At 47.1% G+C, this 124,243-nt stretch overlaps 2 protein-coding genes across 5 annotated transcripts; one reads left to right on the top strand and one right to left on the bottom strand.

The window, feature by feature from the left end:
* Positions 1 to 3,722: 3,722 nt before the first annotated feature.
* On the bottom strand, positions 3,723 to 69,627 carry LOC149327339 (uncharacterized). 4 transcript variants are annotated; one of them, XM_089562705.1, is made up of 5 exons: positions 42,730 to 42,878; positions 40,621 to 40,696; positions 13,905 to 14,137; positions 5,335 to 5,562; positions 3,723 to 3,835 (listed from the first exon to the last, which is right to left on the bottom strand). In XM_089562705.1, the coding sequence occupies exons 3-5, from the start codon at positions 14,002 to 14,004 to the stop codon at positions 3,831 to 3,833; spliced, it is 333 nt and encodes a 110-aa protein (XP_089418831.1). In that variant the 5' UTR covers positions 14,005 to 14,137; positions 40,621 to 40,696; positions 42,730 to 42,878; the 3' UTR covers positions 3,723 to 3,830. The 4 variants fall into 4 exon arrangements, with proteins under 4 accessions (XP_089418831.1, XP_089418832.1, XP_089418830.1 ...); XM_089562706.1 differs by lacking the exons at positions 40,621 to 40,696; positions 42,730 to 42,878 and adding an exon at positions 69,452 to 69,627; XM_089562704.1 differs by lacking the exon at positions 40,621 to 40,696.
* A 25,843-nt stretch (positions 69,628 to 95,470) lies between these two features.
* Positions 95,471 to 96,976, top strand: LOC149327338 (copine-9-like). Its single transcript, XM_089564847.1, has one exon. The coding sequence runs from the start codon at positions 95,471 to 95,473 to the stop codon at positions 96,974 to 96,976; it is 1,506 nt and encodes a 501-aa protein (XP_089420973.1).
* The last annotated feature ends 27,267 nt before the right edge of the window (positions 96,977 to 124,243 follow it).

Below are 124,243 nucleotides of genomic sequence, written 5' to 3'. Positions count from 1 at the left end.
GCGCACCGACCGCAATGGTCAACCACTTCTGCTTTCTTGCGCAGGTAAGTTGCTACATGCATACTAATTCTTATAGAAGTCACAACAGGCCTCTTTTACTGCTGCCTTATCCACTGTCTACCGGAAGGTAGAAACTTGAATTACTTGAAACTGTATATCTTCATGCTTTTCAAAGTATTGCTTGTTGTTGCGTGCCTGAGATGTGGAGCTCAATCTGGGTCCAACCAGCCGCTCCAAATGACTTTTTTATATAAAAAACTTACCTGAAGATCAAAATCAGCAGATGTCAGTTATGTTCCAGTTTCTAAAAGTAATCCATGTGCGCTTTTTGCAAACCAGTAAATCCCACGCAGATTTCGCCGCTGATCTCAAAGCAATAAAAATTGAACAAAAAAAGATCGAGACCAAACTTGCGGCGTTTCAAAATCTCCTGGACACATTTAAAGAACAAGCTGAACGTGATCGAGATATTTCACAAGAAGTGTCTAGCCTGAAATAGGAAGTATAAGATTTGTCTTCGCACAAACTCTCATTTCAGTCACGACTTTATTAAATGGAGAACGGGTCACGTCGTGACAACTTAATTTTCTACGACCTTCCGGATTCAAAAGAATCTTAGCATGGCACTGAAAAAACTCACTGACGGATTAATTTCTGTGTTTACCTCATTTTCTGCCGACTGCGTCCAGCGTCTTCACCGGTTAGGTCATTCTCTCTCGCCAAACCGCGTCCCATTATTGCCAAGTTTTCAAAACTTCAAAATCAAACAACAGGTGTGATCGCTGCCCGATCGATTCAAACCAAAAGACATATCCATCAGTCGAGACTTTTCAGCCGGTACCCGCTTAGCTCGAAAAAAACTAATGAAATTCGCTCGTAGCCAACCACTATTTCCTTTAGAGCTGCCTTACAACAAATTGGACAAAAAATGGCTTAGCTTTTAATCCTGTCTCTGATTAGGTTGAAGAAATCGAGCTATGCGGTGAGCCAGCTATCGCTGCAACTAACCCCGCCTCGCCAAGCTAGGAATGCGTGAGGGGTGATGGGCACTCAAGCTTTTCTCGTATGGTCATCCTGTTTACCAATATCATAACCGTAAGAAACAAATATAACTCCCTATCATCCGCAATAGCTACATCTTCTGCTCATATTATCGCACTGACCGAGACGGGGCTTCGTGATAAAATTCAAGATTTTTAAATCGTCCAAGATGCGTATCATTTCTCTATATATTGTTGTGATAGAGCGGCGCGCCGAGGGGCGGCGTCCTTCTCGCTGTCTCTAATAATTTTCCATCGTCGCGCATTCACATCAACAAATAATCTACAAATAAAATCTGCAAATAATTTGGGTATCTTTAATAAATGGTCATAAAATATAGTCCTTCGCATTCGTTATCGGGCGCCCAAATACACTAATATTTTAGTCCTGGAGCTTCATGACAGTATTAATGATATTGTCTCACGTTTTGCTATATCCCCCTTATTCTTACACGGTGACTAACTTTCCTAACATAATGTGGAACATTGAACCTTGAATCTCACCTTTTTCCTCTCAAGTTCAAGTTTTCTTGTAATTGGGCTCTACGTTTACATCATCACAGTTAACCATTGAAGCTACTTGAAGCACACCTCTCTCGGTCAATACCCTTGATCCAATCCTAATAACTAGACCTGACCTTGTTTCTAGTATTTGTTATTTACCAGGTATGAGTAACCACTCGTTACTCTCCTTTCCCATTTATGCGCAAGTGTCAGAGACAACAAAATTCTTAAGACTATTCGCGACTATGCGAGAGCTAACTTCGAGGCAATCAACAATGAATTGGTTGATTTCAGTGACACATTTCTGACTAACTTTTAGGAGCGTTCTATTCAACCCAACAGGGACACGTTTTCAATTAAAGTCAGTCATTAAATTGAGAAATACATCCTTGTTCGTATCATAACGTCTAATTCTCGAACATCACGGCGCCACATCAATATCAAACTGTTTTCTAACCTAAAACGAAAAGTCTATACTGTGCAGCCAAGTCATCACCCTCAAACTCGCGCTGGGCTGCCTTGAAATCTGCATCTGATGCATATATTGTTTCATTAAAGGAAGCTAAAGATAATTTCATGTCCAATACATTACCCTAAACCCTAAAATATAATGTTCGAAAATTTTGGCGAGGAGCAATCCCACTGTTGGTAACTCCACTGTTTTGGTAGACACAGATCGCCACTCCGTTCCACCAAACCAATGTGCTAGTATTCTATACGATACTTTTTCAAGCAATTTCTCCGAGATTTTGAATGCTAGTCTTCCAGACTGCAATACAATTACCCATTGATGCCTCCCATTACTATAGACACGGCTGGAACTGCGAAACTCATCAACTTACAGCACCATACCTCTCCTGGCTATGATTCTATAGACTGAAAATTTCGAAAAATACTTGTGTTTAAAGTTCAATTACACTAACGAAAATATTTCGGCAGCCACTTGAATCATCAACGCTTCCAGCCCAATGGAAAATTGGTAAGGTGATTACAATCTACAAATCACGCAATAAACATTCGCCAAATAAATATAGGCCTATTTCTATTACTCGTACATGCTGTAAACTCTTTCTTAGAACTCATTATATTCTCGAACCTTGTCACCTTATTGGAATCCAACCCTTTTTTTTTTAACAGTGCAACATGGTTTTCGGAAATCATTTTCATGCGAAGCCTAACTCCTATCATTTACTCATAAATTATACGGTAGTCTTGATTGCTTTTTGTTAGCTGACTGCATTCACTTAGATTTTTCTAAAGCCTTTGAACGCTTTTAAGAAGGCGTTCACATCACATTTAATCTAAGCTTATCTTGGCGTGCTGAGGTGATGATTAACAACGCTAATCGCACGCTAGGTTACTTACGCCGTAACTTTTCAGGTGCTCGTTCTTCTTCAAAAAGGTTGTTTTATGAAACATTCATTCGATGTAAATTAAAACACGCCGCTGCATTCTGGGAGCCAAGCACTAACAATTTGATTACTTCACCTGAAATGCTACAGAATCCCTCTATTCCCTTCATCTGTTTCTGTTATAACCGAACTCTCAGTATAAGTTCTATGAAATCGGATATCTCTCTTCCGTCATTAGCATCCCACCCAAAAAATTTTCGCTTAAACTTTTTTCACAGGCTTTACTCTCACCCGACCCTCCATGAGGAATTTATACTTCAGCCACATTATATATCGCACAGCATTGACCATCGCTTTAAGGTTGGTACCGAGCCATTTCATACTAAACCCTTTCTTCACTCTTTTTTTACCTCGAACTTTTGAAGATTGTAATCGCATTCCTTCCGACATTGTTTCCATTTATAATAACATACAATTGAAATGTGCTTTAGCTAACATCATATAATCGGTAGTTACCGTGTCTTACTATGCTTTATTTCTTATTCTTAATTGCGCACTAATTCTTTGCCAACCCACTCCCCTCTGTAGTGCTTTGACCCTGAGAGTAAATAAATCCATCTTCCTTTAGTGTCTCTTAAAACCCAACAGCAAGTAACCGACTGTACGACTCAAAAGCAAGCACTTTAGCTTGAAGCTTTTTGACCAAAAGTGTGCATTCTACACTAACACTTATATGACTGACACAGTCTAATTTGTTATTAATGTCTGAGCGAATGGAGTGAGCATGCTGACCACAAAGTGGTCGGTCTCGAGATGAAACCCACAGTTTCCTTTTATCAAAAGATTTTATTCAGAAATACCGGTCGTTATGAAGTTTTTGTTCATAATCTTATACGTGGTGTCGGTCGTTTCTTTTTCTTCGTCCAGGAGTCGCTCAACCTGCATGCAGCGTGAACGTGATTTAACAATCAGAATACCCACACCCTTCCTTGACGCAACTCAGCTTTCCCGCATTCATGTGTCTGCGACGAGCGATAAAATCGGCACCCACACAGGCATTCTCGGGAATACATTGGAACAATGGTGTGCGATTGGTCCGAACCACGAGTAAACCCCACGAGTCTAACTTCAGCCTCAGAATCAAAGCTCCGCTTTCCGGTTCCATGCCCGTAGCAGTAGTCCGACCCATTTGCTGCCTTTAAAGCAGATAGGATCGCCGAAGTTGAAAATGTTTAAGAAAAATGCGCCATTCTAGGTACGCAAAAAGCAACACAGGAAGATAGGAACCACTACATAGAAGAGGCTCGTACGTGATTCGTCAGCACAAGTAATTAATTCCGTTTGTTATTGCATTTGTTGAGTTTCTAGGGTGAACAGCGTTCTCGAAAAGTTGTCCAGAATTTCTAGGCATGTTTAGTTAAACGACCACTGAGACCGCTGCTTAAACGCAAGTGTAAATAATTCCGAGATTGCCTGCCGGACGGTGGTTTGCGACGCTGTTACCCCGAGTGGTGTGAAGAGGGTCCTAAAAACACGAACGCGGTATTTAATTCCGACTAGCGCGTGTCTTCAAGCCAAATTGGCGTCCGTATCGCGGCACATAACTAACAATTCTGGACAAAAGCATTTTTCACCGGGAAAAAGTTTATAAGCGCCATTTTTTTCAAATATATTGCAAGATTTCAGTTTAACGATGAATATATTAGCACATCTCCCGTTGGCAGGCTTCCATTTTGTTTTGCTATTAATGGTTTTGCTGTTGTGAAAAACTTTCCACATTGGATTTAGATGGCAGCCTTAGTTAGTCAATAGTCAATAAGTTTATTTTCCAGGTTCAACTGGAGCGTTTCCTGGCTAAAAGCTGCCTGGGCAGCTTGACTGGGTCCAGGAAACCCCTACAAGCAGTACCACACGAGCGGCACAAGAGATTTTCTAAAACCAGTCACACATACACTAGTAGATTAAACACAGAAGACACGCGACACATAAATGCACTTACTCGAATAATGCAGAAAAAAAAGAGAACACTGAAATGGTCATAGATATGCTAGTACATTAACACTCAACCAAACGTTCAAAAATCAAGAAGGGGAGGCATGGAATGACATTTGAACAAAATATTTCCGCAGCTCAGCTTTTTTATATCCTGTTGTATGTTGATATGTGTTTAAAACGGGGCAAATTATAAGACAACAATTGTAATTTATAATCAGTGCGAAAACGTGGTATGTTCCATGAGTTAGTTGCTGGATGCGAGCGGTTGAAAAAGTTTAAAAGATTTTGCTACACATTGGACGAATGGAAAATTACATGATTTCCGTGAAAGTATTTTACCATTTTCCCATATTCAAAAACTATGTCCAGGAATATTGGACATTTTGAGCACATTTGCTATGCGCGCAGACGCGCCACATAAAGAAAATTGCTGAGAAACTCACACACACAAGCCTTCTTGCAATCTTCTTCGGTCTCGAAGAGTTCGGGGAAGCTCCGGTACCCTTGGTGTTCGTGCGAATAGCAGACACCGTCGTCCGAGTCGAAATACCAGACCGTTTTCTTGACAAAGCAGTACCTCTCGTCCGACTCGTCCGGGTAGAACATGCAGCGCGAGTCGAATTCCTCAGCACGGTAGAAGTCGCGGCCGTCGACAGTGAGTGTTCCCGCTGCTGCGCAGTACGTGAAGAATAATGCACGCTATGTCTTTGTCTGACGTTTATACCAAAATGATGCATTGTCAGCACCAAAGCATACTGCTTTCAGATTGGTCCACTGTACACACAAATATACTTTGTATTCGGAATCATCGAAAAACAACAGCGTCGCCCGCACAAAAATTCCCGGAGAGTGTAAAAAGCTGTACGCATACTCGAGATTCTTGACAAACGCATAATTCAAAGGGAAATATTTTATGAACGCAATTTTTCATAAATCTTAAGATTTGATTATGATGTTCACATATCCGCAGATCTTCCTTCGACAGGCCTCCATAGTTTTGCTATTTACACCCTTGCTGTCGTCAAAAACATCCCCGTTGGTTTTCAATGACATTCTCAACAGCTACATGCGAGCGATGAACAAATTTTAAAAGAAATATTTTGCTCCGTATCGGTAGAATATACCATTACCATCCCTATTTTCGTAACAGTGCCTTACAATATTCCAATATTCAAAATTGATGTCCAGGAAACCTGGAAACCTGGAAGGAAACCTGGACATGACCAGAAATTCCTTTGCAACTGACATTAAATAGACTTACAGAGGAGCGAACGAGTAAACGCACTCCATCCTCCACAGACCTGAGTAAAAGAACAGCGTATCTGCGCTGCTCAAACCACATTTCACAGGTGCAGGTCTTTTCATGAACGTAAGGAGAAAATTTTTGCAACAGCACGTTCAATAGTTCTTCACATTTGACGTTTCTCCAGGTTATGCACTGCGGGTCTTTATGCGTTCATATCCACGCAGTCGCTCCGTATTATGGGCGAAAGCTCTTAACGCCTCATACTGTCGTGACCAAGGAATGTTAGCAAGTGTCGGCGTTTCGTCGTCACTACTAAAAAAAATACTGTGCCGAGGCTGGGAATCGAACCACAGTCTTTAGTATTTGAAGTGGACACGCTACCACTCCGCCACGATTATTTTTTTTTCATGGTATTTATTTACATGGTTTTGTACAGAAAGAATATATATACATGTGTGCGTCTAATATGTTTACTGTCAAGTTTGTGCCACATAGCGCCTACCTAGGTGCTCCGCCACGAAGGCTTAGGGTTTGAGCTTGAATAAAGGCGCATCTAGTGAATGCATGGGTCTTATAAATAAAATAAAAGAAAAAAAATAAGAAAAGAAACAAAGAAACAAAAGAAAACAAAATAATATATGAAAACTAAAGAACAAACAGTGCGCCAGGAAACGCTTTCTCCTTGAAGCACTTTAGACAGCCAAAGTGCCCCCTGAATTTTTTTACGCGCACTTAGATGAGTACATATGGCGCAGTATACACACTTAAACAAAATTAGAAATAATTTTATAGTATAAAACTTTGAACACTTGGGTCAGTTCGCATTTAATTTTGAACATTGAAAAGCGTAGCATAACGCAGGAGAAAAAACATGCTGAAGTAGCAAAGATTTGGACGAATTAATTTCGTATTCACGAAAGCAGACTTTAAATACATTGCAGAAAAAACATGCTGAAGTAGCAAAGATTTGGACGAATTAATTTTCGTATTCACGAAAGCAGACTTTAAATACACTGCAAACAAGCAAATACGACTTCCCGAAACGCGATTTCGAGCTCTGGATTGTTCAACGGCAGCATGAAGTGTGCGCCAAATATGTTTGCACGGACTGCACAATTGTTATAAATTAAATATAACGAATGAATTTCATATTTGCGATATTTTTCACGTATCTCAAGCGTGCTAGAAGCATGCTTTAGATGAGGTATTTTGGCAAATTTTAAGTATGTATTTCGAATACTAAGCAAGAAATTTCAGGAACCTATTTTCTGCTTATTGTTAGCGCTATCATGAAAACGAAATATATTTAAAATACAATATAAATATTCCGCTCTATTTCCAAACATATTAGTTTTTGCTAAGGGGAGTAGCGCTTGTTACTAGTATTCCACACAGCTACCAGTGCAAGTAGCACTCGTAGCTCCAGCAGTTGATGAAACCATTTTTCCCGCCAGGTCGTGTCGTTCTCATCTTCTCCTCCGCTTTAAATTTTCAGACTCTCATGGTGAAACGTAAGAGACGATGTAGTTATTTTTCTGCTAGCAAGTGGAAGCTGAATGAGAGAATAGAAAAAAGACGAAGGGTACTTATAAACCCCTATTGCAAAGAATGCTTCTAAAGGTGACTCCTTGTGAAAAGAGTGATTGCGCTCTCACTTTCAATTGTAATTAACCCGCCGCACTGACTGTGTGAATTTGACGCGCGACTGCTCATGCCACGTCGCGGGTTTGAGACCAGACCCGGCGGCTGCATTTCGGCAGGTGAGAAATACATAAACGCCAGACTGCTGTGCCAACTGATAAAGGACTCAAGCTGGTCTAAATCCATCCAGGACCCAGCACTATAGCTGACCTCATAGCCGGTGCCGCTCCATTACGTTAAATCGCACAATTTATAATTTTCACAATCACACTTAGCCTTACAAAGAAGGCCTCTTTTATATAAACGCCATAATAAGCGGATGTGCATCTTATCTCAGTGCAGTCTAAAGAAGACATGTAGTTGTTGATGCTTGCTAGACTGTTTTCCATCGTCTATTTTCTTCAAGTAGAGCTCACGTGAACACCAACCGTTTACCAAGGCTACAAAACAGCTTCGACCATGGTATCCAACTACTAGTGCTGTTTGATAGCTATCGTTTGATAGCTTTTCTGGCCCAGAGAGCTACCTCAGCCACCGCGGCGGGGCTTTTGATTACGCAAGGTTTACCGAAAGCCCCTCCGTCGTGCTCAAGTTCACAGCACGTTCGGCTACTGAACCGGAGGGTCTGGGTTCAATCCCTGCCGCGGTCGCTGCATTTCTGTACATGCGAAACGGCAAGGCATCTTTTCAGCGCATGTGAAAGGACCCGAAGTTGTCTAAATCAATCCAAGCCCTCCTTTGGCACGTCCTTCGTAGCACATAGGTTGCTATGGAACGTGAAACTTTATAATTTACATTTGTTTCTTCTTTAGAATAATTCTTCAAGGACAACGTCGGCAACTTTAAAAGGCGCTATAGCGTCGATTCAAGGGCAGCGAGCTGTCGTGTTTACATAAAATTGGAGGGGACACTTGAACGCAGCGTCAAGGGTATGACACGATAGTGGTGATGTGTTAATGCCGATATATGCGAAACTAGTAATTCTCGACTTTTGTTCATAGATCCTTCGCAGTCCTCATACCACTCCTGGCACACTGGCGCACCGGTTAAGCGATGCGCGACTACCCTGCAATGGCAGGTGATGTGACCAGCGGGCTTTTCCCGTATAAAAATGGTCTACAGGCAGTCTATACACTTCTTATTGACTCTATTTACTTCCTATAGATGTTGCTTTTGTCTATTCATAGTCTGGAGACTGTCTATGGCATTCGTATTGCCTATAGACTGTTGCCTAGGATTTGTCTATAGGCAATCTAGATTTTACAGACAGAAGTCTATAGACACTCTGTAGACTCTCCACACACATTTTTGGTAACGGTTGCGACCCAGGTTGCTGTTCCCGAGACACATCTCACGGCCACAACTAATTTAACTACCGCCGGCCACGGCGCTCAGTTTCCTCACAATCTGGTGGGCGAGATGTGCGGACGCCACAGGGTAAGCCGACGCAGGTAGCCCATCTAAGTTGCTTTTCCAGGGATGTTTCGCTCAGAATGCCGACGTGGCCAGCGCCGAGAAAGTTTTCCCCGGCATGTGCTACTAACGCTCTTTTGTTAAAAAAAAATCCTCGCTCATGAAGATAGGTCGCAAACTTTGGAGTGCCTCGTGAAGACAGCGCTGATTTAATTTAGCGAAGCACAGAGGTTTAGGCGGGTCTCGAGTACAGTTTGATCATTCAGTGATTAAATTAAAATTGCGTATTATGGCAAAATCTGTGAGATTTTCTCGTAAATGTACGAATGTTTTACACGACAGCCTAGGTAGCTGAATATTTTAGTATAAGAGAGTTTTCAATGACAACGACCTTTCCTTGTGCCCGAATGGAGAGCACTTCAAGGCGGAGTCACCCTGGACAGTATAGAAGACTCTTCAATAAAGATAACATGTTTAGGTTTGGTTTGGTTTATTAGGGTTTTACGTCCCAAAGCGATTCAAGCTATGAGGGACGCCGTAGTGAAGGACCCCGGATATTTCGACCACCTGGGGTTCTTCAACCTGCAATGACATAGCACAGTACATTGGCCCCTTGAATTTCGCCTCCACCAAAATTCAGCCGCCGCGGCCGGGATCGAACCAGCCTCTTTCGGGCCAGCAGCCGAGTGTTATATCCACTGAGCCACCGCGGCGGGTTACAGTTAACAGGCTGTTTAATCCTATCGGGAAAAAAAATTGACACTCGATTTAGGTGTCGGCAGCAGATATAAGCACGGAATGCATTCAGTAAAGGCGTACACTGTTCCCGGATGTTTTATATTCAGTAAAGGCGTACACTGTTCCCAGACGTTTAATAGACGGTGTTAGCTGCGCTCGAGTTTAAGAAACTACGAGCCACTTCACTCAGCCACGCACTCTGTTAAATTCGCCTGTTTGGGTGTTTAGCGACAGAACGTGACACAAAGACTACTGGGACGTTTCCCCCTGTCCGAATAGCAGGTGCTGCCGCCATCTCTTCTTCTTCAGCACCTGCGCGTCTCTTCCCTCAAAGTCTAATTTTGGTGTCCCCCAGACAGTGAGAGTGTGAGTGCCCCAGATTGTGAGTTACGTACTGCGCCTTTGATTTTCTCCGGACTAATTTTTCACGGCGCAGTGAGAGCGCATAAAGGATAATTGACTACAAAAGCATGCAGCGCATAGCGCAAGATGCTACCAGTTAATCCTGCAGCGTATAAGCCCGGCCGAAGCATTTAGTTATTAGTGTTGGTTAATAATGCATGAGCTCTTTTAACAGCTGCACCTGCGTCAGTGTAGCGCATCCACTACCAGGCTGTTCACTAAATCGTCTGTCTATAGAGCCTGTCCTCATCTATAAACGTTTTCAACAAGTGCAGTGCTAGATAAAATAACTACGCCTTAAAATCTTGTTAAGACTGACATTTAGGTGCCGAAGGTTTGCAGAGTACAGTCGCGAGCAAAAAATATTAGCACAGATCACTGCCGATCAGAATTGGGATATCTCGCCACGCGGCGCTCCGGTTCGCAGACCTGCCTATCGGGCCGCTTCCAGGTTTGCAGCCTAGGGGGGGGGGGGGGGGGGGGGGACGGCAGGAAGTAAGATTTATCAAGCGTGCACCGCCCGAGCGTTGAAGTGCCGACCCTACGTGATTGTGCATGCGACATTTATTTTGGCTCGGTTATCATGAGAAAAGATGGCTTCTTTTTATTACTGTTCTTTTTATGCCTGGGAAGGTTTGTCAAAAGAACTCGCGGGAACAATAGATGATAGCGCTGCTTTTAACCAGTAATTTTGCTGGTCGGTGACAGTGCGCTGAACCCCCCTAATACTGTAGAATGTGAGCGCCCCGGCACTCACGTTATCAGCCTCTTCACCATCCGCAGCGCCACGCGTTGTCATTCCAGCGCTCCGGTGTTCCGTCATGTGTGCTAATCTTTTTTACTCGCGACTGTACTCTCTGAGCACCCGAATGACACAGGGCGCTTCATGATTTAGCAGTGCTGAAAAAGTTGCAGTGTCGTGCGAGTATTCTGTAATATGTCTCGTCCGGCATAAAAAAAACATATTCGAATTCTTTAAGGCGTAACTAAACTAAGGTCCTCTGTTGGAGCGCAGTGATTCAACTTCCACTTTTTGCTTAATTTTTTTTTCTCCTGAACGACATCCGGACAGAATGTTCGAACATTTTCATTAGTTCTGGTTCATGAACGGCCTCTGATTCGCCAGTGTTCCCAGACTGTTCGCCTGAATTTGCCATTACCGGAAGCAAAAGGCATTTTGCGCTTAAAAAGTAGCAAGGTTTGCTGCTGCTGTGGAGGGTGACGGTGAAAATGCTAGTTCTTTCGTACCTCTATCGGCTTTAGGTCTCGCATTTATTATACTGCACACCTCTTACACTCCTTTAAAAAAAATGTGCTGTTTCCATGGCCTATGTGTCAAATTGGAATTCTTTGAGAACAAACCACGCTCCCACTCCTTTGAATACCTGTATATCAAGAGGGAGGTCTGCCAATCATTCCAACATAGTTGCTTCCTCTAAATCTGCCTCCTGCTCCTAGATCGAAATAACTTCCACATTTAACCAAGGTAATGGTCAGAATGTTTACAACTTTGACGTAAATGCGCACCCTGGCGTGCATGTATAGGAAGAATTATGCGTCTCAGGATTGATAAGACGTGCTAAATGCTTCGGCGGCCTAGACAACCGCATCTCAGAGCATGAAGAAAGGGCACAGAGAAGCCACCGTTCTAGATATGGTTCCACGCGTTTTATGTTCGTTTCAAGAAATACGCGGGCTTAATTTAATTCTTTGGAAATTTCGCTGGATTGTATATAGTCCTGGTAAAACCTACGGCTATGAACCTTGCCAGAAATCGAAATTGTCGCACCTTGCATTAGACTCGAAAAATATTTTAAAATTTTTTCTACTGTTGTTTAGTATGATTTAATATTTTTTTTATTAGTGCACGTTTTTCTTAAAATAAACTTGATGCAAAATTCAGAAATTCCGCATGAGAGTAGAAGCCGTTACTTTGCACAAGATAAACGAAAAGATGTGTTTTAAGAAAAAAAAAAGGATTCACAGTTTTCTATCTCTCGCTGCGATAAAACTGTCCCCATTGAACGGTTGCTTCGTCACAAAGACACAAATGTACTTTGCCTATTGTCTCTAATTTTAGTGATGTAAAATGCGTTGATTAAAATCTGTCGAAATTATTGTTTGTATGCATATTTCGGTTTTTGAGTAATACGCACGTAAACTTCCAAAACGCTCTTTCTGAAAATTGTAAATAAAGAGTGTGAAAAACCTGAAAAACGTGTGGAACAGTAGCTAGAACAGCTGGTTCTCTCCAAATCCCCACTCCACAACAAAAAAGGATCAAGAAAGCATCCTTAAAGCAGCGAATACTCAACAGTAATACCCTTCCTGAAATCAAGACAAATGCTCTATCTGAATTTGGCTAAATCTGCAAATGGATTTCTTTTCAAAACCGAAATCTTACCGCACCTTAAGAAATACATCTTGATTGACTCTGACGACTCGCAATTTTGCCGAAGTCTGTAGAGGATACAGCAGTCTGCTGGTATGTGCGTCCTATGATTTAAACTTTTTTTTATTAAAACATTTGTTTATAGGCTTTCTCCTAAACTTTTATACTCGTTACACATAAAACACTTCTGCAACAAAAAATAATTCCGACGCATCCATAAATACGTTGTTCATTCATCCTGCCGGCTCATTCTCTGGAGGCTGGTGGTGAAAAGAATGAGTACTCTAATGGAAAGAGAATACTAGTCAGGTGGCAACGGGTCCACTGTGATGGCAGTGAAAAAACAGTTACGCATTTGCCCGCGCGTCATTTTGAAGTGTGCAGTGTAAACCACGAAGCATTACAATAAAAAACAAGACGCACTATTGCGCGCCGTGTAAAGCTTTATTACAGCGCCAATTTTATGGCTAATATCTCGGATTTCACAGAGAAGTTTTGTTTTGTCATTTATCTAACAAAGCGGCGTTGATTGCTAGATCATTTCGGCTTCGGCGCTTCGCTTCTGCTTCGGCTGGAGTCACTCCAGGTTGGGACAGCTGGGTTTTTGCGGGATCTGCTGTTAAGTTTCTGTGCGGGTGGCGCGTCTACGATTACAATCATTGAGCATCATAGCTCCCCTGCGAGTTTTCTACAGCTGAGTTTTAATGACGCACTACCTATTATAGTAACCATGCCTACTTTAGTACCTTACTTCATCCACCTTTTACGATACTGTCCAGGCATCCACCCGATGCATGGTTGCCAACGTGGGTTTCCAGAACTGCATACAAATCTTCCACAGGGTAGTGCAGAGCGTCGAGAGTCGTTTCGAAGTGGTTGGCGGCGTGCTGAAACTGCAAACCTCAAGCAGTGACAGCAGAGGGCAGAAGTTGCGCGATGCATTCATTGCCTGCTTGCATGGCGCGGTCACCCGATTGCGTAGAACTACGAGCGGTTCTGTGATAACGGGTGGGTGTCCGCCCCTCCCGAAGCCGACAAAGTTATCGCGAGGCAATGCGAGGATCGTAACGTGGTATGCTACACCAACGCCACTAGCCAGTATTAAGAGGAAAATGGCAAATACAGCTGCGCTGTAGAAATACTTAATGTAGCTCAAGTTAGACACAAGAACAGTGGCTTACCGATAACAACGCATGCCAAGAAGCAAAGCCGCATAGCCTTGCTCATCTTGTTGCTTGTCGGTTCTGGTTCACTACTGCCTATGTTGAAATACCTCTGCATCTTGGTATTGGGTCAGCCGACTCGCCCGTGTGTGCTCTATCAGACGTACTGGAAATGGTTACCTTCCTACCAGGTTCACCATGAAAGACGGAGACGGGAAGCAGGAGCCGCAGGGCACCCCGATTCCAAATCCCTGCAGTTGAATTAGTCGAGGTTATTCATGGAGTAGTAGTAGTAGTAGTAAGTGGTTTTATCAAACATGGTAAATGGAAGGCATAAGATTGTTGCTAGCCATCGCTGCTGGAAACACCTGAGCTGAGGCAGCGGAAATAAAGGGACCGAAGGCAGTGTGTAGAAGTGAAATGAAAGAGGCGAGGGGATGGTAGAAAGAACAGAGATAGAGGTACACTGGTAATACATCTATTTACATATTAACATAATAACATATATACAGGTCGCATTCATGGAGACAGTGAATTGAAGATTCATGAAAGGAAAATGAGAAGGAAATGTGGCAGGCTCTTTGCATTGACGAATAGCATAGCGAAGAGACGTAGAGCTGACGGCTCCATCTGATTGCTCTAAGTACCTGAAAATGCGTTTACCACTCGCGAGAAAGTACGTGTAGTTCGCTGCTTTGCTTGTAAAGTTATAAACCACTGAACATTCTGACCAGTTTCAAGTAGACCCCATTGGACATTTTTAGCATACCGGATATGTATGCCGGTTTACCGGGCTTCTTCCTCGCACACGCAATGACATGCGTGCGCGCAGGTGGCGCCACTGGGGTGCGTAAGGGGCTTCCCGTAAACTGGTATACGTGTCCGGTATGCTAAAGACACCTATTAGCGAAAGCTTGCGCCCGTGACAAGTGACGATGTGAAATGAATTATACCGTATTTACTCGCATAATGCTCGCACTCGCGTAATGCTCGCACCCCCCACATTGGCTATCAAAAATTGGGAAAAAATTTTTCTCTGCATAATCATCGCACCCCCAAAATTACTGCCGCGAGCCGTCTGCTTCTCGTAGCGGTCGCCATCTATTGACCGCGGCTACAACTACCGTATTCACTCGATTCTAACCACCCCCTTTTTTTCACGATCGCGATGCCCAAAGTGAGAGGGGGTGCTTAGATTCGAAAAATGCATGCTCTGACGCCGGGCGGCAAGATCAAAAGACCGTCCTTGGAGCTGCTGTGCAGCTGGGTATCAGAGGCATGGGCGATGATTGATGTAGACATGGTGGCCAGAAGTTTCAAAAAAACAGGAATTTCGAACGCCTTGGATGCGACTGAGGACCACCTGGTGTGGGACGACGAAGAAGCATCGGAAGTTGAAGAAACCGATGCCGCAGAAGCCAACGATTCCAGTGTCGACACGGACTCTGATCCAGAGTAGAATTGCCTGATAGGCGTACGCAACGCGAGTAGTGACGGGAGGTTGCGCGCGGCAAATAAAGTGCTTTAGCAGCTTGAGCTTACGTTCACCTTGTACTTTCATAACGAAGGTAAGTTCCGCTTGAAAGTAATGTTTTCGTTATATTTACAATAGCGGACCTGACAATCCCGATCTCGCACCCATTCATCTTTTCATTTAACACTCCGAAACATTTGCTTGAAAATTTTCCCCGCATAATTATCGCACCCCCAAACTTCGCGTTGATTTTCAGGGAAAAAAAGTGCGAGGATTACGCGAGTAAATACGGTATATGCCGAGACCAGGAATTACACCAACGTAAGGTACTTAAATTCAACGAGTGCTCCTAGTTATTTGCCTGGGGCGCTCAAATAAAAGTGTACCGAACATAGTGCGATCATGAACCCGCGTAGGACATCCTTTTAAGTAACGTAGTTTTTCTTTTTCAGAAGTAACCCTAATGTCAAACAGTGGTGAGGCTGACGTTGAGTTGCAACGGTTTCTGTCCTTCATGCTGCTTATACCTGCTAGTAGCAACCATTAAATGGGGATTTCTTAGCCGTGCAGCGGAGCACCAATAGCACCATTTAAGCTCTAAGTCTGTGTAAGGTAATAATAATCCTCGTCTCCGCCATTCGACACCTTTTGGTCCTTATGAGTGCCGTAAGGCGTGAGCAACGTTTGTGGATAAAAATTTTGAATATTGGAAAATTGCAAGCTACTGTTATGTTAGTATTAAAGGTAATGGTTCCTTATTTCCGTGTGTAGCAAAATATTTCTTTTCAGACTTTTTCTATCGCTCTCGTGGGGCAGTACACTGTCTTAGAAAACTGGTGAAAATTGAAGTTGTATGTAGGGAGAACTGCAGATATATTGATTGTTATAGCAAAATCTTACAATATATAAAATTATGGCGTTCATAAACTTTTTCCCGTTGAAAAATGCTTTTGTTCAGAATTTTTGGATATTGGACAACTGAGGCAACAACCCCGTACATTGATTACTTTTTGCACAGTCGAATTTTTATTTAAAATGCTCCAGAAAGTAAATGTCTTTTCCCTTCTGAAGCAAGATAAATTACAAAAAGGCAGGTATATAAGCAAAGAAAAAGACGAGTGAAATTAAAAATAACTAAACAAGCAAAAACGAAAATATATAACATCTAGAAGAAAAAACAGAAAAATAATAAAATGCAAATTGAAAACAAACAAAGAGAATATAAGTAGACATGAAAAAAAAACGAAAAGCAAAAAAAAAACCGGAACTGCGTGTGCCCGCAAGGCGAGCAAATAGCAAGATCCACATGACATCCACATGCCCGGGAGAAGGGGCAGGGCCACGGTCCAACAAAATTTGCCATATGGTGCCCACCATCATATGAGACATGGGGAAGCGCAGAAATTGCAGGGAGGTCTACGAGCCATGCGGGCGGGAGTAAACACGAGAGACAGGTGAAAGAAGGGAAGAAACGCGAACAGCAACACGAATAAGCAAAGCACGAGACCGAGGGGAACCTAACAAAGACGGGAAGTCATGAGGGTAAAGAAAGTGTAGATAGCCGGGGAGCCGCGCTGATATGTCCGCGGTGAGAGGGCAGGAACGCGAATAACGGACAAAGTTCCCCACAACAGGAAGGAGAAGGAAGGATTGGATTGCAAAACGATGGAAGCACGAGGGAAAACGGCCTTGGCAGTTAGAGGAGGGACAACAGATCGGGGTGGAGGGAAAGAGAGCGGGAGATGGTTAATAGAGGGAACAAAAAGAGTCAGGAGGGTGTCATAATGTTCCGCGGTCCATGTCTATGGCCAGAGCCTGAGTACGGTGGTACTCATGCTGGTGCGCACTGACAAGGGCGACAGCCACGACGGCCGCAGGAGGCCGCGCGCCGACGCCAGTGAGGCGGGCCCAGTCACCGAGCTCGTTGCCTTAGGCCCCAACATGGGCGGTGTTGGGACTGGGGCATCCCACCGCTGCCACCACTGTTGGGACTGGGAGTCCGAGCCAGGAAACGGTCGAGGCGACGGTGAGTAAAAGGACGTTTATGTACAGTATGTACAAGGGCTTTTACATGATACAAGGGTCAAGAGCACCACGGGCAGGCACACAGAAGAAGGGCGGCCCCGGCGGCGAGCGTAGCTCCGGCGTGATGGCTCTTCTGCTGCCCGTCTGCTGCTCGGGTTCAGCGCGGCTCCGTTTTTATAGCCGCTGGTAACGGTTACGGCAGCCAGCCGTTCAAATCCTCCAATCACTGGCCACCGTTCAAATTAGACCAATGGTCGAGAGCCGGCGAGCGTCGGAGGAGTTCGCACCGACGGAGAGGAGGAGAGGAGGAAGGGTCCGTGTCGGCGCCGCGGCGGCGGGATGAGTCACGCTGCATGTCGCGACTTGTCCAAGAAAGTCTGGGCCTGCTTTGAGCGTCGGCGAGCGCGCAGCGCTGGTTTAGACAGGCCAACCAGCGAAATGTGGGCTCTGGCACTACAGCGGGGACATTTGAATAAGACAGGACGCTGACGAGAAATGGCGGCTAGGGTGCGCTTGATGTCTCGGACGCGTGAGTCGTTCGTGGAAAGAGTGAAGAGCCTGAACGAGGGGAAGGCAATAATATTAGAAATGCAAGGGTAAAGGAGAGGGGGCGCGCCGAACATAACAACAAGCCTCGTGAAACGAAACAGCCTCGGCGCAGAAGGCACTAGAGGCTGTTTGAAAATGAAACCGGCCCACGTTCCGCAGCGCGCCAGAAGATGAGAATGCGACATGAGCAGCACCCGCAGAGTGGTACGTGTAGGAACCGTCCGTAATATATGATGGCCGGGATGGGAGGACTGAGAAAGAAAGTGAGACGGGAGAGTACGGGGGAAGGAGAACAAGGAGGCCAGAGAAGGATGGTCGCACAACGGATCAAAACGGGGCAAAATATCTTAAGGTAGGTAAGTGTGACCTTAAAAGGTGACGTGATCTACACCGTATAAAAGGTTGTACTCCGCACAAAGGCGATCCAGTTCCAAGGGAAGAGGGGTACCCAGAGGAGTACCTAAGCGCAGCCGTGCCCGTTGTGCGGAATGCCCCTGTGATAGCGAGAAGGGGGAGCGCTGCACAGAAACAATCTTCTCCCGAAGGCGGTAACTGACACTGCGGTGCCACCAAGCGGGCGCGGCGAAAGTGAGAGCAGGTTGTATTACCTGGAAATAAAGCCTACGTAGAGAAGAAGGAAGGACGGAATGGTGGACCGATAGAATTGAGACAAGACGCGAAGTGGGCCACACAGCAGCGCCAGCTCGTGGCGCTGCAGGCCGGAACCAGCACAATGGTATCATCGGCATAGGCCTGTATTGTTACGCCAGGAGGCATTGGACACTCGAGAAGGTTTGCGATTATTATGTTCCACAAAAGGGGTGAGGCAGGGGATCCCTGAGGGCTGCCGAGAGTGGGGTTGGCAGACACCTCCTCACCAGTACCTGTACGGTAGACTACCGTGCGCTGCGAAAGAAAGGAGCGCAAGACGTGATACAGATTGGAAGGGAGACCGCGGCAGCGAAAGAAGCGAAGGATGAGGGGGTGCCAAACGCTATCAAACGCACCCTGAAAATCAAGTGATATAGGAACTACGGCCGTGCGGGATATGCAGAAATTTTCCACAGCCGCTCGCAACGAGGCCAGGGCTCGCACTGCGCTGCGCAAATGAGTAAACCCAAAATGGTTGTGGTGGGGATGGCCCCAGGCATGCAAGAAATAGTAAAGACGACCGTGAAGTAGGCTTTCTAATAGTTTACCGAGGACTGAGTTCACCACTATAGGCCGGTAGAAAGTAGGGAGGGAAGAGGGATGGTTGTGCTTAGGATGGAAGATGATCCGCCCGCTGCGCCACGCGGAGGGAAAGTGGCCGAGACGGAGGGCACCGTTGAAAAGGAAGAGAAAGAAGGACGGGTGGGCACGCCAGAGGCCCGTAACCAAGGGCGCAGTCAACCCATCCAGGCCGGGAGCCGGGCCAGTACCGAGTGCGTTCACAAGCAACTGAAGCTCGTTACGCGAGAACGAAACGTCTCGCGGTACAGGAAGATGATAAGGCGACTCGACGGATGCACGGATAGACGTGTGTAATGGTGAATCTAGCAAAGAATTGTCAAACGCGACCTGTGTCTGGAGCAAAAGTGCCGTCGACTCGACGAAAGAAGTCGTCAGAACGCCGCCCTCTGTGCCCAGAGGTGGTAAGAATACGGGGGCGCGCAGTTTGCCGAATGCCTTCTGAAAGGGTGCGCCGATAAGGTTTTCGCGAGTCGCATCGTGACAGGCCTGGCGCCACACCAAGTTTTTCTCTTCCCTGATGCTGCCACCCTGTCTGCACTATGGCAGCTACCGACGGGGCGTTGGCGTGCGACAACGTGTTACATGCCGTGATCCTTGACAACATGGAACATATGGGCTTCCCTCTACAGGTCGTAAAATCAATACATAGTCTGCTTAAGGACGGTACGTTTTCTGCCCGGGTAAACGGAGAACAAGTCGGTAATTACAACTCAACTATAGGCGTGCCACAAGTTTCAGCCTCAGTGCATCTTCTATTTAATATCGCACTTATGCCACTGGCGTGGAAATGAGCTAAAATACCACAGGAGCAGTTTATTATTTCAGCGGGCAATGTCACGACTTGGTCTGCTCACAAAATTCTCGAGACACAGAACTTTCATCTGCAACAGGCCTTCATTTCACTAGGTTAGTATACTTATGTTGCTGGCCTGGAGCTGTCACCGTGAAATTCCATCAACATTCATGTTGCAAACAAGAATAAAAGAAAGCAAATGGCATCTAAAAGACTCATTCTGAAGATTGAAAATCGGTCACTACGGGAGGCAGATGAGTTGAGAGTCCTTGGCCTAGATATATTGTGTTCAAAGGAACACAATAGCTCCACAATATTAAAAAACCAGCAGCGACTTCCTTGAACTTCATCAAACGCATTTCTTCTATGGGAGGAGGAGCCAGCATGGAGATGGCCAGATGTCTTGTACAATCGTTTCTTCAGCCTAGGATACTGGAACAGGCCCAGTTCCAACGACTGACGAGATGACAAAGGGCGGAGTTCGAAATAATCAATAACAGTGAAGTGCGCACCATCACGTCCTTACCAAAATTACCACAACCTCAATTTTCCAAGAATCTGCACAACGGAATACACTGACAGAACTTAGTGATCAGCGAGAGACAAGAAGAAATCCAAAGCGAAAGTGCGTTATGCCTGAAGCATCCTTGTACAATGCAGCGACAGTGCAAACACTTGCAACGGCTGACCCCCTCCCCCCCCTGAGAATTCACGACTGTTACGACAAACAAGACTACTACATCTAGTCGTAAAGAGAATCCGAGAACTCGAAATCTGCTTGGTGTATGCCTAGGAACACGTACTGTATATACGGGCTTATCGATTATAGAAAAGGGCAGTATAACAACAGCACGCAATGCGCACCATCACTGCCTACCAAAACTTAACCCCACCTCGATTCTCCAGGAATGTACAACTGAATATGCTGACAGAACCACTTAATCAGCGAGAGGCAACCAGAAATGTGAGGCGAAAGTACGACATGCCCATTAATCCTTGTACAATTCGGTGATAGTGCAAACAGCGACAACTGTTGACCCTCCTTCATAGGAATCCACGACTATTACGATTAAACCTCGTCGTAACTAAACGCATTCTGCTCTACGTGCGGCATAGTCTCAGCGGTTCATGCCCAGACATTAAAAAACTAGCATATCTCACGTTCGTCAGACCAAATCTTGAATACGCGATCAGCCATCTGGAACCAGTCACAACCATACCTCGCCGCAAACCTTGCGCCATTCAAAACCGCGCCGCATGATTTATCATCTCGAACTATTCAAGACATTCAACTATTCAAGACTATTCAAGCGTCACCTCAGTGAAGAGAGACCATGACTTGCCGTCCCTCGCATCACGCCGCTTCATATCTCGTTTGTGCCTTCTTCACACATTTTATTATCACCCACGGTCCATAAATGAGCTACTAACAACACCACTAAGAAGATCTGCCCGTTTAAGCCACAGCCAATCTCTAGCACGGATGTCTACCCGCACCCTTTAAATAAGTAGAACATTTTCCCCTCATCCAATAGTCTTATGGAATTCCTTACCCGAAAACATAGTCGAATGTACAGATAGAAAAGAAGCGACAAGACACAGCGCTCGTGTCTTGTCGCTTCTTTTCTGTGTCCTTGTCCTGTTTGCGCTGTTCACTCCTGCCATGCACCAACAAACTCAACTCTCCGCACTTTTATAGAACTCACTTCTGTAATAAGCTAAAACTTCAACCATCCTGAATATACCGCACCCTTTGTATTCTTTCGTAACTTCGTTCAGTTGCATTTCTGCGCCTTAGTGTAATTAATATTTGTTGCTCTTGCTTTTGCTTGTTTGCTGTTATTTCAATTATATGTATTTCTGTATTTTTTACTGTACTTTTATTTCTTCTGGTTCTTGCTTGATTTCGCTGTGTTTTTTATCTTTCTCTTCACCTTTTTCCATGTTCAAGAAATATACATCATGCTAATCCGCCTCCCCTTATGTAATGCCCTCGGATCCTTGAGGAAAAAATAAATGAAATGAAATGAAGCCGAGAACTCAACTTTGGTTCATGTATAGCTAGGAACATGTAGTGCATGTATAGATGCGTAAATTATAGCAAAGGGCGGTAGACAAGCAGCTCGCAATGCGCACCTTCGCAGCCTTACCAAACTTAGCCCCATACCGATTTTTCAGGCTTCTGCACAACTGAATACACTTACGGAACTAACTGATCAGCGGGAGGCAGAAAGAAATCTGACACAAAAGTGCCTCATGCCCATAGCATCATTGCACAGTGCGGTGGCAGTGCAAACACCTACTATGGCGGACCTCCCCTCCATGGGAATTCACGAGTATTACAACAACCAAGGCGACTAAACCTAGTCGTAAAGTGATGCCGAGAACTCGACCTCTCATTGATGTATGCCAGGGAACATGCATTGCATGTACGGACATGTCGATCATAGAAACGAGCGCTAGAACAGCAGCCACGAACCCGACACACAGAGAGCTAAACGCACCACCTTTGTCAAAAGTACCCGTTCACAGGTGCTTTGTTTCTTAGCCGCGTAGCAAAGCACTTATGGCAGCGCTGAAGCTATGAATCTGTATAGAGTAAGGTGAGCCCTTGTGCTCAAATTCTGACACCTTTTGGTCCTGAGAGGTGCCATAAAGTCTTCGTTATACGGTTGAGAAGCAAAAACCTGCTGCTCGGTTACTTTTGACAAATTGGGTACATCACAAATTCGTATCAGAACATCTTGATACGCTTGTGAGGGAACTTTATGCAATTCGCGATGCTATGGAGGCCATAAGTAAAATAGAGTATAGAACAAAAATTCGTATGTATACAGAATTCTTAGCAGCAATGAAAGAATTGAAAAGAGTGTCAAAGACACTGTGTGCAACTCAGGAGATCCATGCACTCAATAAAAAAAACAAAGATACACATGCAGGTAGTCTGGACACAAGACGATGCTGAGAACGCTGAGCAGAGAAAAGTAGACAATCTTGCACACCAAGTTCCAAACACTAATGCATACCCTACAAGGCTCCCTTTTGACGCCCTCTCCACCCTCCCCATCTTAGCATCCTGCTTAAGGAAAAGTACACGTGCGCTCATTCCCCGTGCACTTTCCTCCTCCCTCATAACCTATCGATATTGGAGGAGGTATCGTCTACAAGGATCAGGGCTGTGACGGCCCTTACCCCGTCGGTCACGTGCCGATGGGACTCTGAAGAAGACGCAAGACCCAACACTTGCCCCGAGATGTTCCACAGTGGCCGCAGCGGTGGATGTTCACCTCAAGGACACGCATTTTACAGGAAGTGGGACTAACGGCGACAAGATAGGAGGGATTTCTCCAAGTGGCTGACCGACAACTATAAGAGCAGATGTCTCCTCCGGTCCCTTCATGAAAGCAGCTTATATGATTTCTTTTGATTAGTGTACAGTGATTCCACATTATGCCTAGATGGAAAGTGTGCAGTAAAAAAAAGAAAATCATCGCTACGACTTACTTTTCGTAATCCCGTTTTTGCACACCGGAACAATAAGATGGCTTTGGGCAGAATAACATTCGGTAAACACTGCAAAATCGCAAATGATACAGTACCGGGATCTCTTGTGGATATCGTTTTAAACACAGGAAGCACAGAGTAGAAAGTTATATAAATAGAGCAGGAGGGAAGTGGATAAAAACACATTGACACGTAAGTACATTTGTGCCCCTACCGAGAGAACGTGCACTCTATGGGAGGAGAACGAAAGAAAAAAATGCGAGGGAAATTGACGATGAAGAAAAAAAAAGTAGTAAGGCTAATCATGGCACCGGAAGCACTCTTTGCTTCATCGAAGCTAAGCGGAGGAGTACTTTATCATGCGGCGGGACACAAGGCTACACCACGCGGCTTTTTTTAATGTAGTATGTGGAGGGCTTCATATATCACTCTTGTTTCAAGAAAACGTCCTCTTTGGTGCGTTTTAAGGACAGAATCATTTGAATTGTCTGCAAGCGTGAGTGTAATTCGTGGACTGTGTTTAAGCCAAGAAATTGTGATGTTCTCTTAGTCTTGTGTTTTATGCACCACCAGGTTTGGCCGATCTAAACTATGTTCACCTAGATAGCAGAACGCGCAAATTTTTTGGGTGTTAGGCGCGTATAGAAGCACGTACGCAGCTCTGGGAGTGTCACCTATACGAGCCCACTTGTTTGCAAAAAGAATATTTAGGCCAAATGAGGCGCTGTGTAAAAAACAAACAAAAGAACGTCACAACTACTGACATTTAACTCTTTTCACGAACTCAGCTGATCATTATACACTATGGAAGACTTGCTTCACTTGATCCAGTAAGACGAATTCTTTAAGAATCGACATGAAGTGCTGGGCCTTCGAAGGTTTCACTTTTATCTTTATGCGGAGCGCTTCGCATACACCCGTTCCGTTCGTTGATCACGGTATCTGAGCAAGATGTCACCTTCGTAAAACAATGTGTATTACGCTTTCCTTTGTTTTATGAAGGAGACATCAAGCTCAGACACCCTCAAAAGCAAACGGAAAGGGTGTATGCGAAGCGTTTTACATGAAGATAAAAGCAAGACCTTCAAAGGACCGGCCCTCCATCTCGATTCTTAAAGAATCCATCTTACTAGACTAAATGTAGCAAGTTACTTTCGGCGCTCTGATGGGCTCTTTGTGTTGTTATAATCTAGTTTTTTTTCTTCTTACATGCTTTCGCGTGGATTAGTATACACTGTACGTCTACATTCTGAATGGAAACACACATTTGTGAGTGAGAGCTCGTCTACTTATCTTCCTGTCTTCGTCTACCAATTCTGTGCTGCTGCTTGACCAAGTACCTGGTATATCAAGATCCGACTTTTAGGGGAGGCATGACAGCCTTTTGATGTCCGAAATTACCGCGATTAAATCTAGTACAAGCCAAGTTGAACGCAAGATTTGTTTAAAGGGGACAAAGTTAATTAATCGGTATCCACGTCGGCCTAAAGAAATCAAAAGTATCAGTAGGGTAGAGGGACACAGGACGATGCTGGACTTGCAACTCATTTATTCGCAGGAAACACAGAGATAAACGCCCTTCCTGTGTCCTGTGTCCCTCTCTGTGTCTGCGTCCTTCCGCTGGTTTTTATGCGAAGCATATTACTAGAGCTACACTACAGCCCGTCGAGCGCGGCGGTGGAGCTACCATTGATCTTTAGCGTGACCACGTGACACCACGTGACAACATGACGTCACAGCAGAGGAGAGATGGGCTGCAAGCTCGCGCGGTCGGCCGCGGCGGTGGAGGCTCCACATCAGAGGCGCGGCGGCTGACCACGTGACGCTACAGCAGCGGTATAAAGCTGAGCTTGCCTCGCTCTCCGGGCACTTACGAGACGGCCAGGTGTTGGGATGCCGCCTAGAAGCAGGGCTGATTTGAACGAGAAGCGAAAGCTTCAGCGTGCCACAGAGACCGATGAAGAGCGGGATGGGATGAACGTCTGGCTAAGCGGCGTGCTCAATATGCGGCTCAGCGACAACGTTCTACAACAACTGAAGAACAAAGCGAGGAACTTTACCAAGCCTAGCCATCAATATGCCTCGCATCTGACTAGGCTTAACCGTAGCTAAGCCGCAGCCATTTTTTTTTTCATTACAAATAAAATGTACTCAGTCGCGAATAAAGTTCGTTGGAAAGGAATAGTCTATCACTACGAATAAGATGATTACATCTCCTCTGTGAATGAAAGCCTGTACAGTAGCAAACTTAATCGTTATCGTAATCACCAGCCGTGTTGCGTTACCTGCGTGGCAAAGCCCTCTACAGTCTCCATTTTACCCTCCTCTGGGCCAGCTGCGTCACCTATCTCTGCAAACTTCCTTATCTCATCCGCCCACCTAGCTTCCGGCCTCCACCTCCTACGCTTGCCTTCTGTTGGTAGCCAGTCAGTTAGCCTTCGTCCACTTCTTAATTTCGACTAGGGTGACATTAACTAGTGATTGTTTCCTTACCCACTCTGCTCTCTTCGTGTCTTTTGTAGTTTCACCTATCATTTTACTTCGATAACTTGCGGAGCTGTTCTGCATTTAAGCTGACCCCTTTTTGTTAGCTTCTAAGTTTATGTTCCAGCGGGGCGAGTAGCGCATCGATACATCTGTTATAGTATCCTTTTTTATTGACGAATGCTATTCATGTTGTTAACAGTATCTTCATTCATGATCTGAGAGTATCTTCGAAATACGCTCCACCAATTTTTATTTTTCCAATTCTTTCACTCTCGTCGTCTGGATCTTCTCTCACTACCTGCACTATGTAGAGGTATTCTCTACCATCTGCAGCGCCTTGCTGCTTATCGTAAACTGCTGTTCCCTTCCACGACTTGAAAGTTACTATAGGTTTTTACATATTAATTTTTAGACCCACCTTTCTACTTTGCCTGTCTAGGTCATCAATCGTGCTTTGAAATTCACCCAGTGAGAGACATAGCAAGGCAATGTCAACACCGAATCGCAGGTTTGTAAGGTGATCGAGTTTAACTTTGATCTCCAACTATTCTTGAACCATGTCTCTGAATACCTTCGTAAGCAAACGGCTAAAAGAACAGGCGAGTTTCTGAGTCCCTGCCTAACAGGCCTCCTAATTGGGAATTTTATTACTTTGTTTATGGAGGACTAGTGTAGCTGTGCAGCCTTTATAGTTGCTTGAAGAAAACAGTGCAGCAACAGAGACAAGAGAGAAGACGGGACAGGCGCTGACTAGCAACTGAAGGTTTATTGCAGAGGAACACAAAAAATATACTCTCCTAGCGCCTGTACCGTCTTCTCTATTGACCCTGTTGCTGCGCTGTTTTCTTCAAGTATGTACCAACTCGCTCAACTCGCCGTTTTACATATCTTCCAGTATTTTTACATAATGCTCTTCTGGACCCTATTTCCTCAACGCATGCATGTCTGCTGATTGTCAAATGCTCTCTTGTACTTTATGAAGGCTAAGTATAGGAGTTGGTTGTGTTCGCCGCATTTCTCTATCAACAGACTAACCACTTAAATGCGGTCTATTGACGAATAGCCTTTGCGAAACTTGCCTGATCTGGTGTTAATTGAAGTGTAAGTTTGCCCTAATTAATTCTTGTCCCAATTATCGTTGTAAATACCTTGTAGGAAACGGAATCTAAGTTGGTCGGTCTGTAATTTTTAAGTCATGGACGTCCCCGTTCTTCTAGATTTAAACAGCGTTAGCGGCCTTCAAAAATGCCGGTATGGGGAGCCTGCGCTGCCCAGGTGGCACTGCAGTTATTGCACTATTCGACTAAAAACTGCTGCCTCCAGTCGCTTGGGCCGCTACAAACGCGAGGGCACGTTCTGAACGATTAGAAGCCCGCGTTTGGTTGATAGCACTATTTGCCTCGCTTCTGTAGACATGACCCAGATAACTGACACGCACCACGTGCGGCTTCGACAGAGCGCAGAAGCTCACGCCAATAAGCTCTGGAAGGTGGCGTGGAATAGCGCTACGAGTGGCCCAAAAACTGCTTGCTCCTCTCGCTATGCTGTGTGTTACGGCGCTGCAATCGACACGGCAAACTTCAGCGCAGGTTCCCTATGCTCCAGGCCACAAGGCATTACGTAAACTAGGTGGAAAAGTTTTCTGCCACAATCTCCCCACCGTCCTTCAAGATACCTGATGTTACCTTGGCCTCACCAGCTGATTTGCCCATCTGCATTGCATCTTAGGCTTGCTTTACTACCGTTTCGTTAGCTGCGAGATATCCTGTTTTCTGCACTACTGCTTCTCTCATTATCGTTCCAATTACAATGGCTGCTGTATAGATGTATGTAGAAGCCTTGTTAATGATGTTTTCCTCTTTGCATACATCTCATTTCTGCCTGTGCCTAGTTTACACTTGATTGCTTTCAGGCGACCTTCGTTCTTTACAACATACTGGATTGACTCCATTATATAATCATCTTACGTCGGTTACCTTACGCATATTGACTAACTTTAAAGCTCAGCTAGTTCTATGCTGTCTCTTCAGTTAGAGGCTTTCATGCTTCCGACTTTCCTTAAATAGATCTTTCCTCTCCTGAGAAAGCTTATCTGTATCCTCTCTAAGTATACTACCACCTATTTCTAATGCCCACTGCTGAGTGCTATCGCTGAGATAGATTTTAGTTCATTGCTTGAACAATTAAGTAACAACATCGGTTAGATCTTAATATCTGTTCTGCTGCGAGATCCAGAATTCCTCTATTTTCCCTCTTATTCCTAACTCATTGATGGGCTTCTTTCTTACTAGTTTCGTCCATTTCTTGAGCAAGTATGAGCTAATTCGACACCTCACCATGCTATGGAAACCACATCGCACGTAGACAAACACCTCCAAATCCCGCGCGATACCAGAGTTTGTGCACGAAGTGAAATCGATTTCATTTTCAGTCGCCGTTCAGGCTCTGCTACGCCAACTTGCTGGCCCTAGAGTGCGGAAGAAGGTATTCATGATCCGCAAACATTCTGTCTCTGCTCACACTACAAATAACTCACACTATCTATGCCATAATCACACACTCACGAATATCCAGCCTGCTTCTTGGCAACCTTGGCATTCAAGTTGCCCATTAGTACATCATAGCGTTTTTATTTTATTGTGTCTGTCTGTTCTTCTGCCGTCCAGTCCATCCCTGCTATTTCGTCCTGCCATTTTTTCCGTGGTGTTTAACTACGACAGGCCGTATTAACGCTGGGCACTCGGAACATCTTTACGAGACCCCACAGAAAGAGCCTAGTTCAGGCTGGTCATTTTTCTTTTTGTGATGATTATAGCTTGCGCTTCAGTTCTGTTCTAGTCTTGTGAAAGCAACCGTGCTGTGAAAGAAACCGTGTTATCAGACCTCATGGATTGCACCATGGCCGAACACATAACGCTGTCGCCAAGCTTTTCCCGCTACGGCTACAAGTACTCTCGTTTTCATCTTAAAAATCATACTCTTGAGTTTTTCACACGTTCATCTGTTTTCCAAAAGCGTTTCATCTATCATGTGTTGCATCAGAGGAGGTTTCGGTTTATTCCTTTTTTTAGAGATACTCTGGTCTCAAGGAGACCAAGCAGGTGGGAGTTTCTGCACATTTTCTTTTCATTCACATTAAAGAACACATATGCGCTGTGCTTGACATAAGCAACAGAGAAAAGAAAACACAACAAAAATTAACTAGTCGTCATTCTTGTATAGCAAAATGATGGCCTTCGTGCATTCAGAACAAAAACCAACTTGCATAGGCAACCCTGCATATTGGGAGTAACCGAATGAAAGGAGGAAAAAGCAGCCAAGACGATTACGAAGCAAAATACATGAGTAGCGCCTGGTAAAAATCATTAGTAGAAATAAAACTGCCCTGAATAACTACACGAGGAAAAAAGTAATTTTTAAACAAGTTAGTGCGTGCGTGGAAAGAGAGCAAATTGTCAGCGCGGTGCCTAGACGCGAGTGGCAGGTAAGGTTGAATGTATGGCCGTCCGTTAAATTCTAGAGACTCGTTATACCTCATGAAAAGTCAAGCTATTGTTCATCGTGGTTCTAAGGCCAGGACATGGTTGTCATCTATTAATTGTGAAGGGGAATCAGTTCATGAAGTATATGCTTCGCATACAGCTACACGACTGTGTGTAAGCATTTTCTGCAGCGCAGACGAATCCATACGCACGCAGCGAGGTTGCGAAGCACTTTTATATGCACTTGCTTGTGCAACCTTTTATAACAGCATGCTTGGAAATTTATTCAATATGCTTGCTTAAGTAACACCTTATTTTACCTACTTTCTGTCTGAATGAAATTTAAGCAGATGTTTGAATTTCCCAGAACACTCTCTTTTTTTACGTTTTTCGCTAAGAAATGTACTGCGCTCATAAGTTACACGGGATAAACAAATGCGTGTAGAAATAATTCTTTTTTTTTGTTTATCCACTTTATTACGTCCAAATGTAATCCTTGCGACATTTATAGGCAGTATTATCAGTGTGTCAAACTGTAATACGGCCAGTTTATGAGCCATTATATTTTTTTAATACACCACAAGCAATAGTATCCTATGTTGATAAAAAATTCATGCACAACGAAAATACAGTGGAAGTGTTAAGCTTTAATTTTAACAAATTCTCTCGTGCAAAAAAAAGACAGCTTCTAATAGAGAGCACACGGGAAGTGGCCAGAAAAAAATGCCGCGGAAGTTGACGTGCCGCTCTAGGTGCAGGAAGCTTTTACTTAAAAAACCTGGATTTTGCTGCCTTTCGACTCAATTATTCTCGCCCTCCAAAAGCGGGAAGGTGGGCCCATAATTAGTTGATACATCTTTAACAAAGCTGCACTACAAGAAAGCACAGCCAGAAGACAAACACATGAGAAGTCCGCTCAAGCTAGCGGTTTATTCCTGAAGTGGATCAAGTCCGGCGAAAGTTTTATGCACAGTTCATGGTCTTGACGCTCTCTTTTCTTTCTCCTTTTTTTAGTTCGTGTTTAATGCCTTTGTGTTTCGATTTAGTTCGTGCTTTTTTGTTTTGATATATTTTTGCCCGACCCCTTCCCTGGACAGCCACGTGTGGCAGCCGAGTGTTTGATGAGAGCCATGCCCTCTTTGTACATCTTTATGTGCTTTCCTGTGCACGGCTAAAGCTTGTGGTGGATCAGAATCGGCACTCATGAAAATATCCACAATTTATGGCGCTGTATCTCGTTTTTAGGTATTGTTAGACTCCACGGGTTAATCGCTCGGTCAAAAGATAAGCTGGAAACAGAAATAGTTGAGGCATACTTGATTAAGCAGCGGGGCTTCATGTGCGTGAGCAGGCTGTCTGTTTCTTTAAAAGACGAACAGATTGCTTTTCTGCGCGGTTCTATGCCAGTTTATTGTGTTGCTTCTTCATTCTCACGCCTTCTGGTTTTGCATATTTTGGTGCCTACCTTGCGGTTATAAGCGGTTCTTTTGAGATAATAAAATCAGTTGGTAGTTGGCACTTGTCCTTTCTTTTGCGTGTTCAGGTCCTCGTTTTCTTGCGCCATTTTATTCATTTTACTATGTCTGTTCACCAGCTAGCTCAAACTAAAGTCTTGCAGTCCACATTTCCATCAGCACAAATCGTAAACTGATTCCCTTTTGATCCAGTGATTATTTTCCTTGCAGCCTTTAGCAGCACCTCAAAGGGTACAAACTGAGATGCTTCTTCTGTATCTTTTGAAAGGGGTGTTAGTTGGAGCAGCACGCTCTCCCTTCCCATATTTACTTCGAGAGCTCGGCTATTGTCCATGGGCGTCCACAACTCCCTTACGGAGCTGACGGAAGCCCACCGTACGGCGCAGCTCCTCCGTCTCTCCCGTACCCGTCCGGGTCGCGCACTTCTATTCACCCGTAAGCTCTTATCCTGCTTCCCACCTCACAGCCCATCCCTTCCCAAGTCTCCTCCCTCCTAATTGTTCATCCCCTCCCTAAGCATATGCACCCTGAACACCACCCCTCCCGCAGAGCAGCGCGAGGCTCCGCGCTCTGGCGTGATGACGGACGGAAAGCTGCCGTGGCGTATGTGGATGCCGTCTCGTACAGCCGCTACCCAGCCCACACCCTTGCAGTCATTGACAACTCTCTCCAACCCACTCGTACTGCCTCAATCTACACTTCGACCTCTGTAGATGCCAAGGAGGCAGCTGTTGCCCTTGCCGTCACGCTGACCTCCACGGAATACATTTTCAGTGACTCCAAGCCTGCGGTCTACAACTGCGCGGTTGGACGGGTGGCGCCCCCGGCCATCGGCATCTTACGTTCAGACACCATCCCCTCTCGCCCCATCCAAATCATCTGGGTGCCAGCTCACGGGGCCCATCCTGGCAACGAAGCGGCTAATTACATCGCTCGCGATTTGGCCGAGCGAGCAAGCCCGCCCCCGCCGGGAATGGATACGCGCGACGTGCTTCTCACGTACCATGATATTACTTTGCACTACCGCCTCTCTCGTCTCACTTTGCCCCCTCCGCACAAATCTCTTTCCCAGCACCACCAACGCTTGTGGCGTCACCTTCAGGCCCCCACCTTTCTCACTCCTGCATTTCTTGCCCTCCGCCACCCCGGAGCGTACTCGCCTGCTTGCCGCTTATGTGGCAGCTCAAGAGCGGACTACGCTCATATCCTATTCTCCTGCCTAGCACACTTGCACACTGCCTCTTGGAACCTAAACAGTCCGCAGCAGTGGGAGGTTGCTTTGTCTAGCACCGAGCCGAATCTCCAACTTCGGCTGGTGACCTGGGCAGAGGACGTTGCGACTAGGCACGGCCTGGACGCCCCAACCGGCAGCCTGAAGGCCGCCCACAAAGCTGTTGCGTAATTTTTCTTTGTTTTAGGCCTTCTAATAAAAAGTTTTTCACCACCACCTCCCCGACAGCAAATAAAATAAACGGATGAAGTGGTAGATTTCCAAAGATGCACACGAAAGCAAAAACACTTCAAACGTACGCCACAGTCCCGTGAGTGTTTTGACTAGAGGGAAAAACTGATTTCCCGAGTGGCGTGGCGCAAACTTTCGTGACTTTGGCAGGAATGTATAGCCCGATAAAGGAACCAAGTTAGGGCATGCAGTAGGCCAAACTGGTGATTCGCCGTGTGTAACATTGCACAAACTTTAGAGAGACGCATGGAAGAAGAAGCAAAGAGGATAATCGCTGGGCGCCAACTAGTTCAGCACTGCAGGAAGTGACCCGGGAAAAACAATTTGGGCGGTATCAAGTACACGCTGCATAATTGAGTGGCTAACGCATTTGTTCATCGCTGTGATAGTTATGCAGCTACGCAATTATTTTACTCGATAGAGCTCAAGGAGGAGCTGCGCTTAAGTTATAACTCTTTTCTAATGCAGCAGACTTTCCCAGTCCTACCGGTCTAAAATATTCTGAAGCCAGAGCAGTTTGGTGGATGGAACACACCAATTACGGGGGACTAGGCAAGACACAGCCGTAAACCAGAGTAACTGTTCAGCAAAAGATAGCCGGTTTCGTAGTCTTCATTCATTCTAAAACCTATAAAGTAGACATATCATTGCACGCCGTCTTGAAGAAACGATTCCCTGCCAAGGAGCAGTTTCCTCATTTCAGGAGGAGTCTATAAGTTCGCTACCTGTCAATGCTGATTATATGATTCGCGCTAAATAAGGTGTCGTCAGTTAATCCTCACGCAAACGGCACGTGTCTGAAAACTTGTTTGCCGTCTGTGTGGATGCAGTGGTTTTATTTTATTCTATTGCTAAATTAATGTTGCCAAGTGTTCTCACAGATTTGATCCTCCAATCTGGTCAGTCAAATAAACCTCGACGACTTTTAATCAGTAAGCATTAATTGCCTAATGCGTGGCTTGTACAGAAATTCTTCATATTCCCTGTACATAAAGTAACATGGGTACGGATATTGACGTGCAGCCTAGATTGGACGTGTTTGTGCGCTCGGCGTCAACTTTGACTACTTTCCCAGCGACTGTCTGTAGAACCACTGCCACAGCTTTGCTGCGTGCTGTGGTTAGCCGCCATCTGATCGTGGACTTGCCTTACCCGTAGTCGGCCACCTTCTCCGAGGTCACGGGTTGTCCCGCCGCTCCGCAGCTTCAACAAGCTAGGGCTACGATGGAACGCTTTCGACCCCCAGGCTCTACGTCTTCAACCAAATGTGCTGCCGAAATGACAGGCCAGTCTGAAACATACTTCTTAGGAACCGCTCAGAAGAGAAGACTCAATGTGGCGTATCGCCGCTGTGCAAGTTGGCGGTTAAGCCGCGTGAATGCTTCAATGTGTCATCTTTGGCACACCGTCTCCTTCAACCGACCTTAGAATGGTGCCTTGGAACACATGGATTTCAAAGCTTTACAATTCACCCCCCCGCCCCCAACACCATAACCGTTTCAGAGCACTGGTTATTCGACGTCGACCGCCTCAACTGAAGACTTTGCCTGCCTCTGCTTCTACTACCATGACAGTTCAAGCTCATCTGGCATCTGGTTCAGACCTTCGGCGTTATGTCGTGTCGGGTGCCGACACAGACTTCGCAGCCTGGGGTCTTGTTTCTTCGTTAAATTTCTCCACATATAAGGTGGTGGAAGCTCTCTGCATGGGCACGGGACGTACAGGCGCGGTCAAAACTGAACGGAGCACGCAAATGCCTTCGAATATTTTTCACGCGTCACCTAACTGAAATTTCCAGCAGTGGTACGTGCATGCTGGTAGAGGAGGTTGGTGGGCTTTCTTGTAGACATACAACGCTTCTTCATTACCAATATAGAAAGCGTGATTACACTTCGAACGCAATAGCGTGCTCCGTTTACTTATGGCCGCGCCTGTAAGCCTCTTGTTACTCTGCAGGGGACTCTGTCTGCTCCAACTCGCATCTCTTTTTATGGTGTCATCTTGTAGCACCTCAGCGCCCCATCACAGCCTCTAAACTCCTGAAGCGGTTTACTGTTATCGCTGCTCCTGGCCAGGACACATCAATGCGTCTTTCCCGTATTCGACACACACCTGTAAGGCGGCTTCTGATTCCAAAGCAACATCGCTGCGCCCTAGTTACTTTCAAAGAATTTCCAGTGAAGCACCGAGTTATAAAGAAACGGTTAAACGCTCCAAGGGTGCTTGCCCGAAGCCAATGCCGGAGTCGTCAAATGGTGTCTTGCCTTCACCGAACCACTTTGCACTACTTCCGCTTACCTATGGTGACACCACCGAACAATCTGATGTTGATGAAGCTCCTACCGCCGCCAAAATGAATGGTCAAGCATTGAAGCTGGGAAAATCCCATTTTGCTAAGCCACCTCGCAAATTAGCCGTTATAAAGAGCAACATTCAGATGTTATTTCCGAATTGGGTAAACGGCTTGCATTTCTGCAAGAGCAGATGCAACGTCTCTCCCAAAACAGGCTTTACTTGGCGAATCATTTAGTCGCCATACTACTCTCCCACCTAATGTAATGCGGTACATCGTTAGCCCCTTGTGCAACGCTACGGCCTCTTCGGTTACCTTCTGCAGAGTTGCTCCACTTAGTGGCGCGACAACTGCAACAACTGCGAAAGCTATGATCGCTAACCTTTATTTGGTTTCCTAAATATGTACTCAACACTGAAAAGCCACCTATATGTGTTACAATGGAACAGCCTGGGTTTCCTGAACAGGGCAAGCAAGATTCGTTATCGACGGCGCTTAAGCAACCTTCCTGCGTGGGCATTACTTCTACAAGGGACAAATGCTCTGCCCCACTTTCTGGTTTTACTGCCTACTCCTGTCCAACTATTCCAGACCGCATGTGAGTACTGCCTCCAAAACGCGTGGAAAGGCCGAAATATACATAGCCGCTTGTTAGCCCCCGACTGAAGTTCTGCTGGCGCCTCGGTGTAACAATTGGCAAGAAGTTGTTAATGTACTGGTTCACCTTCGCCGCACTGGCGTGATTCTTGTGTCCTGCTGCATACGTCCCTACACTAGCAGAGCTCCTCGTCTAAAGCTAGGAGTCGAGGTCTTTTTCGCTGTGCATACCCGGGACGTCCTACATTGGTTGGCGGTCATTTTAATGCCGCGCATCGCCCTTGGAGTTATCCCTGTTCTAGTGTGTGAGAAAATGCAGTGCTAGGCATTCTTAATGAGGCAGAGTTTGTGATTCTGAATCTCCAGGCACCGCAATCCACGTGTGGGATCATCCCCAGTCTCATCCTTCCTCTTCAGACCTAACATAGTCGTGTGGTGCACGCCCTGTCTCCTGGGCCCGAGGAATAGAATGGTGGGTCCATGATTACCATCCATTGCTTATCGGTTTAGATCCCGATTCCCGGCGTCGCCGTCAACACTGTTGCCCTGTCACAGAGTGGGACTTGTTCAGGTCGGCACTAAGTGACTGCCTGCTATCAATTCCATCTGATGAGCAGAAAGCTGCTTTGAAGCGCTTCAAAATGCCGCTCAATCGAGTTGGGTTGGATCTGCATCTACTTCGGCTCTGGGTAGCCCGTCTTCGTGCGGAACTGGTGGTCTTTCGAGACCCATCTTCATTGCAACGCCGAGACACATTATACCGGCTAACAGCTGCGACACGTCGACATGAGAAGCACTTTCCTCGCCAGCGATGGCAGAACCGGTGAGCGTCACTTAGGCTCATCGTCAAAGACTACACCTTTATGGAGCACCTTTCGTCACATGAAAATCAGCAAATGATCACAAGACCCCGTAAGTTCCGCAAGTCTTGCTTCGGGAGAGACGCCAAGTCAGTTGGCTGCAGAGCTCGTCACGACTTTATTTCCGGCTTTCGCCAAAACTCCAGCCCCGTTCGCCTACCCGAATTCTCTTCCTTCAGAAGTGGGCTCGCCTCCAAGTGAAGAGGACCTTGAAGGTATGCAGAAGGTTTTCACCATAGCTGATTATCTTGTCACCATAGATGAAGCGGAAGAGCGTAAAGCGCCTGGATAGGATGCATTACACATGACGTTTTCGAAAATATTGAAGACTGGCATTGGAGGATTTACTTGAGGGCCTGAACACAATTTTTACATCTGGATACGTCCCAAAATCGTGGAAACATGCTGGAGTGGCGCCCAACCCTGATCCCGGAAAGCATCTTAGCATGTTAAGCAACTTTGATAGCGCTTACGTACACTCTGTGCAAACTACTAGAAATTATGCTAGCTGCGCGGCTTTCATGGTGTCTAGAATGGTATTACTGGTAACACCGAGCTCGGATTGCCTGTCGCCCTCACTTTGGCACTGAGGACGGATTGGACTAGCTTCAAGCATGGTGCTACTCGAAGGCAGATCTTGCAAAATCCGCATGCTACTAATTATGGACGTTCACAAGACATTTGATAACGTCAGCCTCTCAGTGATCTTGGCCCTTCTACGTTGGCTTCATGTCCCTCCTCGAGTACGCAACTCTGTGTCTTCGTTCTTGGAAGACCGATGCATCGCCATAAGCATCGAAAAGGAACGTGTTGGCCACTTCACCGTAAAAAGGGGTGTACCTCAAGGATACGTGCTAGCAACAGTATTATTTAACAACGCACTGCTCCCTTTGGCATGGCAACAGACTACCATTCCGGATATCTTTTGTTTGCTATATACGGATGTTATGACGGTTGGTCAGTACACACGGACCTTAGCCGCCCGGAAGTAGGCCTTCATACCGCTCAAGACAAGACCTCTAAGTAGTGCACCATGATTTTCCTGGCACTCCCAGTTGAAAGGACAAACATTATGGCAATCACAAACCTATGGGGTGCTTACGCCTATACAGCTTTCCTTGAACGGCCAACTCTTTACTACAGCTTCGTCGATGCTGGTGCTAAGTGTCGACCTGGACAGCTCTTATCTGCACCACCGCGGGTGTGATCTCGACAGAAGGCCGCCAGTACGCTGCACCTGTTTCGTCGAACTGCCCAGAAAATAGGCGATGCGTGCTTTAATATGGCTCGAGCGTTAGTCCGCTCTTTGTTGCAACCTCGGCTTGTTGATCAAGCCCAGTTCGAACGCCTTACCCTAAGAGATTAGGGCCGCTTAGAAACCGACAGCACAAGAGCCCATGCGAACTATCACTGGCCTTTCTCGCTTGACGCCTATTCACACACTGCAATCTGAAGTTCAGCTGAATACCATTGGTGACCTCGTGGAGCAGCGCAGTACAGCGTGCAGCCTGAATGTACCAGCAACCCCTGCAGCATCTGCCCTAGCAAATTACTTTTATCCCACTTATCCGCTTTTTCACGGAATGCCTTAGGAACCCTGTTCTTGGCAGCGTCGCCATGTCACCGACAACCGATATCTAAGTCATACGCAACGCTCATCGTTCAGTGAGAGCAACAGCCTCATCTCCCAGCAGGCTCCATAGGCGCACTTCAAGCTTACGGGGGCGCAAGTGCAAAAGATCATATGTTGCACACTAGTCTCGTCTGTCCAGTTCTACCTAATGCACGCCAAACATCCATCACAGAGGCAACGCTTCCCTCTGCGTTAGCAGAACTCATTGCCATTCTCGTCGACTTGTCCACTTTAAAGGTCCTCCTCTGTACTCCACCACCAAAACGTCTCCTCCTATATACCGACTGAGCACAAGTTGTAAGGGCTCTACGACGCGTAACCATTCCCTGGGTATTGTTTTCGATGTGTGCGCCATTATGAAATCATATCCATGTCCTGTCTGAGTTGTGTTGGCTCGACGCAATACGCAGCATCTTAGGGAAGCGGACAGTGCGTCCTATCCACTGCAAGTGACATACCCACTTCCGCTACTGAAATTATCCGTTGAAGACGCCGTCCTGCCTAACAAGGAATTTCTCCGCTGCTCCATGCCTGCTTTAATTGCACCGCGTGGATCCAACATTCCCAGCTATTTAACGCGCCGTGAGGAGGCAGCTAACGACTGAGATCATGAATAGCACTTTACCAATATCTCTTAAATGAAAGATACACAGCAGCAGCATTTTGTCGGCACTGACCCATTGGGCAGAAACGTGGCGACTGACAGAGGGGTTCAGCTTAAATTCAGGACAATGCAGGGAGCCATGGAAAGAAAAATGGTAGGTGTAACGTTAAGAGACCGGAAGCGGGCAGAGTGGTTGAGGAAAGAAACGCCGGTTAATTACACCATAGTCGAAATGAGGAGGAAGAAATGGGCTTAGGCAGGGCGTGTAATGCGAATGCGAGATAACCGGTGGTCCTTAAGGGTAACGCAGTGGATTCCAAGCGAAAGCAAACGTAGCAGGGGGCGGCAGAAAGTTAGGTGGGCGGATGAGATTAAGAAGTTTGCGGGGGTACGGTGGCCGCAACTGGTAAAGGACGGGGTTAATAGGAAAGACATGGGAGGGGCCTTTGCCCTGCAGTGGGTGTAGTCAGGCTGATGATGATGATCATGTGTGTATGCTGTGCTGACGCCTGCGGTCCGGGCCTCCTGGACATCACAGACCGATCTTCTGAGCTGCTCCTTCAGTCCCCTTCATTCTACACAGGCGGCGTTAGTTCATTTCATACTAAGTTTCCGCGTACTTCGGGCGGCACGCAAGCGATACACAGGAATTCAGAGTTACCACCCCGGCTGGCACTGGACACTCGACCCATGGGCCCGGTTATCGGGTCTTGTTGGCATTTATAGCCGACACCTGACTGCACATGTACCGTGCTGGGTAAAAGTAGCAGACCCCACCCCTCCAAGTTCCGACACGTGCCACTCTGCCTTGGTGCGCCACCTCGCAAAGCACTTCTAGGGTCGAAATAGGCCTACTGCGCCGGTCTCGACAATAGAAGTGTTTTGTCAGGCGGCGCCCTCACGCAAAGTGGCAAGGGCCAACACTTGGAGCGGTCCGCTACTTTTGCCCCCGAAGGTACATATAATTTTCCTATGCCGAAGGGCATATTTGCGCAATAAGAAGAGTAATTAGGGTAAGGTCGGGTAAGTTCGGAGGAGCGTCACACCAGGTGCGCGAGAGGTTGCTCGGGAAGAGCAACATGGGTCGCGAAATCCTGACGGGTGGCTCTGATAGGAACAGCCACCTGCCAGTGCAGTGGCGCATCAGTTAACCGCTGCGCCACTTCACTGCACCACAAGTTCTTTTTTTCGTCCCTTAATCAAGCGACATGCATTACAGTAGCAGCACGCATATCATATCGAACCAGCCATCCACTTCAAGTTGCGCGCCCACGTGCCAGGACCACCATTTTCACTGCGTCATTTTTTTTCCGAACAGCCACAGACTGGAACGGCCTTCCCCACAAAATCATTTCTACTCCCTGCCCATCTTCGTTTTTGCAACTTGTATGTGACCATTTTTTTTTCAATAACTGTTTACTATGATCCTTACCGTTTTTATAAAAACCCACCGATTATGTAATGCCCCTACGAGGGACTTTTAAGGTAATAAACAGAACTGAACTGAACTGAACTGAACTGAAATGGCAGTGATACGAGGAGTCGGCAATATCTGTGAATGTTAAGCAGTGAGTGATTAATTCTGCTTATACGGGCATTGACCCACGGAGCTCCGAATGGTTTGCGGTTTGGTAGCCAATGCGAACGAAGTTTCACAAACGCACATAATACCAATCACATAATGAAACACAAGCCACCAACTGAAACTGTAGTAGTGCAAAGAGTTTTGGCATTCATAGCGCGTAAGGAGACTTAAGTGCAAACAAAGAATAACTGCGCAAAAAGGACGGGACAAGATAGAAGAACCACGCGGGACAAACGCGTTTATCACGTGTGGCTCTTTTTCCCTTTTGTCCTGTGCTTTTTGCGCAGTTATTCTTTGTTCTCATAATGTCGTACCATCTAGCCTCTCACAGCACTCTTCTAGACTTAAGTGCCCCTGCTTGTTTTTTTGCTGGCAAATTCTAGACTGCTAAGAATTTGTTTTGACTTGGGTTTTTTCAATTGGAAGGAATTTCCGAGTGCTCACAAAGAGACACGAATAGGATCCTTCCTCGAGCCTGTTTCAAGTGACATGTTTTTACTGCATTCTGAAAAACGCAGGAGCGATTAGCTTGAGGCGTCTGGAGTAGATAAGGTGATCAGATATGTAGACCGCTACTTTCTGGTAATGACGTGGGGGAAAGTTAGCTGAAGAGTTCTGCTACGAAACGCGTAGTCGTGACTTTTTAGCGATGTCCGCACAGGCGCACTGTGTGCGTACCTTGAGAAGAGCAGGCAGCAGTTCCTAATTGCTTGGTTCATTCTGAACGCAAAAATTGCGTGCTGTGTGTATCAGCCTGGAAGGAAACGAATATTCTCGACCGTCATTCTCGCAATTCCACTGACGCATTTGGACGTCAGCGGTAAAAAGTTGAAGGCAGACGACTGCATCGAAAAAAATAATTTCCTCTCATCGAAAACGTATTGCGCAACATTTATTGGTGCAAAACGCAATTCGCTCAATGACAGTTACGCTGCATATATGCATTTCCTCATGCATTAAAAGACAGCAATGAAATTTACTTTTTTTTCTCAATACAGACTTTTATTTGCTTTTGACTGCCAGTACACGTATGTGTGAACAAACTAGAACGTATGTGCGAAGCAATAAACAAAGAAAACGGACAACCTCGCTGCAAACGGGAACGTACCATTCTATCAAAATAAGGAAAACTAGTTTGCAATTATTTTTCTCCGTTGAAAAACGCTACGTGGACCAACGTGGCTTGCGCTTGAACGACAGATTGCGGGAGTGCCGTCACATATATCGTAGGTTTAGCTGGGGCTTCTGATTTTCTTGACCATTGCAGGTAATGCCGTGGTTTCATTCCACCATTAAACGCCACGGGGATGTGTGGAAAGGAAAAACTACAGGTAAGCAGGCTGGTTTTTGGGTGCGTACTGCATTTCAAAAAGTGATGGTTGGTTGGTTGGTTGGTTTATGCGGTTTAACGTCCCAAAGCGACTAAGGCTATGAAAGACGCCGTAGTGGAGGGCTCCGGAAATTTCTACCACCTGGGGTACAACTTAATCAAAACTCCTCTGTCTCTATCACGTGTTACGTTGCGCCTTCGTCGTGGGGAAGAAAACGGCATGGCTGCAGCGGAATGCCGACTAACCCCGAGACGCGCGTTGGGTGAGCGCCTGGATTGCCACGGAAGCCGCGTCCGTCTGCCCGGTTGAGCGAGCGTCTCCCCTACACCGCGTGCGAACGCACGTTCGAACGCATGAACTGCGCGGGAACGCCGCTCGTGGACATTCCGGCGTCTGCGCTACGTGGATGGCATCGTTCCCCCTCACCCAGCGCGTGACGACGGTGATCCCTCGGGAGTGTGTGTGTGTGTGTGTGTTTGTGATTGGTGCCACTGAGAACTTCCTTCCTCGAAAGGCCCGGCCCCCATCTAGGCAACCTAGGGAAAGAGAACTCTTTAAAACATCGGCAGCGGTACGGCCGACGGGCTTTTTCATCGGGCTCTTTTTCATCTGATGGTCTCCTCATGTGCTGTCCTCATGCAGCGTTCCAGCAGTGAGCGTCTCGTTACCGAGCTCACATGTAAATAGCGTAAATTTTGTTGTATAAAGTTTTCTCTCCTTGTCTTTTTCCCGCATCCTCGTCTCCGCCCTCCTTCATTCCCTCTCCGGCGCCCGACCATCCTACCTCATCTTTAACACACGCGAAGAAAATGCATATATGGATACCTGTTTGGTAGATGCTGCCTGAATCTATTGCTTTGTTACGTACTTTTTATGACACTTCCAGCCGTAAAGAGCTACCTGGCGTGAAGCTATTTTGCTGCTTTCTTCTTTCTCAGCCTCCGTAGTTCGCGCTGGTGCAACGTTCCAAAAGGTGCGCGAGAAAAATCAATAGGGTGCCAGCGCCAGTATCGTGCGTCTCCGTGAGTCCTTGTCCGTGATCAGGTTAATGTTCTGCAATGCTTTACTCGTCACATCGCTTTCTTTTAGAACTCATGTCGTAATTGTTGCAAAATATCGGCGCAGCCTGATCGCCTCTACTGAGCTCGCAAAGCAAGGATTTTTAAAAAATGTTAAACTGGAATAGATAAAGATGCAGTACAAGATTGAACTCACACTGAATAAAAATTTTAAAATTTTTGAATGGCGCAAAGGAAGAATCACAGGAAGACACGTAGGCGCTCTTTCTGCCTCCGTGTCTTCCTGTGATTCTTCCTTTGCGCCATTCAAAAATTTTCTGATGAACCAACTTGCCCAAGAGCAAGTACTTCTGTCACACTGACACATGCTTTTCCTGATCTTTCATCAATTGGCTCTCCTCGTTATCGCGTGCAGAGCGGCTGAGATGTTTACTTACCAGACAGCAGTTATGACAGAAAGCGCGGAGACGGAAGTTAAGCGGTAGTGCACTTTTATAAAAAAGGGTTCCCTGGCACGGGAAGCAGCTATAATTCGTGCAGCCCACAGCTGCAGACTAATTTAAAATGGCCTCCTTTATTCCGCGTAGTTGGCCCTGTGCCTATGCGCATGCGCGCTTCGCTGTACCATTTTCTCCGCTCCACCGGTTGAAAAGAAGCTGCGAAACTCGTTGGCGACCTCCACGCACGTGAGTCGCCAGCTGCCAGTCTGCATACGCATACGCACATGTGGAAATCGGCGGTGTAGCGGTTTGGTTTAAGTTCACGGCAGAGTTCTGTCACATAGAAGCACACTAAACAAAAGAGATAAGTTACTGCTCAGCATCGCCCCAGTTTTGCGAAAACAAGCGCTGAACCCTTCCATGCAACGTATACGACAAGTGCGCACTATGCGAAAACAGAACAACCTGTTTCATGCCGCTGCCTCTCCTTCGTCACTATCCCTTCCACGTGTCGAAACTGTCGGTTACTGGTTTATGGTTTGTGGGCATTTAGCGTCCCAAAGCGACTCAGGCTATGAGGGACGCTAAAGTAAACTACTCAGGAAATTTCCACCACCTGGGGTTGTTTAACGTGGTCTGACATGGCACAGTACACGGGCCTGTAGCATTTCGCCTCAAACAAAATGCGACCACGGTGGCCTGGATCGAACCCGCGTCTTTCAGGTGAGCAGCTGAGCGCTGTAACCACTGAGACACCGCGCTGGTCTGACTGAGTGGTTACTGTGCTGTTGGGTTAATATTTTTAAGGCTTGAGACAATTGCTGAGCCACTCGTTTTTACTGAAAAGTGCATCGTGAAGCTCGTGCACAACAGATCTACGTTATGTTGGGAGGAATCTGTCGTATACATCCTAATGTGAAAAGCAGCGCATGTAAGTTTATACCTTTCAGAAGACATCACCTAGTTAATCCCAAATGTAGACACTTCATCAGCCAACCTGGAAACTTTTCCGGTATATGGCCCGCTGCTCCTGCGCTTCTCTTCATTCCAAGCGCGGGGTGCCCCCTCTGTGGAGCTTTTCACTACAGCTAATTAGACACAAGGCGCCGTTTGATGCATGTCCACACAATCCCTAGCTACCAAGACGGGAACTCTGCTATGCAGTTCCCATCTCCAAAGGCGGGAACTCTCCCAAGACCACATGTGAAGCGAAACGTAGTATTTTATTTTTTTTCCGGCCACGAAACACTTCCATAAAGTATGGAATAGCAATACACGCTGTAGAACGCCGCCGCGTGGCGCAGCCACCATCAGGTATAATCAACATCTTCTCACATCCTCTCCCTCCCATCCCTCACATCCTCACATCCTCTCCGAAAAAACGAGGTGGTGAAGGAGTCAGGAATAGACAGATCATCTAAAATCATGCACTTGTTTGGCCCTCTAACAGATTCAGACAGCGCAAAAAAACTTTTGTCTACATTTAGCCTAATATGTTATCCGCGTATGAATCGTCTTTTTTTTTCTTTTGTGCCGCGGTAATCGCCTCGCTACTGAAGATTTTAACTCATTTAATTTTTTTTTAGGATGAGGCCTAACATAGACGCATCCTAAACGCACTAACGATGATACTGTGTGTCAAACACCTTTACCTCGGCATTACCTATTTACCTGTCCCAACTGCCCCTGTATCTGTGCGGACCTGGCCCATTGCCTCTTCTATTGCCCAGCTGCTCAGCAGTCGGGTTCCTACCCCCCACCTTCTTTATCCATGACCACCTGGCTCGACTGGCTTGGCGCTGAAGGGGAGGAAGAACAGCGACTTCTGGTCGCCCAGGCGCTCGACATACTCGGCCTGTAAATTATGGCCGAATAAAGGTATTGTACTACTACTACTACTACCTCGACATTTCACAAATACCCTCATGAAATAGTACTTCCTGCCTTTCGTAAATGCTTTTCAGAGGTAGTTTCCACTCATTTCCTCACACTGTTTTCAAAATACTTAACACAGGAGAAGTAACGGCCGGTAGTGAATAGCCTTGCTCAGGCTTTACTCCCAACATGTACTGCCAGTTTTATGGCCTATAAAGTGCTAAGCGCGAAAAGTACGACCCACGCCGTCGGCAGCATCGTCAATTTATTATCCAGCGGTTCCGTTTACAACGAAGCCGACAGGCTAAATTATGTCTCCGGAGCGGACGCATTAAAACCAAAACAAGGGACTTCAATTTTTCGCCCGTAAGATAGTTCATCGAGGTTTGCAGCAAGATACGTAGGTCCTACGGAAAGTACTTCAGGATGTTTAATCACCATATATTCGTTTTAGTTTTTCAAAAGCTTCAGATAAAAAGTTCGTCATTTAACTTTTGTAGGTGCGCGTATTTTTTTCCCCTCACTTACTGGTGCTTAGTCGCCTTCAGCATTACAAAGTGGAAGGCTGAATGCAGTGATATTGCATGCGTAAAGGAGCCGTTTGAAAATAATTCCGACGTCTTGCAGAAGTCCTGCGATGAACAAAAACTTTATCTACTAAGAAGAACTATGGATGTGTAATTTAGCTTAGCGTATAGCAAGGTGGTAACTGGTTTTATTCGTGCCTGGAGTGATACGATACCAGAGTTATTTACTCGAAGTATTGATTTTATTCCAGGCAGTGAAACGTGCCGCAGAAGGAGGTCCAGCAGTCAGGAAGACAGTAAAAAGGGTTTCTAAAGTAAACGGCTTATTCTGCTGACTCGGCCCATAAAGAACTCAATGAATTGGTGGCGGCGACAGCAAAAAGCGCGCTGGGCGGTTGTCGAGCAAAATACTTTCCTCTCGGCCGTGCTCCGTTTAAATTTGGCGAGGAACAATCAAGACACTTGCACTGACAGCGCAAAGCCGCTTATGTGCTTCGCGTTGTCAGGGCGCGTTACAGATCCTCGGGTGCTCGAAATTATTCCGGAGCCCTCCAGTACTGCACCGCTTTCTTTCTTTATTCTTTCTTTCCCTCCTTTATTCCTTCTTTGCGACTCGGTTCGGGTGTCCACCGAAATAGGCGAGAAAGTTACTGTGCCATTTCCTTTCCCCAAAAAACAATTTTCAATAATCAAGATAACGCGCCTAAGAAATCGCGCCCTGCCCCCTCTACACCGCCCCACGTAGGAGTGCCGAAAACTCATAGACTCGCCGGGCCTGTGAACACTGTCTTGCAGGGGAAATATCACCTCTTGCCTCCAAAATTCTTAGACGGGCTCCCGCCGATTCCACTCAGACAAACATAATCTGGGCTCCTGGCCACCAGGTTCAACGAGGCAATGGGGCTGCTGATGCGGCCGCCCGAGCGCTTACACACCGGGCTCCTCGTCCAAGATCTCCTGACTCAGAAGCTCATAAACTGCTTCTGCGGTTCCACGAAATCTTAATTCATTACTGCGACCACCATCGCCTCTACCCGGCCCTTGAAAAGGGGCTGAGTAAGGCGGAGGAGCGAATTCTGAGGCGCCTGCAGACAGGATCTCTTCTCTGTTCTGCCATCGCCAAACACTTTGATCCGAACATAGATGGGCGCTGCCCGCAATGTGGAGAGGTCCGCGATATTTTTCACATGGTGTGAAAATGTACTAAGAATCCTCCCCTTCCCGATTCCCATACCAACACTCCTACCCGAAAGGCATGGGAGACTGCCCTCCACATCTGCTCTACACTGGAGTCCCAAAGGGCACGTCGTGCGGTGTCCCGGACTAAGGATGAGGACCATCTAGCGGGGTCTTACCACCAAACTCTCTTTCCAGGTATTAAAAAGCTTTTCACTACCACCCTAAACTATCCCGCCCCCCCTCCCATAACCTAACAGTCGCCTACAATCCACCTTTACTACCTCTTCATGGGATAGCTGCTCTAGCTGTTCAGTTCTAGCCTGAGCGATCATCAATGGTGCGGACCCGTAGGGTGGCAGAAGCTATCGGAGTTCTGGACTGAGCACCCCGCCCACGAGTACCGGTTTCCATGACAGATTTCCTAAAATAAAAAAATAAAAAAATCACTACTGCCACCATCGGTCGCGCCGCTTCGTGCTCCGAGAAGCTTCTGTATCTTGCATGCATAGCTTGCAGCTTCAAAAACTACATTTCCTTCGTTGCAGACTCACTGCGCGTAGGAAATTGCGGGCATGGCAATTTTATCAACCTTTTTCTAGTGCTGACCCCATTTTAATGAATGTGCTTGCGAAGCGAATCTCAAAAGGCAAATAGAGATGTGGAAAAGGATAGAACTTGGCTGGTACTTTCTAGCGCACAGAGCATGCGGCTCGGTGGAGTTCATTTTCTGAAGCCGCTTTTGATGGAAAGTATTGGGACACTAAACAAATTACAGCGGCCCACTGCACAGAGTTTCGGGAATAACGGCGGTGCCCATGAAAGGGACGCGGGTATTAAACCGTTTTAGGCCCCCATTCTTCACGTACATTTGTGCTCTAACGTCAAAGAAGCTTAGAGTAGGAAAACAGCTGCAAGAGCACCGTTCACATATTCTCGGATTACAGTAGCCGGCGTTCTGAGAGCAGCTAAAGCCGCAATACATCTTCCGCATCTCGAGTGGCATCCCTTTCAATGGAAACACGGTACGAAGCGCTGACGGGGGACTACGCGGTGACAGTTTTATTATAACTTTATTGTACTGCGATGACTCCCAGGATACTTAATTTGGAAAAAAGCACTGGATTACATCTTAATTCATTGAAGCCTAATTGCGGTTACAGATCTCAAAAGCCCTACAAAGTCATTTGCGGATGATTTCGTGCAGCGAACAGTGGAAGGCAAAATTAAATCATGCATGGATAAAGTCGCCACTTGAGGCGGTCGCATTGGCCGTACCCGACGCCACAATGCGCACTTGTAGCGTGGGCTCCCGGTTCCTGTCTCTCAGGAGATGCCCTCGACTGAGCATGGCATGCTCAGCCAGAAACCAACTACCAAAAGACAAAGGGGGTTGTCATTGCTCAAACTGCTCGAGACTGGAACAGCCTGCCAATCGACTCCGTGCACCACTCCGATCCGCTACACTTCGCGGCTGCCATCCAATCTCTCATTAGGGGAACATTCAGCCCATCCCTCATGCAATACCCCATTTCTGTGATATTTGAAGTATTGATAATAAATAAATGAATTTGGTGCCCAGCTTTCACCTGTCACAAGCAAGAGAATGGTACTGAGTCTGTCTGAAGTTTGAAGTTTGTTTTATTTACATCATAGATGTGGGTAGGTCCGGGTAAAAAGGTGATCGCAGATCACTTGAGGGACTCCCGGATCCCCCTTTACATGGCATACAGCAACAAGCATCGGAAGATGGTCAAACGCTATAGACAAAAACTTTTTACACAGACACAGTTATACATACAATATATTTATACATCATAATTAAAGAATATACTTAACAACGTTTTGTTGCTTATTTAAAGGCAGCTTTAATTTCGCGCAAGCTGCTTTTGGAAATATCCATATTCATGGACTGTAATTGGTTTAATAAGTGTGGCATATTGTAACGTAGCATCTGATTACCGTTGTTGGTGCGACAAAAAGGAATAAACCATTTTTCTGTATTGCGCAGGGTATAAGCCGGTAAAGTTTGAGTGAGGCTGGTCAAGTCTAGAAACGCTCGATTATTATATTGTAGACATTTCTTGTATCTGGTTGCTAAGTAATATCGGTACAAGCTATGGACTAGTATAATCTGGTAGTGTGAAAATAAGTGATCAGTAGGGGCATGGTAGTAGTCAACATTGGCAATGTAACGGACAGCTTTCTTTTGCAGCATGTATATTTTATGTTTGTTTCTGTTGTAGTTCCCCACACCAAAAAACAGTAGTTTATATGTGACAAAAAAAAATGGCGTTATATATTTTTAGCTTGATTGCCACAGGAAGGAAGTTTCGGAATTTAGCGAGAATACCAACACACCGTGACAGATGAGCGATGTCAGAATCTACTTTGGCGTTCCAGCTCATGTGCTTGTGGAAAAGTATTCCTAGTGTTTTAATCATGTCTTTTAATTCTATGTTGGTGCTCCCAAGCTTTATGTCGAAGTTCTGAATAATTGCTAATTCCCTAGCATGAAAAAGTACGGCTTTAGTTTTTTCAGTATTTAAAAATAGTGCATTATTTTCTCTCAAGGATTTTAATCTATTCGTTACGTCATTTATAATTGGAATGAGGAGCTGTATTGAGGTGCCTTGAAAAAATAAACTTGTGTCATCTGCGTAAATGACATATTTTGGCTTATCATGTATTGTAACTATATCATTTGTATATAGTATGAACAGGAGAGGCCCTAAAATGCTGCCTTGCGGTACACCGGTACAAACTGCTTGCGATGATGACAGATGGGACCCTATTTGGACTTTCTGATAACGATGTTGAAGGTAGGACTTTATAAGGCTTAAGGGTGTTCCGCGTACGCCATATAATTCCAGTTTCTGCAGTAAAACAAGATAATTGAGGCGGTCGAAAGCCTTTGAAAAATCTATGAAAACTCCAATGCAGATTTCCCGATTTTCAATTGCATCCAGTATGATTTCTTTTTGCGTTAATAACGTCGTTTCGGTTGACTTGCCGAGGATAAAGCCATGCTTGGAAGGGGAAAGAAGATTGAACTTTAAGCAAAAATTTATTATTCGTTTGTAGATTATTCTCTCTAATCCTTTTGAAAAGACCGGTAATATTGAGATTGGTCGATAATTAGACATATCACTTTTATCTCCCTTTTTGTAGACAACGATAACTCTTGACACTTGTATTAACTTCGGAAATAGACCAGTAGATAGGGCGAGGTTGTAAATATGGGTGAGAATAGAAGCTATGCAGTCAATTACGTATTTTATCGGCGCAATTTGAATGTTATCTATATCACAAGCTCTGCTATTATTTAAGGAGGCAAAAATACTGCAAACTTCATTTTCATTGGTAGGATCTAAAAAGACACTGTGATCATTGGCTTTTATATTGGGACTTACAGTTTTCGGGGGGTGTTTCGTGAAACAGCATCCTTAAAAAAATTATTGAACTTTTCTGCAAGCTCGATTCCTTCTACATTATGACCTTCGAGAGTAAGACTGGTAACATCTGCAGAACTTCATTTGCGATCAAGTAGTTTGTTGATTTTCATCCAGATTTGAGTGCTTCCTTCGCAATTTTCACTCATATATTCATTATGCAGATATTTTCTTTTTTCATTTCTTAAGTGAGCAGTTAATTTATTACGATATTCTTTTAATCTTTGTAGATCAGCCGGCGACTTTGTTTTCAGAAATTTCTTGAACAACTTGGATTTCTTTTTAATCATCTTTAGAGATTCGTGGTTGATCCAAGGTTTACGATTTCTTCTTGATTTCTTAATCTCCTTTTCTTTAAAATGTTCGTGGTATAATGACTTAAAACGAGAAATGAATAGCTCATATGCATCATCGGCTGCATCAGATAAAAATACACCATTCCAACTTTCGTTTATAATACTTGAACGAAACGCTTCAAGAGTCACGTGTGTGATGCACTGTGTTGTTCTCACGGCGGGTAAGACAGTTGTTTGCTTTTTGATGTCTCGTACAAGTATATAAATCGGGTAGTGGTCGCTAATATCACAGCATACAACTCCGGAGGAAACACAATTACTATTAATGTTGGTTACAAAAATATCAAGAAGGGTAGCAGTTTGCATTGTGACGCGGTTTGCAGTTTGGGTTAAAATACGATGGCCTCCGGACTCTATCGTTGATGCAAGCGTCATTTGAGCTGGAGATGGCTTCAGCAAGTCGATATTAAGATCTCCACCGAGAATGAGGTTAAGGTTTTTTTGATTGACATAATTCAGCAAGTGATCTAAATGACTGCTAAAAACATCAACAGAAGAATCCGGTGGTCTATACATAACTGACAACACATTCCTTTGCGACACAACTGTTAAACATTCTACATCATCACGTATGAAAGAAAATTCAGGTATAATATCACAGTTAAGAGCATGTTTCATCAGTATCGCCACACCACCCCCATGTTTAGATGTCCGATTTAGGAAGAAAGTTTGGTAGCAATCTCGTTTGTAAACTTCAGTGGTGCGTGTGTACCAGGTTTCAGTCAAAATATGGCATCGAACTCAAAACTGAATTCATCGAGAAAAACGGATAGTTCGTCTTCTTTATGTCTTGTAGACCGAATGTTTAGATGAAAGCAGGTTAGATATACGTCGGTGTAAGAGCGTTTTACGGCGTTTACGTCGTGGGGTAAAACTTCCATGCTAAAAAAAAAACGAAGTCCTTACTTGTACAATTTTTGCCAGATCCTGTTCACCTCGAATGCGCACTGTAGATGCCGATTCGTCTTTCTTTGCCAGGATTTTTCCGCCAACTGTCCAAACAAGGCTCGAGCCTGCCGCCTTCTGTGCTACAGCCTTACTCAACAGGGCTTTGAGAGCAGGGCAGAGATGCTCATTTATGTATATTGGCGTTTTGGTTGAGTATCCGAAGTCCTCCATTGTAATTCTCGTTTTCTTTGCTTTTTGTAGCACTGTGTCTCGCTTGGAACGATTCTTAAACTGCACAATGATGTTAGGCGTTGTATTTGCATCTTTTCCCGGGATGCGATGGCACACTTCAATGTCTGATTCGGTTATCGGTTCGTTTATCAGCGTCATTTCTTAAAATTAATGCCCCAGTAACGGCTGTTGCTAAATGTTGCCCTTCCACGTCTTTTACTCTGTCTAGATAATGTTTGGGTTTTTTTGTTTACGACGTGGCCTGGTTTCCGCACGAAGGCCTTCACCGCTATCAAGGAGTAGCCAGACGACGTATCACCGCGATGTTTTGTTTTGATGTTTGTTCTTTTTCCGCGAGTGCCAGTGATGCATTGTATAAATGTGGGCGCTTCGCATGCAGGTCAATCAGTTGCAGTACGGCGCTTTGTGGTGTGTGTCCTTTCTATCAGTCCTCGTTTCGTGCTCGTGCGCTCGGAAATTTTGAGATGTGTTACCAACTAGCCCGCCAGTTCGTCCTGAGCAAATGTGATACATCGATTCTACTGGTACATCACTGCTGATGTGCCCTGAGGGGTCAGGACTTACTCAGGAGACCTTTTCTCTCCTGTAGTCCTGCCTCGCAGGCAATACTTATGTATTGCCAAATAAACTATAAATAAAAAAGTGACTCTTGAACAGCACTCACCTTAGCAGAGAAAGAAGGAGGAGGTTCCGAGAGTCGAAAACTGGCCGTCTTATTAAACGCAGGCTTGCGAGGGCAGTTGTTGTTGCAAATACTTATTGATAAAAATTGGGTATGAACCGCGTGTTTGGAGTCCCTACTTCAGGATTCCGTTCCTGCTATGGCGGAAGCTGGCAGGAAGCTGCTATGGCGGCCCTATGTACGAACCATTTCTGGTCGCTAGAGTATGCACTGTGCTCTGCGGCGTCCCACTATAAGGAATTGGCGAAGAGGTGGGGACGTGAACATGTTGCATAAGCTTGGTCAACATACCTCAGCACAAAACATCGAAGAGGGGAATGATAACAACATTATTTAAGGACAGAACAAGAATTTCTGGAAAACGCTATGAGACCGTACTCGGCTTCGTCTTGTTACTGGACTGACAGGTCCTATTCGCGGTACACAACCTAGAGTACAGTAGCCAGAACCGCTCGAATTTTAACACACTCCCTGGAACCGATTCGCAAATTTACAGTCGCCTTGCGATAGTCTTCAGTACACGAGTTCGTTGAGGAAATAGGTTGAACATTAAGAAAATGTTTAAGACGTAGTTGTTTGACAATCTGCTCCATTCAGCGTACAGCCACCAAGTTTCGGCAAAAATAGGAGATGATGCATTGTGAATTCAAAGAGGTCTTTTCGATTTGGTTCAGTACTAAATCCCTCACAGCAATAGCTAAAATGAATAGTTCAGAATGTTTCCACTTGGCCATAAAAGACATTTTCACTCAAGCAATCACACGTAATGTGCAAAGTGCTTATGATTTAAGTTCAGCCAGCCGGGACGTATATTTATTGAACAAGCTAATACGAATGACCTTGTATAACTTGTTATGACCGTGACACTAACATGACGGACGCAAAGTAGCTGGCCATGAAATGAAATTCCGAAACTACTTTCATGGATTTTATTTATTCGCAAACACGGTTTGCTACCACTGCTTGTTAAAAGCTCCTATACGTGATGTCCTCGAAGGCTTCTGTACCACTTCAGAAATCGGTGAGCCTGCATGTACCGTGAACATGAAACAAAGATTAGAGCAACACAGAAGAGGAGTTGAACAATTACGAAACCCTCCCACACAGGTGGATACGACTAAGCCACTATTTCATCATACACAAAGCCACCCGCTCGAAAACATACAAGAGAGGAATACGCCGGGCTAGTTGCTACATTATTTGAATTAAAACAGCGCAGTAGACAGCAAGCGCTGCAACATTTCCTTCCCCAGACAAATAGCAGCATCGGAACAGCTCGTCAGGTATGTAACATGGTTCGTCATGATCACTCACTTACCGGTGTCAGCGGGGGTTCGCCGAAGTGTCATTGCGAGAGGCATGTTGATACAACTAACGGGAATTGTGACCACCATGACGTCACGGTCGTCATCCTTAAGTGACGGCGGAATGGAGTTGGGGGCATTTGCGAAGTTCCGAACAAAAGGAAAATGGAACGGAAACTTCCTTAATACGGCCTTTGCCAGCAAAAGCTCCATACGCTTCGCTCCGACAAACCTTGATAGGATAATATGACAGGATAATATGAGCCCTAGTGCTTTGCCCTGAGCATGGGCGCACAACGAAAATTTCAACACACCAATTCGTTACGATCGCAAAGGCTACCCCCGGGACGCAAGCCTAAACTATTCCGAAGATATCAGCCGGAGGAAGCCCTGTGGCATTATTCATCATCAACATCACCATCCTGACAGCGCCCATTTTAGGACAAAGGCCTCTCCCATATCATTCCAATAAACCCTTCCCGGTGCCATCTGCGGCCACCCTGTCTCCGCAAATTTTTGAGTCTCATATGTGCAACTGATTTTCTGCCAACCCCTGCTACGCTAGGTTTCGCTTCTCTTTGAATCCAGTCCGTTATTCTTAACGTGCCCTGCCCAAGCCCATTTCTTTCTATTGATTTTGACTAGGATGTCACTAATCTGTTTTTGATTTCTGACCCACTCTGCCCTCTTGTCTCTTGAAGTTGCACCTATAATTTCCCTTTCCGTAGCTCGCTGCGTTGTCCCGAAGTTGAACCCTCTTTGTTAGCCGCGCGTTTGTGCTCCATAGCTGAGTACTGGTAAGATACACTGTAATATTATTTTCTCTTGACGGATATTGGTAAACTGCTGTTCATGATCTCAGAGAACCAACCAAATGCGCTCCACCCCATTCTTATTCTTGTAGTTATTTCTGTCTGGTGATGCGGATCTGCGGGCAATACCTACCCTAAAAATCAGGGGGCACTTTGACTGTCAAAGTGCGTAGAGGCGAAGGCGTTTTCCGCACCACTTTCAGTGCTTCTGTGGCACTGGTGGCGTCACATGTAATTGAGTACTAATTACTAAGTGAAGACAAATCACCAATTAATGGTTAATTACTGATTAATGCCTGAATACTAATTAACTGCTAATTAATGACGCTTAAGCTTCGCCTTTAGGAGTGGAACGCGACAGCGTGTTGTAGCGCTGCCAGGGAGTCCACGGAACGCCACCACCCGTTCGGCGCGATGCCTTGCCGTTTGAACGCAACGGTTTTTGAGGAAAGGAAATGGCGCAGTAAATCTCTGTCATCTCGGTGGACACCTGAACCTCATCGTAGAGGAACGGAGGAAGTGGGAGTGAAAGAAGAAAGACGAAGATGGCCCGTAATGAAGAAAATGAAAATTGTATTTGAGGAAAGAAAATTACGCAGTAACTGTCTCACATATCTCGGTGGACACCCGTCAAAATTCAGGGGGGGGGGGGGGGGGGTGCACTTTTTTGACCTAAAGTGGGGTCACTGATGTGTGGTTAAGATTTTAAGCTTCGCCTCTAAGAGTGGAACGCGAGAGCGTCTTGCAACGCTGCCAGGGAGTCCATAGAACGCCATCGCCCATTCGGTTCTACGCCTCGCTCGTCGGTAAATTGGTTTTTGAGGAAAGGAAATGTATTTCTCTCTCATATCTCGGTGGACACCTAAACCTCGCCGGAAGGGAAGGGAGGAGGATGGCAGTGAGGGAGGACACCGTATTCACTAGACGTGCCTTTGTTCATTCCAAACCATCGAGCTGGCATGGCGGAGTGGATAGTATGCTCGTCTCGCACTCCCAAGACCGGGGTTCGATTACCGAGCTCGACCAATTTCTTACTAGGTTTTATTTATTTATATGGCCTGACTAGAGAAGTTAATTAGGCTAATTGGGTGATTAAGCAATTAACTAAGCTCAGTCCCACTTACTTGGAGCATCACTATATGGTCCCTTCAATTGGTTGCATGGTTACTAGCCAAAGTACAATTGTCCTTGTTTGAAATTGACGCACTGTGACGTCACGACCGTTTCGACCAACTGAAAAGCGTGACATTCTCTGTCGACAACTGCTGCTTACAACGATGAGACATTAAAGGCTTTCGCCTTAAAAGAAGTATTATTCCCTTCCCATTTTCAGCAGCTCGCTGCCAAATATATATTTATGTTCTCTTTCGAGTCTGTTGAACATTACTTTGATTTTAGACCCCCGGGTCTGCCCTCCCTGTATAACTCACTTATACTGCTTTGCAGTTTATCTCCTGAGTCACTTAACAAGGCGATGTCATGAGCGAATCGCAGATTTCTAAGGTTTCTAAGATTCTCCATTAACTCTTATCCCTAACCGTTCTCAATACAGGCCTCTGAATACCTCCTGCAAAGAGGCGGTGAATAGCATTAGTGAGAGCGGATCTTCCTGACTGACACCCTTCCTTAGTGGAACGTTATTACTCGTATTGACTTCATGGTGGACAACGGTAGCTGTGGAGCCGTTGTTTTACACCCTGATACCGCAATGCCTGCATAACTGCTGAGCTTTGGAATGAGTCAAATGAGAGAGAGAGAGTGAGAGAGAGATAAACCCTCTAATGCAAAACAGAGAATTTAGCCGGCGTTTAAAAATCACTGCTATGCTACTTTGCAAGAGGAAAGAAATTTGGGAGACAAAGACGGAAGGAGAGCAGTGCAGAAAAAGTACAATAAAAGAAATAAACAGGGGACGAGATGAAATTCGGCTATTAAATGCGTATTATGGTGCATGAGAGTGATTATGTAACGTATGCAATGATGAAGTGCATAGTCCTAAAAATGGACCAACAAAGTTCACTGTGTAAAGAACGAGTGAGGGTAACATGCAAGGTGACATCAGAGCTAAGGTGAAATTAGAAATATCCAATGTCATTTAGACATGCAAACAAAATATTCATTGCATGTCTTTGTTGCCTAAGGCAGGCTAAGTGACCTAAAACTCTGTTCATTGTTAGAGGCATTGGGGAGAGCTCCCCCATGCAATGTTCGTAGTGCGCACGCTCGTCAGCATATGCAGGATGCTCAAGCAGCGTATGCTCCCAGGTTTCGATTCAGCTGCAGTTGCCACAAAACGGACTGTTCGTTGGTCTGAAATAGTATCGAGAGCCATTTGTAACAGCTGGCTTCAGGCGAAGTCGGAGATAAAGAGTCTCCAGATTGCGAGGAATTCTGGTTGGGAGTCTTGATCCGAGATAAAGAAACTGGTAATGGCAAGCTTCAGAGCCGACACATTTCTTGGGAAGCAAATCTTTTAGCCATTTTAGATTCATCAAGTTTCGCGAAAGAAGTCCGAATGTATCTACGATGTTGGTGGCCTTTACGGGCCGCTTCATCTGCTTTTTCTTTGGCCAGAATGCCCCACAATGTGCTGTTATCCACTGAAATGTTACGCATTGGCCTGCGGCAACGGCCAAATGATTTAGATACCCGATGTTAAGGGAAACAGGATGATCAGTCAAATGCTTTCTCGTAATCTGTGATGGCTATATACAGGAGTTATATTCCACGAATTTCTCTATCACCTGATCGATAGTGTCAATACGGTTTATTGTCGAGTATATATCCTTTATGAAAGCCAGACTGATCATTCGGTTTATTATACCGCAGCGGTGGCCTAGGGGTCTGAAGCATCCGCCTCGCGTGCGGGAGGTGTGGGGTTCGATCCCCATTGCCGCCGGGCACCCACCGGTGATACAATGGGTACAAGCTTTTCCCTGCCTCGTGCTCGACTTATTTAGGGTGAAATGCTTGGGAAATAAGCCTCTGACCCCACTTCGATTACAAGACAAAAACCTTTTGCCATGGCGCTGTTTTGTCACAGATGCCCCTGCGCCGTAAAAATAATTATCTTCATCATATTCATTTGGTTGATTGAAGTCTGTGGTTGCCCTGAGCCTATTAGCTATTACCTTACTAAATACTGATAGGCAACAGACAGCAAGCTGAGAAGTTTGTAATTTTTCATGTCTTTGACGTCTCCTTTCGTATGGATTAAGATATGTTAGCGATCTTCCAATATTATGGTTCACTCAATGTCTTCAGGCATTGCGTATACAGGATGGCTAGCTTTTATAACATAATCCCCCCTCCGTCCTTCAACAGGTACCAACCCTCACCAGCTGTTTTCTCTTGGCGTTGCTCCTAAGGCTTTATTACTTGATCTTTCGTTATACTGGCTGGATGTCCTATTGCTGTGCGTTAGTGCTTCTGTCATTTGCATCCAGATTGCATTGCGAAGTATACATCCTTTTAGCGCAAACACAACACAGAAATAAATAATGACAAACACAAAGCGCCCGTCTATGTCATTCTTTCTGTGCCGTGTTTGCGCTAAAAAGATGAATACTTTGTCAGAAAACCAACTAGCCCCTCATTTAACTCTTTTAAAGATTTCATTGGCTTTTGTATAGATTTGAAAAGAACTCTCCAGCTACTTTAAATCTCATATCCTTATTGCTAATGACATCGCCCTTTTTGTCTCCGAGCGCATGCATCTGACTTTTGCCGGTGCCTAGTTTCCTTTTTTAGGCTACCTTCGTTCTTTAGAGCATGGGCACTTCTCTCAGCATTAAACTTCCTTATGTCGGTTACCTTGCGCTTAATAATTCACTTTCACAGCTCTGCCAGTTAGATTCTGTGTCTGCTCTTAGAGGCTTTTGTGCTTTGGCGGTTCTCGTTTCTTGATCGGAGAGCTTGCCTGTATCCTGTCAAATCATCCTACCGCCTATTTTTACTGCAGACCTCGGGATGACAGCTTTGAGATTGTCTGTCAGTGCTTGGACATCGTCGTCCTTAATGTCCGCTGTGTGAGCGCGAATTCTTTTAGTTTCCCGGTTATCACTAACTCGTTAATGAACTTCTACGTCACTTGTTTCTTCCGTACCCTCTAGAAGTCTTAGGTGATTCGACACCTTATCATCATGTAGTCGCTATAGCGCACGTTATTGACGTTCACTAATAACGCACCTGGCGTTATTAGTATCAACAGGCAGCAATTGAACAGAATCATGACACGCAGGGTGAATATTTGTGTCCTAACGAGATTGCAATTCTTGTGGCTCCATTCTGAGAACTGTTGCTGTGATCCAAGTCGCGACACGTAAGGAACTTTAGTGGCACACTCACCCAGGCAAGCGTTTTCACACTCCTCCTGGGTCTTGAACGGGTCTAGGTTGCTGCTGTTTCCGTGGTACTCGTATGGATAGCAGGCACCGTCGTCTGCGTTGAAGTACCAGAACAATTTGTCGTGAGCATAGAACGCCTCGTCGGACTCCGGACGTAACATGCAGCGGGCGTCGACTTCCTCGGCGCGGTGGAAGTCGCGTCCGTTGACATTCAGCGCGGTCCCTGCTGCATGATAGCCGAAGCATAATTTCCGCTCTGTTAGTGTGCCACGTTTGTGCTGAAGGGATACAGGCTTACAGCTTTAAGGATCACTGAACTACAATGGCTTCGGAAACCACTGCGGGGTGCCTGAGAACTATGCATTAAAACTCAAATATGCTAAATTCGAATATGCTCATGGTGAACTTGAGAAACAACTGAGTTACTCAGTAGCTTGGCAAGAAACCTTAATTAGACGCCGTAACTAAGTTGGAAAGCTGCTCACAACGCCACTATAGAAGCAGAATTTTTCAAAAGGTGCCTGCGTTGTTGTAGGATGTTTTTTGAAAACACAGTGAAACGCAGATGTGATTTTTTACATGCGTTGTGCCTGAGATGGATATTTAGTTCTCGCTCATTTCTAAACTGTTTTTTTTTTGTTGTTGTTGTTGTCTATGTTTCGTTGGACTGCATGGCCATATAAATCGTCATTTTCAAGGCTTCAGACAGTGCCATTCGCTAGGCATCCACTTCTCACTGCTGTTGCGGTCGTGATAGTTCTAGAGGCCATGAAACTACCCCCCCCCCCCTCCCCATCCCCAGACATCTTGCACGCAGGCAGCCAGCATAACAAAGGGTGACAACTTGAATTTGAGGGCAGTAAGGTGTAATTAGCTTGTGAAAGTTTCTCTCGTCAGCAATGGAGTTTGCTCTCTCAGGAACGTAAAAACTGGGCCGGTGGTTTCCATATTGTGAACATTTGAAAACTAGCAAGAACATCCGTTTCCTTATACATTTACATTTACAAAAAAAGAGGATATAATTTATTGCAAAATTCTTTGTTTTCTTAATCCATCTGTACATGTCCGACAGGACAGTGAGAGCGCGGTAATGTTTCATATGTGGCCATGTTGCAAGATTGTTCAAGGTTAGGATTTCTTACGCGCCGTTGCACGCGATCGGTATGTACGATGAGCGTTTTTTTTTCATCATCCACTTGGCTTTTTGTCTTTCCACTCTTCACCATTTTCTCTTTGTTTGTTAATTAAGTTACCCCTGGATTTGTGTATTATCTTAGACTAGAAATAAACATCAATTTATTTACTCTGATTATATCTTTTTTTATCTTAATGAACCATTTTGGTTTTTCAAATTTGGCGCCGTGGTTGCTTTTTTGTCGACGTACTATATCCCCGTCCAGTCTATTCAACCGTCGAATGGTTTTTGCTGAAAATTAATAAATAATTATTCCGATTAATTGTCACTCATCAAATACATTTCAGTTCATTTCAAAACCTTATTTTTACTCTTTTCTCTAGTTTTTCAATGTTTTGCCAGGTGGTGGAAATTTCCGGAGCCGTTCACTACGCTGTCCCTAATAGCCTGAGCCTAAAACCTGTTCCACGCCCTTTTCACCCCGTGACTACCTCTTTTGTACCCCAGGCGAACGGATATTTATGTAGTACTTCAACTATTTTCTGAAATAGATTTAAAGTTCAGTTCTTGTACGTCGTCGAGTGTCGCCGTTCTCTGTTCCCATTTGTTTCGTGCTGCAGAAAAGATGAAGCAACAACAACAATTCCTCCACCTTATCTTGTACCACCGTCAGCATTCTCTACACGAACGCTCAACAGCGTGGCTTTGACTAACGTCAGCGCCGCGAAGAGTCGACCACTGTTGCCGAGATAATGTCTCGGTGTGTTTCCGGCGGATGATGATAGCTGAAGCGAAACACGATTTGACTTGTACTGCCCTTTTGTATGACAGGCGGGGAGAGTGGGCACACTTGCCAGGCCCGTTTCGCCTCGTTTCGCTAGTGGCTGTGGTCTCACGCTCGCCCAGATGGCCCAGAAAACAAGTTACGGCTTGCATGTCTCCGTTCTGCGTTTTGCAAAAAAATCTGCAATTCTGGAAGTATAGTTGTTCGGGTTCTTCTTGAATTCTTAATTCTATGACAGCACGCACTGGAGTGTTCTCCCAATCACTTGTGTGTCCGGCTTCCCGCTCTGTCCACGCTGCTCAGGAGATCCAGTGTCCGGCATAAAAGCTACGTGTGTCCTGAGCACGAGAAACACGTGTATGCGATTCCTACTGAGTTCTTAAAGGGCTACTGAAAAGGGTGTTTAAGCTTGGCTTTAAAATGCTTGCGCTAATTAGAGTACTGGCCACCGAGCGTCCATGCCACGTACAAGACCTCTAATGCGAGCGAGACATTCCCAATGAATTTTTTTTAATACCTTCTTGCGCACCTCCCGGTGATGCTCTGTGCCGAGCTTTCGCGCGAAACCTTGCATACGACGTCAGGTCGTGCAAGTGACGTCAGTATCCGGAGGTTATCATCGATTCACCGTGCAAAATTCTTTCTGCCGTCGCGCGCTACCGCAGCCGCGGCCACTCCACACGCGCCGGCAGCCGGCGGTGATAGGGAAGGGGCGAGTGGGTGGGCCCGGAGGAGGTGCGCCGACGTTTTGGCGTAAGAAAACAGACGAGAGGAGAAAGAAAGGTGCGTAGATGCGGACGTTCATATTTTGACTGCGTATAGCTCATCTTCCACGAAACGCATTTAAAAAATTTTTGCAGGATGATATTTGTGAATCAGTGCCCTTTAACATCCCAGATATGCCACAACTTTATTGAGAGCCCTTTTCGAAGGCCCTTTAATGTCTAGGTAGAAGCGAAAAACGCTAAGGGGTGTCCTGTTGGGTAGGAACCTGGTTTTTTAAGCAAACAAGGGAGACTCTGGCCATAGGTCCAATGCATCGAAAGGTAGCACTTTAAGTGCACAAAAGATTAGTCCACACCGCATCGAATCATCTTGGTGACTTAAAGAAAAAGTTCCTGATCTTATTCACGCCGGAATTCCTGAGACTTGAACCTTCATGAAACAAACCTTCTTTCAAGCGGCAGCTTTGACGCCAGAGTCGAAAGGTGCTTTAGCTATAGCACGCCATGTCGCTTTGCTTAGATCAGCAAACCGACCCGCCGTGATGGCGCAGTGGTTACGGCACTCGGCTACTGGCCCGAAAGACGCGGGTTCGATTCCGGCCGCGGCGGTCAAATTTCAATTGAGGCGAAATTCTAGAGGCCCGTGTACTGTGCGATATCAGTGCATGCTAAAGAACCCCAGGTGGTCGAAATTTCCGGAGCCCTCCACTACGGCGCCCCTCATAGCCTGCGTCGCTTTGGGACTTTAAACTGCAATAAATCAAATCAAATCATCAAACCGTAGCGTGTTTTCTGGAAGCGCGTGAGACCGCAGCCAGGAGCGAAATGGGCCTGGCAGGTAAGCCCACTCTAACCGCCGGCCGGACACACATGAAAGAGAAGTCAAAGCGAGGTACGCTCCAGCTATGGTCAATCGACGCAAACATACCGAGACATTATCTCGGCCACGTCGGCCAACGCTTCGCGGCGCAGGCGTGAGTACAATCCCCGCTGTGTTAGTGTTAAGCGTGGTGACGGTGCTACATGATAGTGGTGGTGATAGCGAGCGCTGTTATCAATTTTGGTCTAGAAATAACAGAAGTAACAAAAAACTGGAACGGTTAGTAACAGTTCCAACATTATGAATGTGTCATAACAACACTTTGAATGCCCGTGCGGCCTTCTAGAACAATATTAGTCAAGCGCTGACCGCTTACTCTTAGAATAAGAGTGCTCGATTAATGCTTTGATTGACATAAGCAGAGTGGCTTACCAAAAAGAATGCAGGCCAAAAGAAAAAGCACCGCTGACTGTTTCATCCTACTATTTCTCGGAGCAAGACGACCAGCACAGATAAGAAAATACCTCCGCAGATTGGTGGTGTATTCTCCGACTTGCCCTTTTAAACTTTGCGAGATACACTCTCTCCAAAGGCAGAAAGTCGAGGAATCTGTAGTAGAAGTAGCGGTGATTCAATGAAAGGAGTGCCGGCTGGTAAACTGCTACTCCTTTAGGTTAGCCGACCGAGCTGCCTGTTGGATAATATTTACAGCACGCAATTTCAAAGGAGGGTAAGGCACACTAACTACGTGCATGAAGGGGATAGCTAAGAATCTGAAAGGCTGAGATCTGCTTGGTTAAGGCAAGTGGGCGGTAACTATTCTGCCATTTTGAGAGACTGGCCTTTATGTTTTCAGCTTTGGGGCATTAAGCACCCCGCCCTTATTGAATTTACAGGAGACGTCATTGGCTATAGCTTTCTTCTACAATAAAAAGCGCCGTAGACAGTTACATAAATCAGGACGGAGGATTACAACAGTGTAGTGGACACTAAAGCTTTAATGAATGCCAGCAGTTACTTCGCTAGGGCTCTTAACAAATATGAGAGCTGCCTAAGCCATTGATACCGTGAGCTCGGTTAAAAAAGCCGTTTTTGTAAATCAATATTTGCCTGGCGTTCATGACACCCATCCCTAAAGAAAGCCTCTGTCTTTGGAGCACGACATAGCCTCCCCTTGATCCAATGTGAGGTCGTGAAATATGCCTGCAGCCAGTACGTTTGGTGATCTTAGTAGATCGTTGGCAAAGTTAGAAGTAAAAAATTGCCTCCGAATCCTTTTCCATGAATCTAGTTCAAATTTGCGATCACGGAGGGAACTTCCACGGCCGAAATAGTTCCTTCCGTCCAACATTTTAGTGCGACTGTCTTGTCTAGTTTGCCCTCGAAGGCGCAGGTGTGCGCCTAGATAAAAAGAAAATTAAATTTAATGGACGCGAAACAGCTCTCTGTTCATAACATTCGTAGTCGTCGTCAGTCCCGCTAGATCCTGTCACTGCGAGCCAACGTCCTTGTAGCAAGGACCCATTTCGGACGACGTCTACGGAACTAATCGCTCTCAGTGACAAAGAGCCAGTGTGATTTGTATGCACAGGCATCTCCAGCATTCTGCTCACTGCGCTATGCAGCTGTTTATACGACAAGGTCCGGTGTAAGCTACCCTCAGGGCGCATGTCGAGGGCAGGAAGCCGTAGTGGGACAAAACTGAGACTCGTCTAACGGGCATATGCTACTGCTTCTAGGCAACGCATGGGTATTTTGAAATCAGCGGATATAGTATTTGAAGTGCCACATATTTGGCCAAGCAGCAGGGTATTTTTGATGTCCACTGTAACGTCGATAGTAGTCACTGCTTTTGAGATGGACTCAAAAGATGATGAAAAGAAGGACGCTAGAATGTATAGTCATTCACGCCGTCTAAGACAAAGATAAAAGACGAAGATAACCAGAACTCGCTCGGTCGACATGCTCGGCGTACAAATTATGGCCGCATAAAGATCTACTACTACTACTACTACTACTACTACTACTACTACTACTACTACTACTACTACTACTACTATAACGCCATTAGCTTAGCCGTACGGGGAAAATGTTAACGACTGCTTCATGTTTATGAACGTAATGTTAAGTACGCATGTCAATTAACGGAAAAAAAGATGTGTACATGTCCTCTCCACTCAAGGCCTCCTATACCGCTTTCTACCGAACATTCGTTTCTTATGCTGAATTCCAATGGCAGATCGAGACCGCTCCGTGAGATCGCGTACGGAGCGCGTCGGAGCGCGTAGCTTCGCCACCTCCCATTTTACGATTGCCATGCGAGTGCTCCCTCGGGAGCGCGACGCCAGCGCCGCAGCTGCGAGCCGCGGAAACTAGGCGCGCCGCCGGAGCGGACGCCCTGCTAGTTTCGTGTTCAAGTGCGACAGGAGTTGCGCGAGGCGCGATCTCCGCGTTGACAGACGCCGTCTCGGCGAAACAAAAAGGAGGTAGTACGAAGGCCGTAATGTAAAACCAAAACCAAAGCGTATGTACAGGATGGTCCACTCTCCGTGAACACGCGAGTATGCGGCCGCGGTCTTCGGAGAGGCAGTGAGCCTGTCCCTGCCGTTCACGAAAGAAGTGGCGGACGACGCGCAGGCAAGTCGCTCGCTGCTCGATTTTCCGGCCTTGCGACTGCGAGACGCAAGCCGCTGATCGAATCAGCGAGACAGTCGAGCTTTCGGCAACGACGCCGCCCGCGGACACGCCGAGCGACGAACTGCGCTGCCCCCCGGCCAACGTTTCTCCCTGGCTGCCGTAGTCGTCGCTAAGCCGAACTGTTTTTCATCGATGCCGCAGCTGAGGGCGCTTCGGAACTGGCCAGCGCTGTAGTAAAGGTGCTACCAGCGTCACCGTTTTACTGTGTTCCTCGTCTCATAATAAAATAAAGACATGATCGATTTCTGCGACGCCTCCAACAGCGGAGCTAGCAGACAGCAGGCCAGCCGCACTGGGCATCGGGAAGAAATTTGCTTGTATCGCAGTTATCACTTCTACCAGCAACTCGGTATTGGCCAACGATCCTCAAAAATGATTCATTTTTTACATTCCTCTACTCCAGGGCTTGTTATGAACGCGAACAAAGAATATTAGCGCATTTTTCTGACGCTGGCGGCAGGCATACAGGCCGGCAGCTTCACACTCGCTGTCCGTTTCAGACGAATCTTCACTGCTGGACTCTGAGCTTTCAGTGCCCGAGTCGGAACTGTCACTTCCATGAGGCAAAATTAGTGCCGCACAGCTCGAAGCAAGATCATAGCCGTCCACTGTTGACTGGAAAGTGCCCAGCTGTCCTGGCTCGCCCGGCTCGCCCGGCACACCACGAAGCGGCTGCTGCTGGTCGCGACAGGAAGTAGACGCGGGGGAAAAGAAAATGTCACGCTAGTTTCCGGTCAAATCCGCCGATTTCGGCGGATCAAGTTTTGCTGCTGCACGGAGCGATCCGGGATTTACGCCTGATCCCGATCTGCCATTGGAATATACAACTCGCGCTCCCATTTTACCATTGGAATACGACTGATCCAAAACGAGCAGAAAAACTTGATACCGATCTGCCATTGGAATTCAACATTAGTAGTAGAACAGAACTTCAGTACACACTGCCTTTACTAACCGAAGAAAAATTAGAAACGTAGACACTGGCTGTTTGTGTTCATTTTTTTTATTCTCAGAGTTTTTATTACCTGTGGTAGCTGCACCCATTCGTCGAACTACAATTTGGGCTTTAAAACGCTAACATTGAAGAAAAAATGGCGTTTCATATTTTATATAGCGGGATGAGAGCTTTTTAGACTTGCATCTATGTCCTGTAGTGAACTTGTAATCTTTTTCTACGTGTAATCACATCCCTCGAAACGCGGGTGCCACGGCGAGGATTTATTTGATCACGCGACCTACGGCTGAGCAGCCGAGCGCGCTAACCACGGATCCACAACGGCAGTGGTGCTTGGGAGTGCGTGATTGCTGTGGAGCTTTAAACAGCGAGAGGGACCTTATGAACGCTTCTAGAGACTTCGAATGCTTTGATCAATGCCACCAGCTCCAGCCACGTGCCGAAGGAGAGGAGGTGGCGCCAGCATGCGGTAGTGGTCGCAGTCTCAGACCGGGACCAAATTTATCCTAGTTTCATCAACTTAGCGGCTGTTCCAGTAGCTGCAGTGGTATGCGGCCTAAGCAAAGTCGTTGCTATTGCTGTTTTGCCCCCGGAGAACGATGGGAAATTGTAAGCATTCGGTGTAGTGTATGCTGGTGCCGCCTCTTTTTCTTCAGCACATGGCCGGTGGTAGCTTTACCTCAGCTTGATTATTCTCATCTTGATTTCATTTGGCGCGACAGTGATTGGGGTAGTCATAGTATTCTTTGTTCCGCAGTTAAAAATTCGAAATTCACAGTCTGCCAAACTAAATCTTGCAATATTTCCCGTCCCGTCTATATTCAAAGAAGACCGCTCCCCCGTATTTATTAGTCCTGCCTCGTGATTATTCCTTCACGAACAGCTGCGGCTGATTAGCCTCTCTATGCCTCCGAACTGCTATCCAATCACCTAGTGTGGGTGTTTGTTGAATTCCCGTCCGATCTCGTAATGTTGCAAAAGGATTCGAAAAGTGTCGCGAATGTGTCTCCCTGGTGTCCTAACCCTTTCGTGACATTAGATCAACAGCCACAACATCAAAAAGCGGCAAAGGAGACACAGTGCGGTGTTAAGCTAAGAAGTGAGGTTAACGAAGTTGGCTCCTGAAGACTTGAGTGCGGTTTCCATAATCTCTGATCTGTGCTAGAATGTGCTATGCTTTTAAGCAGCACGTTTACCACTGACATCTACTCGTGACGGCGATAGACACTGCCCATTTTCTTTCGAGGTGGGCACATTTTCATGGAGCCTAAATTGAGCATTCCGCATGCTGTCCACACGCAGCGCAAAATGCCTGGGCGGAAGAGAAGTCGTGGACGCTTCTGAGGCCGCTATATATGCTGCGATTTTTTTGCTGACAACTAGTGGGCGTTTTACAGCTTTGTGTCTGCAATGGCTGTCGCTTCCATGTTAACGTGAACCTCCGGCTAGGTCTAGCTGGTACATGTTTGACAAAGGTACACTGCACGAATATAACACCACAAAAACACAGCAGGAGAGACGTGACCGAAGCAGGTGTACGTGAACTAGGTGTTGATCTCGTAAGTGGATGCAGTCGGGCGCAACATTTGGGCGCATTTCGCGCGCACTTTGCCTTTTGCTCTTTTCCTTTTAGTTCCTTATTTGACGCATCTCTGTTCAGTTGTATTTTGTTTTTGGCCCTGTTTGTTGTACACGGGTGTTTCGGCCAAGACACTATACAGTTTGTAAAAAATAGGCTTTTTTCAGTTAGAAGAGCACTTTTTCGGCATAGTACTGTCAGCGGTGTAGTGCATCCGAATACAGCTAAGAGCTGCTAACTAGCAAGATGGTTAATTAATATTGAATAGTTACGTTTTTAACTTTTACACTTAGGCTTCTAAATTACTGAGAACTGTGCAGCCCAGCGTTAGAGCCATGCTAGTTTTTATCATTGCGAAAATAGGCTTACCTCGGTGGTGTGCCTCAACAAATTTTGGCTGCATCGTGCCAAACCACATGTGCTTTCTAGAAGCTTGCAGGCAATGCAACCTCTCCAGTGCTCGGAACTTGTCTAAACAGGGAAATAAACTGCTCTAAACAAACGACTTCCCATCATTAGCTTCTTCTGGTTTAATGCGGGAGACTTCCAACCTCGCATTACCAGGGGTTGAAGTTGCTGAGAACAACCAAACTAAAATGGAGCTTTTTTAAGCCTACACGGACACAAAAAAAAACTCATGAAATACTCTTGTGTGCCTCGTCAGTGTCTTTACTTAAAGGAAACTTTCCTTCTCAGGATGAGATTGTGCAAAGTTTTCGAGCTCTGGCAGGTGTGTATAAGATGTAAATTTGCCGACAAAAACGAAAAGAATTGCGGTCGCTGCCTATCTTTGTGCTTTTGAAAGAACAGCGCAGAACGACCGGACAGGACAGGACACGGGCGCCGACTTACAACTCAGTTTATTTCGAAGAAACACGGCTCCTTATACTACCTGCAAAGCCACATGCGTCACACGCATCACGCTCATACACTCAAATGAAAAAAGAAGTTTTGTAATCATAGAGATGAATCAATGTTTAACCTGACAAGTTCCTGCTTTGTTAACGTGAAGGACAGCTTACTGATACAGTGGTCGCGCAACCTCGCTATCGAAGCTACCTCCATGATTTCAGGGACCAGCGGCTCTTTGTGTTTCAAAAGCACTTTTCATCTGCCGGGTTCAGGCACACAGGTTTTTGAGGGGAAGTCTCTGCACAGAATCCTTAGATTTGTGCATGATTGCTTAAAATTCGTTTAGTGTTCTATAGTATTTCGTTCAGGAATTTTCCAGCCTGCCCTTGCGCTCTTTTCTACAAGTCACTGGCAGCGGATACACCTGGCCTTCAATGCATTCCACAAAGGGTCGTGGATGCTTGATCATGCACCCCTGTTTTTCGCCAAATTAGCATTCACACTTCTGCAATGCCTTTCAGTTCGTTAGGGACAGGAAAACGACATTCACGTGAAGTTTTCGACCAGTTCTTTTTAAGCCATCAGAAACGTTATGAATATACGGTATCGTCATTGCCTCCTTCCTTTCTTTCTTTTTCTTTGGCACATCTTGTTCATCATGCCTAGCCCATCTTAACTGTTTCTTTATCTGCTCAGCTACAGACACCAGCAAGTATGAGGGATAACCTGTTCAGCAGAGCCAGTCTCTCTGGCAAACAAAGATAGCTTCTATTTTTTGAACGCACGTCTTCCATAAGGCATTTCTCAGGCACAAGTTCACAATAGCTCTTTTTGCCAGTTTTGATTGAGCCTATTCGAATGGGAGTGGCGCCTTCTCCCCTCTAGGCTGAGATGCCTAACATGCATGGCCTTTAGCAAACTCAAGTACCAGATCCAAAAATCTTAGAGACTCTGAAACAGGAAGCTAATGAGTGACTGTAAGTGGCAGCAAAGCTTGAGCAAAGTGACACACCACTTCTATCACTGCTTCTTGGGTATTGGAACCTTGGCAGTCACAAAGAACGAGGTAGTCGTCGACATACCTAAACACTTTTTAACATTTATACCATCGAGCTTATTTTAAGGGCCAGGTAAAAATCACTGAGTAACCAGGAACCAAAGCGTACTCCGCGTTTTTGCAAATACACTTTTTTTTTTCTGCCAGAGGATGTGAGTCGACCCCAAGGTACACTGACAGGAGTTCCAAGAACTCCTGAATGGACATTCCGCATGCGTTATGGATAAGCAACATGCCCAAGCTGCTGTCCTGACCTTCTACATGTTCCAAACATAAGCTCAATATTAGCATCCTGACTAAGCTCGTAGCAGAGTTACTGGAGGGAGACAGACACAGGAGGAACGACAAGCAAAACTCAACTAGTACCTGAGATATGCATGTCCTGCTCTTGTACAAGGTTCATATTTTATCATTTAAGAGCAAAAGTATGAAATCATTCACTTACCACACGAATGTTGTAAAGGAATATATAGAGATGCAACTCATGCATTAATGCAGACTGCTGAATACTTCCTATCTGACGCGATAGAAGGGTTTCTGTGGGGACACCTCAGCTATTCGCAGAGAAACGGGGCAACATCGATCCACGTTCCCCACACAGCCGCACTACGCATGCGTGCCTCTTCTCTCCTACCGCGCTACAATGGTTCAAAACAAATCGCTAAAAACACAACCTAACTGTAATCACGTGAACCACCAGCTGCCAGCTTGAATGCGCAGATGCCGGCACGTGCGGAAATGTGTGAGCGAGCGCTTCGTTGGAAGTTTCGCGGTAGTTTTCGTACAGCTCAATACCGTCGACTTTTGCGAAAACAAGCGCATAACCCGCGCATACGACGTAGAGAGAGCGGGGACTACGGTAAAAACAAAGGACTGACACACTGCGGAAGAGTCGGTTTGTCAACAGCCCAGTTGCATCGCAAATGGTTCGTGGCCCCGTGCTTGTGCGCCTAATATATTTGTGGCACCGCAGAAGGCATCACCGCTTCCCTGTTATTGTGTAATACATTTTACGGGTCCTATATAGCAGACCCCTCTGACGTTGTGAACAGACTTATTTATCCGCGATACTATTAGAATCCTAGGTAAATCCTTTTTAGCTGAACCCTATTTGTTAGCCTCCCCGTTTGTGACCCATAGGGGAGTACCGGTAAGATACCGCTGCTAAATGCCTTTCTCTTGAGGGATATTGGTATATGATCTGCACTGTCTTCCAATGTTCGGGTATCGAGCCCACTTCAAAGCATCTTTCCATGTTGTCCACAGGTCAGCTACTGATTTGTCGTCTAAATTTCTGAGCCTCTGTTGCTCACGTTTGCCAGTCACGTGGGTGAATTAGTCTAATTTTTTTAACTCTGCCCTCACTTCGGCAAGCTCTATCGCACTATCTAGGACGGGGTTTTCTTCACATCTATAATTTGGGAGGGATTGCCTCTCTGCCTCCCCAACGTATTGATGTTTGAAGTCGTCCAGGAGATCCTCCTCCGAGCCATCGTAACTGTGCGCCAGTCTAATTGTTGGCTTTTAGCCGAATTACTTCCTTCGGGGTCTAACGGATACCTGAGCAGTTGCCAGGTCCTGAGTGTGGGCAGACTCGCTTCTATCTTCTTGCGTGCAGTTGCCCATTGTTGTTTTAGAAAAGAAATTAGGGGTATTCTTCAATGAAATGTTTAAACAATGCGGGACACAACTAAGCGCTATCGTTAATAAGATTGGAGGAATAGACGCCAAATTGGCGCAATTTGATGCAAGAACGCTGGCACTGGAGCTTAGAGCAGTCATAGAAGTACGCTTTGGCAGCGGAACTGTCCGAGTTTCTACCATAAAAGGTAGGTTCTCCAAGAACTCCTCCAGAACAAGGAACGCACCTAAGTCCCCATGCTACAGGAAGCCGCCCCTTAGTCGAAATTAGCCGGATACAGATCGTACATAACGAGGGCGGAAATTCGCACACGGTAAGGCTGGTCAAAAGGAACGTAACAGTAGTGTAGCATGCCACTGAAATCGGAGCAATAGATCACGTTTTCGTTGAGATCGCACTTAAAAAGAAAAAAAGGCACCCGTAGCTCGGTTTTGAACGTCTACAGCCCCCCGAAAGAGCGGAAAGCCACCTTCGGAGAGCTGTTTCAGAAAGCCAAGGACTTAACTAAGTGCAGCGCGCTGCACAGGGACCCCCTTTGGCGGTGGTGGGGGACTTCAATGCATCCTACCCGGCCCGGGGGCACAAAAGGAAACCGTGAAAGGAAGATTACTACGCCAGAGATGCAACACCAACGACTCGTCTTACTCACTGACCCGTTCGTACGAAGCAGCGTCTCGGTGGGCACGTCACCGGACTTAACGCTTATTAGTGAAGGAGTAGAAGCAAGCTACTGCAATAGACAAGGAAATCTCGGAAGTGGTCCTAACATCGTGGAGGTTATAATAGAGGGAGGAGCCAGCAGACGCAAAGGCAGGAAGCATAAGATTACAAATTGGGGCCCCTTCAGAAAGCCCAAGGGCGGCCCGGGGGTATCGCGGACATCTAATCATGGATCGCAGACCTAGTCAGGGACATCTAGGGCATGACTGAAGAAGGCCGGTTGTTGTTTTCTATAGAAGAAAAGGGGCTAGAAGAGATGCTAAAAGCGCAAAAGTAGAGCAGAGACTTGCACAAACACCTTGCCAAGGCCAAGGAAGAAATAGAAGAACACGCGAACAACAGAAAACAGGTGAACAAGCAGAAAACCTGATTTCGTGTGCGATGTGAATGCACGTTAAAGAACCTAGGATTGCCGAAATTATCACAGATTCTGATTACAGCGTCCCTTTTAGTAAGAGTCACTGAGACGTCAAAACCCCTAAACCAGAAACCTATATCAAAACTTAATTTTGGCGACAATACCACGCACACTGACGCCATTTTGCAAATATATTATGCTGGAAAGCCGACTCAACGGGCTTAGAAAACCGCAGTTTTCACGGCTGATATTTTTAAAATGCAGACTAAGAAAACTAAAAACTTGCGCACGTCTTTGATGCTGAAAGTTTCGCAATATAATCTTGTACCCTAAAGCCAAAAACTAAAAGAAACAGTGTTAGTCAATTTTAGCTAATTGATCACCTTTTACTTATACTATACACGTACTATAGCGCTCAGTGAGAGCTACCCCGCGCGAGCGCGTGGCCGGGCGCTCCGCAGTGTAGTACAGTAGCGCCGATCGTGCGTTTTTCCCAGTTATCTGGAGAGAGCGTAGCTGTTCTTTGCAAACGCGCATCACCTCCACTTGCTTGCTTTCGCCTTTACCCTCGCTTATGGTGTCTCCGACTGGTCGCTCCAGAGCGCTCCGAGATGCAGCCGCACGTTCGGCTGGTCGAAATCAAGCGCTCTGACTACATTCGGCTGCTTCTTTCGGAGCGCCCGCCTCCAGCTCAGAGCGCTCTGAGGCGCTCCGAGAAAAAAGTCGGAGCGGCCACGAGATGTGTTCACGTGACAGAGCCACTTCCGCCGTTTCGCGGAGACGGATGCGAAGCCAGGGTAGCCAGGGCACATCACGACCGGTCTGGCGAGGCATTCTTACGCATCTGTAGAAGCAAGTTTTGGCGCTTTAGGTATTAGACGCAGTTAAAACGTCCCTGCTGTGTGGCTCTGTGAGGGGAAATGTCGAAAAGCAGACGAATCATTAAGCTTGGTACGCCGTCTGTGTTGCTGTCACATCTGGGGGCTGCCGCGGCATATCCAGAGTGGTACAACGGGACACTAATTTTTTTTTTTTTTCGACGCGAGCCGGAGACGAAGAACTGCTGGTGCATCGATACAGGTTCAGCGGCGACGGCGGCGTGGGCGGTGCAGACTGTGTGATTGCTGTCGTTGACACCAGCCGCAGCGGCAGCGCCACTGCGGTGTGGCGATTCCGGAAGTTAGGTCCTTTCCCTCCTTCTTGCGCTTTCGCTCTGAAAACTTGCTGACCATTCGGCTTGACCGGTCTCGCTGTGCGCTCGGAGCTAGAGCGGCTCTCACGTTGTCAAATCCGAACCGGATCGTGGGAGCGACCAGTCGAAGACACCATTAGTTTCGCTGTGATATCAGTTTTGAAAATGATAACGGCAGCCGTCGATTAACGCCCAAACTCCTTAATCGGGCCTGTTTCGATTCACACAATCGGTGATATTTAGTAAGTCACTTTGCGATTCGCCATTTTACTGAACGGGGAATGCTGGAAAGAAGCGCCGCAAACTAATATGCTTGAAAGTGGCTGCTTGCCGTGACCAGAAAAACGAGCAATGCGTTTGCCAGCTCGCAGCATGCCAGAGGTCATCAATGCTGCTGAAGTCATGTCTAAATCAATCTCGTAGCCCTTACTGCACGAAAGAAGCGCTCATTCTTTGATAAGTTTCGCATGCCATGTCTGGTCGGTGACAAAAATGCTGTATCACCTTGCAGTTTCTCGTTCAGCAAAAAATTACCGACGATTACGTTACTTCCTAATGCGAAATTTGAGCGCAGCAAATAAGCTGTTTCACCTTTTCGATAGATTGAGGCAAAGAAATCGAGCAACACATGTATGCGCTATCACAGAATTTTTTTTTATTTTTCACACGTATTCGCAATTTCGGCTCGGGCGGTGCACATATACAGATCCGCCGCCACCGATCTGGCTCTCTGATTGCCACCGCACAGGGGTTGCATTGGAGGAGGAGCGAAGAAAGGAATTAAGTTCGAGCCGGCGCTTTGACAACCGGAGACTCGCAGGAAGAGGGGGGAGGGGGGCGGCGTGTACACCCAGCGGCAAACGATGGGGGCAGAAGCGCGCGCAGCAAGAGGACAACACGATAAAGGGAGGAGGGAAGAGATAGCAGCGACTGACTGATGCCGCTGACGCCCATAGCGCTGGGGGGATGAAAGGGGGGCGGAGCTGGTTACGAGGCCGACGACAACGCCGACGCCGACGACGACGCGAAACCCAGGAACGGACGCCAAAGAGCTGCGCTCTAAAACAAAATGAAGAAGAAGAAATGACAGTAATATTCTCAGATAAACGGGGCTGAGAGGTTCCAGCGCGCTGGCTGGAACAGCCAAACTCTCCCGATAACTCGGAAACACGGTATGATCGGCGCCAGTGTACAACTTTGCAGAGCGCTTCGTCACACGCTCGAGTGATGCAGCTCATAGTGAGCGCGATAGCAATAATGTCTGCCTTGTTGAACCCCAAACTGCATAAACCTCTCCGATTTGTCTATCGATGTCTGAAAATAAAAATCTCTAAACGGATAAAAAAATTATCCCTGATATTCGTAGTCATTATGTTCCCATGAATGTTAAGAAAAAATTTCTGGCCACAGGTGCATTATTTTTATTATCGTGCTTCATAATCTATGCCACGGATTTGTATATAATCTTACATATCCAACAACGCAATGTAACGTAAAATTCATTAACTACATGCGCGCTTGAATAAAAATTTAAACAGCAATTCATAATCATCATCATCATCATCAGCCTGACAATGCCCACTGCATGATAACGACCTTGACATAAGCAGCAACACCGTGCTTTCGCCTCACCGCACTTTTGGACAACAAAGTGCCCCTCCTGCATTTTTCAAATAAAGAATGTAGCCATTTTTTAGTTTCGGATTGGATTTTACATTTCATTCGGTACTGGGTGGAATTCCTGATAGAATCGGCAGCGCGTCACACACCAGCATACATTTTGCAAGTACGTCTAATGGCGAATGAAGACTCCTGCCAAATGTTTGCCTTTGCGGTTTAATCCCTGCGCATGCTAGGGTCGGCTTCCGCCGAAGTTATATTCTCACTCATGAATATATAAGAACCATGTTCTACCATTTGGGCGCTTATTTTTTATTTAGTTTTTAGTGCTGGAATGGATTCGCCGCCACTGTTCTTTGACCACGGCGCAAGCACATACCCTTTCGGCTTTCCCCACACGCGTCTTCATGATTCCACCGTATCTTTACGCCTTCCATTATTGCTTTTACGAGAAACGCCACTCAGTTGGATGGCAGATGGTATCTACGGTAATAATGAGCCGAGCCTTCGCTTCGGCAGTGTCGATGCTTTGCCGTTCGCCATACGCTCAACAATTGGAATCGGCCTGGTAGCATTAGCAACTCGAACAACCAGTGATTCAGGTACCGTCTTTGTCAAAAGTAAGCAGGCTGAATGATTTGCTTCTAGCTTGTATAGTGGAGCCCTTATTGCTTTCCTAAAGATAAAAAGGTATTGGAAGGTGATAAGACCCCTAGTCCTTACATTTAACGACCATTCCAGCTTCATGGAAGCCGTAAGGGCTCCACTGCACGAGCTAGATGCAAATCATGCAGCCTGGTTACTTTTGACAAAGACTGTACCTCTCGGCCAGTTCAACTCGTTTGAGTTTCGTGTCCTCGGGAAAAATATTTGCAAGCGACTGCCATCTAGTGAAACTTTCGAGACATCTCTTCATCACGTCCTCCTGATTGAAGCTTTCCGCTAATTTATTAGGCTACGCAGAATGTACGCCCGGTTTAATTATTTTCAGTGCGTATTTTTGTCAGGTTTGGGACATGATGATTTCGTAAAGAGCGCCACGCATTTTTGCGCAAGAGTCACGCCTGGTCGACCTGTCAGTGACAGAGTTTCTTGTAGTTCGTTTTTGAAACGAAGATATTACCCGCAGTCAATGCAAGAAGGTAACTACCACCGCATAAAGCATTTCCCAATTTGTTGTGCAACCAGGAGGAGAGAAATTCAAAATGTAGCAGTAGGTGCATTAGAAACAGCTGGAAAGCGTGCCTCATTTTTCTCTCATCCAGCCGCAAGAAGCTTAACAACAGAAAAAACCGAGCATCTGTAAAGTGCACTGAGTTTTCGAGACACTTTCCCCTTCTTACTTTGCCGACACTCCAAACGTGCAGAAAAGCGGGTGAGTTTTTCTACCAAAAAGCGTGGCTTCACGGCCCAGCCCGGAGGAAGCGTTGAGCGAGTTTAGCTTGCGCAGCGCACTCTTTCTTTCAGTACCACAGCGTTATAAAGACGCGAACTCACTCGCTCGCCGCGCATGCTACGTACTAACTTTTTATTATCCAAAGAAAGAGAGCGAGGGCGCATGCTTACGTCAGCCAGTTTACGCTCGCAACCGGAGCGCATGGACCAGCGCCAGCGGCCGCCGCACCGCCACTTGGCAGCGAGCCCGCTCCGCCGGCCGTCACGGCTGCTCGGTTACTTTTGACAAAGACGGTACCTTGCAGCTGAGCATACAGGCCTGCACACAGGATACTTGAGGTGAAAAAAAGTTCCTGAAGCCAAAAGCAGTTTTTTAAAAATCAGCGTTGCGGTTTAAAGTATGCCGTAGTTTAAGATTTCAATCCTCTGAACTAACCCGCCGCGGTGCCTCAGTGGTTAAGGCGCTCGTCTGCTGAGCCGGAGTACCCGGGTTCGAAGCCCACTTCGGCGGCCACGTTTCGCTGCAGGCGAAATGCAAAAGGTGCCCATGTGCTGTGCCACGTCTGTGCACGTTAAATATCCTCAGGTGGCCGAAATCATTCCGCAGGCCTCCTCTGCGGCACCCTTTTCTCTCTTTCTTCTTTCATTTCCTCCTTTATCCCTACCCTTACGGCGTGGTCCGGGCATTCAGCAAGATACGCGAGACAATTATTCCGTCGTTTCCTTCCTCAACAACCAATTTTAATTTTTTCATGCTCTGAACCATCAGGGATGCAATGAAATTTGCATGTCCTCGTCATCCAGGCTAGAACGTGGCCGAAATATTCATACTGATAAAACAGAACATATGAGCATTTGAAGCTAGCGTTACAAATTTGTTTGCCGAGGTACGTAAAGCAAAACATTCTGTTTAAATGCTCTCAAACCTATCGATTCAGTGATTGGTTCGGTAGTGGCCGCCCAGTAGCAAGGACTCCTATTCAAACTTCTAAAGCTTTCAGGACAAACTTTTTCCCTCATCCTGTCGATATTTACACCGTCAGGGATGTTACAGAAGACGAGCAGCATGGCAGAGTACTCAGCCTGTTGCCTTGAGAGACGATTTATAATGAGGGTAAACCACCGCCACCAAACACCTCGGTTTTATAACCTATATAATTTTCCGATTTCTTTCTTCAAGTCTTCGACGTCTCCTTTCTTATGGATTAAGATGATGCCAGCGTTCTTCCAAGCTTCTGGTACGCTCAACGTCAATAGGCATTGCATATACAGGACGGACAGTTTTTCTAGCACAATCTCCGCTCCGTCCCTCTGCAGATCAGCTGTTACCTGATCATCATCAGCTGATTCCACTTTTGATTGCTCCTAAAGGTTTCTTTACTTCCTCTTTCGTTACTGGCGGGATGTCCCAGAGCTCTCATTAACGTCCTGCCCTCTTTGTCTGTTGAACAATACACCATACGACCTCTGCTTGCTCCTGACGTTAACGCTAAGGCTGTCTAGGTTTATATCTAGAAACTAGGTGGCTCACAACCGGGTGTGCAGATTGTGATAAGATCAACAAATGGTGACGCGACCTCTCTCAACGAATCAATAATTTAATTGCCACCTAACACTGCAGGGACGTTGTCACAATCCAGCGGCTATGCTGCCACCTGCCAAGGTGGGCAGGTTGTGATGATGTCACAAGGTCACGTGACCTCCCTCGACCAATCAGCGAATTTTCTCACATGGCACGACAGATTTCACATCTGACGTGAGCTCTAAAATTATTTCATTAATTTTCTTACAATGACTTCTTTACAGGTCACTTCTTCATAACTATCACATATCAGCATAAAGGGCTTATTTCTGTATGAGAGAATGACTTAGGTTACAAAAACGTTAAGGGCAATATTCCATCTAGCATTCAAAGTGCCTATAAAACAATGCTGATATCCTTTCCTCGTTGTCGTACTTACAACCTCACTAACTGTGCCATCAGCAACTTCTAAAAAATGACAGAAGACTCAAAGAATTCGGTGGGCCAAACTCGCTTGTCCTCACTCCTGTATGTCCTGTTAAACTTGTGGTTAATTCTTAGAAACAATATAGCATTAGTTTTACATCCGTGAAATGACTTGGCTTTTTATCAATTGTGTGGCCAAAGCTACAGTGCACTAACACACGTTTTCTCCTGACCCAAATAACCTAATGTTAACTACTTTCATTTCATTTCATTTATTCTACCCTCAAGGCCCGAGGGCATTGAAGAGGGTAGTGGTTGTATACAGTGGTTTAGTACAAGGCATTTGATTTCTAATTATACAAGGGTAGCTAAGGCGGAATAAAAATGCTGATGGTCGATGATGGAGGCTGTACTTCCGGGAAGGTGGTTCCAGTCCTTTGCTGTTCGTGGAAGGAAAGGCTCAGCTGCGCATTTTGTTTTTAAGAAAGGAATGCCGATTTTATGAGCATGATCAACTCGTGATGAAACATATGACGGAGGAAGTATAAGATCGTGGTGCAGTCTGGGGTTATGATACATTATTTTATGAATTAAGCAAAGGCGAGCGTGCTTTCGACGGCTAGCAAGAGATGGTAACTGTAATGTATTCTTCATAGAGGTTGCGCTAACGGTACGGTTATAGTTCTGAAGGATGAAACGTGCCGAGTTATTCTGAACTATTTCGAGGGAACTGATCAGGTTTTCCGTGAAGGGATCCCAAATGGACGCAGCATATTCCAACTTACTACGAACGACAGATTTATATAGGAGAAGTTTCAATGAAGTGGGGGCAGAGAAAAAGTTACGGCGAAGGTAGCCGAGGGCACGGTTGGCGTTGTTAATCATTGAATTGATGTGAAAAGACCAAGTTAGATCACTTGTTATGTGAACGCCTAAATAGCGGTATGAAGATGTTATCTAGATGCTAAGAAGTGGGGTGTGTAGAAATGCGTGACACACGTAGTACTTTACATTTGGTTTTGTTTAGTTCCATTGACCACGTTTTAAACCACTCAAGAATTCCATTAATGTCTTTTTGCAAAAGAAGAGTGTCGTTAGAATCGTTAATTTCACGAAATATTACGCAGTCATCTGCAAATAAATGAATGTGGGAGGTAACGGAAATAGGGAAGTCATTAATATATATCAGGAACAAAAGGGGCCCAAGGACGGACCCCTGTGGGACCCCAGAATGCACGGAAGTGAATAGAGAACAAATGTTATTAGCCATTACAAACTGTGTTCTATTACAAAGGAAATATTCTAACCATGTTAAAACGTTTGGGAGAAGATTTAGCTTGCTAAGTTTAAAAAGAAGTAGTTTGTGACTAACCTTCTCGAAAGCCTTGGAGAAGTCTAGCAAGATACAGTCCGCGCATGAACGACGATCCAGAATAGCGTGAAGTTTGTGCGTGAAGGTAAGTAACTGCGTCTTGCACGAGAATGATTTGCGAAAGCCGTGTTGAGCGTCAGTGAAGAAGGAGTTAGATTCGAGAAAGGGAACTGTTAGTGTATAGAATGTGCTCAAAAATTTTGCATGGTATGCTGGTCAGTGATATTGGGCGGTAATTAAGAGGGGAATTAGTACTACCTGACTTGTGCAACGGAACCACTTTCCCGATCGTCCAGTCCGCTGGAAGCACTGACGTCTCAAGTGACTGCTGGAAAATTATGGAAAGGATGATTGAGGAATAAAGTTTGGTATTCTTCAGGAACTTCCCGTTAATTAAATCTGTTCCAGGGCTTGTATAGGTTTTAAGATTTTTTATTAATTTTTCTATTCCTAGGGGCTCGATCCATGATTGAGAATTGGCAGTCCTCCACTGTAGGAAACGTGAGGCTGGAAGAAATAACAAAATTGCGACAAAATGTTTCATTTAGAATTTTAGGACATTCAGTATCAGCGATAGTTGAACCGCTTTCATCTAAAAATTTAATTGAATGATTTCTATTGGGATTAATGGCCCGCCAAAATTTTTTGGGATCATTTGTGAGCATGTTGGCAGTGTGTGCTGCAAGAAATGAGCTTTTGCGTTTTTCATTGCCGATATATACACGCTATTTGCCGCTTGATAAGCTTCCCATTTAGAAACGGAGTTACATTTTTTTGCGTTTCGGTAAAAGCGTTTTTTTTTTTGGTTACAAAGCCTTCTTATGTGAGCGTTGTACCACAGTGCATTTTTATGAGTTGTAATGGTGCGTAGGAGGATATATCTTTCCGATAGTTCGTTAACCTTAGCAACGAAAATGTTCCAGTTCACCTGCGCCTCCCGGCTATCAAAATCTGTTAAAAATGCATCGAGAAATGAAGATAGTTCTTCGTTGACAGCCTGATGGTCAGCTCTGCTATAATCACGGATACGCTTGACTTTCTTGTCAGCGTTATTGGAAGGAATGCAGAATTTAAACGAGACTAGGGAGTGGTCACTTAGGCCGGGAGTAAAGATCAGGTTCTTCTTCTTCTTCTTCTTTGCACCAGAGATGCACCGCCAGAGACGGTTTATTCCAACTTGAAGACTTGAAGACACAGGGATAAAAAAGGCAATAACTGAAGATTTATACACAAATATGTACAATAGATACAAGTTAAGGCACCAGACACATTAAGCAGCAAAAAGGACAAACCAAACAACAAAAAGGTGGATCTGGCTAATACTAGGGGAGGCCCCTACTCGGCGTTGCCGAAGATGCGTTGCATCTCACCTTAGCGCAGAACCCCTCTTCCGGCTCCGGGGCCCAGTTTTAAAGACTTAAAGGCCCGGCCCACATTTGGTGGCTTCCAATCATGTTACGATGTTCACATGATTGGTTTATCGAGAGCCTGGCCAGCCCTCCAGCTTCCGTAGGGCTAAACGCCCTTTCCACAAACCCAAACGCACGGTCGTGTCAAATGAAAATAAACACAAATATACATTCGTGCTCGGTACCGCGTGTCGGGTGGACACCCGTACTTCCCGGCGCGTTCGCGAGCGGCCGCGTTCCAAGAAAGGAGACGCTCCGCTTTGAGTGCCCCCAGCCGCGTTCCGATGACCCCCGCGAACGCTACCGATACCTTACACGCCCTTCCCAAGATTCTACAAAGGGCTCAAATGGCACTTTTAGAATTACAAACAAGAAGGGATCGGTACGGGTCACAAAACCACCCTGTGGGTGACATACCGCAGCTACACCAGCGCTGGCACGAACAAAACCAAAAGCAAAATGCACACAGACACCAACACAACATAAGCAAATTCCACAAATACACACGGTGGCATGCCTGCCGTGCGCCGTAACACGGCGTCCAAATTGGTGGGTTGCACCCAGTTCGCCACCTCCAAGTAGACACCCTCGTCCTGCTCGCTAGCGAGCACACACACACACACACACAGACACTCGCAACTTCAGCGTTCAGTAGCACTCGCACGACGTCCGTAAGTGGCCACGTGAGCCTCCTTAGTCGCACCGAGCGTCCCTGTGTGCGTTCGAGCCACCACGCGTCTCAACACGATGAACGCCTAATGGCCACTATACTCATTAGGTTGGTGCCACAGCGGGGCAAGAACTCAACAGCTGGTGCCCTCCAGGATCAAACACGTCCTGATCCTCGATGGGTCCAAATCTCTGACCACACGACGTCCTTGAGGGCACGCTCTCTCCGGCGCGCCAGTACGAGTCGCGTCCTGCGTAAGGAGCATAGCTCCTGGACCGTCCAAATATATCAGTGCGACCACTTTTGCCACACGTGATTTGGCGTTCTGCAGCACGAACCGTACTGTTCCCCGCGCCGACTTCCAAAGTGAATGCCACGCACCTGCCTCCTGTTACTCTGCCTCGCTTGGAGCCATTGGCATCCTTTCTGCACGGGCAAACCTTTAAATTGCCGCTCCCTGCTTGATCGGCATTTGCCGGCTTCGTGGCATTGTCTAACTCAGAGGCTCCATGAGCTCCCTGACAGTCACTTGACCCGAGCTTGCCTTGCGGCAAGTCGCCACTCATTTCCGGGTCCTCGACTGACCTGGCCGGGCACACACAGGGTGCGTTCGACAACTGCGCGGCGCTCTGCCCGGTCGGCCCAGCGGGCCCACCTCCGCTCTCTGCCTCGGATGTAGAGCTGTTGTCACCAGGAACGCTACGGGGCACTTCATGCCCTATGGCCGACACAGTGTGTGTTTGCAGCAACGCCAGATTTTCACCGGTTACTAGCTCCGTGTCGGAGGTCACAATCTTAGTCATAGAGCCTGCAGGAATTAGATCACTCTCCTGCTTGGTTTCGGACAATTTGGTCCCGACTGGCCCTAGACCATCAGAATTGGGCTGCTCTTTTTCTTTGCTAGCCGCCCGCAGTGGCGAAGCTGTGATTCCTTCAGAAATCTCGTTTTCGCTCTCTGCGGCATTTCCCAACAAAGAGGCGTCCGCGCATATCGGCTGATTACCTACAGCGACCTGACTGCTCTTTCCTCCACCTGTGCTTGAGCAGGATAAGTCTTTGTCTTCCAGCACAGGCGGCCTCATCTCTCGGGACTCGGAGCAGTTCTCCGTGGCTGATTGACTGGCTCTTCTGCTCTCCTTGATCTTAGAGATCTCGAGCTCTACCTGCTGGCGTCTTGCTTCTATAACCTTCAAGACATACTTTACATCCTGAGGTTCTTCCTCGCGAAGCACCGCCTTTCCGCCATTCACTTTCGCGAGTTGAGCCTGAAGGTCCGCTAAGCGCGCCTTCGCTAACTCAACCTGGTACCTCACATCGAGTGAGGGCCGGCATGGATAGCCCTCCATACCGCCGTCTGTACTCCTCAACTGTCCTACCGGCTCGAACACATGCACAGGGACGCTAACAATGCGACGAAGGAAACTCACAGTTTCGATGCGTCGATCCGCATTGCGAGCTCCTTGGCGTCGCAGTCCACCGCCACTTTCACCGGACGCCGCGATGAGCTGTCGCACGCCGCTGGTCCTGTGCACGTTGTCACTTGCTCTGACCCGCCGGTGACCGTCAAGTTATCGACGCGCTGCTTTACTTGACCGGATGCAGTCCCGCGTCGCTGGTCCGCTGCCGTGGCCCTTGCCGTTGTCTCTCCGCAGGTCCTTTTTCGAACGCTGCTGTTGCCTGACCGTCGCCTTTATCCCTGCCGTCAGCCTTCTTCCTGCGCCGTCTTCCGATGGCCGCAGGATCCTGTCGACTGCGCCAGTAAAGATCAGATTCTTCTTCTTCTTCTTCTTCTTTGCACCAGAGATGCACCGCCAGAGACGGTTTATTCCAACTTGAAGACTTGAAGACACAGGGATAAAAAAGGCAATAACTGAAGATTTATACACAAATATGTACAATAGATACAAGTTAAGGCACCAGACACATTAAGCAGCAAAAAGGACAAACCAAACAACAAAAAGGTGGATCTGGCTAATACAAGGGGAGGCCCCTACTCGGCGTTGCCGAAGATGCGTTGCATCTCACCTTAGCGCAGAACCCCTCTTCCGGCTCCGGGGCCCAGTTTTAAAGACTTAAAGGCCCGGCCCACATTTGGTGGCTTCCAATCATGTTACGATGTTCACATGATTGGTTTATCGAGAGCCTGGCCAGCCCTCCAGCTTCCGTAGGGCTAAACGCCCTTTCCACAAACCCAAACGCACGGTCGTGTCAAATGAAAATAAACACAAATATACATTCGTGCTCGGTACCGCGTGTCGGGTGGACACCCGTACTTCCCGGCGCGTTCGCGAGCGGCCGCGTTCCAAGAAAGGAGACGCTCCGCTTTGAGTGCCCCCAGCCGCGTTCCGATGACCCCCGCGAACGCTACCGATACCATACACCGGGCATGCAGGTCAAGTCTGAAACGAGATCAGAATGGGATGTCAACACTAAGTCTAATATGTTAGCAATGGTGTCTGTTAGACGGGTTGGTTGGAATACTAGCTGAGAAAGAGAAAAGAGTGAACAAAGGTTCAAGAACTCATTGCCTTGCAATGATGGGGATGTTTTAGGAGTTATTTCCGAAGACCATGTCAGCTCAGGAAAGTTAAAATCGCCTAACAAAGTAATGGGTGCTACAGGGTGCCGCGTAGAAACAAAGTCAAGCACATCATGCAATTCTGATGTGAACGTAGAAGGATAATTGGGAGGTCGATAACATACACCAAAAACGTATTTTTGATGGTTTAGTTCAACGCAGGCCCATATGGATTCTAGGTTAGTTTGCAAAGGAATGTGATAGGACTGTATTCGTTTCGATAGGACTGTATTCGTTTCGAGCGTGAAAAACCGGGGTAAGTCACGAAGCACGGCGAGGCCAGCATGCAGGACGTTGCCAGGGCCATTATAACCTGCGGAACGTAGAGCAGAGTTGCGTTAGCCATGGTGCCGGGAAGGCTGCTCCCATGTCCATGTCCCATGTCCGCATTCAAAACACTGCATCGATTTCTTTCAATCGGGGCTACGACTATTACTGGGGCAGTTTTACATAACCAGCAGATAGTTTAGCCAGTCAACCTTGGTCCTCAATGTAGGAAAGCTCTAGTTAGCCTCGTTCATGATTTCTTTATTCGCCGCAACCAATTACTCGGAATTCAAGCACTGTAGAAAAGTCAAATGATGTAACCGCCATCGTTGTCGTCCGAAGCTGGTCAAAAGAGCTTCAATAGTGCTGCCAGTTAGTACTAAGCCATGTCATCTGCATTTAAACATGATATAGATTTCGTTAAGGGCTTTCGCTCATGTTGTTGGACACAGCCTGCAACGAAATCAAGGTGCTGTGAGATTTTGGTTTTTAAGCTGCCGAAAAGCGAGACGTTATGAAAAGATAAGGGCGAATAATAGAGTGCCAGAAATCAGCAGTGAAGTCCGAGCATGCTGTCTGTGGCAATTCTTATTACTACAGTTCGAAGTAAAGATTTAAGTAAGCTATATAAGGGATTAGGTTCCAGCGGGGAAAAACATGGCAGCATAAACATTTCTACGAAACAAAATCCCTACAACAACCGGCAGAAAAATGTTCAGACTCGTGCGAACGGCTGTGGGCTAGAGCACGACTGTTTGCATCCAGTGTTGTGGTGTTTGCTGCCTATATACCGGCATACAATCGGTCACGCCACATTGCCTTTAGCGACTTAAAAAGGACATATTAAGCACGTCTGACCTAGTAGAAACAGTCACATTGCATCCAGGAACGTCCACAGAAAAATGCTGGAATCTCGATTCGTTATAGCCCTTTAGTGTATTTGGAATTAAAATTCCTTCCCGGCGGGAGGGTGCACGTTTGAAAAGGCTCTATTTCAAAAATTATCTTTATGCATCTATCGCAGTTTTCAGACCGTCAGTGATGCTGACTACATCTTAAATTGCTTCAGAATAGAATAGTAGCGCCATCTGACGTCCAGAAACAGCAATGCTTTTGCAATCCACGAAAGAGATGTGGCCGACGCCAAGCGGCCCGGCGTGCCTAGGAAATGGTGTCTGGTGCTGTCACTCCTTTCCACTCTCACGCACTACAGTGTTTTACTGAAGGCAACTGCAGCTTTTTCTTTTGCACAAACAGCTCCGGACAACAAAGCAAATAATTATTTTGACATCAATATCCTTTGTTTATCAAATGTACAATTGAGTGTCTGTGTAAGTATGCGGCCTGCATGGATTCCAAAAATGTTGATTCATTCATGGTACTTTTGCGGAACAAGTTCTACCTACACACATACTGATTATTATTGTTTTGTTAATTGTTATATTCAGTATACCTACATCACCAGAAGGCATAATTGGGGGGGGGGGGGGGGGGTAAGTACATCGGGGTCACGCAGTGGTAAAATGGTCGACATAACGCACATGAATGCATCAGTTACGAAGCCCAATACTAAAATCAAAATTACTGAGAAGCAAACAAGGAGTGCAATAACACTGTAGAACGGTAAAAGGAAAATACATAGAACACAGTTGACATTTGGTTCAGCGCAAAAGACGAACGCAGAGAAAGGAAACGACATACAAGGAGCTATAGCGCTCCGTGTGTGTCGTTTTTTTTTCTCTGTGTTTTTCTTTTGCCCTGAACCAAGTTTCAACTATGTCCTACCAACTAGCCCAGCACGAAGTTTTGTTGAATTATGCATATAACAGCGCGGACAGTACTATACACTAAAAAAAACACGCCGAAAAATTCCATGAATAAGGCTCTGAACAGGATTTTCAATATCAGGCACAACCATCACTTCATTCGGGAGCTGGTTTCATTAGTTAATCGGGTTTCGAAAAACAGCGTACATAGAAAGACATTAATACGCCACTGATAATGCCTAATTTTGTAAGCATTGTCGGTCCTGAAAGACACGTAACGCGGCTCTTTTATGTAAAGTGTTTTGTCAATACCTGTTTTGTTCCTGTGTATGTTGTGAAGGAATTTTAATTATCTAATTTTCTGCGCGATGGGAGTTTTTCCAACCCAAACCTTCTCATATCTCGCATCCTCTAAAAGTAAAATTAAAATTGCCTGTTACAAATCGGTCTGCTTGTTTCTGGACGCATCTTGTTTTATCTATGAGGTTTTTTGCGTGTGAATCCTAGGTTACGCATGCCGATTCTAACTTAGGCCTAAGGCTAGTGCAATGCAACTTTGCTTTCAGCGATGAGGATAATGCTCAAAACTTCGCTGGAAAAAGTGGAGGAAATCCTAAGCTTTTGCGGTAACTAAGTCCCTGTGATTGGACCATTCAAGCCTTTTTTTTTTAGACAGACTTTTTCTCGATAGCAGGAAGTATTGCGCGCCTACAGGTGTTATGCACTTCTTTTTCCTTCAATACGCATGCGTACTGAGGGAATTAGCATCGCAACTGCCCTTGTGAGGCCCGCAGCACATGCGTGGGTGCGTTCACAGCTGGGCAAATGCTCTCACAGCGGCCTCGCAATTTCTGATGAATACGCCAGTGTTATCTGTCTGTGTGTCTCCTTTTAAGGGTTGGTTATTGCAAGCAGGGAGATACTGAAAGCATCTGGTTAGCTGTGGATTTATTTGTATCCCTAATTTTTCTCCTTGGCGTGGAGAAATTTTTCGTGCACTTATTGTCCGTCACGTGAAGCCCCCACCCGAGGGCCCTTAAAGTATCTGTATTAAATAAATAGGTGTAGCAGCCTATATCTTGACAAGTTCGTCTCATGCGGAGCATCAATGGCTCATTCCGTACAGATGTTATTGTTGCTGTTTTTGACCATAGTAAAGTCGGCGGGATTGACCAATGTTTGGTGGTGAATCTTGTTCTTGTTAACCTCGTGCAATGGCGCATGCCCACAGTGAGGAATCGGCCAAGAAGTGGGGTGCACAGAGAGTTCTTGTGATGATTTTTTTTTCATGGACAAAATGTAAAGGATTGCTGGGGAAGAGAAAAGTAAACAGAAAGCAAAAACACCAAAATGAAACGGGAAATGCATAACGCACGCAGGAGATGGACACTGTACAGGGTCTGTTCTGAAAGTAGTAGGACTGGTTTTTTCCTGGGCGAACGGGCGGACGAGAGGTGGTCTGCGCGTGCAGGATCGTTGAAGGGGGATATTGGGAATGCTGGGGAAAATCGGCAGTCGGCTCTCGGCCGTTGAAGAGAGGAGGTCGCTTGTACTGTGAACCCCTGTCGAAACGTCTCGTCACGCAGAATCGTCGAACGTTTACTGGATCAGCGATACGCGATCAAATTTTGGGTAAATCTTGGTAAAATGGGCAAAGAGACTAACAACATGATTAAGGAGGCCTACGGTGACGCTTCCATGGGTAGATCAGGTATTTTTATTTGAATTTATTTGAAAAGTATTTATTTTGAAGTGTTTCATACACTTCAGGAAGGAGGCCAAAAGGCGTGGTGCCTGACGAGGGCCTTCCTCCCTGGGGGTAAGCAAACTGCATTCGGCAAATACACAAAATATACAAATACAATAAATGTAGCGGTCGCCATTACACTTGCTGGCATGTTAAAAGAAAAAAAAACAACGGAAAAACTGTACAACAATGTTAGGATATCTTCAAAGTTGTTAAGATGCGTGCTGTTGGGTTACAGGGAATTATAAAAAGGAAAAAAATATATATACAATCATGTTAACTGTTATCAATTTACAATATGTCACAGGATGTACGGGTTAGTCATGTAGTCAACAGTGCAATCACTTTTCTCTTGTATATTTTTTGGGTTCTGCATTGATGGAGGAGGTCACGAAAATTTCTGTTTTCATTCAAAAAGGTAGTCATCTGATATCTAATCGTTTGGAATCCGTAATTTGTTCTTGATTTTGGTGCTCTTATTGTCATGTGTCGAAGGGGATATGGGTTTTGTGGTAGTTCTGGTGTTGCAAAAAAATTAGTTTCATGATGAAATCTGTTATATATTTCAAGTGCTAGCCGAAGAGTTTTTAATTGAAAAATTGTCAGTAACCCCAAGCTGTTCCACCACAAGTTAGTGCTATCCAAGTAGCCTAGATTAGCAATTGCTCGTATGGCCTTTTTCTGTAGTAAAAACAAAGCATTTAAATTAGTCCAACAACATGATTAAGGAGGCCTACGGTGACGCTTCCATGGGTAGATCAGGTATTTTTGAGTGGCACAAGCTGTTCCGAGAAGGTCAGGAAAGAGTGGAGGAAGACGACCGCTCCAGACGCCCTTCGACCAGCAAGATCAACGAAAATGTGTAGCGAGTGAAACATTTACTTAACAGTGATCGTAGAATGAGTATCAGAATGATTGCAGATGACTTGAGCATTCCTCAAACCCAAGATTTTGAGATCGTGACAGAAAACTTATCCATGAGGAAAGCGTGCGCGAAGTTGGTGCCGGGAGTGTTGTCAAAGGAGGAAAAGGCCAACCGGTGCGATCTTCTTCATCATGTTAATGAGGACCCCGATGTACTGCCCAGCACAAGGCAGCAACGCTGCCTCAGCCCCCCTAGAGCCTCGACTTGGCCCCGGCAGACTTTTTTCTATTCTCGAGAATAAAATCGACGCTCGAGGGGAAACATCACGGATCGGTAGAGGTGGTTCAACAGGCCGTGACGAGGTAGCTAAACAGCATTCCGGTCCAGGCGTTCCTGGAGGCGTAAGAAAACTGTAAAGCTCATTGGAAGCAGCGTGTAGATGCGGAAGGATGCTGCCTTGAAAATTTGTGATCGTTTGTACTATTCTCTTGAATAAATTTTGTTTAAAAAAATCAGTCCTACTACTTTCAGAACAGACCATGTATGATTTGTAGCCGAGTAAATAAAAAGAATATCATAATAATATTAAGAAGAAGAAGAAAATAAAAGGATAATGATGATATCTTAAAAAATGTTGGCAAGGCAACCGATTAGATTCCTGCAAAAATTTTGAATGGCGGTAGAAACAGCCTGTGGCTGTACTCAAGTATGGTGGTACCAAACGACAGTATGATCTGGCTTCTCAAGCTAAGGCCATGCTGTTGCAGTGGCTTCTCTAAAAACCGTCATCTCATCATAGAGAAGCGGAGAGGAAACAACTAGAAATGGTCTCTTCACTTTTGTTCACCACAGAATGCGTAAACGGGAGAAAGCGCCAAACCAGACCTGTTCAAATAAAAATTTAAGGGTGGGGTCCGGCATCGCAGCCTAGTTAGAGAGACCTCAAGCTGTCGTGAATGACATGATTTCCTGCTCCACGAATAATTAAGATGCAGGAAATAGCCAGATCTTAAAATTGATCCAGATGTCATGCTTAACGAAATGCTTCTCCGAAACCTTGCTGCTGTAGGCTGTATCTGGTAGGACAGGAAACACGGGGCCATTGAGGGACGCTTTTTCCAAGCTATCAGCCACTTCATTTACTTTCACACTGCTATGATCTGATGTGCATATAATATGTAAAAGGCTCAATTGTTTGAAAGAGTAATGAAAGAAGGTGCTTAGGATTGGAGAATCCATAGCCGAAGCAAGGAACGAGCACAAAGAAAAAGAGTCTGTAATGGCAGTCACTGCAGAGAAAGATGGGTCTAGTTTGCGAAGAGCAAGCACCACGGCCAGTAACTCTGCTTGGAAACTTTTGGTGAAATCCGGAAGCCGCACAGAAAAAGACCAATCTAGAAGCGGGCAATATATTCCAATCTTTGTTTTTTCATAACATTGGGAGGCGTCAGTAGCAATTGTTGATAGGTAGGCTTTGTAAATGGTCTTTTAAGAATCCATTTCCAATGGCGGGGAGTGGGGGTGGTAAATGCTTACAATTCTTGGGGAAAATCTCATCATAGACAATTTTCACTGCAGAGCCACTGTTTTTCAAATTCAAATTCAAATTATTTATTTCTGCCTTGTAAAGATACAGACAGCGGAGGCGCAGAAAAAGCTGAGAGACAGCTTGACTAAGCCGCAGCCCCCATTCGCTTGGCAGCAGCTTGACAGCAAGGCTTTTAATACAAAAGGCAGTTGCAAAGCGTGATAACAAGTATACAATAATGAGCAGGTACAAGAGAAAACGAAAGAACATTATACAATATTGACACAATATTCACATTGGGTAGACACAGGTAATGGCAGCAAAGAAAAAAAAAGAGAAAGAAGAAATAAAAAGCACAAAACAAAGATCCTACATGCTAGCATACAAAGCACGCAAAGACCTGTTTGACGAACTGAAAAGGTCAAAATTATTATATATATACGCGTTTAGCAGGGACGGAAGAGTGAACTGCAGGCGTTCTCTACCCGAGTTTAACCGTGGGGTCGGGACTATCCATGTCTCCGCATACATTGTTGTGTAGCTTGCATCTCGGGTATGTAGTTCAGCAAGGTTACGTATGTGGTTTACATTTCTACGTGTTTCGAGTTTAAGCCGGACACACTAGCGTTATTTATACAAGTTGTGTATTTTTAGCACACCACTTTGTAGAAAGAGATCTTTGCTTGGCGAGTCCCAGGGGACATTGTAAACATGACGAAGAAACTTTTTCTGAAAAATGTAGATACGCTGAAGACAGCTAACCGTAGCTGTGTCCCACACTAGATGGCAGAAGTTTAAATAGGAGTAGAAAAGTGAATTATAGAGGAGTAACTTTACTGTTCTTGGAATGACGTATCTGAGCCGACTTATGACTCCGGTTATTTGAGCCAGTTTCGTGGCAATATGGTCCGTGTGGTGTTGCCAAGACATGCTGGAAGAAAAAACTACTCCAAGGCATTTAAATTGTTCAACTATGTCTATACGTCGCGAGTTTAGTTTAATCTCGATGGGGGAAGGAAATAGTTAAAGCAAGGTCAGATATGGCCGGTTGGTCTGATCGTACGTTGGTCAGCGGTACTTCGTCCGCTCGTCCGGCGACACGTTGCCGGTTGGGGCAGCAATTCCAAACTTCTTGAGAAGCAAAAAGAACTGATTTATTGAAGACGGGACCGAATGCAAGAACTTGGGGAAAAAGGCGGTTTAAAAGAGGCTGTTAAAAAGAGGGCTGCAGAAAAGTGGCCGAGACTGAGACTCGGCGCGCTCCCCTCTGCTCTTTGTTCGCAGCGGGTTTTTATCCCCTCGATAATTGGGCGGAGCTTTAATAAACCGGCTCTCGCCCAATTCCAACCAATACTGCTGCAGTGGTACTGCCCATACAAGTAGGCGGAGCCCAGTGCTCGCCAGAGCCCGACTCTAGAGGCGCCACTGCTTAGCTAGACAGTCGGGGGTTTAAGGAGTCGCCGACCTTATTGTCCCCCACCCCCACTTCTATGTTTGTCAAGGGATCCTTTCAAGGGGTCGTCGGCCCCTTGGTCCCCGTTTCCCGCAGCCTTGGACAGCGTCCGAAGCGTCCGAAGCGCGCGACCCGCTGTCGCCATTCCTAACCCCTCCAGACAGACACGGTAGGGGGAAATTAGCTACTGGCGCCATAGGCCTCTACCTTAACACCTCCCCACCAAGAATGTTGGTGGACGCTCGCCGTACACCCAACATACAAAATCGCGCACAGGCACAAAAGACCCGGCCGTGAACCAAAAAAAAAAAAAGCGCCACAGCACAAGGTACATAACCGTCAACCGGACGCTGCACCAAAAACAAAAAAAAAGCAACGCTTCTGCGTCCTACTAACAATTGCAAGAGAAAACATGCCCAGGACGCTGTCTGCATGCAGATGCAAACACAATTTCCGGTTAACACATTTCCATTACCGACAGACATGCACAAGTAGTACCCTCTGGTCAAATCGTGACAACAATCGTACATGCAAAAACATGTCAATAAACACAAGATGAAGAAAACATATTGCTACAAAGTTTTCATTTAGTTGCATATACTCCGCAGCACGATCCCAACGGGGGCAAGACAAATAACACTGCACTCTTCAGACGCGGATTATGTCCTCAGCTGTACACTGTTCACGTCTCCCCACTCTCACCTACTGCCCATGGTGTGCTCGAGCCATACTTTACTCTTATTGCAACCTGACAGTGGCAGAGTGGATTAAGGCTGTGGACATTAGGCATTTGTCGCCATCCACCAGGATCGAACACGTCACCTGTTCGCATGAAAGTGAACTTTACGTGTTGCAACGTGCACAGTCGTCGCATTCGTCCTTTCCAATAGCGTCGCTCATCTTCTACCTTAGTGGAGCCGCCGCCCGTGCGGGCATATGGGGTCCAAGCCTCCGTGAAAGCCTCCAAGCTCTCGTTCACAAAGGGCCTTTTAATAAGTGGCACGGCCAGCTCAACCAGTTCACCATCAGCGACATCTGAGTTTGCGATCGACCTGTTGCGCAAAACCGCAAGGTGATCGTGGCATGGGTCGCGGTACGACCCTATCAGCGGCGGGGTACTTTCGCCTCCTTCAGGGAGTAAGATGAATTCTTCGTCGTCGCCACTGCTCAGACTCCATTCACCTACCGCCAAACTCATTGCGGCGTTACTCGAATCTGAGTTTTCTAGCTCGGAATAGCCTCGCCTACCAAGCTGTTCCGCAGGCTTCTCCGACACCGCTGTGAGTGCCGTGCACGGTGTTTGAACACACATATCGCTTTCATCAAACCGTGCCTGGCATACTGATGCTTCGGTGGGCAACGAAAGGTCGCACTGGGCAACCCGGCCGGCCGAGCCGTTCATACCGTTTTGCTCATCAGTGCCATTAGCACCACTACTAACACGTTCGGCTGCCTCGCCAGAGTTGGCCTGCACAGTTTCATCACAAGACGAATTTTTGCCTGGAATGTCCGTGGAGCTCGCCTCCACCTCGGGAATCAAGGCCTGCTTTTCTGTGTCAACACTCGTGGCTGACAGCACAATGGGCGGCTCCTCGGCGCTAGTGATCGCTTCATTGTCTGCAGGAACCAGTGATTCATTTGTCTATTCTCAATAGGAACCGACTGACTTCCGCTGCTGCTATCCTCTATATTCACCTCCTCGGTTAGCGTTTTATCAGCGTCCTTCGCGCTAATAAGGCATGGCTGTGTCTATGCCGGCTCCGGCAGTGCACTAGACGCTCTTCGTGAGCGTTGCTCCTCCTTAATCCGTTTCCTCTCCTGCCGTAGCTTCTCTTCGGCTATCGCTAACTGACGCTTGATGTCTAGAATGTACGCGTCGCTTCTCTCTTTTGCTCTGGCTCGCTCAGCCTCTGACATTGGGGATCGCTCATGGCCATCCTAATATCCACAGCCATAACCACTTCGCCAGCCTAATGTACTCATTGCGCCTCGGTTACTTTAACCTTGCGGCTCAAGCACTCTCGAGGCAAGTAAAGTGAGACTGGAGAAACTCACTCTGTTATCGGGCTGTCGATCATGGCACTTGCAGCGCAGCAGCGGCAGGTTGCGTCCATAGGCGCAGATGAGTAGCCGGCATCCACGGCTCGCAGTTGTCCCACCACGTCCTCGCAGTGGACGGAGTCGCCAATCTCAGGTGCCGCCGAGGTCGCGGCGCTTCGCTCCGTCGGTCTCGCTTCGCTCGCTCCTTGGCGCTGTCGCGGAGTCTTGGCTCCGAGGCCTCTCGGAAGGGTATCGCCTCACTTGTATCTTGGTCCCCGGGGCTTCTTACCAAGATGTTGCCCCGTCAATCTTCCAGAAGGTACTGCCTCCAACCGCTCGCAGAAAGCCGCTCGGACTATCCTGGTCACGGCACCAGTTAAAGCAAGGTCAGATATGGCCGGTTGGTCTGATCGTACGTTGGTCAGCGGTACTTCGTCCGCTCGTCCGGCGACACGTTGCCGGTTGGGGCAGCAATTCCAAACTTCTTGAGAAGCAAAAAGAACTGATTTATTGAAGACGGGACCGAATGCAAGAACTTGGAGAAAAAGGTGGTTTAAAAGAGGCTGTTAAAAAGAGGGCTGCAGAAAAGTGGCCGAGACTGAGACTCGGCGCGCTCCCCTCTGCTCTTTGTTCGCAGCGGGTTTTTATCCCCTCGATAATTGGGCGGAGCTTTAATAAACCGGCTCTCGCCCAATTCCAACCAATACTGCTGCAGTGGCACTGCCCATACAAGTAGGCGGAGCCCAGTGCTCGCCAGAGCCCGACTCTAGAGGCGCCACTGCTTAGCTAGACAGTCGGGGGTTTAAGGAGTCGCCGACCTTATTGTCCCCCACCCCCACTTCTATGTTTGTCAAGGGATCCTTTCAAGGGGTCGTCGGCCCCTTGGTCCCTGTTTCCCGCAGCCTTGGACAGCGTCCGAAGCGTCCGAAGCGCGCTACCCGCTGTCGCCATTCCTAACCCCTCCAGACAGACACGGTAGGGGGAAATTAGCTACTGGCGCCATAGGCCTCTACCTTAACAGAAGTACTTTGTTTTTAGGACGAAATATGACAGCTTTTGTTTTCTTCTCATTTATGCGCATGTATCTGGATTCGGACCACTTTTGTAATTCACTCAAGGTGTCATTGCATTCCCGAACAAGGAGATCAAGATCATTTCCAGTAAAAAAGATGATAGTGTCGTCAGCGTAGATAATAAATTTAGCGGTGGAGTTAATGTTGGAGATATCATTTAGGTACATATTAAAAAGTAATGGTCCCAATATACTACCCTGGGGAACGCCAGAAGTAACAAGTTTGAGTTCAGATGTCACACTGTCTATGCTTACAGCCTGTTTTCTATGCTAAAGATATGATTTCAGGATCATTTGAGCCAGTCCACGAATACCACAACGCTCCAAGTTTTTCAGCAGTACACTGTGGTTTACTAAATCGAATGCCTTCGAGAAGTCCACGAAGACACCAATAACTAAGGCCTTATTTTCAAACTGTGTTAGTATATATTCCTTTTGTCCGAGTAGTGGGTTTTGTGTCGAAAGTATGTTAGAAAGGAGCACATTTAAAGGTACAAGTAAATTTTGTGCCAGTACTACCTGCGGGGTATGAAATCGAGGCCAGTGGACCGCAAAAAATGAGGTTGGCTGGCAACAAAAAACAGACAAAGAACGGTGGAAACTTGAGTCATATATCGTGAGGTACGTCTGAACAGTCAGAAACTCTAATCTAGATAATAAATAATACGTGGAATTCGTGCTTCCAGGTAAAGCACGTTGTTGCGAAGGAGAATCGGATTGAAAAGCGTCGTTCTTTTCAGTTCTTCCCGAGCGACTCCAGGTGTCGCTCCTAGCTGGGCACGTGCTCTCAGCTCTCATGTCGAAGAGGAAGCAGAGGGCGAAATGGCGGCCGAGGCGTCGACGTCGAGCGATGAGCTCGATATCCGCCTCGAGCTGACTTGGTCGGGAGTGCGCGACCGACGAAGCACGGGCGGAAGCTGGCTGGACACGTTCACCGTCTACTCTGTCAGCGACGGGCCCGACCGCACCGTGTTCCGTGAGCTGGAACGCTCCGACCCCGGCAAGGACAACGCGGCCGTGTTCGGCACCTCATACCGCTTCGGCGAGACGCACCAGCTGCTCTTCGAGGTGTTCAGTCTCAATCGCATCACCAAGACACCGGAGCCCCTAGGCAGGATGGTATGCGGCGCCGTCGACATGCTCGTCTACCTAGACACGCCCTACACTCGCACACTGGTCGACCGCAATGGCACCAAGGTGCCCGGAAGCATGACCATCGTGCCTAGAGCCGTCAGCCACCCCGGTGGGTTCGTGGCGCTCGAGTTCTCGGCCCGCTCGCTGCCAGTCAAGAGGCTCTTCCGTTCCAGCGACGCCATGCTTGAGCTGTGCGCCCAGGACGGCAACGCGGTGCTCGTCACCGAGGTTGTATCTGGTAGCCGGACCCCACGCTGGAAGCCGCAAGTTGTCAACGCCGATCGTTTTCCAGGAGGCGTGCTCAAATTACGCTGTTACGACGTCACCCTGACGGGAGACCGCAACTTCGTGGGCCAAGCGACAGCTCTGCTGGACGAAATGGAAGCCGGCACCACGCTTCCCCTCGACGTTCCTCGAGTGGTGTCCGCGGGTCTCGAGCCGTGTTCCGGAGGCGAGCAACCGGTTCTGCACGTGGAGCGGTGCCGCCAGTTTCCGTGGACTCTAATCGACTACCTGCATGGCGACTTCTCACTGCACTTCGCCTTTGTCATCGACCTGAGCTCCTCGAACGGCGATCTCCGCCCAGGAAGTGAGGTTCGGCGCTACTACGAGTGCGCAATCGCTGCCTTCGATGAGGTAGTTCAGCAGTTTGACGAGGACCAGCTCCTACCGGCTCTGGGGTTTGGCGCCCGTCCAGCCAAGGGACTCATGAGTCAGCCGCTCGTCTTCCTTTCCGGCAGCAGTGACCAGAAGGTCAAGGGAGTCCAGGGAGTGCTCGATGCGTACGCGGAGAGTCTGGAACGACTGGTTCCGTCCGAGCCGTCGGAGCTTGCACCGGCCATCACGCACCTGTCGCAACTGGCCCAGCCAACCAACTACCATGTGGTACTAGTCTTCACTGATGGCAGGCTCGACTATGGCCTGAGTACGCTGGACTGCCTCTCTAAGGCCGCGGCGTGCCCACTCTCTGTCGTGCTTCTCGTGATCGGTGAAGAAGGCTGCAGCCGAGCCCTGCGCAGGGACCTGCTGTCCCGCCGGCGCGCCGGTCAGCGCGAGTGCGTCCACGTGATTGAAGTTGCGCCGTACCGTGATCGTTTGCACGTACTACCCCGAGAGGCGTTGGTCGCTGTGCCTGAACAGGTCATGCAGTTCTTGGCTGTCAACGACGTCGAGCCCGCCCTGGGGGTTCAGTAGGACATACGATGTGCCATCGTCACTGCAGTCTAACCTAAATATCTTACGGCTGAGCGACCTGCAACAGCGTGGGAAAATCGAGAAGAAAATTCAGAACGCTCGTACCAAAATCCTGTCGGATCTGCAAGGAACAGTACTCATGGCTATTAGCAGCCTGCTATTGCCTCTGCAGGCCTCTAGCTATTTGAATTCTGATAGCACAGCGTCCATTCCCTGGACGGGGGTCCTGTAACATTTGGTTATGGAAGTCTGTGACGTATCAGCCTGTATTAGCTGCAATGTAAAAATGCTGTGCGCATTAAGGGCACTTGTTCTGTGTTCTTCTCATTTGTGTGTCTGTCTCGTGAGTGGTGTAGCCTTGTGGTTACTATACTTGGAATAGAATCGTTTCTGGAAACTATTTTAACAGATAGACGTGAATTCCGACAACAAAAAAATCGCCGACGATGACGTTAATTCCTAACACGAAATTTGAGCGCACCACATCAGCTGTTTCAGCTTTTCGATAGAGACGCAAAGAACTCGAGTAAGAGATGTGTCTACAACTACAGACAACTTGTTATTTTGCACACATACTTCCTCAAGAAACACTCCGCTGACAGTTCTTGATTCTCATGAAGTAAGCTCTGTGGTCGGAGAATAGATAAATTCAGGGGGCACTTTGTCTCTCTAAAGTGCTGCTAGGCGAAAGAAAGCGTTTCCTGGCGCACTTTTCCTTTTTTGATTTCTTTATTTTTCATATTTTATTTTTATTTTTGTTTCTTTTTTGATTTTCACTTTCTTTACTTTTTTATTTCTTTTATGTTGTTTATGAAACCCGTGTGTTCACTAGATGTGCCTTTATTCATGCTCAAACCCTGAGCCTTCAAATACCAAAGGCCCTGGTTCAATTCCCAGCCTCTACACAGTTTTTAAGGCGAGAGCCTTTAATGCCTCATATTGTCGTTAGCAGCCGTGTCGGCAGCCGTGTCGGCAGTTGTGTCCGCGTTTCAGTTACGTGCTTTAGTTTGGTTTATTGGTTTACTGGGGTTTAACGTCCCAAAGCAACTCAGGCCATGAGGGACGCCGTAGTGAAGGGCTCCGGAAATTTCAACCACCTGGGGTTCTTTAACGTGCACTGACATCGTACAGTGCACGGGCCTCTGGAATTTCGCCTCCATCGAAATTCACCCGCCGAGGCCGGTATCGAACCCGCGTCTTTCGGGCCAGCAACCGAGCCCCGTAACCACTGAGCCACCGCGGCGGGGCTTTATATGAGCATATGCGATCATCACTTAATCGATACTTAATTGATGGCATTCGAATGATATCGGAACGCGATATAAGGCATTCTATGATAATTAATGACTAATGGAGTAATAATAGTTGAGCAATCAGCCTAATTAACCTTTGTAGTCAGAAAAGATAAATAAAACCGGGTAGGAAATTGGTCGAGTTGGAGAATCAAACGAGGGTCTCCGGAGTGCGAGACGAGCACGCCAACCATTCAGCCACGCCAGCTCGATGGTTTGGAATGAACAAAGGCGCGTCTAGTGAATACTGCATCTTCGTTCACTCCCATCTTCCTTCCTTCCCGTTGCGGCGAGGTTCAGGTGTCCACCGAGATATACGAGACAGATACATTTCCTTTCCTCAAAAACCAATTTACCGACGAGCAAGGCGTACAGCCGAACGGGCGATGTCGTTCTGTGGACTCCCTGACAGCGTTGCAAGACGCTGTCGCGTTCCACTCTTGGAGGCGAAGCTTAACATCTTAACCACACATCTCTGACACAAGCAGCAACACCGCGCTTAAGGCTTTCGCCTCACCGCACTTTAGGTAAACAAAGTGCTCCCTTGAATTTTTTACTGTTACGATGACGCGAAATCTTCTAGCAACTTTAATACACGAGGAAATGCGGTAAGAGAATTAAAAAATGTCTGTTTCCAATTCAGTAAGCAACATTATACACAGTTTTGCTGCACCAAGGTGTCTGTTCTTACGGGCTCAGGTAGTGGATGAGCACGTACTCTGCGCAGTTGGTTGTGTTCTGAAAGAAGCATAGCGCAGCGCTCACGTACGAGGTTGATAAATAATCTGCAATCGTAGCAAGAGCCGCAGTCTGCTTGCCAAATGCAGCGCGTAAAGCCAGCGGTGGCACGGTCACGTAGCGGCAGTGATTGACTGCATTAGTAGTAGGTACGAAAATAATTAAATCATGAATATTATTACCGCTAATGCTCTCAAAAGCAAGCGCTCCCATCAACGCTGTGCGTATAGGGAACCCAAGCTCAAGTTTGGGAGCGCGACGCCAGCGCCGCAGCGGCGAGCAGCGGAAACTCGGGGCGGCGCCGTAGCAGACGCCCTGCTAGCTTTGTGTGCACGTGCGACGGGAGAGTCGCGCGAGGCGCAATCTTCGCGCTGACAGACGCGGTCTCGGCGAAGCAAAAAGGAGGTAGTACGACGGCCGTAATGTTAAAACCAAAGCGTATGTACACGGTGATCCACTCTTACCGCGAACACGAGAGTATGCGGCCGCGCTCTTCGGAGAGCCAGTGAGTCTGTCCCTACCATGCACGAAAAAAGTGGCAGACGACGCGCAGGCAAGTCGCTCGCTGCTCGATTTTCCAGCCTTGCGACTGCGAGTCGCAAGCCGCTGAACTAATCGGCGAGACAGTCGAGCTTTTGGCAATGACGCCGTCCGCGGACAGTCGAGCTTTCGGCAACGACGTCGCCCGCGGCCACGCCGGGCGACGAGCTGCGCTGCTCCCTCGCTGCCGTAGTCGTCGCTAAGCCTAACCATTTCGCATCGATGCTGCAGCTGAGGGCACTTCGGAACTGGCCAGCGCTGTAATAAAGGTGCTACTCGCGTCACCGTTTTACTATGTTCACCGTCACATAATAAAACAAAGACGTGATCGATTTCCGTGATGCCTTTAACTGCGGAGCCAGGTGACAACAGGCGAGCAGCACTGGGCATCAGCAAAGCGGCTTTGGAAAAGAAATATGCTTGTATCGCAGTTATCACTTCTACCAGCAGCTCGGTATTGGCCAACGATCCTCAAAAATGATTCAATTTTGACGTTGCTCTACTCCAGGGTTTGGTATGAACGCGAACAAACAATATTAGCGTATTTTTCTGGCGGCGGCGGCAGGCAAACAGGTCGGCAGGCCGGCCCTGAGAAGCGCGCCGCTGTCGCTGTCATCATGACGCTTATACGACTGCGGTGCACATCAATACCGTCACGACATCCTCCTGGTCGCCGTAATGCATTGCGAATCGCACCGAGCGCGAGTGCAGGAGACGCGGTCAAAGCAGACGAAATTCTCGAATGCGCGCAAGCAATGTTATTCCGGAGAGTTTTCGTTTCAAGCGAGAAGGCGACCCGCAGGTCGCACTTGCAAGTGTGAACAATGGCGGTCAAATGTTTAGGGGGTTCCCCCAAGGTGGAGTAGAATTTTGACGAACTGTTGCCTGGTCGCATGTCCTTTCGACTCGCACGTAAGTAGATCGCCCTGCGCATCGCATGCAACAACTGACAACTACGATCAACAAGTGTCTCGCTTTATTTCGCAGACCTGATAGTACTTCGCATATTTCGAGCATATAATTATACAGTGGACTTACCTCTAGTTACATGTCATACAGTACAACGTTAATACTCACTCGAGAAACGCATTTTACAGTCAAATGGGCCTCCTCATCGTCGATCGTCTGCTCCACACAGTAGACGCGACTAATCAGTTTCCCCCCTTTAATTAAGTTTGCATTGCAGTACTGCGCGTCAGTCTGAACGATCTTATTATGGCTCATGCAGGCGACACATCGCGACAGCGCGGGCGCGCGCACGTGCAAGAAAGCGCTCGTGCAAAGAAGCGTGGTGAAAGCAGCGCGAGCAGCGAGCAGCGCCCCAGTTTTTACTTTTCTCCCATAGATGGCGCTGCACATCAGGCGCAGCAGCGCCACCCGGCGATGCTTTGGCAGCCTTTTGGAGTTCACATGAGAATTTTTGACAATTTGAAATTGCCTTGTTGAAGAGAGATAACGACGGTACAGGGGGTTCACCCCAATAGAACCTAGTTGCGTTTCGCTCAAGCAGTCGCAAGTGACACACTGTGCATATTAGGTTCAGAAAAAAAACATTGCAGCCCCGTTTCTGCTCTTCGACTCCTAAATTTTCGCTTTTCCTTTCCTTAAAATTTCTTCGGCCTATATTTTCTTTTTCGGTCATATATTGACATGTTTAAAGGACCGTAGACACCTAATTTTAGTTGCGTGTTTTCTTTTTTTTAAATGATGCGTTAGACTTTGGGTTACATGAATTACCGCGTGGGATTTCTCCTAAGTAATTTGTTGTTGAATTTCTCCTGTCATGCTGCATCGGTTACATCAACCGAATGGTGGCTGTGTCGTGCAGTTCGATTTTAGGTCACATCACGTACAAAAACCAGCAATATAAATGCTGATACGCAGTTTTAGTTCACTGCAAGACTGAATCAGCCTGCTTTAAAAGCAGGAATGACAACAAAGAGCATATCAGCAGTTCTACTATAGTGCCAGTATATTTCTAGGCACAATAGTTAAACTGCCGTGTGGGGGATGGGGGGTATCTGTTGTTTCAGCCAGCGTCTTCGCTTCGGTGGACGCGGTTGTTGCGACGCGCGTCTCTTCTTTCACTCTTTCCTCTTATCTTTTAGCTCTTCTCGGTTTCACTCCGACTCCGAGCCATGCGGACGCGCTTCGCATGGGCTCCGTAAATTATCGCTACGACGGCGAAACGAAACAGCGCATTGACCCAAGACTGGTACCAGACGAAGCGGAACACCATCCGGATTCCGTGGATTCCTCTCGCTACCAGGCAAGTGGGTCCTCTGTCGAATAATCGACGGAAACATTTTTCGGACGCCGTGTGGACAGCTAGGCATAGCTGCGACCACGGCATCGACCGAGCCGGCTAGGCCTAACGGCGACGCCGGTGACGAGTACGGTCGCGCAAGATGATCCACGCCGTAGAAGGCGAAGCTGTAACGGAGGCAGAGCTTCAGGATGACGGATGAATCCCCGCCGCCCTCGCCGCGCAGAAGAAATGCAGGAAAAATAGGCAAGCCGCCAACGGAACGCCGGCAGCAGACGCTGACGGGCCGGGGCGTCGCTCTGATCACAGCAAGGCGTCCAAGGATGGAAACTCTGCTACACCCAAGCCGCGTCCGCCGCCTCTATTACGAGGCAAACCGCTGCCAAAACTCCCGCAAGGTGACTACATAATCGTCGTACGACCACGAACGCCACTCGATCTGAAGACGGCATCCAGATTGGAGATTGCCGAAGCCATCTGTACTGCGTTAAAACTGTCTCCAGCGGAGACTGTCCAGAATTATAGGTTCAGAGTACATCCGTCGAACAACACTCTGACCATCTGCACGCCAAACATGCAACGCGCCGAAGCTTACAGTCGCCTGACATCTTTCCAGATGGCGGACCAGCTGTTTGAGGTTAAGTCCTACGTACCAAAGCCAGAAGATTCTGTGCGAGGTATCGTCTTCAACACTTACACGAGAGAAACGGACGAGGAGATCCTAGCGGAACTTTGCGCCCGAAATCCCGACACGGACATAATACACGCGCGAAGAATGGGGCAGACCAGGCACTTCTTCATCATATTTGCCCGAAATCAGCTACCAAGATCCATCAGATATCTGATGTTCGATGAAATCGTTTATCCATACCACGACAGAGTGGAAGCTTGCTTCAACTGTCGCAAGGTTGGACACCGCATGGACGTCTGCCCACACCCATTCCGCGAACTCTGCCGCAGATGTGGAGTAAACCACGCTCAGCCCAAGCAGGGAGAACAACATACGTGCAACTCCACTTGCATCATCTGCAGGGGCCATCACTTCACTGGCAGCCGCAACTGCAAGTTCCGCTTTCAAAAGCAAGTAAAAGAAGCCAACATGAAGAGGGCCAACAACAGCGAGGGCCAAAAACAAGACGACGAGAGACAATCGCGATCCAGAAGCAAGCATCCACCCGGGCGACGCCACCGCAGCGGATCGTCATCCTTCCCTCCCTTAGGCAGCGACGCCTCGTCGAGAAGCGCCAGCAGATCCGCCAGCCGCAGCCAATATCGCGACCGCAGCGAAAGCCCGGGACGCAAGAGTGTGACCTGGCACACAGACCCCGAAAAAGAAGCCCTTCAGAAACAGGTGAGGGAGCTTCGAATGCATAACCAGCGCTTGCAGTCCCAAATAGACGAGCTGAGGAAGCTAATAGGCCAACATGCCGTAACTCCTTCTAGTCAACCAAAATCCTACAAGGCAGTGCTACAGCAGTCTGCAACCACAAGTACTCCACATGAACCCAAATCACCTTCCCCATTAGGCCCCTCAGTGATCAAACACACATCCCCTGCTCTTCCCAAGCAAGACGATAAGCTAGGAGATAAGGCTATGGACGTGGAGGTGGCATCTAGACATAAAAGGCCGGCCAATTCGATGGCAGATACTCCTCTCACACCTCCCAAGAAAAAAACCGAAACGACGGTAGCAGATTTAGTCGACAAAGTGGACCTCAGATTTGCCAAAGTAGAGGCCGACAGAAAGGCCGATTTAGAGCGTCTAGATGCCAAATTCGCGGCTACACTGACAGAATTCAAAACTTTTATCATCGACGAAGTTAAGAAAGAAATGGCCAACCTAGCGGCCAGGATCACTACACACGGAATGCAACCAATTCATGGGCAATATGGCCCCCCGCCCGCAGAGAATTAGCGTATGGCAGTGGAACTGCAGGCACTTCCTTCCAAAGAAGAACCACCTGCAGCTTCTAATCCAGAATACTGAAGAAAATCCAGACGTAATAGCGCTCCAGGAGAATAGAGGAAAAACCAAATAAGCGGGATTCAAAAGCTTCATGCAGAAAGGCGCGGACACCAAAAAAGAACAATTAACCGCTATTCTAGTACAAAGAAACATCACGGCTATCCAGCACGAATTCGATGGCATAACCGCTAATTACACTCTGATAGAGGTTGTTCCTCGCAATAGAGGAGACAGATATCTCTTCATACTAAATGTGTACAGCTCTCCCCAAGATAAAGGGCTAGCCGTTCCAAATTTATTGCGTAAGACTATGCACTTCACTAAAGGAGCGCAACTCCTAGTAGTCGGAGACTTTAACGCACCCCATGCTGAATGGGGATACGTTAAATCCACCAAGGCACGAAGCTATGGGAAACTTCACGCGATCTCGGCCTCACTTTACTTAATGATCCCCACTCCTGCACGCGGCTAGGCAACAGCGTCAGCAGGGATAGCACACCCGACCTGGCCTTCGCCAAGAGTATAACTGAAGCCAAATGGCATAACACCAGAAATACGGCAGGCAGCGATCATTGTATCATAACAATCTCGTTTCATACGTCCGCACACAAGTCAATTCCAACAAGCACTACGCTCACGGATTGGGATAACTTTAGAAAACTTAGAGAAGATACCGCTCCCACCAACATCGAAAACTTAGATAGTTGGGTAGAGCAGCTTAAAAATGACGTGCGCAAGACGACCAAGGAGGTGGAAGCGACGGAAGATCAGCCGATGGCTGACTCCAAGCTTCTACATCTCTGGGAAGCGCACAAAAGCATCCTCAATAGATGGCAAAAACAAAAACACAACAGGGCACTTAAGCTAAAGGCAGCCAAACTACAGAGGCAGATCGAAGCACATACATCCGACTTATCTAGGCAACAATGGGGCCAGATATGCGACAGCCTAAATGGTCAGTTAGGCAACAAAAGGGCCTGGCTCCTCTTAAGGCACCTCTTAGATCCCACTCAACCAAAATCTACTACCAGATCTCACATGAGCGAAATCATACACGGATTCCCCGGAACAGATGCGGAGCTCCTAGACGAACTTCGAAAGAGATACCTGAACACGTCTAAAAACGACGCCCTTAACCGCTACACGGGTGCTCCCAACGAGGAGCTGGACAGAGACATAACGGACGCGGAAACATGGGCTGCAATCGGTCACCTTCGCACAACATCAGCCGCGGGACCGGACGGAGTCACGAATATGATGCTGCGAAATCTAGATCGTAAATCTCTCTCGGCAGTTACCGATTTAATGAATGGATATTGGCGCAAAGGAGAACTTCCTCAGTCGTGGAAACACGCGATAGTAACGTTCATTCCTAAACCCAACAAGAAGCTCAGCATTGACAACCTCAGACCCATATCCCTTACCTCGTGCTTAGCCAAACTCATGGAGCACGTGATCTTGAGCCGATTGCAAGGCTATGCTGAGGATAATGACTTATTACCCAGTACTATGGTAGGTTTCAGGAGCCACCTATCAACCCAAGACGTCATGCTCCAGTTGTATAACGACGTCATAGATCCCCCGGATAAAACCGGCACCAAAGCCGTTCTTGGACTTGACTTAGAAAAGGCCTTCGACTACGTGTCGCATGGAGCAATTCTAAAAGGCCTGTCGAGCATAAATGTAGGTGCCAGAACCTACAAGTATGTCAGTTCTTTCCTATCGGGAAGAACGGCACAACTCTTAATCGGGGGAATCAGGTCGGATAGGATAGAACTAGGAGATAGAGGCACGCCGCAAGGCTCCGTCCTGTCACCCTTTCTCTTTAACCTATCACTCATATCGCTGCCTAGCAAGCTAAACGCCATAGAGGAATTACGTGATACACTCTATGCAGACGACGTTACCCTATGGGTGGCGAATGGCTCCGATGCTCACATAGAAGAAACTCTTCAGAAAGCAGTATAAGTAGTCCAGGAGCATGCGAGTAGCATAGGACTCAAATGTTCTCAACCCAAGTCTGAACTCCTTCTGATCAGACATAAGAAACAGAGAGGAAACACCATAGAGGTGAACCTTCAAGGTCTCCCGATAAAGGAGGTCGAAACCATTCGAGTACTAGGTCTGTTCATTCAAAATAATCGTAAGAGGAACATTACAATCACCCGTGTGGAAACAACGGTCAACCAGATAGTCAGGCTCATTCGAAGAATCACTGCTAAGAAGATTGGTATGAAGGAGGCCGACATCTGTCACCTTATACATGCATTCGTCATTAGCAGATTCACCTACTCTCTACCATACCTCAAACTATTTAAGGTGGACATCGACAGATTAAACAGGTTACTCAGACAGGCATATAAAGCTGGTCTAGGGCTTCCTAGAAACACACCCACGGACAGATGTTTATCCTTGGGCATACACAACACTGTAGAAGAACTCATCACTGCACACAAGGCGATGCACATCCAAAGACTGGCCAACACTACAGCGGGAAGGGAGATTCTAGATCGAATAGGCGTAAACGCTGAACCCATGTCTGACCGACCGGGCCCTCTACTACGAGGAGTGCGCGACAAACTAGTCATCAAACCGCTCCCCAAAAATATGCTACCGGGCTTCCACGATGGCAGACGACGAGCCAGAGCGCGGGCTTTGCATAGAAAGTACCTTAATCATCCTGGAGCAGTATACACCGATGCAGCCGATTATAATTTCAGCCAAGGGGCCTTCGCTATCTGCGCATCCAAATTCATAGCAGGAAGAAGCGAGTGCATCTCTGCAGCCTCAGTCACGGTCAAGTACGCGGATCAAGCAGAAGAAGCGGCCATAGCCTTGGCCATAGCAAATACTGACGCTGACATCATTCTCAGTGATTCCAAGACTGCCATACGCAACTTCTCGCGCGGTAGAATATCCCTAACTGCTCGAAACATCCTCACAAATATTACACTGCAACGAGAAATAGAACTGGTATGGACTCCTGCCCATTCATGGAACCCAGGGAACGAAGCAGCCCACCAACACGCTCGAGGTTTTGTCGGCCGAGGGGTGGGCTCTCGTCCAGGGGGATCCGTGATGGAGGCAGTGATTTCGTACCACGGAATTACCCAATTCTACAAACTCTCTAGAAGAATCTATCCTCCCCCGCACAAGTCACTCTCCAAACACCAAGAGGTGGCTTGGAGAAGATTTGAAACCCATTCTTACCCGAACCCGTACATTTACGCCCACATCTACCCCGATCTCATAGACCCCACCTGCAAACACTGCGGTAGCACTGCCACCCTCGATCATATGCTATGGGACTGCCCGGAGGATCCTCCTCCGGAAGCTCTTATAGAAGCTCCCTCACCAGACGCCTGGGAAGAAGTGCTGCGCAGCTCGGACCCCGCCGTCCAGGCAGGAGTCATCGAGCGCGCCGAAGAGGTCGCCGCCAGCTATCAGCTAACGGCCACCTGGCCCTTCTGCTAAGCGCCCAGGAACCCTTCTTTTCCGACAATAAAGTTTTCTCTCTCTCAGCTCTTCTCTATCTGCACGTGGCAGTGGTGGTGGCTCGGCTCGAGGCAGTAGACAGGGCAGTGCAATTTCCTTTTCATCCTTCTCTCAGTCGCAACACAACAACTGTCGTGTGTTGCTGCTGTTCCGACTGAAGTAAGTATAAAAAGTGTACGGGCACTGGCTGGATCTCAGCCAAAATTGCTGCCACGTGCAGACAGAAGAGAGTTGAAAGATGTGAGAGATAGAACAAACGCGCGTCGCAGCAACCGCGTACGCCGAAGCGAGGACGCCCGTTGTAACAGGTACCCCTTCCCCCCCCCCCCCTGCCCACCCCACCAATTGTTCAACCCCGCCCGCCCCCTTACTGCCGTGCTTTCTCTGCCTCAGCTGACCTTGTGTCAAACATATGCGTCACAGTCACCGTTCGGTTAATGAAATAGAACCGAAAAACAGCTTCAAGAAGAAATAAATAATAAATTACTTACAGGCCGTAGGCGAATATCGTATGGTTATTAATGTATATTAATGTCAAAAGCATCATTCTGGAACAAAATGCGCCTAAAGATTGGTTGGTTGGTAAACATTTATTAAAACAGTCAAGGGGCCGAAGGCCCAGATCTAGGGGTCGGCCAAGACTCCTTGGAATCTGGCAGCCTCTAGAGCGAGACCGATGAGCGTTCGTTGGTCGTCTAGGGTAGAGCTGCGTAGACGAGCCTCCCAGGTATGTTGTGTGGGTGTTGGCATGTGTTGTCGTGGACAAGTCCAGACCATATGAAGGAGGTCTGCTGGGATATTGCAGTGTTTACACATCGGCATATACCGTTCAGGAAATATATTATGAAATCTTTTGGGATTGGGGAAAGTGTCCGTCTGGAGTTAGCGCCATGTGACGGCCTCTGTCTTTGTAAGTTCTTGGTGCGGACCTGGATAGAGTTGGCGAGAAAGACGATAGTGCTGGAGCAGATCGCGTGAAGTGATTATGGTGTCCTTCCTGACCAAGGCGGGCATGTTGGGGGCGGGGTGATAAGCTGCTCGGAAAGTGAGCCCTCGAGCTAGCTCATGTGCTCCCTCATTACCCTTCAGACCCATGTGGGCTCCAGCCCATATCAGTAGGGTCAAGTGTTCAGGAGGATTTGATACGAGTACGCGAAACGCTTCGACTGAAATACGGCCATGGGTAAAATTAAGAATGGCGCGCTGTGAGTCACTTATGACTACTCTAGCTTTAGAAGTGGAGAGCGCGAGAGCAATAGTTACTTCCTCCGCTGTAGTAATGTGTGAAGTGCGTACGGAGCAGGAGGAATGAAGAGTCATGTTCTCATCTGTGGCGACCGCTGTTGCAGCAGTCCGAGTAGGATGGTCTGCCGCGTCTGTGTAAAGCACGTCAAGTCGGCCAGCATATCGCTGCTGGAGTGACGCGGCCCGAGCTTCTCTGCGACATTGATGATGAGTTGGATGCATGTTGCGGGGGAGAGGGAGAGTCTTGATGTTGGCCCTGATGGCATGTGGGAGATTGACCACCGAGCATGGCGGACGGAAGGGAGCGATGCGAAGTCGTTCGAGGATAGAGCGGCCTGCGGAAGTTAGGGAGAGGCGTTGGCGCTGGGCCAGGAGGGCCGCCTCAATGAGCTCGTCAACCGTGTTGGAGACACCAGGGGCGAGGAGCTTGTCGTTGGGAGTAGAGAGAGGAAAACCAAGGGCTGTTTTGACGCCGCTGCGGATAAGGCAATCCAGGCGGTGCTTCTCCGTGAGCGTGAGACGTAAATATGGAGCAGTGAGGCGAATCTCCTTCATCTCTTTCAAGCATTTGTAGTTAGTCGTATTGCTTACACTGCGCCTAAAGAATTTGGTATCCAAAGCGTATTTTAGAAAGTGGCGGACTGGACATTTTCTGCGGACTTTCCGAACTGATCACAAAGATTACCATTCATTTCTTAATTTTAAGATTAAAAAATCAGGTAGTGGCATAGCTCTGGTTAAGCCTGGATATACAAGCGAAAAGCTTCAGTTATGCTTGGTTTGATGTCATGGCTGTCGCAGTTCGCGCACAGTGCACTGGGAGCAGCACGATAACGGTGGACGCGTTCGGCCATCCACACACTGCCTGTACGGAGGCGGAGGAGACGGAAATGGGCGCGGTTAAAACTGCCCGCCGGAATGCGGAGAGAGGGTTGCCGGCTGCGACGAGCGCAACACGGGGCTGCAACGAAAGGTCAATCCGGTGGGCGAGGAGGCGAAGCGCGCAGTTGTAGCGACAGCGAGGAGGCGACATGCGCAGTAGGGCGCGGCTGCGCCGAAAGGTCAAGCGACGGCTGCGGCAGCGGCGAGGAGCGACCACCTGAGCGGCGCGTGAGGTCACTCTGTTTCTCGCATGCGCATAACTCACCAGTACGGCTCATGCGAAGCTCGGCTCTGACCCGCGTAGTGAAGCTTTTCGCTTCAAAAATTGTAGGGCAGATTACACTCGTGTAAGCACGGTGTAAGAATCGTTTAAGACATGACACAGCGATGCTGTTTGAGGTTGGTTCGACTAAGATAACCGTGATTGTACTCGTCATTTTTATCTTTTGTCGTGTATAGTACCCCCCCTCTCCCCCCCGAGATCAACGAACACTCAGTCATCAGCATGTACGAATGTTTATTTCAATTCATCCACGGTGCCTAACGCCCCCTATCGGAGCGGACGACAACTAATGCAATAGTTGTCATGCGCTCCGACAGGTGGCATCAGGCGTCCGTAGGTGACATTACTGCGAACATCGCCGCTGCACACGGCGTTCGCATCGCTGTTAAAATAACTACCTTTATTGCGCTGCAGCGGATACAGCTTTTCGGCCGAAAAATTGTCGGCGTCGTAGTTGTGAGCACCGCGCGTCGGAAAACGCATCATTCCAACCGTTTGGAGCAGAATGTTCCAGACGGTGTCATACAACTCAGCGTTTCGTGCCGCATAACCTTACAAGTTACAGCCTAGCTCGCGGCAGGGATTCGAACCGACGACCTATAATCGGGGCCTGCGTATTATCCGCGGTGCGGGTGCCCAGCAAGAAAAGTGACTGTTACTGCGTCCATTCCTTTCCTCAAACAACCAATTTTCGATTTCTCGAACGGGCAACGCGTCGCGTCGAACGGGGGATGGCGCTCCGTGGACTCCCTGGTGGGGGCGGTGAGCACACTGATTAAGAAGGGACAGGAGGTATGTTTCGATCAGCCCGTAAGAGACCTATCCTTACAAACACTAGGTGGAGGTCCCTAGTATGGGACCCCAGTGGCGATGGCTGCCGCCCGGGCGCGCCCGACTAAGGCTTGTTGGGCCCGTAAGTCGTGGCAGCCAAGCAGGGTCGCCTTCCAGTCCTCCCGGGTTGGGTTCAGGTTGGGGGGAATAGCCGGGTTGGAGGGGCAGGCCCACACCATGTGATAGGTGTCCGAAGACACCGCACTACAGTGCGGGCAGCTGCCGTTAAAGGAGGGCTCAAAATGTTTTAGTGCTGCCGGGCACAGAAAGGTATTGGTGAGAAGGCGGAGAAGGAGCCACTCATCCGCCTTCTTCAGGCCTTTACATGGGCGAGGATAAACGCAATGACTGTCTTGATAATCGGTTGTAATATCTTTGAACCCCAGGTGGTCGAAAATTCAGGAGCCCTTCACTACGGCGTCTCTCATAGCCTGAGTCGCTTTGGGACATTAAACTCAATGAAACCAAAACCGAAGTTATAGACCGGTTTAGGATCGAGTTCCTGATCGGGTGGGGAGGAGAAAACAGCCCGGTGAAAGAGCGCGCGGGCGGCTGCGTCTGCTGCCTCGTTTCCTGCCAACCCCTGGTGAGCAGGGGCCCATATAAGGTAACGGTGTGCGGGGTCCGCATCCCGTATGCAATTTTGATAGATTCGAAAGGCTAGGAAAAGAGTGCAGCCTTTTTCGACGTTCCGAGAGGCCCCTCGCGAGTCGGTGAATATGTATTTTGAATCGGAATGTGAGGCCGCGAGAGCAATCGCGACCTCTTCTGCTTGTGTTGCATTGCGGGCTCCGAAGGTGAGGTCGTTAACTGTGTTGCTGTTATGAACCACCGCGACCTGGCAGCGCATGTAAAGCCGTGACTACGGACCACTTTAGACCCATCTCATTGGCCTCTTCTGTGGGAAAGCTCATGGAGACGATAGCACGGGATCGCCTCTCTCCATACATGGAGAGTAAGGGCCTCTTTGCAAACACTATGTTCGGGTTCCGCCCGCACATGTCTGCACAAGATGTCCGACTCCAAATACACATGGACATAATACTACCCACAGCCATGCAACAAAATGACAAGGCCATTCTCGCCCTCGATCTTTAGGAGGCGGTTGACAATGTTAAACATTTCAACACCTCATACTCAAATGTGATGGTATCCAACCAGATGTCGAAGCAGGCACAGTCACTATTCCTGAGGCCCTAGGGTTTAAAGATAACAATGGTCATGTAAATATTTATTTATTTTATTACAGATACCTGCACCGCCCGAGGGCATTATTGCAGGGGGGGGAAACACAATAACATCTGCTCATTTGGCCGAATGTACACATAACAGAAATACAATCACACAACTAATAGATGAGGAAAAACATGCACTGAAGGAAGACAACCAAGCTCCAGAAATAAAATGACACTAATGAAATGAAAAAGAAACGCGCAAGACAACTGCGCGCCACGTCACACATCAGATAAAAATGCGCGGAATTGACCTTCCGTGCAGCACTCAGTGACGCTGGCTGGTAGCCTGTTCCACTCATTGATCGTCCGTGGAAAGAACGAGGTTTTGTAAACGTCTGTGCGACACTTAATCTCTCGGATCTTCCACTGATGATCAACTCGTCTAGAAAAAAAGTGAGGTTGAAGCTGTTACCTATCTTTGTCAATGCTCAGCTTCCAAAATAGATGCGATGCATGATTTGTAATCTCAAATGTTTCCTACGGTTAGCTAAAGATCCCCAGCGAAGGTGGTTTTTAAGAGACGTGACACTAGTTGAGAAGCTGTAATTATTGGACACTAATCTCGCAGCATTATTTTGGACGCGCTCGAGCATATCACATAAGTAAGCAAACTGGGAGTCCCATACAGGGCAGGCATATTTAAGAATTGGTCGGATGTAAGTAAAATACAGGAGTTGTTTGACATTAGACGGTGCTTTATTGAAATTTCTTTTTAAGAAATTAAGCATTCTGCAGGCTTTGGATGTAGTGTACTCAACTTGCCTCGTCCATGTTAGGTTAGATTAAAAATAAACGCCGAGGTACTTATATTCAAGTACTTTTTGCAAGGGAACATTATGTAGTGAGTAATTTGTTCGTAATGGGGAACGCTTTCGAGTGAAAGAGACAAATTGGCATTTTGTGGCATTCAAAAACATTTGCCATTTTGAGCACCAGGACTGGATGGAATCCAAGTTTTGCTGTAGCTTTAACGCGTCAGAGGAACTTTCCACAACATTGTAAACGACACAATCGTCAGCATGGAGCCGAACTTTGCAGGTAAGATCCAAAACAATATCATTGATATAAATCAGAAAAAAAGGGGTCCAAGAACAGACCCCTGCAGTACACATGAGGAAACGTTTACATAACCTGAGTGCGAACCATTAATCGAAACACGCTGCATGCGGTCCTGAAGATACGAATGAAGCCAATTGATGGCACTGGGGTGCAGACCAAGACTACTTGACTTATGTAGCAATAGTAAATGAGGTACAGCGTCAAAGGCTTTCTTAAAATCTAGAAATACACAATCTATTTGAGAGCCACGGTCAAAGGAAGAAACCAGATCATTACTAAACTCAAGCAACTGAGTAGTACAGGAAAAACCTGACCTAAAGTCATTCATAAATCCATAAATCTGCAGTGGAAGTTAGCAAAAACTGTTTGGGGGATTGGTGGCTGAAAAGCATAGATGTGACATAAGGTTAGAAGTGTAGGAAACTGTAGTGAAAGAAGATGTCGGATCTTAATGAGAATTAACACCACTGTTGAACAAAAATAAAGAAATAAAAGCTGAGCATTGTGGCAATTGCTACCACCCGTTTCAAAGAGTGCGCTCCCATCCATCCATCCATCCATCCAAACCCATCCATCCATCCATCCATTCACCCACCCACCCATCCACCCACCCACCCACCCATCCATCCATCCATCCATCCATTCATCCATCCATCCATCCATCCATCCATCTATCCATCCATCCATCCATGCTGTCTAACTAAAGAGGCACGACTATACACGGCAGCTGCGTTTATTTTTGTAAAGCAGTCATGAACACAGCTAACATTTTTAGCACATGCCAGCAGCGTTCAAATTAAATATTGTGTCCATACCTTAGTCTTTAGCGAGTAAGTCCAAATAATTAGAAGGCGCGTTAATTAACTCAAGTTAAATAAGCGATTGAGATCGTGGCCGCAGTGTTCTTGTGTCGTTGTATCGCGTGACCATTTCTGGAACATTGAAGGACTTGAGCACGAAGCCTATCTCGTCCGTTACTTCCTCCCACGATGACTCCTGCGATCCGCCGTCATCGTTCGTGTACGTCCAGAGCATGAAGAAGACCAGCAGAGTGATGGCGCTGAGCATAACAGCCAAGGAGCAGAGGCAAGCTACGCTGCAAGGGATGTCCGAGTTATCTCGCTGCCTCGGCCTCTGCTTCCCCTTCCATCTGATTCGCCTGCCCGTGCTTGGCCGGCTTCTGACCCCTGCTCGGTCCACAGGCACGAAGATGGGAGCCACGTCCGCCACGTCCGTGGGGTGCAGTTCCACAGCGGGCGCCGCGTACAGGTGGTGCAGGTACTCCTCACCGGTAGGTGGTGGCATCAGACCCTGGTAGAACTCCTCCTCGTACCGGGGGTCCCAGTAGAGGGGCAGTCGTTCGTGGGCCTCTATTCTGGAAGCGTACGGCGTGGGTGGTGACGCCATCTTGGTCTTCTTCTTCCTTCTCCCCTTTGTCAGCGACGAAAGCTCACTGCCCCATGAGGATTCTTCATTCTTCCACGAGGTACACTTTGGCTCAGCCAATGAGGCCTTAAAAGCAGGTACGGTGGTGATTGACACACACACGCAAAATCCTTTTATTTTAAGTGCGCTACGCTAACAATATGGACGCTGAGACTTTACACAAAAAATAATACTAATAATAATAATAAACTTTATTCACACAATATTATAATATCTTACAGGCACATCAAAGCCACAAGATGGCTTGTAGGGTGTCACCCGGCAGCAGCGTTGTTGTTGTTGCGACTGGGAGAATGAAAAGGAAATTGCACGGTACCGACGGTACTGCCAAATGGCTCCAGCCGAGCCACCACTGCTGCCACGTGCAGATAGAGGAGAGTTAAAAGATCTGAGGAAAGAGAAAAAGAAAAGAAAAGACGCGCGTCGCAGCAACAACCGCGTCCTCCGAAGCGCACGCTGGCTGAAAAAACAGATAAGCGGCCGTAGCCGCCCTTCGTCACCAGCGAAAATCCAAGTACACATTATATACAATAGAGAACGAAACACACAAAAAAATAATATATGCCTATGTACACGTGCACTGAAACTTGTGCACTAAACAAAATAATGAACTCATTATAGATACCAATGGAAAATAAAAGGAAAGAAAACGAAGAAAAAGTTATTTCGCTAAAGGGAGAAAAAAAATGGGCAGAAAGTTTAATGCTCTTTACAGTTACATTTCTAGCGATAATATAGCGTTTCTTAGCTGTGTGCGAGAAGTCAAGGAGAATCTCGCCCGCTATGTTGTTTTGTTGTCCGCTGTGGACTTTCTTCAACTCGCTACGGGAAAGCTTACATAAGAGAGAATGCTGGTTAATTTAGAACCATCGTTTTCAAAGTGCGATTTTTTTATATCTAGGTTCGACATGCTGCCTTTGCGGAAAGGCGGTGTGATGCGATTCGGCGCTGCTGGTCTACACTCAAAGCATTATACAGGGTCTGTTCTGAAAGTGGTAGGACTCGTTTTTTCCTGGGCGATCGTGCGGACGAGAGGCGGTCTGCGCGTGCAGGATCGTCGAAGGGGGATATTGAGAATGCTGGGCAAAATCGGCAGTCGGCTCTCAGCCGTTGAAGAGAGGAGGTCGCTTGTACTGTGAGCCGCTGTCCAAACGTCTCGTCACGCAGAATCATGGAGCGTTTACTGGATCAGCGACACGCGATCAAATTCTGTGTAAATCCTGATAAAACGGGCAAGGAGACTCACGACATGATTAAGGAGGCCTACGGTGATGCTGCCATGGGTAGATCAGGTGTTTCTTGAGTGGCACAAGCGGTTCCGAGAAGGTAAGGAACGAGTGGCAGACGACGACCGCTCCGGACGCCCTTCGACCAGCAGGACCGACGAAAATGTGTAGCGAGTAAAATATTTACTGAACAGTGATCCTCGATTGAGTATCAGAATGATTCCTGATGACGTGAGCTTTCCTCAAACCCACGTTTTTGAGATCATGACAGAAAACTTAACCATGAGGAAAGTGCGCGCGAAGTTGGTGCCGGAAGTGTTTTCAGAAGAGCAAAAGGCCAAGCGGAAAGCGATCTGCCAGGATCTTCTTCATCATGTCGATGAGGACCCCGATTTTTTGCCCGGTATAAGGCGGCAACGCTGCCTCAGCCCCCTACAGCCCCAACTTGGCTCCGCCAGACTTTTTCCTATTCCCGAGAGTAAAATCGACGCTCAAGGGGAAACATCACGGATCGGTAGAGGCGGTTCAACAGGCCGTGACGAGGGAGCTAAAGAGCGTTCCGGGCCAGGTGTTCCTGGAGGCGTACGAAAATTGGAAAACTCATTGGCAGCACCGTGCAGATGCGGAAGGGTGCTACCTTGAAAAATTCTAATCGTTTGTACTATTCTCATAATTAAATTTTATTAAAAAAAATGAGTCTTACTACTTTCAGAACAGACCCTGTACAACACAAAAAAATGCCTGCTATTAGGTGGTGGGTGTCTTGGTGCGGAACTTAGCAGTTTATAGAAGGCGGGGTGGTAGGTAGCGACGGAGGAAAAGGGCGGGGATACACACAGTGGCGAACGGCGGCGGCTATTGCGTTTCGGCTTGGGCGTGCGGGAGAAATGGCGCCAGGAGCGCGTGCAGCTGGAGCAGCATGCTGTCCCTGCTGCGGAGCTGGTTACGAAGGGCAACGGTGACGCAGTGGAACGCAGGAACGGGCGCCAATGAGCTGCGCTCTAAGGTGCCTTTTTTTTCTGAAGCCAAGTCGTCACGGGAGTTTTTGTGTGAAGCCTGTAGAAGAAAGTCTTAGTGCACGGTGAAAGTAACACTTTTGGCACTCGCTTAAGGATTTTATGTCCTGGCAATAAAACAGCTGTTTCTAGCGAACAAAGGTGAATTTGATACAAGCTTTGTCTTACGATTGTATGCAAATGAGTAAGTGTGTCATTAGAAAGAAAACCGGAGGGGGCACTTAAACTTCGCCTTAAGGGCACGACACTATGGCATTAATGAGTCAACTCCCATATATGCGGAATAAGTCATTCTTAATTTTGCATTCATAAGAAAATGGGAGCCCTCGTGCCACTCCTTTCCCAGTGCAGCGGTTAAGGGATGCGCCACTGCCCTCAGTTGCTGCCTCCGGTGGGTCTCCGCGACCCGAGTAGCTCATCCCGAGCAGCCTCGCTCGGTCAATCATTAATTTAAATGCCACCTGCCAGAGTGGTTAGTTTGCTCACTATCCGATGGGCAGATTGCGATGACGTCACATGGTCATGTGACTTAGGTGGCCCAGCTTGGTTGCTTCTTCGAGGCTTGCCGCCTAGGCCACGCTGCGACCACCTGCTATCGCTCACAACGCCGACGACGACGTTGACGATGCCGACGACACCAGCGACGCCTGATTTAATGCACACCAAAAGTCTTAACGCTATCGCTTTAAAATTTTCAAAACAAATAAAAATAAAAAGTAAATTACAAATAAAAATGCTCTCTCGACCAAAGCCCGCAGGCAGTCTTAATTGCGCTCCGAAATTTTTAAGGCGAAAGCCTTCAATTTGAGCAAACAAACGCAGCGTTTAAACAGGACACAGAAAGATGAGGACAGGACGGGGCTACAACTTACAACTGAATGAAATCGATAAACGAAAGACACATCCCTTCTCCAGCAAAGACACTCATGCGCAAACTTGAAAGAATGACAAAACTGAGATAATCTAGAAAAATCCGGTAAAAGAAAAAGAGACGAAAAGGCGAGGAATAGCCACCGGTCATAAAGACTGTTTACAAACATTAGATGCGTCTTAGAAAGTTTCTTTCTTTTTCCATTAGATAAATAGATGGTGTGCTAATGCGCGTGTCACTACCGCGTTGTGATATTTCATGAGCTTCCAAGATTTCCCTCGCCAATTGATCTTTACCCCTTCCTAAAATCTTCGTGTGGTTCAAAGAGGGAAAGCAACCTGGGCAGCTCTTGCAATGCTTTGGCAAGTGCTCATCAGTTTGCTGACGAAACGAAGATGCGTGTTCACTCAGCCTCACGTTTAGGCATCTGCCCGTCTGCCCAATGTACAGCCGCCCTGATTTTTAATAATATAGCGCGAGCGGCGAGCGAACTGCTGTTCAGCGCCTTATGACGGCGGTAAGCGTGCAACAAGGCGGTGGCGGTGGTGTAAACTTTATTGGCCATGTCAAATTACAGGTGGGGGGCAGAGCCCCCCTCATGGCCTGCGGGAGTGGCCCACACAGTGGGTTCCTCCCTTACAAATGGTGTGCCAGACCCTGGAGGGCCAGCCTGTTAGAGGCACTGGTGATGGCGAGTCGTTGATCTTGGAGTGCTGAACTGGACATCAGCTGTTCCCAGTAAGTGAGTGCCACCTCTGGGGGAGGGGGGTGCGGGTAAGTGGAACAGGTGAGCAGAACATGCAAAAAGTCGCCTGGTTTGCCACATAGTCGACCGGAGGAGGAGAATAGGTCAGGGAAGCGTCCGTGCATGACTATCGGGTATGGGAGTGTGCGAGTTTGAAGCCTGCGCCAGAAAGTTGATTGCGTGGTTGATAGCGAAAGGTGAGGAGGTGCGTATATCTGTCTGTTGGAACGATAGTGTTGTAGGATGTCACTGAAATTTAACAGGCACTCCCCTTCGACGGAGGAGGCGGTGTGCTCACCCGCCCGGAGGGTAAGATCTCGGGCGAGGGCATGTGCCTCCTCGTTTCCGGGTAGTCCGGCATGTGCTGGCGCCCAGATGAGCGTTACGGTTCTGGAGGGATTCCAGCGTCGGAGTATGCTGCTGGCTTGCCAAGAGACACGACCAGTGCTATAATTTAGGATTGCTGTTTGCGAATCGGATATAATTTTGGTAGCGGCTGAAGAGGAGATGGCTAGAGCGATAGCCGCTTCCTCTGCCGTGGTTATGGATGAGGTAAGAATGGTTCCTGCCGTGATGGGGCGGCCGTCACTGCGAACATCCACTATAGCTGCCTGTGCGCCTGATGCGTAGAGCGAGGCATCAGTATATGCTACATTGGGATCCTCTCCGTAAGCGCTGTGTAGTGCTAAGGCCCGGGCCTCTCTGCGCTTTTTATCGCGCTCCGGGTGCATGTGTTTAGGGAGGGGGGGTATCTGAACTGCAGCTCTTATGGGAGTGGGGATTGTGTCAGTGCCGGGTATAACGCCGACAGGCGATATGCGAAGAGACTGCAGCAGAGCTCGTCCTGCAGGGGTGCGTGTGAGTCTGGCTAGTTGTGCCGTTTTGGTGGCCTCACAGAGTTCCTCGAAAGTGTTATGTATTCCTAGTCGAAGAAGGCGCTCTGTGGAAGTGCATGGGGGAAGGCGTAAAGCTGTGCGCGTACTGCTCCGAATGAGGCCGTCTAGGCGTTCTCTATCTTTCGCTAAGAGGGGCAGATACGGTAGTGCATATGTTATTCTACTGGTGATGTAAGCCTGTGTTAGTCGAAGCGTGTTTGGTTCCCGTAGGCCCGATTTTCTGTGTGCCACACGTTTGATGAGCCTTGTGGCTTGTTGTGTGTGCGTTTGTAGTGCTTGGATCGTGTCAGTGTGAGAGCCAGAAGTAGTGAGAAACATTCCCAGTATGCGAACCTTTGGCACTGTGGGAATCGGTTCCTTGCCCAAAACGAGCTGAATATTGGGTGGTGTGCCAGACATTCGGTGGGGTTTGTATATGAAAAGTTGCGATTTCGTGGGGGAGCATGAGAGCCCTTTATCATGGACGTACGTGCAAATGATATTTAGTGCTGTTTGTAAGCGGTGTTCTATATCCGCGTCGCTACCTCTGCATGTCCATAGTGTAATGTCATCGGCATAGAAGCTGAAGTGTAGGTTAGGTATCGACTTGAGTAATTTAGGTAATCCCATCATGGCTATGTTAAAGAGAGTCGGGGAGAGGACCGCTCCCTGTGAGGTGCCTCGTGCTCCGATGTTGATGTCGTTTAAGGAATGCGGGCCGAAGGAGAGATGGGCCGTGCGATTACTGAGGAAATCGCGAATGCAGTTGTACATGCGTTGTCCAACGTCGAGGGATTGTAGGTTCGTTAGGATAGCCGCGTGGGTAACGTGATCAAAGGCCTTATTGAGGTCTACTCCTAATATTACTTTCGTATCCTTTGTTTTGGGTTCCAGTATCTGATGTTGTAGTTGGAGGAATACATCCTGCGCTGACAATCCTGGTCTAAAACCATACATGCTGTTAGGGAGGAGCTCATTATCCTCCAAGTAGTTGCTGAGTCGCGTCTGAATGACATGCTCGAGGAGCTTGCCTACACATGAAGTAAGAGAGATGGGTCGGAGATTAGTATGGTGAAGCGGCTTGCCTGGCTTGGGCAGAAATACAACTTTCGCTGTTTTCCACTGAGGAGGTAGGGAACCGTTATGCCAGCACTCGTTGAAATAGGCTGTTAAGACTTCGATAGAGGGGGTGTCCAGATTTCGTAGTGCCCTGTTCGTGATACCGTCCGGTCCCGGAGCGGAGGATGTGTTCAGTTTGTGCAGTTCTGCCCTTACCTCAGCTTCTGTAATGGGCTGGTCTAAGAGTGCGTTTGGGGCGCCTTCGTAGTCGGGGTGAGTTTGGGCAGGGAATGGTGGAAGGTAGAGGTTTTAAGCTGTAGTAAGAAGTCCTGTGGTTGAACTGTGCTGCCATAAATGAGTTTAGTGAGGGTATGATTCTGGGTCGTTTTGGACTGCGTTGGGTCTAGAAGATGCCTAAATAGGCGCCATGTCTGAGAGAGACTCATGTTTCCATTGAGACGAGTGCATAAGGTCTCCCAATTTTGCCTCATCAGAGTGGTTGCGTGCTTCTCTATTTCTGCATTTAGTCTACAAAGTCTTCTTTTAAGAGTTCGGTTCCACCGTTGTTTATGCCAGCGGCGCTCAAGGCCCGTTTTTGCCTCCCGCAAACGCAAGAGGCGTGTGTCTACCGCCTCACTGGGGCAATCCGGGGGGGTAGTGCGAGTAACTGCTCGTATATCCTGCTGTAGTTTTGTGGTCCACGCCTCTATGTCCGTTATGGGGCGAGAGTTCGCGCCCGCGCACGAAGGCAGAGCGTCGTCTGCTACGCTGTTCCGAGCACGAGGACACACGCCCTGCCACAATATCAGTTCGCAAGATCCCGCCAATTCGTAGAGCGCATGCGCATGATTAATATGTGAGACTGCATAAGGCGTGATTTCTTCCTCTCTCGTTTTGTTTGCCTATTACGGGAGGCCAGCCTGGCGATGCAAAGTTATGATAAGAAAAAATAAAAGGAAAGAAATATAGCAGCACATTGAAACCATTACCTGGATCGCGATAAACGGGGTTCCAACCAGCTCTTTAATCAGCCTTGCAGTGTCTCGACGGTATAAAAAGACATCGGTTGGAATCCCGTTACAGACTCGATTTTAACCCTATTCAAAGGTATCATGAAGTCACTGAATTTTTCCATAGAACTTCCGGCTCACGATTTCATTCAGTTTTTAGATATTCACCTGTATTCTAATTCTGTTGGTCATTTTTGCTGGGCTTACGAGCCACGGTCCAAGAAAGCGCTACAACCTTACGACTCTTCTCATTCGAAGCTCATTAAGCGAGGCATAGCAGCCACATGTCTCAGGTCGGCGCTCCTCAAGTCCTGTCCGCACAAAGTTGGTAGTAGTTTTGACAACCAGGTTCAAAGACTTAAAGAAGCAGGCTTTCCTGGCGATGTTCTAGTAGCTGTCGCAGAAACTCTAAAGAAAAAGTTGCACAAAGAAAGAGAACACATCCAGTTATCTAAGATAAATGTACTGAGACAACAGAAAAGGAACTTTGAAGTTATGCTCCATGTACACAGGCTCTCGCACAACTTGAAGAGAGTGGCGCAAAATTTGGTATTGATGTGGTATTTTCAGCTCCCCTCAAGCTTGCAAAGCTTTGCGCTCTGGCAGATCATGAGAGCGTCAAGAATTCAGGGTGTAGCACAAAACACAAGAAGCCGCACGTCTCATGCGCCACAGATATTGTTTATCAGATCACTCTACGCTGCGAAAGTGTGTACAATGGGCAGACGGGAAGATGCCTAAACGTGAGGCTGAGTGAACACGCATCTTCGCTTCGTCAGCAAACAGATGAGCACTTGCCAAAGCATTGCAAGGGCTGCCCAGGTTGCTTTCCCTCTTTGAACCGCACGAAGATTTTAGGAAGGGGTAAAGATCAATTGGCGAGGGAAATCTTGGAGGCTCATGAAATATCACAACGCGGTAGTGACACGTGCATTAGCACACCATCTATTTATCTAATGGAAAAAGAAACTTTCTAAGACGCACTTAATGTTTGTAAACAGTCTTTATGACCGGTGGCTATTCCTCGCCTTTTCGTCTCTTTTTCTTTTACAGGATTTTTCTAGATTATCACAGTTTTGTCATTCTTTCAAGTTTGCGCATGCGTGTCTTTGCTCGAGAAGGGATGTGTCTTTCGTTTATCGATTTCATTCCGTTGTAAGTTGTAGCCCCGTCCTGTCCTCATCTTTCTGTGTACTGTTTAAACGCTACGTTTGTTCGTTCAGATTATGTATGACCAACTGGCCCCACGGTGTAATTTGTTAAACTTCATTTCTTCTACATTGGGCACTTTTATTTGTTCTCGTCCCCTTCAAGAGCAATGTGCGCTCTGCGCAAGCCTTATTGCCGTTTCAACATGCCGAGCCCGATTCTTCAATTACTGCCTACGGAAACGTTGCTGCCCTCCTGAACTAGCCGGGATGTTTGGAGTCGTCGGTGCTTCCACAGGCCACTGGATGCGGATTTCAAAATCATGAAAGCGGAGTGCTGGAGACAAGTAGGCCTTCTTCAGGACTGGCTGCGACTGCTGTGTTTGAACTCGCAAGGAGCTGGCTCGTCTAGCTTCAAGATGCTCAGAAATTTCCAAGGTCATGCAACCGCGGCGACGGAGTGGTTGTGGGGGAAGCAACTTCAAAACCGCCTGAAGACGCCCAAAAATCAGGTAGGAAAAGTTCCACTTACGTTCTTGGGGAATGCCTCAGTACCAAGTGGAGTTCAGCGCGTTCTGGAAAAGGGCCCCAAGTTCAGTCTGGAGGTGACTGTCCCGAAGCATGAAATGCTTGCTTCGGTTCACAGAATAGCAGAGAAGGCCAGTGGCGAGGAGAGAACACATTGCATTTCGGAGTGTGTTGACACTCTCGAAAAGGCCTACACGTCTGAAACAAGAACAAGAAGACACACAATGGTGAACAAAGTCGTTGGGCATATTCGTGATTCGAAGCTGTCTCTGATGCAAGCCGATAAGGATGGAGGCTTTGTCGTTCTTCCTCGGGAGATGTATGATGCAAAGGCTACAAAAGCAATTGAGAAGAACTTTAAGCGCTGGCTTCTTAATTAAGCCAGCTAAGGCTAAGAGTAGGGCGTTGCAGTTGCTAAAAGAGTGCAAGCTGGACAGGCTGGGGAAGGAGGTGAGCAACTGAAAAGGAGATGCACTGAAAGTTTTCTTCAACGCAAAAACCCACAAGCCCGAATGTCCCTTCAGAGCCATTATCACAGATCGACACAGCTGGCAGGCACGTCTAGGCAGGTTCCTCCAGCGTCACCTGAACAGCCTTTGTACTGTGGACCCTTTTAAAGTCGCCTCCTCAGCCGTCTTAGTTGACATCCTACGGAGTGACGTGTGCGGTGCAAACTCTGCATTTTCAGTGGATATAGAGGAACTTTTTTACTCGGTGCCGCACGATGAACTGTTCATTGCTGTGAGAGAGTGTATTGAAGAGGCGGGTGAGATGTCTTTTCAGAATTCATGTGGTGTTAGTATTGAATCATTTCTGGAACTCTTGGCCCTGTACCTCAATTCTACAATCATAAGCTACAAAGAACATTTCTATGCCCAGAAACGTGGGATTTGCATTGGCTCAAGTGTCGCCCCTGTGCTATGTTAAATTTTTCTTGCCAAGTTTGGACGTTTGCTTCAGTCTCAGTTGAACGATGAGCGCGTTGTACGTGTCCTTAGATATCTAGATGATTTTCTTGTTCTTCTCAACCTTTCGTCTAGAGATGACTTGAGTGTAGTTACAGACTCGAATTTAACCCGAATCAAAGGTATCATGAAGTCACTGAATTTTTCCATAGAACTTCCGGCTCACGTTTCCATTCAGTTTTTAGATATTCACCTGTATTTTAATTCTGTTGGTCATTTTAGCTGGGCTTACGAGCCACGGTCCAAGAAAGCGCTACTACCTTACGACTCTTCTCATTCGAAGCTCATTAAGCGAGGCATAGCAGCCACATGTCTCAGGTCGGCGCTCAAGTCCTGTCCGCACAAAGTTGGTAGTAGTTTTGACAACCAGGTTCAAAGACTTAAAGAAGCAGGCTTTCCTGGCGATGTTCAAGTAGCTGTCGCAGAAACTCTAAAGAAAAAGTTGCACAAAGAAAAAGAACACATCCAGTTATCTAAGATAAATGTACCGGGACAACAGAAAAGGAAGTTTGAAGTTATGCCCTATGTACACAGGCTCTCGCACAA

The sequence above is a fragment of the Amblyomma mixtum genome, chromosome 10, assembly GCF_055824585.1.
Source record: "Amblyomma mixtum isolate Tamu chromosome 10, ASM5582458v1, whole genome shotgun sequence".
Classification (NCBI taxonomy): domain Eukaryota; kingdom Metazoa; phylum Arthropoda; class Arachnida; order Ixodida; family Ixodidae; genus Amblyomma; species Amblyomma mixtum.
This window is presented reverse-complemented; position numbering and strand designations above follow the sequence as displayed.

Excerpts from the sequence above, each read along its gene's own strand:
- LOC149327339 (XM_089562706.1), bottom strand. The coding sequence starts at position 14,004 with ATGCAGAGGTATTTCAACATAGGCAGTAGTGAACCAGAACCGACAAGC. Across the intron at positions 5,563-13,904 it reads CTTGGCATGCGTTGTTATCG|CAGCGGGAACACTCACTGTC; the intron begins GTAAGCCACTGT and ends CGTACTGCGCAG.
- LOC149327338 (XM_089564847.1), top strand. The coding sequence starts at position 95,471 with ATGGCGGCCGAGGCGTCGACGTCGAGCGATGAGCTCGATATCCGCCTC.